Genomic DNA, 144179 nt, shown 5'->3' on the forward strand with positions numbered 1-144179 from the left:
TGATTTACCACCAAAATATCTCTTAAGCATATTCCCTTTCTCCAGCTCCTCTGTGGTTACTCTAGTGATGCAGTCACTTTGGGGTACTTGGAGAATATCAGGTTTTATGCCATATGATTTACAAGTTATACATAAATAATCTTTACCCCAAGATAGTTACTGTTAAATCATTGGCCTTTGGACTCTAGAGATTGCTTTTTATTTTTATTTATTTCTTTTTTTTTTTTCTTCAGATTTTATTTATTTGAGAGAGAGCAAGAGAGGGAGAGAGAAAACATGATTAGGGCAGAAGGGCAGAGAGAAAAGAGAAGCAGACACTCCACTGAGCAGGGAGCCCCATGTGGTACTCAATCCCAGGACCCAGGGATCATGACCTAAGCTGAAGGCAGACAGACACCTAACTGACTAAGCCACCCAGGTGCCCTAGAGCTTGCTTTTTAAATCACTATTCCCTTCCATTCTCTATTTTGAACTGATTGACATCCCTGTAATGTGGTTTTGCCAGGCCCAGCACTGCTAGATCACCAGTTCTCCCTCTAACACAAAATTCCTAGAGATTCTCTAGCATAGATACCAGCAGTACAGAAACTGGGCATTTGAGAAAAAATGTGTGTGTGTATATGATACATTTAGAGTATAGTATAACATACTACAATATATTATAATTTTTTGTTGTTTAAAGATTTTATTTATTTATTTGACACAGAGAGAGAGAGATGACAATTAGGCAGGCAGAGAGAGAGGGGTAAGCAGGCTTCCTGCTGAGTAGAGGTCCCGATGTGAGACTCCCTCCCAGGACCCTGAGATCATGATATGAACTGAAGGCAGAGGCTTAACCCACTGAGCCATCCAGGTGCCCCATAATATATTATAATATATTACAGTATATTATAATGTTTATGGCATTTGTATATGTATACAAATATATTTAACTATAACTGTACCTGTAATTATAAATTGTATCTATATTTAAGTATATTATAATTATATTTTAATTATATTTACAATATAAATTTATATTTATATATTATAAAGAACTATAATTAAAATATATTTGATTATATTCATATTTAAATATATTATATTTAATATAATACATATAATATATAATATAAATATTATAATATATTTAATTATATTATAATATAGATATAATTGGTGATCTAGCAGTGTGTGTGTGTGTGTGTGCGCGCATGTGTATGACTGAGTTAGCCTCACCCTAAATCTATAGAATCATAAATTCTCAGAGTAAAATTTAGAAATGTGTATTTTTCAAAATGTTGCAGGCAATTCTGATGATCAGCCAACATTGGTAAGCTATGGTTTCCAGATTCTCTGAGCTTTTCACTCTGTCATTTCAAAATGACAATTTTGAATACACCACAAACTCAGCATCTTACCTTCCAACAAATATTCCCATGTCATTGAAAAATATTCCTCAAACACACTATCTTCTTCTATGATGCTGCAATACATAAAAATCACACTTTTATGAAACAGCACCTATCTTTTCATTAAGTTGGCAAGTACCTTTCCTAACTTCAATCCAAATGTAATTACATGCCTCTGGAAGATTTCTCTTTGTATCTCATTCCAAAGTTCCTTTACCAGTTCTGTTCTATGTGAAAGGATTTGCTTTAACAGTTATTTTAAGGCCTTTCTTGCCCACTGAGGGACATCTGAAAAGGAAAATGACACAGAACAGGGAATTACTGATTCTGGTGTATACCGTAAGATTTGTCATTCATCTGTTTGTGATGATGGTGATGATGATGATGAATAAATTGGAGTCAGTACTTTGTACCTTTAGTTTAACAAGTTAAACATGCTTATCCCTAAAACGAGACTCAAAATGCAATAGAACTACAAATAAAATATAATCAGTTCCATCCAATCAAACATGACAAAGGAGATCTCAAAAGAGGGCTTATGTGGTAAAACCAGGATTGATTTATCTGTTTATTTCCCTTTCTGCATATGAGAAATTGTACATAACCCAGACCAATACAAAACTAATAGGATGTAGTGAGTCTGGGGGAATATCAGTAGAAAATACAGAAGACAAAGAAACAGATTGAAGGGTAAAACAATGTAATAGCTTGAATTCAAATTACTGATACACACAGGATGATTTCAGTTCTCATTAATATTAATCATCACAATTGTGTAAGAGAGCAATTGTGTTATCATTTTCAAGACAAGAGAATTGAGACCCCAAGAGATTGCTTAATTAATCCATGTTTATATCATTACTTGCTGACGTAGCCAGGGGTCAAGTCTGTGTTTAAATCACCATCATTTTTCTCTTGTTCCATTCCATCATAATTTTCCCACCAAAAACACTCAGGTGAAAACGGAATCTTCAGACGTGAGTTAGACAATAAACAATGAACAAAATATATGGGTAATTGTTACAGAATGTTAGAATGTCATATAACACATATTAGGAGCTTCACCATTTGAACCTGCAAAATACTTTCTGAAGAAAAGTCATCATGGCACAGCTAAAAGAAAATAGGTTTGAAGATACAGAAACTTGGGCTGGAATTATGGCTGTGTATGTGTATGTGTGTGTTTGTGTGTGTGTGGATGCATGCGTGTGTGGATTCATATATATGATAGATAGTAATACCTATTTTGGAAATTAGTCATAAATCCTGGAGGCAATAGAAGGAAAATTCCCACAGTCAAGATTATCTATAGATAATGGACTTTAAAAAATGGTATTTGAATTTTTTTTCTGCCTTCCTTTCCATACTGATGGAAACTGGTCATCATAAATTAGTCTGGGCAAAAATGCAGTATTTATGTAGCTTGTCTTTGGAAATTGATAGTGAGATTATTCTGTTTTTATAAAGGTTGTTCTCTCTAAGATCAGTGTGGAGAGAAGAAGAACATCTTAGGGTAAACAAAGTTCCCCTTCCAACCCACCCTGATTATCCAGGACGCTTTCTATTGAAGCAGATGTAGTTACTTCCATTCTGGTGGACAGGAAAGGAGGATAACCCTAGTTTGGCAGTCTTCCATTTCTGCTTCCTCCTTCCTATTTTAATGTCTTGTCAAGTACTACTCTGTTTCATAGCATGTTTTAGAGACTACTGCAAAGAAAGATCTGACAAGGGAAAAATAATTATTCTACCCATGAAAATTATTTTATCCACAGTTTATTGGAATCTCAGTGTGTTCCTAAAAACAAACAAAAACATATAAAAACATAAAGACAGAAACAACAACCAAAAAAAAAAAAAAGAAACAAAAGCATAAAGAAAGAAACAAAAAAACCCCATAAAGACAAAAAAAAGTGGGCTGTAGTCCCATTGTTACCACTGTTGCATATCTGCATAGATTATCTTTAGAACACTTATAACATTCCTTAGTTCTTTCCTAATAGTTAGGAATCAAGGAGGTATAAAGTCAAACCATCTTTCCTCTTAGAAGCTCAGTTTCTCCATTTTCAGAGAAATGTGATTTAAGAAGAGAAAATCAATAACTCAACTCCTTTCTGAGGACTCTGTTTTGGCCCTTCAGTTCTTTGTCTCCATGGCATGCTGTGATATTATCTGTCTCGCTGCAAGATACTGAGTAAGAGAGCTGTCAGTATGACATGTGCTGAAAAAGACTAGTTTATCCCTAAACCAGGGCTCCTCCTTGGTCTATTCAAAAATATTTTACTTTCCCCCAGTGACTTTCTGTTACTATTTCTTTTGTTTGTTCAGATAAATAGGAAAGGGATGGGACAAAAAGGGGGGAAGGGCAGTAGAAGAAAATGACAGTTAAAACACAGGTATAAGTTCACTGGATAAATAACAGACTGATACTCTTCCAGTTGAAAAGCCTCCACTTGTTAAGTCTCAGTTCTTGAACCTGGGCCTTTGGGCTTCAGAAACTGGTTCTATTTATTTATTTTTAAATCTTGCTTATTTAAGTTCTGCTTGATATGATACAGTCTTTAATCAGACAAATGGAACTGTTATTCTAGAAATAAGATAGCCATACTTTATTCTCCTACGTGATTTATTCTCTTACTTCCAGTAACAACCTGAGATGTTGCAATGCAGGGCTAGTGTCTGATCTCCTTTTGTATTCCTCATTGAATATACCCTATTTCTTACTATACCCTAAGTATTTTTAAGTCTGAATTGAACATGGATTTAAAAATAAGCACAAGATTGGTGTCTGGGTGGTTTAGTCAGTTGAGCATCTGCCTTTGGTTCAGGTCATGATCTCAGGGTCCTTGGATGAGTCCCTGATGGGGCTCCCTGCTCAGTGAGGAGTCAGCTTCTTCCTCTCCCTCTGTTCCTCACCCCCACTCTTTGTGCTCTCTCTATCTCAAATCAGTCATTCAATCAATCAATAAAATATATTAAAAAAAATAAGCACACAAGAAGTCTTTAAAGAATGAAGGGGCACCTGGGTGGCTCAGACTAAGCTAGGACTGCCTTCAGCTCATATCATGATCCTGGGATGATTAAGTCCTGCATCCAGCTCCCTGCTCAGTGGGTCTGGGTCTCCCTCTTAGCCTATTCCTTCTCATGCATCGTCTCTCTCTCAAATAATAAATAAAATGTTATAGGAAAGAACAAATTATTTTTTTTTAAAGATTTTATTTATTTATTTGACAGAGAGAAATCACAAGTAGATGGAGAGGCAGGCAGAGAGAGAGAGAGAGAGAGAGAGAGAGAAGCAGGCTCCCTGCTGAGCAGAGAGCCCGATGTGGGACTTGATCCCAGGACCCTGAGATCATGACCTGAGCTGAAGGCAGCGGCTTAACCCACTGAGCCACCCAGGCGCCCCAGAAAGAACAAATTATTAAATTCACAACAATAGATAGCACGTTATCTCTCCTTTACTCAGAGCTATCTTTAGAAACAAAGGGATCTTATGTAGAGCATTTTGAAAGCAGTGAGAAAATCTTGTAAATTCTGACTGTCTCCTTTTTGAGTATCCAACAAACTCTATGTGCAACATAATGATGGTCTTACAAAGACAGATTTGTTTCTATATTAGGATTTACTGGCAGTCTTCATATGCTCCATATCAGAGATATATCTTGGTCCAAAGATCACTTGAAAGAGCATTACCTGAGTAATTGACTAAATTACTCAGGTAATTTAATTAATTTAATTTAATTTATTTATATTTTATATTAATTAAATTAATATTTCATTAATTGAATATACAGATTACTGGACTCTGAATAATTACTTTGGGGAGGCAGTGTTTGATTCTTATATACAACCATGAAAAGTCTAGTTTAACATCTAGATCTGTTCTATAAAATCATAAGTAGTGGGGCACCTGGGTGGCTCAGTGGGTTAAGCCTCTGCTTTTGGCTCGGGTCATGATCCCAGGGTCCTGGGATCGAGCCCTACATCGGGCTCTCTGCTCCACGGGGAGCCTGCTTCCTCCTCTCTCTCTCTGCCTGCCTCTCTGCCTACTTGTGATCTCTATCTCTCAAATAAATAAATAAAATCTTAAAAAAAAAATCATAAGTAGTGTTAGGTAAGCAGTGGGTTGGAAATTGGAAATTTAAGTGTCCGAAAGTTCATTGATGAGTCTTTAGTATTGATAGCAAAGTGGTGGTGGCCTGGTTGACTTGGTTTGTTCTGTTGGAATCCATGTGGGCTTCCGGTCTGAGACAAGGTCCAAATACTATGCAAACTTGCAGCAAGAAGATTCATCCTCAAGGCTGGGAGGTGAGAAGGGTAGTCACATCAAAATTAGTTTTAATGTCTGGATTTGCCACAAATAGCTACATAAATTACTTTAACTCTGAGTCTCATTTTCCTTAACCATGTAGCTATATTGAACTCCTCTCACATTTTAAAGAGTATTTACCACAATGTATGATACCATGGAGATGCACAAAAGGTAGTTTATTATATCGGATGGGTGCTTTAATACTAGGCTGCCAAAATCCTGAGAAACCTGCATACTAAATAACTTGGCTCACACCTCCAGTCCCCCAAAAGAACATATTGTGTGTCAATCAAGAGTCAGTCACAGAGTGTGGGAGATTTTGGGACTAGAATGACAGTCTTACCCAGAGTTGTGGGAACAACTCTGTTTTGTAGAATTCCCCATTTTATCCCTTTCTAGGAAATCGACCATGCCTACTTAGCTAGAGAAAAGGTTTTGAGAAATATAAAAGAAGATAAGATTTTAATTTTATTTAAGTGCGGATTTCCCCAAATACGGTTGATTATTGAATCCTTTTGTTTTCAAATTAACAGCACTTCAGAGACTTAGTTTTCTGAAGAATACACTTTGGCAAATGCTAGTTTCTAAGTCCGTGGAGAAAAATCTGCCTACTTCACTTTCCTCAGCTACTCTCAGGCCTTTCCTTAAAAACAAATTAAAACAGTCATTTGAGTCATTTATGAAAGTCAAACAGTAAAGAGATTACTTCTTTTTTTTTTTTTTTTCCTCCAGTGTCATGATCTTCTCCAGTTTCTAGTGATAAAACTCCAAGAGAAAAACATCAGCCTTCAAATGAGCTCATCATTTGTGATGATACCTGGTTATTGTTGAAATCTCAACAGATATATAGTTTTGTTTTTTCTAAACTCCTGCAAGAATGTGAAAGTATCATTTCTGAAACATAACCTGCACTCTTAAGTCTGTGTTAATTGTTCCTTGCTTGACACAAAAGGTCTGAAGCAGAGGCACCCAGGGAAGAAAGCATTATGAGAACAGTCAGATTAGATTTGTGAAGACAATTAAGCACAATTCTTTATGGCTTCTTATTCTTAGCTTTGAAATATTTCTTGCTGCTGAATCATTTGGATTGCTGGTAGCATTGCTGGGTTAAAAAAAGTGGGGGGGATATTTATTAAACAGACAAACAAGAACAAAGTAATAAATTGAGTTCTGTTCATACCAAGCAAAAATAAATCCAGGGACTATAAAAGTTTGTGTTGTGTTAGGATTTTTACAGAAAATATCTTTATCATTTCCTTTCCTTCAAATGTGTCTTTGCAGAGTGCTGTCAAATTTTAATTGTCCCCAGAGAACAGGCTATAGCTAATTAAATCAACTCTCTCCAGCAAAGAATACTTCAGACATTTTTGAGAACCCTCTAGTTTTTACATGACCTTTGAGAAAAGCACTTTGTGGTTGACATAGTTTGTGTTTTTGTCAGTTTGTCTTTGGCAAAGAGGAATTGGCATCTGTCTCCATGAGTTTTGAGTTCAGATAAGCTCAGATGCACTTAGCTATTTGTCTTGTCCTCATACTGAGTGCCTCTTTACTTGAGAGTTCCACTTACTATCTCTGAGTTTTGTCACTAGAGCTATAGAATGAAAGTGCATAGTTCACAGTCCTCAAGAATGACTTACATTCAGTTTGGAAACCAGGTAGAACAAATCCTTTTCTCAAAATGCAGCAGCTTAGTTATATATTTTTTAAAAATGGGATTAAAAAGAGAGAAAGAGGAATAACATTGTTGCTAGTCTAGAAACTGGAAATTTCTGCTACAGGAAGACCTGAAAAGTCTTGGAAAATAAGCAGGTTGGCTCCTTTCCCAACATTCTTCCCAGTTCCCCTTCTTTATGCTTTCTGAAAGCACTGATTCTCTGGTCACCCCCCAAATTTGAATTCCTGTACTGGGAAGTCTTGAAGTCTGGAGCACCATCTTGCCTGTATATACTGTCAAATATAGGACTTTGCACATAGCAGAGTCTCAGAAAATGCTTCTTAGTTGTTTCAGGGAAATGGGTAGAACATTGGATTTGAATTTGGAATAATCTACTCCATCTTTCCCACTGTTCTCTACAAAAGCGAGTGAATCTTGCATCTGCCTCGATTTCAATTTTCTTTTCCATAAAATAAAGTATTTTAATTAAAAGTTTGTTAAAATGCACTATAAATCTTCTGTCCCTTTAAACAAAGAATATTGAAATGTGCTTTTTTCTTAAAAATTCATAAATATTTGTTTGATCATCACATACTTGTCAGGCTTATTTGATGGACCCTAAAAGGTAAATGAGACCAGCCTTACTTTAAGAAGCTCCCTGTGGGAATGTAATTCTATAATTAGACATTATTTTCTGAGCATTAGGCTTTACTTCAAAGTGTATAGTAAAGGTTCCTTGTGCCTGAAATGTTTAAATTTGTGTATTGAAAAAAAAAAAGTTGGGACGCCTGGGTGGCTCAGTTGGTTAAGCAGCTGCCTTCGGCTCAGGTCATGATCCCAGCGTACTGGGATCGAGTCCCACATCGGGCTCCTTGCTCGGCAGGGAGCCTGCTTCTCCCTCTGCCTCTGCCTGCCTCTCTGTCTGCCTGTGCTCGCTCTCTCCCCTCTCTCTCTGACAAATAAATAAATAAAATCTTTAAAAAAAAAAAAAGTTAAAGAAGTAGCACATGCTGAAATTAAGTCCATGCACAACTGCATGAAAAAGAAACAATGATACACATGATTCCACTACTCAGAAAAAATGAACTATTGAATTGTGAAAATTCCATACTGCCATTTGACTCTGTCTCTGTGTGTACATATATGATGACTGTGTGTTTGTATAAGCGTGAGTTAATATGCTACCATATTAGGGTCCTATTTATGTACAAGTATGTATTCTGATATTTTTATGGTTTTTTCTATAATATTAAACATATATAAATAGCAGAATGTTATTAATTGCTATTTGATCATATCTGAGCCACAGTTTGTTTAACTCCATATTTCTATTCTTCTTGTACTCTATTTTGTGTACTGCATGAACATATTTTTCATAAAATGTTCATAATAATTTTATAGCATATGTAGACATTTAGAACACAAATTCCAACATTCTTTGCTTTTTATGATATATAATATATAAATAGCATAATTAAATTAAAATTATTAATTTTATTATTAATTTAAATCAATAATTTTTTTTAAGATTTTATTTATTTATTTGAGAGAGAGAGAGGATGAGAGAGAACTAACATGAGAGGGGGAATGTCAGAGGGAGAAGCAGACCCCTTGCTGAGCAGGGAGCCCTCTCTTTCTTGATGTAACAGTTTCCATATTTTATGTCTCAGAAATATCTCTTCAGTGTACTTTCTCTCTTGAAACATTTAGACAAGGAAAAGTTGACCCAAAACACATTGCCCCTAGATAGAGATTAGATACCCTCTCTTCCTCCCCATTACTATTTGTCAAAATGCTCTAGTATATAGCCTACTAATCTCTAGCATGAGGCTAGATAGGACCTTTTCTCAAAGTGTCAGTATATTTTAAATGTCTCACAGTCATGACTGTAGAATGACTTTTTGAGGAGGTGGAGGCAAATATATTGCTGGATAGTTTGAAAGTACTCTAAAATTTTTCCCTTGATAGAAGTACTACAAAATAGATCAGAGTAGAATATAATCATGAGATAATATAGAATTTTTGGTGTCTTCTCTTTCTCTGACCTTGTCTTTCTCTGTTCTTCTTGTAGTCATTTTGACATCATGAAATGCAATGTGTAGCCATCTGTCCACTCTCATCCCCTTCTTTGTCATTGTATTGTAGTAAATTTTCACCTCTAATTGGTTAAACCAAGATGAATAAGAAGTATAGGTGGAGGTGTGGCACTGGCCGGGGTCATGAAAGGCTTTAGGCTGCTTCAGAAATCAGCTCACTCAAAGCAGTGATAGGATACTTCCTTTTTTATTCCCTACCTGTACCTAGTCAAAAATAGTACATAACTGAGAAAGTGTCAGGCATGAAGACACGGAGATATATATATATATCCTAAGTCCCGTATATATCTCCTAAGTCCCATAGATTTTATTTTCCTTTCTTCTGCATAATGAAATTTTCTAGCTCTGATCTCTTTCACAGTTGAGTTAGTGGGAATTCATCCTGAGATTCTCAAAGAACAGATGAATTATTAACCAGTATTCCTCTTGGGTACATGTGAGCAGACTCTTATGCTCTCAGTAACACAGAAGTGAGTGTCATGCTTCTCTGCAAACCCATTTCTTCTCCCCAACTCATCTTATAAATCTCTCTCAAACTAACATCTGGAATGATGTTTTTTAACGTGTCACTAATTGGCACAGCCATCCATGAGGCTATTCATTTCTAAACCATACTGTTCATTTTCATGGGAGGGAAGGATAGAGGGGGGCTAAGGGAAGACCCAGTGTCTTGGACAACTGTTCCATAGAACTAGTCCTGCACCAGAGGAAAAAGATTCCATAATCTTCTTAACTATCCCACTGATCACTGCTCCTACCATCAGCTGGTTACAGTATAAATCTGTGATCTATCGACACCAGCTTGGATGTCAAACATATGCTTTTCATTGGGTTAAACCAACTGGGATTCATCCTTCACACCTTTCAAGTTCTTACATGCATTACACAACAAGCACCAACATTTATACAAATTTTATTTAGATAACAATACAGACAATAGAGTAATGGCAACAAAACTAGTACTATTTAGTAATGAAAACTGTGTCAGGCATTCTAGAGAATACTTGAAATATCTTTTTTTCCCCCTCAAGATTTTACTTATATATTTGAGAGAGAGAGAGAAGGAGAGAGAAACAGGGAGGGAGAGAGGGGGCAGGAGGAGGGGCAGAGGGAGAAGCAGAGTCCCCACTGACCCAGAAGCTGGAATCAATCTCAAGACCCCCGAATCATGACCCAAGCTGAAGGCTGATGCTTAAGGACTGAACACCTCCCCCCACCCAACCCCCAGTCACCCTTTAAATATCTTCTTATATCATCTTCACACTAATATGATGGGAACTGTCTTAGCCTTTTTTCAAATGAGGAAACTAAGTTTAGGACAGTAGTGTGTTGTCCAAACTCAGCAGCAGATTTGTCATTAAAATCCAAGTCTTTGGAATTCTGAAATATGATTTTCCCCAATATTCCCACTATATAATGGAAAGAGTAAGTGTGTTTGTGTGTTTGTGTGTTTATGTGTGTCTTCATAATTCTGTAACATCCGGTTGTTTCTTCATATGCACCCCATGTAGGTAGACATAATACCAATATCAAATATATCTACATATTATTGGTAAACATATATGTATCGCAACTTTGCATTTTCTCTGAAGAGAAAGAAATATATTAAATACTAAAGTCAGTCTTTTTTTCTGACTAAAAGAATGACTTGCATATTTATCCTTGCAAAAAATGGTTTTTATCATCAGGTTGCTATAGCTCTAGCTGATGGTGTTAATCATTTCTACAGTCCCTTTCAGTACTTCATCCAAGGAGTCCAAAGTCGTGGGGATTCTGAGATAATATTACAATTTTGTTTCATGAATTACTCCTTATTCCCCCAGCAAATGTGGAAATGGTCATATTGCTTCCTACTGAACTATTTTGTTCACAGAATCCTCCAGCACCAATAACTGACTTGAAATTCATACATGAGATTTAGTTTAAGTACTAAAGAAATATTTCTTATATGTCCTTTTATTAGACGTTCTTCAGGAATAGGCTCATTCATACATAATTTTCTGTTCTCTGTTCAGTCTTCATTTTGAAAATGGAGATGTAGAATTCTGATTCAGTATTAAAAACTGACTTTCCTTAAAATCCATATTAGATTTGAATGTGTATTAGTTTACTAGTAACATTGAATTCAGAAATAAATATTTGAGCAGCTGCATTAGTTCTTTTTTGGGGGGGTGAAATAATCCAGTGTGCTTTCATGGTTCAGATTTTAATGATATATCTGATTTTCCCAGATAAAAGATCACAATCAGGGTTTTATGCAGAAATGATAGAAACTGATATTAAAAATGTTGAAAGTAGAAAAGTCAGATAAAAGGCTAAAGACAGGTGTTATTTTTCTTTCTTTAAAAAAAAGCCCTCAAATTTTTTGAACCATTTTTTTTTCAAGAGGAAAAAATTCTCAAAATCTTTCTATTTGCTCCCTTAGTTGTAGAAACAACTAAAATGATTGAATTGACTAAAAACTCAATTAATAATAGTTCACCAGAAATAAATGCTTCTCCTTTTTGGGAGAGATATATGTTCTATGCAATATAAACAAAATTAAAGAAGTTATTATAAGCAATAACACTACAATAAGACTCAATTTCCAATGCTCTATCTCTCCCCAGCAACTTCAAATAAGGTATCTCCAGTGCCATCCAACCCTGGCACCTCAAAGAAGCCAGGTTAGTGAGGGATTGTGTGGCCACCCTTACCTTTGGGTTAACAAGTCCCTACCTTCACAGCTGTTCTTGTAACTCATCTTTCTAGAATGAGACTTTCTATAATTATAGACTCCTCATTCTAGAGTTGACGGCCAGATTCCATGTTCAGAGAGCTCATCCTAGAATTCCAGCTGCCTACTGGACATCACCAATTTTATGGCACACAAGTATCTTGAAATATCCATAAATAAAATCATCATCTTCCCCTTCCTCAATCCCACAATTCTCTTTTTCCTACACCTTGCGCTTTCTCACTGTCTACTCTTTCTTTTGGGAAGATGTTGCCTCTTTATGTCTTTGAACATCTGCTAGTTTTACATACTGGAAATGTGACATTGACCATTAACTTCTCCCTATCCATAACCATACCAGTGACATGCATGTAATAAAGAACAATGTCTTCTCCTTAGGATGGTCAAAACTTTGGCTAACTTTCATATCAGATAATAGTTCTTCCACATCTGTGCAGGTGTTTAGCCCTCCATCTGAGCTGTGTATGCTCCTTTTAATATTGACACTTTCAGCTGGATTGTTCTTCAGACTCTTGTCAGAATGGTCAACCTGCAATGGAAATAAATCAGTTGAATGGCCCCTCCTTCCTTGGGCTCAGCTCTTTCATTTAGAATTCAGACACCAATATTTATCACTGGTCAGCTGCTCTCTAACAGTCCTGAGTATGGGAACCTGGGACATTTTTACTCTTAGAGGCATGTATGTTTAGTGAACATAACAGTGACTTTCTTTCTGACAAGAATGGCACCAAAATTGCTTTCCCTTGATTCATCTATGGAAATACTTTCTAACCTTCATCTCATATTACCTACCATCTTCTGAGTCAACATTTGCTTGAACGAGTCTGTGAAGCTGTTAATTATGATTTTAAATGTAGCCACATACTGAAAAAAATTATCCGCCAACTATTTAGTTTTTATACTATGTTCTCTTCCTGGTCTTTCCTGGTGACTGATGTAAACCAATTTTTAAATTTTTTGCTTTGATATGATGGCAAGGAGAATAACACCTACAAGAAAAAAAATGATGTCAGAAATAACTTGGCTTCCTCCTTGGACTTCATATAGAATAATTCTAACTCCTCACACCTCTAAAAATAATAATTTTCCCTTTCTTTAAATATTCTTTACCTCCTACCTCCCTCCTTCTCTCCCTCCCTCTCTTTTTCTTACTCGTTCCCCTAGCCCTTCCACTCCCTGTCACTCTCCCTCTGTTCCCTCCCTGCTTCCCTCTCTCCCTCCCTCTGTTCCATCCCTTTCTCTCTCCATTTAGTATATTCCATAACCTTCACTGTCAAGGAAGTTTCAAAATGTCATCTCTAAGGAAATAACTTTACACCTTTGTTCCAGCAATCAAACTCTAGAACTCTAATCAGGAACACAAAATATCCCTTCCCAGAATGATGAAAACAGTGTTTTCTTCTCTCACCACTCTTAAACATAACTCTCAGGCCATTCGTAATGGTCCATTGGACTCAGGTTCATAAGCATTGTGGTTGCAAGGAGTTTTCAGTTTCAGTTAAGATGGAGTATGCATGCCCAGCTCATCTTGCTGACTGACTATTATTAAAAATCATGGAAAAAATGAGCAGCCACCAGAGAACTCTGAGCAGTAGAAGAGCAGGCAGGTAGAGTAGGGAAATCAAAACTCAAAAAATAGCCATATGGTCATAAATTCTGTTTGTGCTTTTACTCTTCACTCTTGTTGTTTTGTTTTGCTCTTTATTTTTGTTTGGTGACTTTTTTTTTTAATTAGTTTTCTTTCCCTAGTGAAAATGTGAATCCTTATGGTGGTGGCTAAAAAGGCAGCAAGTGTGGGAGATGGTGGTGGCAGCAGAGACAGCTCCTTCTTTTTTCTTTCCGTTTTACACCAACACAGACACAGTAATGGGCCATGTAGATAAAATAGGGATACTAAATCCTCATGGTTTTTACCAGAGCAGTAGGAAAGGGGCCACTCAGACTCAGGAGTATAGAGTTTACAGAGAAGGGGGCAAAAGAATCTATATATGAGATGTGGGGCTCTTCTCTTAACTGCCCGTATATGCGATTGATTAGAATCAACAACACAAAAATTTTGAAGACTGAGTAAATGTGTGGATCGATGCCAGGCATACCAGAATTGCATAGCCAGAGTCTCTGAAAACTAAACAACCATTGAAAATTAAACTGTCATTGAAGCCACAATTCAAAAAAGTGAGTCAGGACTTGTGGTTTGAATCAAATAATTTTGATTGATTGCTTTATAAAAGTTCTCTAAGAGATTTTTATAGGGCCCAAAGTCTTATAACAGCATCTATCATAATCATGCACTATAGAGTAAACAGAGTCCTCAAATGAATGGAAATGTGGATTTGTCAGTGAAATAGAATTTTTTAAATTTTAGAAATGAAAAACATACTATAAATTTTAAAATACCATCAAAAGGACACAGAAATAGAGTAGAGATGGCATAGAAAGGACCAGTGGAATTAAGGATAGATGTGTAGAAATCATAGCTAAACAACAGAGGGAGAAAAAATCAAACAAAATAAACAGAACTTCACAGACCTGTATAACAGTATCACAAGGTTTTATATTTGTGTCACTGCAGACTCAATGGAGGTGGTAGATATGAATTAACAGTGGCCAAAAACTTCCCAAATTTGTTGAAGCCAATAAATTTATAGACCTCATAAACTCAGCAAACTCTAATCAGGATGAACTTCAAGTATACCATGACCAAAGATATGATGATAGAACTCCTGAAAATCAAAGATAAAGAAAAACTATTAGAAGCAGACAGAGAGGGGCATCTGGGTGGCTCACTTGGTTAAGCATCTGCCTTCAGCTCAGGTCATGATCTGGGAGTCCTGGGATAACACCAGAGTCCTGGAATCAAGTAGCGCATCAGGCTCCCTGCTCAGTGGGGAGTCTGCTTCTCCCTCTTCCTCTGCCCCTCCCCCATGCTTGTATACACTCTCTCTCTCCCTCTCTCTCTCAAATAAATAAATAAAATCTTTAAAAAGCAGACAAAGGAAAACATCACATTGAGCATAGAAGACAACGATTCATATAGCTCCAGATTTCTAATCAGAATCAATGAAGGCCACAAGAGAGTCAAACTGCATTTCTCAAGGTGCTGAGAGGAAAAACAAATGTCAATCTAGAATTCCCTATTTAGAAAAACTATCTTTCAGGAATGAAAGTGAAATATATTCTCAGCTGAAGGAAAATTAAGACAATTTGTCAACCATAGACATGCTTTAAAAGTGGACAAAAGGAGCTTATTCAGACATGAGAAATGTTATAAAAGAGGGAAATCTGGAACCTTAGGGATGAAATAATAGCAACAAAAATGGCAAGTATCTGGGTAAAAATAATAGACTACATTTGCCTCTTACAATTTTAAAAATGCCAATGGCTATTGAAAACAAAATTATTACATTGTCTGTTTTTTCCCCCCAAGTATGTAGATGTAATACATACAACAACTCTAACAAAACATAGGGATCCCTATGGTTGCAAGGTTTCTATAATTTACTTGGAGCAACTTTTAAAGGAACTAGCTTTTAATTGATTGCCTAGTTCAAAAACTGTTCTTGGATGCAAAGATTGAATATAGTTAAGAAGCCAATTTTTCCCAAACCGATCTTTAGACTTAATGGAATCTCCATCAAAACTCAGAAGGTATTTTGCAAATATAAACATCCTGATTCTAAAATTTATTTGGAAAAAGTGAATTAGAAGAGCCAAAACAATGTTGAGAAATAAAAACAAAGGTAAAAGACTCAGACTTCTTAATTTTAAGATTTAGGAAAAAACTTCCCTAATCAAGTAAGCATGGTATTGGTGAAAAGATAAACACATAGAACATTGGAACAAATAGTGCAGAAATAGAAACAAATATGGTCAATTATTTTTTTAAAAAGTTCCAAATGCAATTCAAGAGAGGAAAGCATAGTCTTTTCAACAGATATATGTGGTGTAATTAAAAATCCGTATGTGGAAAAAAACCCCCAAAAACTTTGATCTAAACTTTATACTGTGTATGAAAACTAACTATTACTAAGACAGACTTAAATGTAAAACATAAATCTATTAAAAGAAACTTTGACGGGCACCTGGGTGGTTCAGTGGGTTAAAGGCTCTGCCTTCGGCTCAGGTCATGATCTCAGGGTCCTGGGATCGAGCCCCACATGGGGCTCTCTGCTCAGCGGGGAGCCTGCTTCCTCCTCTCTCTCTCTCTGCCTGCCTCTCTGCCTGCTTGTGATCTCTGTCTGTCAAATGAATAAATAAAATCTAAAAAAAAAAAACTTTGAAAAGAAAACAGAAAATCTTGGTGACCTCAAGTAGATAAAGTGTTCTTATTTATGACAATAAAATAATACTTAATAAAAATGATAAATTGAACTTCATCAAAATTAAGAGCTTTTACTCTGTATAAAACAGTTACAAATATGAAAAGGTAAGCCAGAGACTTCAAAAAATGTTTTAAACAATATACCAACAAAAAAAAAATTGTATTGCAAAAAGAACTTTCCAGTCTCAACAGTGAGAAAACAAACCAAATGAATGGGCAATATCTGTGAACAGATACTTCACTGAAGAAGATATATTAATAGCAACTGTACACATGAAAAGATGCTCAATATCAATTAGTCATTAAGGAAACAAATTAAATCTGGAGTGATATACTAATGCACTCCTATTAGAATGGTTAAAATTAGATTATTTTTTAAATATTTATTTATTTTAGAGGGAGAGTGTGCATGGGCAGGAGAATAGGGTAAGGGCAGAGGGAAAGGAAGGGAAGCAGACTCCCCATTGAGGACAGAGCCCAAGGCTGGACCGAATCTCATGACCCTCAGACCATGACTTTCGCCGAATCCAAGAGTCAGAAGCTTAACTGACTGAGCCAACTGGGTGGCCCTAAAACAAAATCAAAAAAATAGAGCAGTAATAGTACCAAGTGCTGCCAAGGATATGGAACAATTGGAATTTTCATCTGTTGATGGTAAAAATGCAAAATGTTGCATTAGAAGAGAGCATGACTATTTCTGATTAATAAGCTTCTACTGACCCTTAACCACCTGCAACCTCATTTCTAGGTATTTACCCTCTAGAAATGGCTTTATATTTGGACAAAAATATGTACACAAATAGTTACAGCAGCACCGTCCATAGTCACCCAAATCTGGAGATGGCCTAAATGTTTTCCAGCATTTGAATATATAAATTGTAGTATGATGAAATGTGATTCAACAGCCCAAAAAAAGGAGGGGCAGGAGGGGACAAACTAATGATAAACAGCATCACTGGATTTCAGATGCATTATGCTAAATGAAAGTCACCAGTTCAGAATCTTATAGGATATTTGATTCTACTGAATATATCACATTCTGAAAAAGACAGAATTACAGGAATGGAGGATAGATAACTGGTTTATTTTATCAGTTGTAGGCATGTTTTTCTACCACTGAGTAGCACAGGAGAAATTCTGGGAGTATGGAATTATTCTGTATCCTGTTGCAGTTATGCTTAAACAAATTTATACATATGTTAAAATATGTACAATTATACTAAGAAATTGATTCTTACCATATGTAAGTTTAAATATATATTATAAATATATATTATATTACTTTTCAAGAAAGACTATATATAAATGAGCATGCAGTTTTTAAATCACTAGTGCAACTCGAAATAATTTTCCCAATGATTGATTCAAGTATTTATTAATTCATTCCTCCGTTCAACAAATGTTTCCAAACTTTGTCACAAATAAAATTACTTTAAACCTTCTAGTTTCTCCTTCCTTCTTTCTATTCCTTAAGGATGCGTGGGGTTTGAAACAGAAATTCTGCCTGTAAATAAAGAGAAGCTTTGCCTAAAGTTAAGTCTACTATTTTCTATCAATGAGTTGAAGGAGAAAAACCCAAAGGGACATTTGGTTATTTTATTTGTCATTCTCTCTCTCTCTGTCTCTGTCCTGCCTCTTCCCTCCCTCCACCTTTATGGGTGAGGTCCAAATGCTTCCTGACATTGAGAAGATCTATGTATTGAACACAGGCATTGTAGCCATAAGCACTTGAAACAAATATTTTTTTTTCCTTCTATTTGTGTCAGTTATTTCTAAAATCACTATCATATGATACTAAGGTTTCGTTTGGAGGTGGGAGAGAGATTTTTTTTCCAGACTTGTTTATTGGACTATAGCACTAGATTCTGTAGCTAGTGTCATTTAAAATGAATAAGGAATACTTTACTATTATTCCTTATATGCATATTATACTAAAGTATTCTTCAAGGTGGCAAGGTGGAATAATTGAGGTGCCACAAAAAATGAAAAATTCTTAGGTCTTCTGAATGAATACCATTTAAGCACATTTTCTTCCTATTTATGAATATTTATATTTTCCCAATATTGAATGCAGTTCCAGACACAAAATATTCTGAGATATAAATTACCTTTGTAATTAAGGATTTAATTTATTTATTAGTAAGAGTGTCATGACATAAAAAAATATAAATTTAATAAATAATTTATGCTAGTCTCAAATTAGAGTGTAGAGGCAGGTAGTCCAACGGCAGAATGGGGAAACAGCTCCATGAATTTCTTCATGGAACCAGAATTTTCCCACCATGCCTGGGTTCTGTTTCCAATATGAACTTATAGTTTAAGATGGATGATCCAAATCTAGACATCACGTTCACAGTCCAACCAAGAAGAAAGAAGGAAATAATAAAGGGCCATGGTGAGGAATAACTATATGTTAAATCCAAGTTACAAATGTCTGCAACTGAACATTTTTGCTTGAATCTCCCTCATTGGAGGTTACTTATAAGTAACATCTAGCTGAAAATGAGTCAGTGAAAAGTCATGTCTATTTTGGGCAACTCTACTTCTTATAAAAACACGTTATATTACAATGGAAAGGGGAGACCAAATGTTAAGATGGGTTGAGATTCTCTGCCATTCTTGTCATATACTTTTGTATATATATTTTGTATATAATTTTATATATTTTTGTTGCCTGTGGTTTCTGTTTCAAAATCAGTCATTTATTTTAGAGGTAGCAGACTTACTCTTCTTGGCAAATTACCTGCATAATAATTATGTATTTTGATATTTTAGGTATAGTTGTTTGAAATTGATGGGATTCACTGATTTTTTTTGTGGGGAAAAGGGTATTTTCTGAAAATGGAGTATGGAAATATTTAGTGATATGCTTTTATTTTCTCTTCTATTTATATAAACACAAACACACATACACACAAATTATGAACTCTTTTTATGGGAATTTATACCAATAACATAATATGATATAACAGTAAAATATTCTTACAGATACACGAATGGCAGAATCATAGTGGTATCTTTTAGTTCCAAGAGCAAAAGGAATTTTATATTTTAGAAAAGCTTAGAAGTATTCTTCTTCAGTTTATATATTTGTCAAGAAGAAAATCTTGTATTTTCAACCTAACTTTACTGCTTAGAAGATGAAAACATACAAAATCAGTGATGTAACTCAACTAAGAAGACTGAAAGGATCAGTTTGCCAGGAATGATCATGTTTCAGAATTGCCATTTAGACTGAGAAAGACCCAGATATTCATAGCTACATATTCCCAAATTATAGTGGGTATTCATTCAAGTGGCAGTAATAAATGCTTTACAGGGAAACTTTATGTCAAAAATGGCATTGTGCCTGGTATAACTGGATTAAAGTAAGAATTTTAAATATATTGGTTTTTCTTTAGCTACTGAATTATAAAATGATTAGATAAGAGGACTCTTTCTTCACCTCTCTAAACTTTGACTTTTCAATTGGAGATAATAAATATTCAGTCATTCGTAAATCCATTCTACAAATATTTATTGAGTACTACTTATGTGTTAGGAGGTGTGCTAGGCATTTTAAATGATTTTTCTTAAGGAGAATGGTGAGAAATCATGAATATTCTAATAAGAATGGTAACACTCAGGTTTTAGTCTTGACTAGGTCATGTCTTAACTCCGTGATTTCAAAATATAGGCTTTACTTCTCTGTTTATCTTCCCTGCTACTGCAGTAGAAGGGCATCTAGGAGGAGATACTAGGTTCATTTTAATGCTAAAATTCTATTGCTAGAGGAACATTTATTCCATAATTAAATGACCATGTGCTTCTTGGGCCAATACTTTAATTTGTTCATTTCTTACTAAACTATGCAAATTTCACTAAGACTCTTGTTTCTTAGAGGTCATGATCCTTTCAGAAGCATGCATTCATTTAACTCACACAATACATGTTTTTCACAAGAAATCAGAGCACAGGTATCTTACCTCCATAATTTCAAGTTGATTCAGTATGAGAGACTAGTATCTTCCCAAACCTTCTGCTACTCTGTCTTATGATAGCCAGATATTTCATACTGAAAAAGAAGAGTTTCCTCCCGAGGTTACATTATTTATTTTTTTTTTAAGATTTTATTTTATTTATTTGAGAGAGAGAGACAGTGAGAGAGAGCACGAGCGAGGAGAAGGTCAGAGAGCGAAGCAGACTCCCCTATGGAGCTGGGAGCCTGATGTGGGACTCGATCCCGGGACTCCAGGATCACGCCCTGAGCTGAAGGCAGTCGTCCAACCAACTGAGCCACCCAGGCGTCCCACATTATTTTTTTTTAAAGATTTTATTTATTTATTTGACAGAGACAGATCACAAGTAGGCAGAGAGGCAGGCAGAGAGAGAGAGAGGGAAGCAGGCTCCCTGCTGAGCAGAGAGTCCGATGCGGGACTCGATCCCAGGACACTGAGATCATGACCTGAGCCGATGGCAGCGGCTTAACCCACTGAGCCACCCAGGCAGCCCCAAGGTTACATTATTTATGCTTTCACTCATTTATGTAGGAAGCAATAATCCTTACCGTGAATCTAAATCTCTTGTCATCACTAGGGTTCTCCTGGTAATCACTTCAGTGTACTTAAAAACTATGCAAAGTGGCCTACTAATAAATTACATGTACATCTATATTTTTCATTTTCTTTAGACAATTGATTCATGTTGACTAAATCGTAAATCTTTTGCAGATGTAACTACTTTTAGACCAAGGCTATATGACATATTTACTGCTCCAGTAAAGCCCTGTTCGTTTTTTCCTTCTGGCATGGGGGCTGAGCAGGCAGCGTGAAAGCCTTGCTTGTAGTCAGCTTGCGGTTTGCATAAGATTCTTCAAGAAAGAAGTCCATTCTAGCATATTGGTGTTCTAGGAGAGAGGAGAATCGTGTCTCTTCTTGCATGTCAACAGATCATGTCAAGTAAGACAAAAGTATTTCTAAAGGTCACCTGGAAGAGAGTGCTGTCGAAATCTGAAAGATTCTCTAGTATCTTAAGTTCAGACTGTGGTATGAAACATGCTGTGGTTCAGAACATAAACACCAGACATCAGACATTAGAGAAACATAATATTCAAAGGAAAATTAGTATGATACAAGTTGATCATGGTGGTCCACAGGGTATCCTAATAAGCCAAAGCCATAATTATGAGCTTGCAAGTATCAGAACTTAGAGTTGGTTTTAGGAGGAAAATGAATACCAACAGTCAGTTGAAGTGTCCATTGGACACCCAGAACCCAAGGTGGGCATCAGTCATAGCTCTCAGAGATCTGCACAAATAAGGAAGTTACAGAATGATCAGAAAATAAGACAAGTCAGTCATTAAATTCATGATGAGGAGGAGTTGCAGTAAGAACTGTTTTTCAATTATATTTTCTATGATTAAGGACATGATGCCTGACATAGAAAGGATTTAGAATATTTGATAATATTTCGATTGCCTTCCCAGACCTTATTTTACTAACTCTTTACCTCTGCCACCCTCCATTCACATAGTTCAGTCACTGGGACACAGATTTCCAGAATTCCAATTCTGTATCCTCAGTGAATTGGACTAGAATTAGGTACATAATCCAAGCTGGCACAGTCAGAATTCTTTTATCAGTAATTTGGCATTTGGAACTTGGTGAGATTTTTTTTTTTCTCTGTTCAAGTGGCTGGATATTTAATATGGGAAGCTAGGGGACTGTGTGGTCATAAATTCTGCAATATGAAATGAAGCAAATAGTTTCAGTCTGAACAGGAAAGACCAAAACAGTCATTTAGGAAAGAAGGAGTGATAATAGAGAGGGGCTCCTAATGACATAGGAATCCCTAATTCTGGTTTGCTTTTTGACTCACAAAGTCTGGATTCCCATGGAATCCCAACCCAAATCTTTTGGTTACAGAAAATGAGTCTTATGTGATGAGAGAAAAAGAGAGATACTAAAAGACTAGGATCTATCTTGATTCGTCAGTCTTGTCAGCTGGAGTTAAAGTTGGGCTTGCAGTATAACCAAGAAGATAACAGGGGGTTTATCTAGGAGCTACATCTTAATTGGTTATAAAATATTTTGGTTCAAGGCATATGTGTTCATGGACCACCTAATTCTGGATCAGGGATTTAATTTAATAAAAAAACCCGAGTATCTAAATATTTTTCTATTTTCAGAACTAAAATGGAAACTATGACTCCTTATAAGAGCACAGTTCAACAAAGCAATGAGGGATGCTTATAAAACCATCTATGAAAAAGGATGGTATGGAGTTTGCATCCATATCTGTAATTCTTTTAATCAATCCATATGTCAAGTTAGAGGTAATTGAGAGTTGATGACTTTATATAATTTTCTGAGTTCATATAACTTACCAAAGATCTTATTCATATGATAATGATGTCATATCCATATAAAATTAAGGCTCAAGATAGTGAATCCTCTTTCCATGGTCAGAGTATTTATGACTTGATAGTCCTCTATGACTACACATTCCATACATAACCTCTTCCCTACACTTTGCCATTGACTTGCTGCTCTTTATTGAATGTCTTCCATAGGTAGCTAAATATTTTGTATATATCTCATCTTTGTAATCATCCTAAGGCCAAGGAGGTATATGTTGAATGTGACAGCTAGGTTTTAGAATCCAAAGTGGTTCTGAAGTCTACCACATTAGATTACTTCGGGTTTTCAGAATTAAGCACATTTACATATCTGGCTCTTCCTTAGTTACTAGAAGGAGAAAACCTATTTTCAAAAAGCTTAACATATCTTCTGGGAGACTTAGATACTTGGGAACCAACTACGGTACAATTACAGTATTTAAAATGAGAATATATAAAGTTCACTTTACTTGTTGACCTTAAAATGGAATGGAAGATTTGGATATTTTAGGTATTTTTATTGCTAGCTTTCTTTTGCAGTTATTCAGTAGTGGAGGTTCTGGGCAGGTATTAAGTTGCTAGGATTTTTTTTTTAACAAAGAACAACAAAAGTTTTATTTTCTCACAGTTCTGCAGGTTACACAAGATCCAAGTGTTGGCAGGGCTCCTTCCTTCTGAGGGCTTTTGCCTAACTTCCAGTGGTTTGCTGGTATATTTGACCTAGTAGCATTACTCCTTTCTCTGCCTTAGTCTTGAGATAGCACTATTCCTTCTGTGTTTGTCTATGTGTACATCTTTATATGTTTTATAAGGACACTAGACATTTATTTTTTGGTTAGAGTCCATTCTCATGACCTCATCTTAGTATAATTAGTTACATCTGCAATAACCCTATTTCCAAATAAGGTCATAGTCTGAGTTACTGGGAGTTAGGTCTCTACAGGAGACACATTCAATCCGTTATAGGTGTTTTTATAGATGGATAGTCTCTAACCCCAATTCTTTACTTGCAGCTCACTTCATATTTGAAGTTGCTGCATGGGCTTACAAAGACTATGAGGAGGAGAGAACGCCATCGACATCCCTCTCTTCTTTGTCCATTCCCCTTCTTCCGTCTGTATTCTATTTATCTCCCCTTCTTGCCTCCAAGTCTCTGCTATCTCTTACCACAACATCTCTGTAGTGACTTCACTTTTGCTGGTCTATTTATACTCAGAAGGTTTTGCTGACTACATCACTTCCATCTGTTCTGGATGATTAAATTGTTTCTTATATTCTGACCAGGCCATAAATCCAGCATTATTTTTAAGCAATTGCAAAATTGTTCTGTTCACATCTTTTGTCAAAGAATAAACCAATCAGTAAATCAGTAAATTTTACTGGGAAGAGAGTCTGTCTCATAAATTTCTTCTACAAACATCATAAACAGTCATGCTAGGAAAGAGCCAATTTTAATTCATTATTTTTATTCTGTGCCACTCTTTTTGAAAAAAGATATTTAAAGCTCTGCTCTGGCTGACTTCCAGGTTTAATATAGAAGTGTTTGGAATTGCTGACTCAACCCAGAGCCTATTAATGTCTTCATTGTTTCTTTCCTTTACAAATACCATCAATCATGAAACATTTAGATTTGTTTTTCCCAAAAGCTGGAAGGCTTAAAACCACTTGTCATAAACATAAAAACCAAATAGGTATTAGAAATCAGTAAAAAGAGGGAGATCCAGAAAATCCACTTCAGTTTAGGGACAAAGTAATGATAATGCTCCACTTTCTGTCACATTTCCCAACCTCCCCTTGTTTTTTCTAGAACCTGATTTCTTGAATTGCTTAACACTTTGGGTTTTGTATGGTTCTCTGTGATCTAGGGATCAATAGCATTTATTTATCCTTGAACTTTTGACCACGTCGTTGACTAAAGTCATATCTACTTTCCGCTAGAACTATAACTGTCCAGTTAGCCCAGCACATCATACTTGTTTATTGATCAACCAGGTGTTGCATAGTTTTTGTAAAGAAGACAATTGCATATATTTAGAATTATAAAAAGGAAATTAAAAATGAAGGTAATTCAGAAATTACAGAAAATTAGAGAAAATTCTCTTTCCAGCCATATGTGATAATTAAGAATACATTAGTTCAGTAGCTCTATTATTGGCAAAATGGAGCAAATATATTTCATTTTTATAACTCCATAGAAATTTTAATGGGCATTTTATCTGTTAAGTTTCAGTTACGGGAGAGAAATGTTCTTAATCTTCTCTTCTATGTAACAAATGATATCTCAGTTTACTTTGGTCATCTGAGAAGTAAAAATAATTTACCTGAAATTACATTTAGAACTTTTCAGTAAATGTTCAAAATTGAATCTATGAATATATTTTAAATCCCTTCACATTGTCATCATGGATGTTCATTATTATTTTGGTTAAACTGTGGCAGGAGGATGGGAGAGAAGAAATACCCTATTTACTCAGAAATGGCCTCTGTGAATTTTTGAATCTGTTAGAAATTTTGCTAGATAATCAGGTTTCCTCTTGCCCTATGTCTCTGAGTTAAAAATTGAAATGCATTTTGAAACAAAGAGTTAAGGTTGCTAAGTGTCGTGACCCATAGACTTTATATCATTGATATTATTGACAACATCTGTGAATTTTTTTTTAAAGATTTTATTTATTTATCAGAGAGAGAGAGAGAGGGAGAGAGAGCGAGCACAGGCAGACAGAATGGCAGGCAGAGACAGAGGGAGAAGCAGGCTCCCTGCCGAGCAAGGAGCCCGATGTGGGACTCGATCCCAGGACGCTGGAATCATGACCTGAGCCGAAGGCAGCCGCTTAACCAACTGAGCCACCCAGGCGTCCCACATCTGTGAATTTTTAAATATGTATTATTAACAGTGTAAATTATTGAGGCAAATTTGGGAAAATGTTTGATTTTTTTAATACCGGAAATAATGTACTTTAAACTGAGGACTTCCTACATTATAAAATAATACTATTTGTTTTAGGGGGGAAAAAAGTAGTTGATAGGGATTGGAAGTCTTGGTTTTCAGGCACTTTTTTTTTTTTTTTTAAAGAGAGGATTTCTTTCTTTCTTTCTTTTTTTTAAGTTTTTACTTATTTATTTGACAGACAGGGATCACTAGTAGGCAGAGAGGCAGGCAGAGAGAAAGAGAGAGAGAGGGGGAAGCAGGCTCCCTGCTGAGCAGAGAGCCCAATGTGGGGCTTAATCCCAGGACCCTGGGATCATGACCTGAACCCAAGGCAGAGGCCCAACCCACTGAGCCACCCAGATGCCCCTTCAGGTACTTCTGTATTATACAGATGAGAAAGTGTAAGTTCACAGAAACCAAACAAATGTTTTAAGACCATTAATGAAGTTGATGACAGAACAATTACCAAAACCAAGGTTTCTGTAGTCTAGTGGGTTTCTTATCCAACATGGTCATAGATGTATTTGGTCATTCCAAAAAATAAATAAACAAATAAAAATAAAAAGTTCATTTAATAGGACAAAAGTAAATAACTTGTTAGATCAAGGCAGCCCCTCAAATTGAAGGGATTCATGTTATAAGATTATAAATTCTAAGTTTGTGTTCTGTAAATGAGGAAGCTAATGGCTATAGAGGCAATTCAGCCATGGTCATTATAGGAAGATAATGGCTAATCTAGAGATAGAAACAAGTTCTTCAGCTTTTGACGTGTCATCTCTCATAAGAAACTAGAAAGCATCCCTTCTATGAACAAAAGCAAAAGATGATATAACGGATATAAATAAATCAGTTTTAATCTACAAAATCCCTAATGGTCAGAAACTGGTCTCTTGTTTGTGTTTGTTTAAGGTGTTTGTTTGTTTGTTTTGCCATTAGCTTAGTTTATGCTTATTTAAAATTTATATTATCCTATAAAACAAAGGAAAGGGGGTAAGATTAGTAAATTAATACTTATTAAGTATCTTCCATATGATAGGAATTATACTGGTATTTTTGTCTATCATTTCCATTGATTCATCACAGAAATACTGAATGTAGTTGCATTAGTCCCAATTAAGAAGAACAATAATTTTTTTTAAAGAGATTTATTTATTTATTTGATAGAGAGAAAGAGAACATATGGCAACGGGGAGGGGCAGATGAGGAAGGATATGGAATCTCAAGCAGACCCAGGGCTGAGTACGGAGCCCCATGCAAGTCTTGATTCCACAACCCTGAGATCATGACCCAAGCTGAAACCAAGAGTCAGATGCCTAATCACCAGCACCACCTTGGCATCCCAAGAAGAACAGTTGTTGAAGCTATGACTTGTATAGGCCAACTCTGGAGAAGTTGTGATTCCAAAAGAATACCTAGTCTGATGATTGAAAAGTGATTTTAGAAAAATCAAGAATCTTTACCTACATTCATTAGAATTTGGGAAATCTTTTATGTACTTACCCTGTAGACACTTTGATAAATCCATTTGTGATTTTCTAGAAATAAAGGGAAAAAAAAGAGTATGATATTCAGTCTAATTCAGGTTATACTAAAGATATATGTGCACATGTTCCATTCTGCTCATATAGTTTCATAGCCCACTGCTTTTCTGCTACACTCAGTCCTCATATCAGGAGTTATTTATGTTCCTGGCACATCATACATTATAAACTGTAACCATATAAATGTGCATAATCCTCCCCTCTTGACTCTGTAAACTTTGATCTTTCATCCACTATCCTTCACTTTTATTAAATAGAATTGTGAATGTAGTTCTTCTTAAGGATAATTTTCTGCCATGATATATGAATAAGTATTTCATAGCTAGTATTATGGGAAATAGTAAACCCACATTATGAAATAGAATAAATAGTGCTTGGAAATTTGTTAGTCCTTGGTGTGTCTCTCCACTTCACCATGAGATCATATTCATGTCGTTTAGTCATTGAAACACTTGAAAATATAACAGTAGGGAGCTGCTATCATGTGACTAAGAAAGACTGTGATAGAACACATTTGTTTTAATGCTACTTGGCTTCTGTTTTAATCTTAAAAAGTATAAGTAACTGCAGTAGAAATATATTAGACATTGGAAGCATTAAAGAAAAAACCGAGGAGAGGAAAATGGTAGCTGAGTGGGAGGATCCTAGGCTTGTTTCATCCTACAAACACAAGTAGATAACTGTAAGTTCATCCTAAATGCACCAGAAGTCAACCTGAAGACTGAAAGAACAAACTCCACAACTGAGGGAGAGAAGAGGCCACAATGAAGAAGGTAGGAAGTATGGAGTTGTGGGTTAGGGGAAACAGATCATGGATGCTATGGAGGGGAGGAAGCCATGGTTGCAGAGAAGGGAGAAAGGGAGAGAGAAAAAGAGAGAGAGAGGAGCACACAAGGGAATGTGAAAAGAGAACATTTCCCTAAAGCCATTGGTTTGTAAAAGGAAAGGGACTCAATTGCATGAGTTCTTGCAACCAGCTGGCTTTAAAGACTGGAGTTTTAAAGGTCATCAGGCTTGGCTGGGATAGAAGTCAGAGGTCAATGCCCTAGTCCTGGAGAGAAGGCAGGAAAATAACTTGGGAGCAGACAGCATGGAAACAGTGATCAGAAGAACACCTGAGGCACACAGTGGGGAGATTATTTGCTCTTCTTGGAGTGCTTCCCTGAAAGGGAGCATTCATGTGAGGGAACAAAGGAGCTGACTGGCACCATTTCCCCCCACCTTCATCCCTCAGCATAAACACAGAGCTACCTGAGGGAAGCAGCTCAGGTTGGACACTGGCAGCTTATATCAAGCCCCAACCCCTGTGCTCTGGAAGGACTGCCCTCTCAGTCAAGCTTGCCTCACTCCCAACACAGTGGGCCCCTATCCCAGAAGACCAGAACAAGCCCCTGCCATACCACATCTTCTGATCAGAGAGTTTTACAGTTCTGGTGAAGTGAGTCTCAGGTCTCATTTCACAAACAGGCTAGAACATATGCCTTAAAACTTGCCACATCCAGCTACCCACAGCAGGTAAGGAGAGCCTCTGCAGACAACAGGCCTAAAAAACAGAGCAGCCAAAACACAGCAGCAGAGTACATGCAGCACATACTGGAGATGCTGCCTGAAATGCCAGGCCCTGGGCACTACATGGTTTCTTCTGTGTAAGGCCATTACTTGAAGGAACAGTAGACATAACTAGCTTACAGAAGAAGGCAGAGACTCAAGGAATTTATCCTAAATGAAAGAACAAAATAAGATCACAGACAGAGATCCAAGTGAAACATATATAAGTAATGTGGCTGATAGCGAATTTAGAGCAACAATCACAAGGGTACCCTCTGGACTTGAGGAAAGAATAGACTACATCAGGGACACCTTTACCACAGAGATAGAAGAGTTAGAAAAGAATCCATAAGAAATGAAGAATGAAATAAGTGAGGCCGCGAACAGGTTTGATGCAATGAACAGGCTGGAAGAATTAGAGGAATGAATTAGTGACCTGGAAGATAAAATAATGGAAAATAATGAAGCTGACCAAAAGAGAGAAAGAAGAATTTGCAACACAGGAATAGACTTAGAGAAACTCAATGACTCTGTCAAATGTAATAACATTCATATTATAGGGGTCTCAGAAAAAGAAAAGAGAAAATGGGCAGATAATTTATTTCAAGAAATAATAGAAGAAGACTTCCCTAATCTGAGGAAGAAAGCAGGGAAAAATCTGCAGCCAAGAATCCTCTGCCCAGCAAAGCTATCATTCAGAATAGGAGAGATAAAGAGTCTCCCAGACAAACAAAAACTAAAGGAGTTTGTGACCAGTGCATCAGCTCTGCAGGAAATATTAAAGAGGACTCTTCGAATGCAAAGGAGAGACTAAAAATTATAAAGACAAGAAAGGATCAGAGAAAATCCCCAGAAACAATTACAAAACAAATAATAAAATGGGAATAAATATATATCTACAATAATGATTCTGAATGTAAATGGCCTAAATCCTCTAATCAAAAAAATACAGGGTACCAAATGGATAAAAAAATAAATAAAACCAAAACCAAAAACAAAACACATCTCTGTGCTGCTTACAAGAGATTCATTTTAGACCTACAAACTCGTACAGATTGAAAGTGAGGGAGTGGAGATATATTATCAAGCAAATTGATGTAAAAAAAAAGCCAGAGTAGCAATAACTGTATCAGACAAATTAGACTTTTCTGTACTTACATTGTTTTTACCTGCTTTGGTAGTAGGATAGTACTGGCCTCCTAAAATAATTTCAAATGTGTTTCTTCTATTCTGCTATTTGTAAGATTTTGAGAAATATTGTCATTAATTGTTTTTTTTAATGTTAGAATTCAGTGAAACCATGCAGTCCTAGACTTTTCTGAGATTTTCAATTCCTAATTCAACTTTCATTCTTATTATTGGTCTAAGAAGATTACCTATTTCTTGGATGCAGGATTCATGATTCAGTCTTGGTAACTTAAGCAATTTTAGGGCTTACCTGTTCTTTTTCTAATATATCTGATTTGTCAGTATATAATTGTTTATAGTAGTCTGTTACCGTATTATGTGTTTGTGTCGTTATCTAATGTATTGTTTCCTCTTCCATTTCTCACTTTGGCTTTTGAGTCTTCTGTCTTCTTTTTCTCAGTTAATAATGTAGTTAAAGCACTGCCAATTTTGTTTATTTCTTTTTTTTTTTTTTTTTTTACTTCTTTTTGAAAAATTGGTCATCACTTTCCAAGTTATGTTATTGTTTATTCTGGTCTCTATTTTATTTCTGATTTTTCTTTATTTCCTTCCTTTACTAAATTTCAGTTAAGTTTCTTCTTTTTCTGGTTCCTTGTATAATGTTAAGTTGTGTATTTGAAATTTTTTTCCCTTAAAACAGACATTTATAATATAAATTTCACTCTAACATTTGTTTTTACTGTATCCCATAGGTTATATTCTCTTTTTCTTTTGTTTTGAGACATATTTTGATTTGCCACTTGATTTCTTATTTGATCCATTGCTTTGCAGTAGTGTGTATTTAATATTTACATATCAAATATTTAATAATTCCTAAAAAGAAATAAATTTTATTCAGCACTTACTATGTACCAGACAACACTACCATACAGCATAAATTAGAAATGATTTAGATTAAAGAAATGCACTTACTCTTTGTTGTTTTCTTTTGCATTTCCTAAATAATTAATCCGGTTTCCTTTTCACTGTGTCAAATAGATAAGCCTTTATAAAGATATAGCTGATTTTAAGGGGAATATAAAGTTTCTTTTCTGTAATATGCATCTCCTTTTGATGTGGAACTTAACATATCTCATAGCTTTGCTCTCACTAATACATTTGATATTTTCCCAAGGCCATAGGATTCTGATTGCCTTCTTTTCTATACTAGATATTCTGTGTGAGGTTCCTTCACCAAATATTACTGATAGTTTTAAGAAATATTACCATTTTGGGGCACCTGGGTGTCTCAGTGGGTTAAGCCGCTGCCTTTGGCTCAGGTCATGATCTCAGGGTCCTGGGATCAAGCCCCACATCAGGCTTTCTGCTCCACAGGGAGCCTGCTTCACCGCCAACCCCCCCCCCCACTCTCTGCCTGCTGCTCTGCCTACTTATGATCTCGCTCTCTCTGTCAAATAAATAAATAAAATCTTAAAAAAAAAAGAAATATTACTATTTTTATCTCAAGCCCAGCACTTTCACTGATTGGCTTTTTTTCTTTGGTTTGGTATTTTATTAAGTGGGATGTTTATTCTGTATTAGAATTTGAGCTCTGTGCCTCTGATTTTACCCACCAATGATGGGAATAAAAAGATTGAATAACTCTACAGTGTGGGTAACTCTTCCCACCTAAGTTTTTATTTGTTTTTAATTTATTTTTATTTTTTAAACATTTTGTTTATTTATTTGTCAGATAGAGAGCACAAGCTGGGGGAGCGGCAGGTGGAGGGAGAAACAGAGTTCCCACTGAGAAAGGAGCCTGATGTGGGACTTGATCCCAGGACCCTGGGATCATGACTTGAGCTGAAGACAGATGCTTAACCATCTGATCCACCCAGGTGTCCCCCACCTAGGTTTTTTAAAATATTAACTTCCATATAGGATATCTGTCACCTAAACTTGGTGATTTCATTACCATTGCCATTGAATAAAGTTCCGTTACGAGTGATAAGTTACTTCTGAGCTCAATTATACAGTATAATATAGCTGGAAGTAATAAAGTCATAGAAGGCTTTGTAGAAAAAAGTTATGAGAAAGAAGTCAAAACAAGAAAACAACATTGAAGAAACATGTATTGCACAACTGCCATTTGTGAGTTATTATATAGATACTGTAAAACTTGATCAAAGCCTTAGAATTTAATTTAAATTCTAGGTGAATGAATTAACGACTTTTCCAATCAGTGGTTCCTTTTCCATAACTACTTATGTTTTGGGAAGGGGATGGAAAATAGAAGAATTTCCTGGGAAAGAGTCAAGAATCTGAAAAAAAAAATCTAAAAGAAAGTAATGTTAAAGTAATTACAACAACAACACAAATAAAGACCTAAGGCTATGTTACATGCATGTGTTTATTGAGAGGTCCCTATAATAGTTTTTATTTGCCACTTCACTGACCGCACTATTCTACTAGAGATCCAAAATAATTGTAACTCCTGGGTCATGCCCTTAAATAATTATTTTTTACTTGGAGGTCAAAGCTTAAATAAAAGCTAAGTGAATTAAAGATCTGCAAGATAATATGATCACCATCAAATATCATAGAGTTCAAAGAAGCAAGACTGTTGTGAAATAACATGGTCATAGAGAAATCTCCAGGGGAATTGGTGCTCTAAAGATGTGCATAGTTTATTAACAGCTCTCACAATGAGCACAGATATTTATTGTGCATTGCTTTATATGCTAGACATGATTTATTATGTCCATTTTATGGGTGAGGACATTGAGACATAGAGAAGTAAAGTACCCGGCTCATAGAAAATGAGAGAATTATTTTACTTGGGGCATAAGCAATGAAGAAAGTGTGTAGGGGATGTTCTTAGTGTGCATAATGTTTGCTTGGTTACTCTCCACCATCTAGAATATGTTGAAAGTAGTGAAACATAGGGTTTCAGAGATAAAGACTTTGAAAGATAGATAGGAATTAAGAGTTAATGTAGAATTAGTAATTTAGAACAATTAATACAGCCACATGAGTTGGAAGAGTTTGAGTTTACTTTAGAAAGTGGATTCTGTGAAGTATCTACTTTTAAATTGTGACATTGAAGACTGAGGAAAACATAATCATGATAGGAGGGCAACTTACAAGAAATGCACTAATGGAAAACGCAAATAGAAGAATAAAAAATATATGCAAGAAAATGACTTCGAGACAGGAATGGGGATACATTACAGGAACATACAGGAACATTGGCTGAACATCTATTAACAGACAAGAATTCTAATTATTAATTAAATCATAACTTCTGTAGTTTACACTTCTCACAAGAAGGCTCCATGAAAACTATTAGTATTGCCAATCAATACACCAAAAGAACAGGGCTCAGAGAATAACCTGCATGAGTTTGCACAGCTCAGGTATGGGAATGTTGGATTTCATTGAGTCAATTCTCTCTTCCTCAAAAGTTCTTTCCATTTCCCCAGGAATTCCTCCTAAGGAAATGCAAGATATTAGATAATTAAAATCTTAGGAATATCCTGTCATGAGTAGGGAAGCAAAAAAAATTTTTTTTAATGTATCCTCAGCTAAACAGAAAGTTTACTTTGTAAGAGAGTAGAATTTCTTCCACATTCTCTGCTGCTTAAATTTCATCACATTACCTTTAATTATAATATAATGTGTTATCATTGATTAATTTTCATTTTATGTATTTTTTGCCCTTACTCTGTCTTATTCTTATTTCTGTAATGCTGTTTGAATAGTTTCCAGGGTAGACCTGAAACCATTCTATGTATGAAGTTATGGCTAGAACATCCATTGTAACATTTCTTCTCCTTATGGAAATGCACATTCTCTCTTGTGCAGCAAACTAATTAAAGTCCCTTCCCAACACAATATACAAATGGCACATAAATATTTAATGGCCTGATTTAGCATTTTTATTAGATTCTGTGATACATCAAAGTATATACTGTTTAAAAGCAGTATCTAAATGATATAGTGCTTTCTAAAACCCCATCATGCATGATGTATTTTACCAATAAAATTTAAAGAAAACATTTAGGCTGTACCAAGAAAAAACTATTCTTCTTTACTAATTCTGTGACTTGAGCTTGAGCATTCACCAATAACTCATTATGCCTTTATTAGTAGTAAGTAGTACTGGACGAGCTATACAAGATGTAAGATTACCCAAGGATTTTCCTTTATGATGTGGCCAGCCCTGCTGCTTATGGATTCCTATAGGCCAGCCTAGAAATATTCAATATTTTTGACATTACCTCTTTAGAATTTCCATCTTGTAATTTGAATTAGCTCTACCTGCTGACCTTCCCATTGCCCATTATCTCTTATTCCCCAACGGTGCCCACATCTAATTCTCTGCCTTTGAGGCTTCAGGTCTTTCAGGGTTTTGGTTTTTTTTTGTTTGTTTTTTTTTTTTTTCAGTCTTTTCAAATACTCTTTGCTGTCACAGACTATGAATGGCTAGTAACATATCAGCAGGTCTCACTACCATTCTAAGCACCTAGACTATGCCATTGTCTTGGGTCTACCATACTAATGTCCCTGCTCTTTCAGAAAAATCTTACTTGGGAATACCAGCTCTGTGAGCTATCCTCAGACAGCCTATGTGGTTGAAACCTTTGGCATCTAATTTATATGTTGTAATTTATATGGAATATTTAACAGTGAGGTTAAACCAAAGTAAGTCCTGTCAGTTTCGTCTTTAACCTTCTGGGTGCTCAGTCTGGGGCCCTACCTCTAGAACTCACATAGCTGAGTTATCGTTATTAAAGTGGTAAGTGATTCTAGTAGTTTGTGCTATTGAAGGTATTGGTGTTCTCAAGATTATTCACTTTTGACAAATTTAACATTACACAGGATCCTAATAACAGGTGGAGAAAAACTTAAAAGGTGCTAAAAGGGCAGTGATCCCTGGAGAACTTTCCAGTAAGATGAAAAATAAATACCTATTTCTAACATTAATCCTCCAAATGTTACTGTTCTGATTACATGTGTTACTGGTTGGAAAGACATCAGAGTAGAGCCATGAGAAGAGGTATTTTCTTAAGTGTTGCAGAAGGAAATCTTTGAGAATCTAAATGCCAAAATTAGTGGAAATCAGGGAAACGGATTTTGTGATGTTACGAGAATTGTCGGTTTTTGATTATGAAAAGGAGATTTTTGTTCCACTCACTCCAACAAGACATTAAATGAGAGTGATGCAAAATATAAATGCCATATTTGTATAATTAAACACTTTGGGCAATTTTTAAATTTATAGCTTATGTTCTAAAGCTAAGTACTTACTTCTATATCATAATCAACTATTAATGAATTTCCCTCATAGAATTCCTTTGGAACTAGTAAAAAGATAAAATAAAAAAATAAAACTGCTAATCTTCACATCCTTTGCTAACACCATAAGCATAAACATAGCAAAGTATAGTGTTAAGAATATGTCAATCATATTTGAGTCACTTTGATCTCCAAATATACCATTAGGATTGATTTTATGCAGGCCTCAGATTTCAAATGTGAACAGTTGATCTGAACTAACTCCTGTAACATTAAAATGAAAATATCTACATATTTGAATAGAAAAAAACTCTTTAAAGTGATATTTGCTTAAACTCACAATGGATAATTTAATTACTAAATAATAGCATATTGTTTCTTTATTCATCAGGAAGTAAAATTAAACCCTGACAAATGAGATTCATTATGAAAAAAAAAAAAAGAGCCTTGTTAAAAGGTAGATTTGGTGTTGTTATAGAATGTCTAAGTGCTATCAAAAGAATTTAAAGCACATGTGTTACCTCATTGTTTACAATAATCAGAGCATATCCCAGATCTGTAAGCATCCTGAAGGTCAGTTACTTCACAGTTGTGTTGCAGTAGGAAAAGTTCTTACATCAGTATTGAACCTTATGAGTGATGATTAATTATTTCTGTTTCCTAACTCCAAACACCCATATCATCAGGACTTTCCAATTATATTATATATAAAAACCCACAAAACCTTTGTATAGTGTTATTCTACTTATACTTTCTAATTATTACTTAGTATAATATGCTTTAACAGCTTTGTAGTCAGACATCTTGTAGTACCAAGAGCCATCTCCATCATTTCCTGGTATTATCCCTTTGATATGTTTCAGCTTTTTTATGGGAAAAATGAGATTAACTATACTTACTGCTTAACGTTGCTTTGAGGACTGATTGCAGTCGTGCATTTTATATAATACTTAGCACTGATTGCTCAGGTAAACATGACAGCATGAGGGTATTTTTACTTCTCTTTCCTTTATAATGCACCCCAACCAAGAACAATGATAGTCCTATCCTCAGAGTATACAGAAAAAATAGCAAAAGAGAATAAAAATAATCAGTGAAATTAGAGAAGGAGGAATGCATAGCTACCAGCTATAAATAAAAATGGTCTTTGAAGGGCACCTGGGTGGCTCAGTTATTAAGCATCTGCCTTCAGCTCAGGTCATAATCCCTGTCCTGGGATCAAGCTGCGCATTGGGCTCCCTTCTTGGTAGGGAGCCTGCATATCCCTCTCCCACTCCACAAGCTTGTGTTTTCTCTCTTGCTGTCTCTCTCTACCTCTGCCAAATAAATAAATGAATCTTTTTTTAAAAAAAATATTTTATTTATTTATTTGACAGACAGAGACCACAAGCAGGCAGAGAGGCAGGCAGAGAGACAGGAGGAAGCAGGCTCCCTGCTGAGCAGAGAGTCTGATGTGGGGCTCCATCCCAGGACCCTGAGATCATGACTTGAGCCAAAGGCAGAGGCTTAACCCACTGAGCCACCCAGGAGCCCCAAATGAATCTTTTTTTTAAAAAGGGTCTTTGAAAAACAGAAATTTAGATTGCAAGAAGGATGGAGGAAGCTTGAGAGTTGATCTAGAATTCCTTGGCTCAGAAGAAAGATGTAGATTTCTCTGAAAAATGTCCAGCAATAGAGACAGAGAATTTCCCACATTAACATCAGATGCCAAACCAAAGATCCAGAAAGCTCAGAGAGCTTAACAATACATTCAGAAAAGCTGGCAGAACTAAATGGTTCAATAGATAAATCCATAATCAGACGTGGTGATGTTAACATCCCTTTCTCAGTGATTGATTGGACAATGACCTCCCCCCACAAATCAGTAAAAATGAACAACATTGCAACCAGGTTTTGGTTATGTGCAGAATGTACCTTCTTTTTACAAATGCAGTGGAATGATAACCAAATAGTTTTGAAGGCCATATTGATATTTCTCAGTAAATTTCAAGACTGTAAGCTTACAGAGTATGCTATGTCACAAAAATTGAAGTAAATTATAAATCTATAATAATGCAATAAACAGAAAAGCCCAAAATGTTTGGAAATTCAAAAAATCCTAGTAAATAAATTATGATACAAAGAAGAAATAATAAAACAAATTAGGAACTATTTAGAAGAGGATAATAATGAAAATAGAATGTATTTACAACTTGTGGAATGAGGCTAAGTAGTGAGTGCTTAGAGAGAAATTTAGAACTTTAAGTGCTCACAGTAGAAGAGAAGAAATGTTTAAAACCAATGATCTAAGTTTCTACTTTATGGAGCCGTAAAAATTAGCAAATTAAATCTAAAGTAAGTAGAAGGAAGAAAATTAATGATAAGAACTGAAATTAATAGACAACAAATGATAGGGAAAATTAGCAAAGCTAAAAGTTGGATGATAAAATGGTGAAATTGATTAAACCAGTAGGAATAGTGGGGCGCCTTGATAGCTCAATGGGTTAAAGCCTCTGCCTTTGGCTCAGGTCATGATCCCAGGGTCCTGGGATGGAGCCCTGCTCAGCAGGGAGCCTCTTTCCCCCTCTTTGCCTGCCTCTCTTCCTACTTGTGATCTCTGTCTGTCAAATAAATAAATAAAATCTTTAAAAAAAAAAAACAGTAGGAACAGTGATAATAAAGTAAAAATAAAAACTATACAGCCAGCATGTAAGGAACTTGGGTGTTGTCACTCCATCATAACAACAAGTAAAAAGATGAACTAACTGAAAAGAAATAAACACTCTTTTTAGGTCTGTCAGAGAAATGAGGTTGTAGCACACTACTGTACCCAAAATTGGAAAGATGGACAGGAGGATGCAGAGAATCACAATTTACCAGAGCAGAAACTTCCACAGGAATTGGTACTAGGTCTGTCATACCTGGGTTTCCACAAAAACAAAAAAAACCTATAAGACATTCTAAGAAACAAAGGAACAAAACAGACTGCAGCATGAAGCATTTAAGTAGCATCAAAACCAGAGTCAGATGTGGCGAGGATGTTGGGATTAGCAAACAAAGATTTTTTTTTTTTTTAACTAGGTTGATATGCTAAAGACTTCAATGGAAAAAGCAGACAATAGCAAGCAAGAATAGATGGATAATGTAAGCAGAGAGATGGAAATTACAAACCGATGGAATCAGAATAAAATACTAGAAAACAAAATGCTATAACAGAAGTGAAGAATGCTTTTGTTGGGCTTATCAGTAGATTAGACATGACAAGGGAAAAGATCTCTGAGCTTGAAGGTATATATGGCAGTAGAAATTCCTAGAACTGAAAAAACCCAGAGACAGGCAGATATTCACAAGATACCCAAGGACTGTAGGATTGCTTCAGAAGGTAAAACACATACAATTGGAATAGCAGAAGAAAGAATGGAGTAGAAGCAATATTTCAAACCATAATGAAGACAATTCCCCACATTAATATCAGACAGCAAACCAAAGATCTGGATAAATGCCCGTATAATTACATGTAAGTATGCCATATCCAAACTTCAGAAAATCAAATGTAAAGAAAATGACTTGAAGAAGGTAGGGGGAGGGGAAACAACTTTCTTATAGAGAAGCAAAGGTAAGAATTACCTGACTTCTCCTCAGAAACCATTCAAAGAAAGAGAGAATAGAAATATTAAAAGTGTTAAAAGAAAACAAACAAATGAAACACCACACTAGAATTCTTTGTCCTGGTAAATTATCTTTCAAAAGTGAAGGAAACATGAAGACTTCCTCAGACAAGGAAGAATTAGGGGAATTTGTTGCCAATAAACCTGCCTTGACAGAAATGTTAAAATTTCTTTAGAGAGAAGAAAAATAATATAGGTCAGCAACTCAGAACTACATATTAATAAATAAATAAATAAATAAATAAATAAATAAATAAAGGAAGACCACCAAAGAAGAAATAATTGAAGGCAAAGTAAAAACATTTTTTCTTATTAATCAATCTAACAAATAACAGTTTATTCAAAAACAATAGCAAAAAATAATAGCAAGTGCCTGGGTGACTCAGATGGTCAAGCCTCTGCCTTTAGCTCAGGTCATGATCCTAGCACTCTGGATCAAGTCCCAGATGGGGCCCCCTGCTCAGAGGGGAGCCTGCTTCTCCCTCTCCCTCTGCTGCTCCCCCTGCTTGTGCTCGTTCTCTCTGTCAAATAAATAAATACTTTAAAATAATGATAGCAAAAGTATATTCCGTTATGTATGCTCATTATATAGCTTATATATATGCTTATGTGTAAGTGAAAGGAATGGCAGGAAAAAGGGAGAAAGGAGGAAGGAAGTAGGATTGTTTTGTTATTAATAACAAAACAGTCTTTTTGAAATGATATCATGGTATTTGAAAGTGGACTTGTTAGTTGTCATTAGTTGTGAATATATATTGCAAACTCTAAGGCCATCAATTAAAAAAAAATGTTTTTAAAAAGTTAAAAAAAGAGACGAGACCATAACTAATATGCTAACAAAGTAGAGAAAATAGAACCATATAAAATACTCAGTTAAAATATAAAAAGGTAGAAACAAGTGGAAGACAAAAATAAGAACAAGGAACAAGGCCAGGAAATAACAGTAATTAACATGGCAGATATTAATCCAACTAAATCAATTATCACTTTGAGTGTCAATGGTCTGTATGCACCAATTAAAAGACAGAAGTTGTTGGAGTATATTTTAAAAAATCCTAGTATATATTGCCAAGAAACGGTATGCAGTGCACAATGCATACACACACACATACATATACACACACAAAGAGGCAACACCTGAGAGAGAAAACATGATCCCTCCGAAGGTCCTGTGTAGCTTCATTTTGCAACGAAGCTAGTTGCTAGTCATACGTTAAAGAAAGAGAAAGAAGCTATCATTTATTTGATCAAAAACTTCTGTGACCTGTTTTGCTATGCCTTCTGCCTCAAAACAACATGTCCTCTGCTTTTTGGGTCTTCAGGTCAGTGAGTCTTGAAGCACTGGCCCAAAGTGATGAAATGATCTAGTGGTCTCTGCTCTCCTCCTTTTCTCATTTCAGTTCACAAATTGCTTTCTCATTTCATAGGTGACTAGGTCACAGAAAATACCACAGTCTCAAGGGTTACCTCCGTGTCATTCTATGGTATTGATCTGTTTCATACCATGGTGTCCAGAAACCACTAGATTTCATCTTTGTAAGCAGTTCTAGATCTTGACACTTCAGGGATATCCAACTTTTTGCTTCTAAGCTTAAGAATTCTGGATCAACTTTCAAGTTCCCTCCATTCTTCTTTTGATACACATTTCTCTGTTTTTCTGTATATAACTTCCTATTTCTATAATTTGTCATAGTAAAAATGTTATAAAAGAGAAAATATGCAGTATACAACTTTTTGAAGTTGGCTTTTTCTATTCCACACAATGTCGTTAAGATCCATCCAATTTGCTGCATATTAATAGTTTGATCTTTTTCTTTTATTGCTAATACTTCACTGTATGGATACAACACAGCTTATATAAACACGTTCCTGTTAAAGGACATTTGGGTTGTTTCCAGTTTGGTCTAATAAAAATAAAACTTCTATGAACAGTCATGTTCAGGTTTTTGTGTGAATTAAAGTATTAATTTCTCTAGGGCAGATGAAACAAGAGTGAAGTTGCGGAGACTTAGATTGCTCCATGCAATCCATGCCCTCTATAATACCCACCACCCGGTACCCCAAAATTGTAAGCCAGACTTCCAGAGTGGTTGTACCGTCTTACATTCACACCAGCAATGCATTCTCACTACCATTTAGTATTAGTAGTTGTATTTTTATTTTTGTATTCAGATAGGTCTATAGTGGTATCTCATTTTGCGTGTATGTGTGTTTGTGTTTAGAGATGGCATGAGAGGAAGAGAGGGAGAGAAAATTTTAAGCAGGCTCCAAGCTCAGCAGCATGGAACCTGAAGCCAGCCTTAATTTCATGATTCTGAGATCATGATCTGAACTGAAACTAAGAGTTGGATGCTTAACTAACTGAGCCACCCAGAGACCCCCTCATTGTGGTTTTGATTTGAATTTTCCTAATAGCTAAAAATGTTAAGCACATTTTTCAAGTATTTATTTGCCATTTTTGTATTTTTGTGGTTAGGTATCTAACAAATTGTTAGCCCATTTCTAAATGATTTTTTAAAATTTTATTTGCTTTCTTACTCTTGACTGTAAAGAGTTTTTAATGTAGTCTGAGAACAAGTCTTTTGTTGGTAACGTGATTTTAAAATTGTCATTTCATGATGAGCAGCTTGATTCTACATCTTTCTAACACCCTTTCAGATAGGGAAGGTTTTTAATTATTATGAAGTTCAACTTGTCAGTTTTTTTATGGGCCATGCTTTTAGTGTTACTTCGAAGTTTTAGCCTCGCCAAGGTCAGTTATATTTCTTTTATAATCTCTTCTAAAGATTCTGTAGATTTTAATTTTACATTGAGATCAATTTTTTTTTAAAATATTATTTATTTATTTATTTAACAGAGAGAGAGAGAGACACACACACAGTGAGAGAGGGAACATAAGCAGGGGCAGTGGGAGAGGGAGAAGCAGGCTTCCTGCTGAGCAGGGAGCCCGATGTAAGGCTCAGTCCCAGGATCCTGGGTTCATGACCTGAGCTGAAGGTAGATGCTTAACGACTGAGCCACCCTGGTGCCCTGAGATCTATTTTTATTTTTTTTTTATTTTTATTTTTTTTTTTTGAGCATTTTATTTTATTTTATTTTATTTTTTCCCAATTTATTTATTTTCAGAAAAACAGTATTCATTATTTTTTCACCACACCCAGTGCTCCATGCAAGCTGTGCCCTCTATAATACCCACCACCTGGTACCCCAACCTCCCACCCCCCCACCACTTCAAACCCCTCAGATTGTTTTTCAGAGTCCATAGTCTCTCATGGTTCATCTCCTCTTCCAATTTACCCCAAAGCACATACCCTCCCCAATGTCCATAACCCTACCCCCCTTCTCCCAACACCCCTCCCCCCAGCAACCCACAGTTTGTTTCGTGAGATTAAGAGTCACTTATGGTTTGTCTCCCTCCCTATCCCACCTGAGATCTATTTTTAATAAAAGTATGTATAAATTACAAGATTTACATTGAATTTTATTTTGGGGTATTGATGTTTGTTTTTTCCCCACACTATTGATTGAAAAGATTCTCTCCTAAATTTTATCTTGATCTTAGTTTTCATCATTTTGACAATGATGTGACTAAATTTTGTTTCTCTTGTATTGATCCTCTGCAGTGTTTCCTGAGTTTTTTATTTATTTTTTTCATCAAGTTTTAGAAATTTAGGGCTTCTATTTCTTTTAAATTTTTGTCTGCCTCATTAATTCTTTTCTCTCCTGTGAATTCAGTTACAAATATAAATTATTTGATATTGTCCTGGCAGTGTAGGAGGCTCTATTAACTTTTCTTCATTTATTTCTTCAATTGTTTTGTACTTAAATAATTTTCATTGTTATATCTTCAATTTAACTTATACTTTCTTATGTTTTATCTGTTCTATTGCCTTGACACCCATGCAGGTTTGTTTTTTATTTGGGCTTTTTTTTTTTTAAGTTTTCTGCATTGTCTTGTAGCTTTCAGTATAATAGACTATGTTAGTCTTCTTGTTTTGGGTTTTTTTTTTTTTTTTTCAGATTTTATTTATTTATTTGACAGAGATCCAAGTAGGCAAAGAGGCAGGAAGAAAGAGAAGGGAAAGCAGGCTCACTGCTGAGCAGAGAGCCTGATGTGGGGCTCGATCCCAGGACCATGAGATCATGACCTGATCCAAAGGGAGAGGCTTTAACCCACTGAGCCACCCAGGCGCCCCTATTCTTTTGACTTATTTTTCTTGCTTGTATTTATCACCCATGTACTCACTACCACTGTGCTTTTCTTTATGTATTGCAGTTTATGTTAGCTCTTTCAAAAGGATTTTTTCTGCAAATTCCAACATCTAGATCATCTTTATGTCATTTGTATTGACTGTTTTGTTCTCTTCATTAAGGAGGATATTGTCTTCTTCAGCTATATAGTACCTGGAACTATACAGTGGACATGATAGATAGAATGTTTTAGAGAATCTGGATTCTCTCACCTTCTGTCAGACACTGTTGATTTTTGTTCTTATTAGTTAATTTGGCTATACTCAAAACTCCAAAATCTGTCTTTTTCTGCCATGAGTAGCAGCTGAAATCTCTGTTCAGTGCTTTCATTTTTTTAGCTGTTGTTTTTATTGATTCTTTGGCATTTCCCCAGTGTGAGTACGATTCAGGTAGTATGCAAGGTTTTGAGAAATATTTGTATTTTGGTTTTGCACTTCTACATCTGTGGACTACTATTTTGCAGTTGGTCTGGTAGCTCCAAACTTTATTCTCTTAGTCCTCAATCCAGTAATGTTGTGATTTCTCTGTTTGAGTTTTATATATTCATAACAATGTGGACTTTCCTTAGGTAAAAAGCATATAATCAAATTATTAGCTAATGTAGTCCTTTTATTTCTAGGTTTGACAAACTTTCTGTCTTTCCCTTCTTCTTTTTTCCCCCCCATATTCCTGTACCTTCAAATAATTCTTTTCTATGTATGTATGTGTGAGTGTGGGTACATAATTCAAATTTGGCACAGAGTTTATGAATGTTTTCTGAAAGATTATTAATCTCCTACAGGATATTCTGACATTCCTTGAAGCAGGATTTCAAGGACTTTGGATTGTAATGCAAGGAAGATGGGAAATCTTGGAGGGTTTTAAGGAAAAATATGATGTTATTGAAATTAACATTTATGAACTGCATTCTGTGTGTTAATGTGTGGATTTTTTTATTATAAAATTAGTTAGAGGGGCACCTGGGTGGCTCAGTCATTAAGCATCTGCCTTCAAAAACTCAGGTCATGATCCCAGGGTCCTGGGATTGGGCCTGCATGAGGCTCCCTGCTCAGCGGGAGGCCAGCTTCTCCCTCTCTCACTCCCCCTGCTTGTGTGCCCTCTCTGGCTGTCTCTCTCCCTGTCAAATAAATAAATAAATTTTTTTTTTTTTTTTAAAGAAGATTAGTTAGAGAAGGTCAGTTATAAAAACTTGGGATAGTAGTGACTTGGATATACCTTAAAGTGGTAGATAAGGGTAAAAGTAAGTTCTATCATTTGCTGTATCACTTTGGGTATGCTATTTTATCAATCAACTGTAAATAAGGTAATGGTTACGTAAAGCCATTAGTTTTTGGTGGCAATGAAATAAAATATTATATGTAATATGTTGGTCATTACCCAGTACAATAAAGCTCTACAGCATTTAATAATTTGCTTTGTGTGTATTACATGCCAAATACTGCATGTTGTGTGCAGAATTATCCCTCTGTTCATCAATCTAATCATGTATATGCACATTAATCAGATATCAAATAAATACATAAAAATTATAATGGCATCATCAATAGTTATTTATGATGACATAGGATTGTATAAGATGACTTGACCAAGTGGTGAGAATAATATATAAAAATATAAAATTGATCCTATTTTGCCTATAATAATTCAAAAGTGTGCAACTGGCGGACCTCCAACTCAGTATAATAAGAAGGGTGGTATTTCTTCAGAAGTGAGAAGTGAAATGAGATTGAAATAAAAATAGAAGTTGCCAAGGTTAACAATGTAGGTAAGATTGCTTCAGAAGGAGGAAACAGCATGTGAAATGGCCCGGAGCAGGTGAGGAAATGGAAGAAAACGACTGTGGTTAGAGTATGGGGATCATCCCACCACACGTGGTGTGGACCATAGGCAGGAATCAGGTTATACAGGAGTCTTGCCTGCCATGAAATGATTTGGTTTTCATCTTTGAACCAAACAAACAAATAAAACCCAGCTCTTGTATGAGTTTTAGGTAAAAAGCTCAAACAGTCTTCAGTGTGGAGAGAGACAAAATTAGATGAAGCAAGTCTCAGTAAGGATAGAATGACGACGTTGATGCAGATGAAATGATGGTGGTGGCGCCACTGCTGTCTGTGGTTTTGTTTCCTAGCGAGAGATTTGGAGAGAGGGAAGAATGGTAGGGAGAGGTTTGTCTAATTTTGGGGGGAAGGCATAACTTCTTTACATCTGATACTCTATGGCACAAGAAAAAAACTGATGAAGAAACAAGTAAAATTAGTCCATTTCATACTTCATTAGCCCCAACAACAGAAGGAGGTGCTGGGTCTTCCTGAGCATTTACTGATCCTTTCAGGTAAGCAAGAGTTGCTTAAAACTAATTATTAGGGTTTCAGTGGTGTTTGAAATGTCTCAAATACTTTAAAGGTACCTGGAATCCAATTTTATTTTAACATAACATTATCTTGGTGATGGCTTTATCATAACATAAAGCAGATTAGATAGAATTTTTCACTTCCCTCTGTCAGATTGAAGTTCTGTGTATCATTAAAGAGACAGAGCAATTGTACAAGAGATAATCATCGTATCAGTCCCCAGATACATCTGGAAAACTATTAAGAACCAAAGAGGAAGCTAATGAAAAGATCCCCTGTGGTTACAGAAATTACATGCTTTGGTCTTTTCCTTCAGATATTTTCTTTGTTAGATTCTTCTCCAAAACCTGGCAAAAGCATATTTATTATACTGCCTCTGTTTCCCTAATTTGCTTTATCTCTGGGAAACCAAGAATAGAATGGTCCAAAGAAACACATAATTGTATTGTTTTCTTATAAGTGTTCATATGAAAAAAGGATTACTTGACTGGCTTTCTAATCCCTTCTATCTTCACACACAGAGACATATACATGATACTCGTAAATAATATGATGTCAAGATTTGTGAATGCAGCATTTTCTATAATATGTATGCTTCTATGTATATATAAAGTGTTTGATTTATCATATCAATATTGCCTTTTTTGGACCATTTATATGGAAGTTGATCAATGGTTCCTGACCCATGCCCAGTCTATCTAAATGAAAAAAGTGACCTTGTCCTCTAGAAGACTACATAGCACAACTAGAGTAATCCATAGAGCAATACCTTGTCTCTGTACAAAAGTGTTAATCAGTTCCAACTATATAGAAGTCCATTAATGCTATCCCATTGAAAATGCTAAAAGGACTGTTGTGAACCAAAGAAAACCAAATTAACAGTGTTCGATATGTGGACTTACATTCTCAATCCCCAGGAGAATAATATATAAAATTGTATATTTTACAATATATAAAATATTATATATTTTACAGATAAGTATATGTATTTATATTATATATCCCCCCCAGTACTTGGGGAAGTATGGTCAAATGGGTATCTTGGGTCGAGAAGCTATCTGCTTTTGTCACTGGTAACATCAACTGATAAATATGTGAAATGTGTGTGTGTGAACACGTTGCATTTAGATCACTGACAAGACATTTACATATATGTCTTACTGTTAAAGGAAAGTTAAAGCACTTTTAGGACTTCTCCTTCAGAGTATCCTAATGAAGCTTGCTGTGGAGACTCTCACTCACAGTTCACAAGGGAAAGAGAGTGGGACTGATGGCTGACAGTTTTGAGTTCAAATTCCAACACTTCTCTACTTCTGAGTTGTGTGATGTGGGGTGTATTACTTAACTTTTATGAACTTTGGTACCACTAATATAAAAGGAAGAAAATATTGCTCACTGAAGAGACATTATAGATTGGGTTTAAGAGCTCATACTCAGAAGTAAAATTTTGGTTTTATCACTTACAAGATCTAAATGTCTGGGAAGACTTCAAACTCAGCATCTTTTCCTCATCTTTAAATTGCATTATCATTCAGAAATATTCTAAATACTGAGCATATTTTTTTTTTAAATAATAGAGCCTGGAAGGCAAGTTGCTTAAAAACTATTCATTGTTTGTTTTACTGTTATGACATGATGTTCGTGTGAAAAATGAAATAATTTATTGTTGTAATGTGTCAAGCATAGTGTGTAGGACATAATAAAGATTCAACAATCGTATTTCATCTCACTTCTGTTTTCCCACTAAGAAATGTCAAGGTAGACTCTTCAATGTGTCATTTCCAGGAGAAATGACCAGACAATGTGTCATTGTCTACCTATTACTCTTTTCAATAGCCACACTACCCCTAGGAAATCTTTCTACCAAAAGTCATAACTATAGCCTTTCTCCACGTGCCATGAATGAACGTCCTCACCCCTTAATTAATCTGACTATTCTAGCCCTGTAAAGTAGAATTAAAAACTCAATTTCCATGGGGGACTTTTCTTAGCAGAAAGCTGTTGACACCATGCGTCACATTAAGCCATTGATCCCAAGTATGAACTCATCTTACCTAGCAGAGTTAAATATATTTCATAAACACATTCATGGAAATTTATATTTTCTGTCTTTTATTTGTATAAAAAACTGTGCTCATTTCTTTATACAAGGGAGAAAATATATATAGCCCTCTTATTAATACACATTTTTTTATTGGAATGATTCTCCAAATTTCCTTTAAATCTTATCCATGTATGAGTAAATAGAAGCTCAAACAGGTAAATTTGCTTAACAGATACGATCACAGAAGATGCTAATCTCTAGAAAACACCTTCTCTAAACTTTATTACTTTATATTTGGTATTAAGTAATTAAAAAAAAATACAGTGTGCCCAAAATAGCAAGCCACATTAATAATCTACTGAAATTACACATTTCTTAATCTTGTTTAAAATCTAAAAATGCTGCAGCAACCCATAAATAGCAACTATTTTTAAAATAAATGTCATTGGATTACCAGAAATTGTATCAACTGAGGCACTATCTTGCCATCTGCTCCTGAAAATCCACGTAGACTTTAGATTTGGGAAATAGTTCATCATCCCAGTAGCTTCAGGGACATCAGTAAAAATTTCTGTAGATAACAGATTATCTGTCAGGAAATTCCATGTGTTAACTATTTTTCTCTATCACATTTTCAGAACTAATTAAATATTTAAGCTAATCAGATGTTGAGAATTTTTTGATGTGATTTGTGAAAAATATATTACAACATTAACTTAGGGGTTTCACAACTTCCTATTGTTCATTGTCTGAAGATGATGTCTGTGTTTCCAAAGGATGTTATTAAAAGTAGTTGAAAAGTACATATGGCAGATCATTAATTTGAGCCATTTTGCACATTTTTTAAATTTCTGCAGCATCTGGAAAACTTAATGGAAGCTGAAAATGACAAGGCAAGAATAAATGTGAGCCACTAGAGGAGTGCAATAATTTTCTTCTTTGAAAGCAATTTAGGTATAAACCCTTAATAATTGTACAGAAACAGAGGTCCATGCCCCTGGCATAGGGGATTGCCATAGGTTTGAGTTTCCCATCACTGGATTAAATGTTCTGCATTGGATAGCAATAATGTTCCATGAAGATGGGGTAGAGAGAATTCGAAGATCTGGGAGAAAAACCAGATATCAGCTTGCTATGTGACCTTGGAAATGTCACTTTTCCTTTCAGACAGTAGAAAAAGAAGCCTTAGATATATCTGATTCTCAGTGTTAATTTACCAGCAGCCCTCCTATTCAAAGCCTTTCTCACATGCTCATCACAACCTATTTATACTTGAATGCTGAAATTCTTGTGCCGAAAGGTTTCTTGCTACTCTATCAAATAAGGTACTGTAGCGGAATTCAAGGGAATGAAAATGACAACAATGCTCTTTAATTATCTGCTCTAATTAATGCAGAACTATGTCATGCAAAATCATGTTACACACAACACCTCATCAATGGATTATAAGCAACTCATCTGTCACAACAAGACTGTTGAGAACTACAGAGCTGGTTAATTTCACATGTAGTTCTAATGATGTTAAAAATTCTCTCCTGTTTCTCTCTCGCTCTCTCTCTCTCTCTCTCTCAGACAACATACACACACACACACACACACACACACACACTCTGACTTTCACATATTTACATTAGTTTAAATACTGTTAATTGCTACAAGTTTCTCTTTAATTATTTGTAAGAACTTTCAAGCTGTCTAGAGTCTGAGTATCTGTTTTCTAGTTAGTTCAGTCATGCCTGTTAGATGTCAATTTTTAACACCTGGATAGAGTAGATTATGCAAGAAAACAGCAGGATATAGTCCAACAGTGGTCAGAACTAGTGTCAGTAAGTTAGGACTAGGTGGAAGGAAACATAACAGAAAAGCGGTATTCCAGAGGTAATCTCCTAAGTGTAGGAAGCCCAATATTGGTCTGTCAGTAAGGAGGATCCAGTCTGATGAAGTTACTGAGATCTTTGAGGGGGAAAAAAAAATGAGAAGTAAAATACTACTTAACACTAAGTAACTTAGTTACTTAGTTAACAGGAACTTGTAATAAGTCTATAGTCGGGATGCTGTAAGAGGCATGCTGTGCCAAAGACACCAGGGACACAGGAGAATTTCATGCTGAGTTTTTGAGGATTGGGCTAGATCTACTTAAAACTCTGCTAAGTAAGTTCACAAGGGAGAAAAGAGCTAAAGCCCTTGAAAGGGTAAAAGGGCATAATGTAAAGTGTTTCTTCTCCCTCTCTTGTATCAAACTTGACTTGCCTCATTCCCCATACGTCCTTGGTCTCTTCCTATTTGCCATTCAAAGATACAGTAAACTAACTTGTAAAATGATCAGTAGATATTTGCTTAAGAAATATGTTATTCACTTCTCATTTTTATGTATGCATCACTTGCTTTTAAAATGCTTTATATTCGCTCTTACAACCACAAAAAATGAGAACAAATTTTTAAAATACAAACAAGAAATAAAAGTAGAAATAAAAAAAAAAACCAAATCATCCCAAGGATATGACTGTTTTGATTTGTTCCCATCTAGTAATTCAGGCATGTTTATATAGTTGTGAACATTTGGTGTAAAAATTTTTATTTCTTGATTTCTCTCTAAAATTCAAGTATTTTCTTGTTAGTTCATATAATTCATTATATTGTATGATTGGCTTATATTCATTCAGTTAGTGGTGCATCATTTGTTTAACCACTTATTGTCAAATAATTTATTGTTTTCAAACCCTTTACTTTTAAAATAATTTCTTTTAAAAATAATAATTAAAAAGAACATGTTTATGCATTGAGGTGTTTACTTTTTCTGTTTAATACATTTCCATTATATAAAATAAAATAAACTAAGAGGTATGAAATGCTCTTTGGACATATTCTTTTTTTAGACATATTCTGATTTGTATGATTTTATTACCAACATATAAAATCTTTCTAATTTTATTTATTGACAGAAATTTATTCCCAGAAAATTTGGATAAATCTTAAATGTTATCTTAGGCCATAAACTGTTTTCAAATAAAAATGATGCATTCCAGTTATCTTAAAAAATTAAGCAACAAAGTGAGATTATAAAAGAAGTGTAAACACAATTCCTACAACTTTCATCATCTAGAAATAACAGTGTTGAAAAGACCTAAGCAAATATTTTTCTATATGGATGTAAAAATGGGAGAAGGGATAGAAGGACGATTGATAGTTTTTATACAGATTTATATATATGCATATGGGTTTAAAATGATTTTGTTGGGCGCCTGGGTGGCTCAGTGGGTTCTGCCTTCAGCTCAGGTCACGATCTCAGGGAACTGGGATCGAGCCCTGCATCGGGCTCTCTGCTCAGCAGGGAGCCTGCTTCCTCCTCTCTCTCTGCCTGCCTCTCTGCCTACTTGTGATCTCTCTGTCAAATAAATAAATAAAATCTTTAAAAAAATTTTAAAAAATAAAATGATTTTGTTAGGTACACCATGTCATCTAAAGTAATTGTATTTGATTTTAGCAAAAGAAGACAAAAAGGAAAGGGTATAAAGAACTGAAGCATATTTTCTTCATATCAGATAATCATCTGGTAAAATAGGCTTCTAAAATAAAACCAAAAATGACACCAGCAAAAATATTGCAGAAGTAAGTTAATATAGTTATCATTTATTATTTTGAGTCTCAGCTATTAAAAGTAAGAAATTTAGCTTATACTATAATTCCTCTTATCAGCCTTCTCCATCTCTTGATTGTTAATTTGCCAATGTTTACATCCCTTATTCTTTGTACTATAGTTCTCTTATGAAGCTAAGTAGAATAGAACATTTGCCCATGACATAAATTAGCAGAAAGAATGTAGAAGAATACTTTCAGGTGGATGAGCATGCCTATCTATCTCTAGATGCAGAGTTTCTATCTGCATCAAATCTGGTATTAACTGTAAGTAAGACAATACAGACACAGAAATACTTGATTTATATGTGAGTTGCAATGTGTTCATGGGAGAAAAAGAAAAAAAAACAGTTATGTATCTTGCTCAAAAGTTTATTGATTCCAGGGCTCCATGTTTAAGTTGTTCATAGTTCATGTCCTTGGGACATTAGCTGCTACACAAACACCTCACTACATCCACCCCAGTTCCTCTCTTGAGGATAACCTCTCTTGAGTCAATTTATTTTTAGTCATGGTTACTTGGTTAATTATGATATATTTAAATTTTCATCTGCTTACTGAAACCTTGTTCAACTTTTTTCTCTCTCACTGTTTGCTTTGGATAGTTTCCTTTATTATGTCTTTAAATCTATTAACTTTACTTCTACAGATCTAATCTTCTATTAATCTCATACAGTGCATTTTTAATTTTATGCAATATACTTTCCATTTCTAGAGGTCCCATTTAGATTGCTATCATACTTTCCTTTATCTATTTTGATATGTGGGAAATATTTATCATAAGTATTTTAATAACCTGGTCTGCATCTTTCTTTGTCCTTAGTCATTTTTGGATCTGTTTCTATTGACTGTCATTTCTCCCAATTATCAGTTATATTTTCTTGCTTCTTAGAGTTATTTCCAGGATTTTGTTGTATATCTTTAAATATTACTGGTCTTTTTTTTTATATAAATTTGCTTAATATTATTTGGATTCATTTTAATCCTTTAAAATCTGACCTTTCAATTTAATTAGTGCCCAAAGCAGCTATGACTTTATCATGAGAATACTGCTCTTCTGAGGACTGTGTGTATTGCTCCCTGCATTCAGGGGTCTTTCTCTTCTGGCTAGTTGAAGTGTGAACTTCGGCTGTGTATAAGCTCTGAATTTTTCTGTTTATTCATCTGTGGTATTTCCTTTCTGAGTCTTGAGTACCTCATATGCATGTGCAGAAAAATTCTCAACTTAGAATTCTCCACTGTGTACATCTCTGAAATAAGCTGGGAAGTTCCTCTATAGTATTTGCTACTCAACTTTGAGCTATCTTGCTCTCTAAATTCTACGCTCCATCTCTTCTACTATGCAAGACCACTAGGATGGTTGGCTTCTCTTCCCTTGCTGAAGCCTAGAAACTCATTTTAGTCACTGAACTGGAGCTATTATAGGTCTCACTTTTCTTATTATCGTCTGCTCATATTGATTATAATCCTGGGCTGCATGTTGGCCAATATCTGATTAATTTTCTTCCCAGGTATTTTATAGATGTATGTTGAAGCTTATCATTCCTCCCTTATCTTAGCATAAGCAGACCTCTTATGAAGAGAACATTAAATGTTAAGAGTAATATTGTGTATTTGTATACCCCATTCACTAAATTGCATTCTCCTTTTATTCTGTAGTGTGTGACTCAGTTTCCATTTAAAATAGTGTTCTCGTTTTTCAGCTTACTCCCATCCCTAGTTCTCATATATTTAATCAAAATATTATTAAATGGATATTTCAAGATACTTTAACTTACTTTTAGGGGAATTTGTTTCTAACCAAGATCTTGGGATGTCTGCTTTTCATTTGTCTTTAGTCCTATGTTCCCTTCCATCTTTATACATTTTTGTTATAAGTTTTACATTTAGAAGAATTTATTGAAATAATTTGTGTTGCTGTTTTACAGTTGTAACCATTTATCTGTTTCTCAGATGGTAGATTTACTTATACATATTTTCTAACTTAGCTTCTAAAGAGAAGAGGAAAATGTCAGGGTATTTTAAATGCAGTGGAACAAGTACATAGAATTTTGTCTATAAAGGAAATGTTTTTGGAGGAATATATCCATTTCTATATGTCCATTCTGTTTTTAATGAGTATGCATATGTTGTGTTATTAATGTATATTCACAATTATTCTCCCGTTTATAGATTCTCCCGTTATAGTTTATAAAACTGCATATGTTTTTCCTCAAGTTGTAGGGCCCTGTTTAATTCCTCAAAATACCTCCTTTTGTATTTTCAATTTACTAGAGCCAATTTGCAACAGAAAACCACAACCTTCTTTCAAAGAGGGTAGTTATCAGTAGAAAAGTTGACACTGATATATCTGTTCTGAAGTGCCTACCTCATGTATGATAGGTATATACTATAGACAGGAAAGTGTACTTGGAATGTTTATAAGAATTACTTTCTTCAAAAGAACATCTGGCCTAACAAAAAAAAAGTGAAACTCTGCTAACACCAATCAAACCATTGAGAGAGGAACTCTACCAGGAAAATGTACAGCCTCAGAGTCCACATCGAAAAGTTAGCATACATTATTTCTAAATGGATTTTTTTTCAAATCTGCCCTCTGGTTTAGTGTTTGTATTGCTCTGTATAATTAAAAGGTTTCCTCATGTGTAGATTTTCAATTTCATTACTTGTGGGCTTAATAGATGGCAGGTTTGGTAAGGAAATATATGGCTCATAATGTTTCAGAATGATCTATTGCAGACAGTTTTATAGAAAACAGATACCTCCAGTGTAATATGCAATTCTAATTATCTTAGAATCATGTGATATACACAGCACAGCACATTTCAAATTTTAAGATACTTTTTTTCTATTCTCATTACATTTAGGCCACTGTTGTAATCCATTTTATGTCTGTGTTTTAATTTTATGTGCCCTCTCAGAATGTACTTAATATCTCAGAGTGTTTTGCCATAAACTCTAAGAAAGGCATCCTTTCATTACCACAAATGAATTACTTTTCTTAAAAATTGTATTCCCTATATATTTCATTAATTCCCTCTTTAGGTCAGAGCTGCATCACACACACACACACACACACACACACACAGGCACTGACATACACACACACACTCCTAAGAAGGATACATATGCAAAAGAGTTGCTTAGGTATATCAGAGAGGAATACACTACAAATACAAATTAGTAATGTATGTATGAAACTTCCTTGGCTGTGGATAGACACTACAATTGGATGGTAGACACATATAACAATGAATTAATCTGAAAATGGTTATGCCAGCTAAAATACAGAAAAAAAAAAAAAGACCTGCATTCTATATGATTCTATGTAGGTAAAAATAAAGGAACTGTAACCTGTAGTGACCAAAACAAAACAAAAGAAAACAAAAACAAAAACAGTGACTACCAATAGGCATGCAGAAACTTTTGGGAATTACAGATACATTTATTATCTTGATTGTGATGATTTCATAGGTACATACATGTGCTGAAGTTATCAGATTATAACCTTAAAATTTGTATTTTTTAATGTATATCATTTATGTCTCAATAAAGTTATTAATATAATCATCTGTTAAACTACAAAGAAAAAAATCAAGTGAAAAGGTAGGAATAGAAATAGCTTGAACTTGATAGTTAGATGTCTCTGAAACCCTTAATTCACATCTAATTTATTGTAAGAACCAGAGCAAGTCACTTGTCTATGTGACTATTGTGGTTTCTTAAGACTTTTTAAGTATACTGACCTGTAGAGTGCTTTATCTTGCAAATGAGGAGAGTAGAGCTTATAAGGGAGCTAATAGCTGAAATTATTTTTATCCTTTCAAATAATATTTTAAACTATTAAATGTTTTTATTAACTATTAGGTATGACTGTGTCAAAAATTAAATAGGAATCACAGTTCATGGTATTTCTAATTTTTCTATGTCCTCTCTAACACTTGGTGAGTCTTTTTTATTTTAGCCATCCTAATAGATATGCTGTCTTTTTTCCATTGGACATTCTTTCCTGCTTTGTCGAAGATTAGTTGACCATAGAGTTGAGGGTCTATTTCTGGGCTCTCGATTCTGTTCCATTGATCTATGTGTCTGTTTTTGTGCCAGTACCATGCTGTCTTGATGATGACAGCTTTGTAATAGAGCTTGAAGTCCGGAATTGTGATGCCACCAACTTTGGCTTTCTTTTTCAATATTCCTTTGGCTATTCAAGGTCTTTTCTGGTTCCATATAAATTTTAGAGTTATTTGTTCCATTGCTTTGAAGAAAACGGATGGTGTTTTGATAGGAATTGCATTAAATGTGTAGATTGCTTTAGGTAGCATAGACATTTTCACAATATTTATTCTTCCAATCCAGAAGCATGGAACATTTTTCCATTTCTTTGTGTCTTCCTCAATTTCTTTCATGAGTTTTCTAAGTATAGATTCTTAGCCTCTTTGGTTAGGTTTATTCCTAGGTATCTTATAGTTTTGGGTGCAATTGTAAATGGGATTGACTCCTTAATTTCTCTTTCTTCTGTCCTGTTGTTGGTATAGAGAAATGCAACTGATTTCTGTGCATTGATTTTATATCCTGACACTTTACTGAACTCCTGTGCAGGTTCTAGCAGTTTTGGAGTGGAGTCTTTTGGGTTTTCCACATATAGTATCATATCATCTGCAAAGAGTGATAGTCTGACTTCTTCTTTGCCGATTTGGATGCCTTTAATTTCCTTTTGTTGTCTGATTGCTGAGGCTAGGACTTCTAGTACTATTTTGAATAGCAGTGGTGATAGTAGACATCCCTGCCATGTTTCTGACCTTAGCAGAAAAGCTTTCAGTTTTTCTCCATTGAGAATGATATTTGTGGTGGGTTTTTCATAGATGACTTTGATGATATTGAGGTATGTGCCCTCTATCCCTGCACTTTGAAGAGTTTTGATCAGGAAGGGATGCTGTGCTTTGTCAAATGCTTTTTCAGCATCTATTGAGAGTATCATATGGTTCTTGTTCTTTCTTTTATTAATGTATTGTATAACATTGATTGATTTGCAGATGTTGAACCAACCTTGCAGCCCTGGAATAAATCCCACTTGGTTGTGGTGAATAATCCTTTTAGTGTACTGTTGAATCCTATTGGCTAGTATTTTAGTGAGAATTTTTGCATCTGTGTTCATCAAGGATATTGGTCTGTAGTTCTCTTTTTTGATGGGATCCTTGTCTGGTTTTGGGATCAAGGTGATGCTGGCCTCATAAAATGAGTTTGGAAGTTTTCCTTCCATTTCTACTTTTTGGAACAGTTTCAGAAAATAGAAATTAATTCTTCTTTAAATGTTTGGTAGAATTCCCCTGGGAAGCCGTCTGGCCCTGGACTTTTGTTTGTTTGGAGATTTTTGATGACTGTTTCAATCTCCTTACTGGTTATGGGTCTGTTCAGGTTTTCTATTTCTTCCTGGTTCAGTTGTGGTAGTTTATATGTCTCTAGGAATGCATCCATTTCTTCCAGATTGTCAAATTTGTTGGCATAGAGTTTCTCATAGTATGTTCTTATAATAGTTTGTATTTCTTTGTTGTTAGTTGTGATCTCTCCTCTTTCATTCATGATTTTATTTATTTGGGTCCTTTCTCTTTTCTTTTTGATAAGTCTGGCCAGGGGTTTATCAATCTTATTAATTCTTTCAAAGAACCAGCTCCTAGTTTCATTGATTTGTTCTATTGTTTTTTTGGTTTCTATTTCATTGAATTCTGCTCTGATCTTTATGATTTCTCTTCTCCTGCTGGGTTTAGGGTTTCCTTCTTGTTCTTTCTCCAGCTCCTTTAGGTGTAGGGTTAGGTTGTGTACCTGAGACCTTTCTTGTTTCTTGAGACAGGCTTGTACTACTATATCTTTTCCTCTCAGGACTGCCTTTGCTGTGTCCCACAGATTTTGAACTGTTGTGTTTTCATTATCATTTGTTTCCATGAATTTTTTCAATTCTTCTTTAATTTCCTGGTTGACCCATTCATTCTTTAGAAGGATGCTGTTTAGTCTCCATGTATTTGGGTTCTTTAAATATCCTCTTGTGATTGAGTTTTAGCTTCAGAGCATTGTGTTCTGAAAATATGCAGGGAATGATCCCAATCTTTTGATACCAGTTGAGGCCTGATTTAGGACCGAGGATGTGATCTATTCTGGAGAATGTTCCATGTGCACTAGAGAAGAATGTGTATTCTGTTGCTTTGGGATGAAATGTTCTGAATATATCTGTGATGTCCATCTGGTCCAGTGTGTCATTTAAGGCCTTTATTTCCTTCTTGATCTTTTGCTTGGATGATCTGTCCATTTCAGTGTCCATTTCACTGAGTGTTAAAGTCCCCTACTATTATTGTATTATTGTTGATGTGTTTCTTTGATTTTGTTATTAATTGGTTTATATATTGGTTGCTCCCACGTTAGGGGCATAGACATTTAAAATTGTTAGATCTTCTTGTTGGACAGATCCTTTGAGTATGATATAGTGTCCTTCCTCATCTCTTATTATAGTCTTCGGCTTAAAATCTAATTGATCTGATATAAGGATTTCAACTCCTGCTTTCTTCTGATGTACATTAGCATGGTAAATTGTTTTCCACCCCCTCACTTTAAATCTGGAGGTGTCTTTGGGTTTAAAATGAGTTTCTTGTAGGCAACATATAGATGTGTTTTATTTTTTTATCCATTCTGATACCCTGTGTCTTTTGATTGGGGCTTTTAGCCCATTAACATTCAGGGTAACTATTGAGAGATATGAATTTAGTACCACTGTATTGCGTATAAGGTGACTGTTACTGTATATTGTCTCTATTCCTTTCTGATCTACTACTTTTAGGCTCTCTCTTTGCTTAGAGGACCCCTTTCTATATTTCCTATAGAGCTGGTTTGGTGTTTGCAAATTCTTTCAGTTTTTGTTTGTCCTGGAAGCTTTTAATCTCTCATTCTATTTCCTTTTTTTTTTTTTTTTTAAGATTATTTATTTATTTATTTGACAGCGAGAAATCACAAGTAGACAGAGAGGCAGGCAGAGAGAGAGAGGGAAGCAGGCTCCCTGCTGAGCAGAGAGCCCGATGCGGGACTCGACCCCAGGACTCTGAGATCATGACCTGAGCCGAAGGCAGTGGCTTAACCCACTGAGCCACCCAGGCGCCCTCTCATTCTATTTTCAATGATAGCCTAGCTGGATATAGTATTCTTGGCTGCATGTTTTTCTCCTCTAGTGCTCTGAATATATCATGCCAGCTCTTTCTGGCCTGCCAGGTCTCTGTGGATAAGTCCGCTGCCAATCTAATAATATTTACTATTGTATGTTACAGACTTCTTTTCCCAGGCTGCTTTCAGGATTTTCTCTTTTTCACTAAGACTTGTAAATTTTACTATTAGGTGATGGGGTGTGGGCCTATTCTTATTGATTTTGAGGGGGGGGGTTCTCTGCACCTCCTGGATTTTGATGCTTGTTCTCTTTGCCATATTGGGGAAATTCTCTCCAATAATTCTCTCCAATATACCTTCTGCTCCCCTCTCTCTTTCTTCTTCTTCTGGAATCCCAATTATTCTAATGTTGTTTCGTCTTATGGTGTCACTTATCTCTCGAATTCTGCCCTCATGGTCCAGTAGCTGTTTGTCCCTCTTTTGCTCAGCTTCTTTATTCTCTGTCATTTGGTCTTCTATATCGCTAATTCTTTCTTCTGCCTCATTTATCCATGAGAGCCTCCATTTTTGATTGCACCTCATTAATAGCTTTTTTTATTTCAACTTGGTTAATTTTAGTTCTTTTATTTCTCCAGAAAGGGCTTTTATATCTCCCAAGAGGGTTTCTCTAATATCTTCCATGCCTTTTTCGAGCCCAGCTAGAACCTTGAGAATTCATTCTGAACTCTAGATCTGACATATTACCAATGTCTGTGTTGATTAGATCACTAGTCTTCAGTACTGCCTCTTGTTCTTGTTCTTTTTTTGTGGTGGATTTTTCCGCCTTGCCATTTTGTCCAGATAAGAGTATATGAAGGAGCTAGTAAAATACTAAAAGGGTGGCAACAACCCCAGCAAACTATGTTTTAACCAAATCAGAAGAGATCCCAAATCGTGAGGGAGGAGAAAGTGAGTAAAAAGAGGTTCAGAAAGAAAAAAAAAAAACAAAAACAAAAAGAAAATTAAAAAAAGAAAACGAATAAAGAAAAAATATAAAAAAGAAATATATATATATATATATATATATTAGATAAACTAGTTTAAAAACGTTAAAAAAGAAAAGGGTAAAAGTTAAAAAAATTTAGCAGAAGAAGAGACAAAAAATTGAAAAAGAAGAAAAAATTAAATTAACTGCAAGACTAGAGAATCATGGGGAGAAAGACAGGGGTTTCGTGCTTTGCTTTCTCCTCCTCTGGAAGTCCGCTGCTCTCCTTGGTATTGAAACCTCACTCCTTGGTAGGTGAACTTGGTCTTGGCTGGATTTCTTGTTGATCTTCTGGGGGAGGGGCCTATTGTAGTGATTCTCAAGTGTCTTTGCTCCAGGCGACATTGCACTGCCCTTACTCGGGGCCGGGCTGAGTAATCCGCTCGGATTCGTTTTCGGGAGCTTTTGTCCCCTGAGCGCTTTCCGTAGAGTTCCGGAGGATGGGAATGAAAATGGCGGCCTCCCAGCCTCCGGCCTGGAGGAGCGGAGAGCTCAGGGACCCCCTCCTCAGTGCGCCCTCAGAGAACAGCGCCCAATTACTCCCGTCTTCCTGGCCTCTGGACGTGCTCCGAGCTCAGCGAGACTGCGACTTGTTCAAGGTAACTCTGAGCTGAGAGCTCATTCCTCGGCTCTGTCTCTGTAGCCGGCTTCCCCGATCTAATACCTGTAACCTCTGTGACACTCAGACACCCCTGATCCTTCTGTGACCCTGCGGGACCTGAGGCCACACTGACCCTGCGTGGGCTTCACCCTGGTTTAGCCTCTGGAGCGATGTCCCTCAGCAGAACAGACTTTTAAAAGTCCCGATTTTTGTTCCGTTACTCTGCCACTTGCCGGGAGCCGGCCCCTCCCCCTGCGGTCTGTCTTCCCATCGCTTTGGATTCACTTCTCCACCAGTCCTACCTTTCAGAAAGGTAGAAAATCCTGGTTGATTTTCTGTTTCTAGAGTTGCTGTTCTTCTCTTCCATCTCCCATTGGATTTACAGGTGTTTGCAGTCTTTAGATAAGCTCTCTAGCTGATCTCCTGCTAGCTGAAGTAGTCTCAGCCTGCTACTTCTCCGCCATCTTGACTCCTCCCCCCTCTCCTTTTACTTCTTACACTTATCTTCCCAAAATAGTGTCTTCCCATAAATAAGCCTTTTTGAGGGGGGAAGGAGGGTAAACCCTTTGGCAGTTGGTTTTTAATGTTAAAGAAATCTTTTCATTTTTCATTGGAGTTTCCCAATTCTATCTGTATTCAATGATGCTAAGTCCAACTTTGCATGTGAAATAAATGTACACATCCGGATGTTTTACTATCTCATTCTTTTTGGTAACTCAGTATGATAAACTTAAGTGTCTGTCATCTGTTGGTTGTCTTTGCTATCAGCCTTCCTTTGATCTTATTTTAAATTATTTTTTTAATTAACTTTTTACTATGATATATACTGGTGACTGTGACTGGTGCTATTGATGATCACCTCAAAAGATAATTAATCACTAGAGTAGTAGTGTTTTGATCTGATTTTAACTCTTGAGCAATATAACAGATTAATGGTAGGGAATATTACAGATTTAAGGTGAAAAATAAAATAGATTTAATAGTTCAAATTTTGATATCTTTTTTGGTTTCCTTTTTTGTAAAGAAAATAAGGTGATTTTTTTTGTTTGAAATAAAACACAGGTAACCCCCCCCCCAATGGGAAATGGAGCTTGGCTTTGGTAGGTAAAAAATTAAAACTAGGGGCGCCTGGGTGGCTCAGTGGGTTGGGCCGCTGCCTTCGGCTCAGGTCATGATCCCAGGGTCCTGGGATCAAGCCCCGCATCGGGCTCTCTGCTCAGCCGGGAGCCTGCTTCCTTCTCTCTCTCTCTGCCTGCTTGTGATCTGTCTCTGCCAAATAAATAAATAAAAATCTTTAAAAAAAAAAAATTAAAACTAAAGTAACTCAACTCACATGGGGGCCAAGAATTACACATTGTTGCAGGTACCTCCAATCTGGAGCCATCTCTGGCATTTAGACTCAGGGTTTTGATACAGCCCATGGCCCTCCCAGTTCCCTGAGTCCTGAGATGGGGGATAGGGCAAGAAACAAGAGCTCTCAGGCAATCTCCTCCCCCATGATTTAAAAAAAATCCTAGAAAAGCACCCAAAGCTTAAAACTTTGCTGAAGCTTGTTTAAATAGTTTACCAATTTCTAATTGGATACTGTGTGTGTGTATGTTTTTTAATTACTAAGTTTTAGAAGTTATGTATTTTGGACAAAATTCTTATATTGCATAAATCTTTTATATATATATATATATATAGATAGATAGATATACATATAAATAATTCCTCACATTTTATGGTTTGTCTTTTCACTTTTATTACAGTGCTTTGAACAGTCCTTAAAAGTGTTTTGAAAACAGAGCTGAGATTTTTAATTTTTGATAAATTCCAGTTTATCAAATTGCTGTTTTATGTATGGTACTTTTCTTGTTACATTCTAAGAAATCTTATATCATGCAAATTCTACAATATTTTTTCCAGTATTTTCTTTTATTTTTATAATATTAGGTTTTACCTGTATGTCTTAATGATCCATTTTTCAATATTTTTGCATGTGGATATCTAGCAAAATTTGAAAAAAACTCTTCTGTTTGAATGAAATATATTCATACTGTTGTCAAAATCATTTAGCCATATAAGTATTGATCTATTTCTGGATTCTGTTTTTCTATTAATCCCTTTGTCTGTCTTTTAATACCAATACTGTATTGTCTTAATTACTATTGCTTTATAACATTCCTTGAAATCATTTAGGGTTACTCACTCAACTTTCTTCTTTTTCAAGTTTGTTTCCATATTCTACTTTCTACATTTACATTTGAATATTAGATCAACTGATTACATTTTACCAAAAAAATTTTCTTTTGCTTAATAACATTTTGATTGTGATTGTACTGAATCCATAGACCAATATGGGGAAATCAACCTCTTAATAACCAATGACTATGATCTAGCTTACAACATATTTAAGTTTTCCTAAATATTTTTCGTACTATTTTTTGCTCTAATATCTACTCTGTATGATGTTAATACAATCTCTCAAACTTACTTTTGATTAGTGTTAGCATGTAATAAGTATGTATATATATGTATATCTAATTACTTTAACTTTTTTCTGCCCTTACATTTAAAGTTACTTTCTTTTAGGCAGCATATATTTGGTTCTTCCTTTTTTTAATTCAATCTGACTCTCTCTTTCTTTCAAATGAGATTTTCAGACTATTTACATGTAAGTGATTGTTGATACAATAGGTTTAAAACTGTTAACTGGCTATTTGTTCCTATTTGTCCAGTATGTTCTTTGTCATTTTGCTTTTCTTTATGTCTTCTTTTGGATTAAGTTAGATGTTTATGAGTCCCTTTAATTTATTTTATTGGTTTCCTAGCTATAATTCTTTGTTCTGTTAACTTTGTGGTTTCTTAAATTTTATAGCATGCATTTTTAATGCATATTGCATATTATCAGTGATTACTTTCCCATGATACTGTACTACTACATTTAAAGTATTAAATTTTTCAATAATACACCCCCATTACTCTTTTCTTGGCCTTTGTGTTGTCATGACTTTAGTTCTTCAAATATACTTTAGTATTTCTCTTATATTTCTATATTTCATTTCTTTTATTACATTTTTATTTTAGCATTGTTTTTATTTTTGTTTACACTATTGATTATCTTTTAAATAGATTTAAATAACAAAAAATGTCCTATATATTTACCTATGTGTTTTATTTCCTTTGCTCTTCATTCTTTGCGTAAGTCCATATTTCCATGTTGCATAATTTTCCTTTTGGCTGGAAGCCTCTCTTTAAAATTTGCTGTAGTGCAGAAGAACTCTAGTTTGCACATGTGTGAAAAAGTCTTTATTTCACCTTTCTTTTTTGAAACAGATTTCTGTGGGTGTAGAATTCTAGATTGACAGTTCTTTCTTTCATGATTTTTCATATTTGAAAGATGTTTCTTCTTTTCCTTCTCATCTGCATTGTTTCCAGACTGAAATTTGCTACAATCCTTATCTTTGAGGTCTTTCTTCTCTAGTTTCATCTGAAACTTCACATTATTATTGGCCTTGAGCAATTTGATGACATTGTGCCTTAAGAGTAGTTTTCTCCATGTTTGTTGAGCTTCTTGTATCTGTGGATTCATAGTTTTCATCAAGTTAGAAGTTTTTCAGGACAATAATTTTTTTCTGTCCTTCCTCTGCAGTTACACATATATTGGACCACTTGAAATTGTTCTACCTCTCATCAGTGCTCTAGTCTTTTTTTTTTTTTTTTTTTTAGTTCTTTTTTCTCTTTGGATAATTTGTTTTGCTCTGTCTTCATGTTTGTTATTCCCCCCCCTCTGGATATCTAATTTGCTGTAATTCTCACACAATGTTTTGTTTGTTTTACTTTTGACCTCATAATTTTCATCTCTAGAGGTTGACTTTGGGTCACTGTTATATTTCCCAGCACATCCACTGAAACTCTTAAAATACTTAGAACAAAATGTTCATATGTGTCTATTTCTCATTACTCAATTAAAGAGGACTGTGATGTTTTCATATCAGAAATGAATACCTATTATTCATTACCAGAAAAAACATAATCACAGATGAGAAGAATTCATCAAGCAAACCCTGTTTAGATAAATGCAGCAAATTATTCATCTTTCACTGAAGCTCAGTCTGCTTTTTTCTTCTGATTGGTAAGACCTCATATTACAAAAGTAACTATAAATGTGAATCAGAACTTCCTCTGAAAAGAAAAACAAGAAAATAAGCCAATTAAACTCCTCTCTCTGTGTCTGGGTAGACACACTTTGAAATATATGTTTGTCTAAAACTGCAACCGTTAAGAAGTAATTAGTATTTTTCTGACATTTTATTCTTTATAAACTCCTACATAATATTAAAGTTTCATGAGAATAATTCCCATCAAAACCTATACAAAGAAATTTTCACTTTGGTTATGACTTGGAGGCTGAACTTTGTGGACAGCATCAGTGGACTCTATTGTCCTTTGGTTAGGTAAGAGTTAGACCAAAGACATGTATATAGAGAATTTTAGAGAGCAGGAGAGTAAGATCAGGACACTTAATTTCCTCTTTCTTCCCTGCCAGTTTGCAGTGGGTTGGCTGATCCATTTCCTTATGGCCACAGATTCAGGAATCCTGTTCCATGCTGATCTCTCCAGTTTCTGTCAACTACTCTCTCTACTTTTTCTTTGAACCTTCAGTAAAGAACTAGTCCATTCCTTTTTCTAACCTTAGGGTGCTTTACCATCATCCTCCTGTATTGATTTCCCCCAACCCTGTTCATGTTTTAGAAATAATTCCTATATTAAGCTCTCATAATTATTTAGCTTGAGTTCCTGATTATCTGTTTCATATTTAGGTGTTGACAGATACAGTATCTTCATAGAAAGAGTAAGGAACTTTAGATTTTGTCTCCTAAGTCATTTTATGAAGGAGGAACCTGAGACAAAGTGCATGTCATAATCTTTAATATAACATATCATTTTTCTCCTAAATAACAATAATATCTACTAATTGTTTTTATAGTTATTAAAGTCACATAACTCTAAATCATCCAGAGAGAGCCCTACTGAGAATAAAATGGAGTTTCAAAGAGGTTGACTTCCTCAGAATCAAATGAAGGTGGTCAGAAGAGAACTGGGGTTAGAACTGGTCACTTGAGCTTATGGTCTTTGTGCTATATGAACATAATAATAGAGCTAATGGAATAAATAGAATCAAGTCAATAGGATTGAGTGTTTGAAGTTTGAGGTATCCAAGAAGATGTGAATTTATGAAATCCATAATACCATTATTCCCACTTGAGGATGTGGTTCAATCCATTGAAGTCTAAATTGTTTAATAAGTTGGGACAAATGACATCCTTAATTATAATTTTTGAAACTCTGAATTCAGTGTTTTCCTAATTAATTCATCATTCATTAAATATCAATTCAGCATTCCTCATTCATTAAGTATCAATTGATCATCTATTCTATGTGGGGATCCTGGTAGGGAGAGTTAATACAAGGGTAAAAAGATATGTACTTTCATGGCCTATGGAGGAAATAGCCTAATCAGGGAAATGGACATTTAAAAAGGAAATCACAGTATAATTTTGTAAATGCTATGAAAGAGGAATCACAAGATGCCCTAGAAATATTAATCATGGACACTTAAACCAATTTTAGGTGGACAAAGAAGACTCTCTGGAGAATTTTATAAGTAAATAGTATGAAATGCAATTTGAATTAGCTGTAGGGTTTCTCAACTTTACTATTGCCATCTGGACCACATGACTCATTGTTGGTGGGAGTGAAATGGGGATATGTCCTGTGTATTGTAGTGTGTTTAACACACTTCTTCATACCAGATGCCAGTAATATTTCCAAGTATAAAAATGAAAAATTTCTCCAGACATTGTCCAATGTTCTAGGGAATGCAAAATGCCTAGAGTTAAGAAAGAAAGAGATATAGGATCAAGAATGCTAGAGGATGTAGATTGAATAATGTCCACTAAAGATACCAGGTTCTGATCCCTGGAACCTGTGTGAGAGTTTTTTGGTAAAGTTTGGAAGATGGGATTAAATTAAAGTTATTTGGTAAAGTTTGAAGATGGGATTAAATCAAAGATACTGAGATGAGATTATCCTAGATTATATGGGTGGGTCCTAAATTTTGTCACACTGTGTCCTTATAAATCCTTGTAAGAGAGATTCAGGGTTGGTGGGGGAGGGAGATGACACACATGCAGAAGAGGAAAAGACCATGTGAAGGTGGAGGCAGAGACTGGTACAATGCAGCCCCAACCAAAGTAACACCAGCAATCACCAAAGATGAAAGAGACAGAGAAGAAATTCTCCCTTATATAAATTCTCCCAGGGGAGCCCTGTTGACACCTTGACTACAACGCAGTGAAACAGAAAATCCTGGTCTCCAGAACTGTATTAGAGTAAATGTCTATTGTTTCAGTCAACAAATGAGTAATAATTTGCTACTGAAACCACATATGACAAACACATAGACAATTTAGGCAGATAAAATATATAAAATGAGAAAAAAATCAGTAATAGAGATTATTAAATATGCATAATAAAATGTGTGTGTGTGTGTGTGTGTGTGTGTGTGTGTATACAGGCAGTCAAGGAGTATGTGTGTAAAGGAATAAAACAGGCAAATCAAACCATGCAAGTCCAAGCTTACACCAAAGAGCCCTCAGTCTAGCCCCATCACTAGTTTTAGCTATGGGAATAAGCAAGAACCCGATAATGCCAACAAAGCATTTATTTCTAGGGATGCAGTAGCAAATTGATTCAAGGGGGTACCTTAAGATAATAGGTTTTTTCTGTCATTACTGGAAGCTAGAAGCATGAAATAAAGGTGTGAGGAGGGTCATGCTCACTTGGAAAGGTGGAGGACAAAATCCTTCCTTGCCTCTTCCTAGTTTCAGATGCTTATTAACGATCATTGGCATCCCTGGTCTGTAGGTGTATCATACCAGCTTCTTCATCTGTCCACACATGACTTTCCCCCTGTGTGTCTCTATCTCTGTGTGTCTAAACCTCCCTTTCTTTTTAAAAATACCTGTCACTGGATTTAGGGCCCAAATGGCTTAGACCAAAGAAGAATTGAGACTGGGGTATGCACTTGTGGTTGTTGAGATAATTCTGGAAAGGAGTATTGGAGGCCTAACCTACTGAAATGACCATGAATTCTGAGATGACTAGACAGGTTCAAAAATATTTGGAAGCTCAACTCCACATAATTGGAATTCCTTTAATATAGTATAAAGATGGGGCACCTGGGTGGCTCAGTGGGTTAAAGCCTCTGCCTTAGGCTTAGGTCATGGTCCCAGGGTCCTGGGATCGAGCCCCGCATCGGGCTCTCTGCTCAGTGGGGAGCCTGCTTCCCTTCCTCTCTCTGCCTGCCTCTCTGCTTACTTGTGACCTGTCTGTCAAATAAATAAAATCTTAAAAAAAAAAAAAGAAAAAATATATATATAGTATAAAGATAAAGGCAAGTCTTTGGCTTTGGGAATTATGAGGATGTTGGCTGTCTTTATTTAGATGAATTTGAGGAGAAACAATAGTTTTTTGGAGATGTTGAGTTAGTTCTGTTTTGAACTTAGAGCTTTTGTGACCCCTGCTTGTGAGATGCCTTGATAGACAAATTAGGTATTCTGTATTTGCAGTCTATGTGGAAGTGATGTATTTGGGAGATACTCATCCTAGAGAAGGCTACTGAAGTAAGGGGAAAGAAAATGTAATCATAGGTAGAAGATTGAAATGGTGGAACACGAAAACATGGGGAACCTCAGTATTCAGATCATCCACTTTGCAATTAAGGACAGAGATGCCCTAGTCAGGAAGTTCCTCTTTTCACTTGGATGGAGTGGGAAATCTTTACCAAAGACAAAGATTATGGGGGTGAGAGTAGGGATACTAAAGCTGGATAAATCTAGTCTGAATAGGTAAAACAGAGGTCTAAGCAGCAGACACTGATTCTAGGATCTTGCTAGCCTTCATTTGCCAAAATGTGTCTCAAATATGGATTCTGTGCCGAGTCTGGATTCAGAGAAAATAAAAGAATAGGAAGTAAATGAGATAGCTACCTGACGTAGGTATCAGGCCTGAGCAAGGAGACTTAGACCCTTTGATGGATCTGTCAAAAAATAAAGGTTAAGAAGAGGTTATATGATTAAGTAGGTGGCACTGCCTGTTCTATAAAAGAAAAAGTAGTGATAATGTATTTTCTCAGTAGTTAATAAAAGAGGTGCTGTGAAATGTTGAGTTAGGCAGTAGCTTCAGAACTATCAGGGCAACTCAAAGGTTGGCAGCCCTATCATCAGATTGTGGTACATATCTATTTAAGAGATAAAGAGAGGGAAGACTCTTCCATTGGAATAACATTCAATATACCAGTGAATGATAAAGGAAGTTGTAACAATCATGCCAAACCAATTACCCTGGAGACTTTCTAATAAGGAGAAGACAGTAGAAAGCAGTCGGGGACACCTGAACTTTTACCTAGAACTCTATTCACTGAAATTTGATGTGCTGCAGTAATAGACCAGCTAGAGAGAAATGTGTCAGTAGGTCATCTCAGACTGAATGATCACAAGCAGAATTGGAAGAATAGGCATTTTGACGTTGTTTACTCTGAACGGTCTCTGTAATAAAGAGTCTTTCTCCATTTTTTTTTTTTTTAATAAGTTGGATGTTTGACTGCTGGCAACTTTTAAGCCTTTTTGCCCCATGTCCTATATCTGGACAGGCTGCTTAGAAATCCTGAGTTCTCCTTTGGCAAAAACAGGCAAGTCAAACCATGCAAGTCCCAGCTTACCTCAAAGAGCCCTCAGTCCAGCTTCACCGAACCACAATAAAAACTCTTGCCAATCTCATTTTCTTTTATCTGTTTGAGAGGCCTACCTCCTCCACCCAAGGACCTCAGTTGGATAAGTAAGAAACTCATACCCCCATTCGGTGTGCCTCTGGCATCACTGGTGTCTCTGAACCAAATTTTGCGTAAGGGATTCATCTGCCTCTGTAAGTGATCCATACCAGTGTCTTTAGCACAAACTGCCCTGCTTTTCTTGGAACAACCTTAATTAACTAGCCAATTAGAGATGCCTTTTTGGAAAGGCAAGTTTTTTGAGTTAGCTCTCCAAAGACTTAGCAATGCCTACGCAAGAAGTGGATTACAGTTTTCTCTCTCTGGCAACAAAACAATATACACTTCACTACAGCACTTATTTCCAGAGTCTTAGCTATTGTATCATGCCTGAGCAAGGAGACTTAGACCCTTTGATGGATCTGTATTACATTATATGCAGTAGAAAATCCCTTTCTTGTCACATTTATGTGGTTAATGGTAACACAGGGATATTTTGCCATGTTCTATTAAGCAAGAGAAAATAAATCCATTGCAAAGATAGGGACTTACTGCTACTTCAATTCTAGTTACTTCAGTGTCTGCCGAAGTATTCATTTTTTAGGTCAGTGCAGGGTCCCACAAAGGCTTTTGTAGATGTATATGAAGGCAGTGGCTTCCCAGGAAACATGGTTCCATGGTCCTGTTAATGTATGTGACTTTTCAAGCTTAAATTGTGCCATGTTTATTTTCCCCTTCACTTGTCCATAGTGTCTCTCATTTAATTTAGACTGTTCAATTATCATCAATTCCAGGCAATCTATTGTTTAATTGGATGGATTTCAATTGCAAATTAAGACTGCTGATTTCAACCAAGAAAGCTAATTTAAACCTGACAACAGGTTTGTTAAAAAGAAAAAAAAAAATCAGGAAAATGGTATGAGAGAATAGAGAATAACACAGACATTTGTTTGTTTATTAAGGTGTCACTTGTTCATTTAATTAGAGCAAAACCGTAGTTTTCTACTAAATAACTTTCTAAATTGCAGAAATAACTAGCACCAAACTCTTCATGTGGGGAATACTGTCATAAAAGGTTTACCTATCCATTTAACAATTCCAGAATAGTTTCTTCTTATCCAAAGAATCTTATCACTTAACAAGCTCCATCTTATAATCATTTTAAGCAAAAAATAAAGGTTAAGAAGAGGTTATATGATTAAGTAGGTGGCACTGCCTGTACTATAAAAGAAAAAGTAGTGATAATGTATTTTCTCAGTAGTTAATAAAGGAGGTGCTGTAAAATGTTGAGTTAGGCAGTAGCTTCAGAACTATCAGGGCAACTCAAAGGTTGGCAGCCCTATCATCAGATTGTGGTACATACCTATTTAAGAGATAAAGAGAGGGAAGGCTCTTCCATTGGAGTAACATACAATATACCAGTGAATGATAAAGGAAGTTGTAATAATCATGCCAAACCAATTACCCTGGAGACTTTCTAATAAGGAGATGACAATAGAAAGTGACTATAAATCAAGAAATAATGTCCATTATTAAAAAATGACACTGACTAAAACTGACTACCACATTTTTAAGACTTTTGCTAGTTCCTCCAGCTGTATTTAGAAAATGTATTTATGCAGAGTACAATATAAAGACAAATAATAATGAAGATTCAGAATTTTAAAGGCACCACTTTTAAAGATTGTATTTATTTATTTGAGAGAGAGAGAGGGAGAGAAAGCACAAGGGGGTGGGAAGGGCAGAGGGAAAGGTGAAGCAGACTCCCTGCCAAGCAAGAAGCCCAACACAGGGCTTGATCCTAGGGCCCCGAGATCATGACTGGAGCTTAAACAGCTGAGCCACCTAGGCACCCTAGTCTGAGCATTTTCCAAAGCAAGAGTAGAATGGGTTGTCATCAAAGCTCTAAATAGATTGATTCTGGATTCAAAATGAGTCATTCATAGGCTTCCATTCTCACAGACTAATGATAACCATGTCTATGCCTTGGCTTCTGAAAGATTTATTTATAATTCCAAAAATCATAATGAAGGGTTTCCCATACAGGAATGATTGCAAAATGAAGCATCATTATATTTCAAGAAACATTATTATTGTATGCTGATAAGTGGAAATAAGGGAATGTGGGTTTTTATAATACATATTATAACCAAATAAGAAAAATAGATATAAAAAATATAGATTAAGATAAATTAGATTAAATTAGATTAGATAAAAATATAGCCGAAGTATGAATTATATTGCAAATGCATTTCTAGTGTTGCCCAATCTAGGTATTAGAATCTTGATTACATTACTCAGAAAAGATGACCTTACCCTGTCAGTTATCAATTTATTACAATTCCTGGGTAAAAATCTTACAAGATTTGAAACTTAGCTGAAATAGACAATCCTATGCTATAAGATAAAAGTTATAACAAATATTTTATTCTACAATAAACTTTTAAAACTGTTTAGAAAAAAATAAAAATAATATTCATTGTGGTTCTGATATAAACTTATAATTTCTTCATATAAAATGGTGAAAATTAATTAGTGGATGACTAACTGAAAAGACTTTTCTTATATTATAAAAATTATATTAATCATTCACTCTACCACTTTTATTCTTCATCATAAATTAATAATACAATATAGTTTTTGAGCTGGGATGCCTTCTTTTTGTTTCAAGGTTATCCTAATTATATGTAGAAAAAATTGCACATTGGCTTGTGAATCTGCTCAAGACCCACCACAAATGCAACAATTGTGTGAGAAATTTTAGAAATGTTAATTTTATACTTGAGAGGTTTGCATTCTTTAAAATACTGTTCAGAAAAAAGTAAATAAAATAAAATACTGTTTGTATCCTCCTTTCTAGGAGTTTTTTTTTAGGTTTTGGGTGCCATGTCTTGTGTTCTAATTAGAGCCATCTCAGATCTGCAATATTATCATTCTCCTGCTGAGGGAAGACTTCTATTGCTTTTTACATGAGGGTTAGCCTCCTATGATCTTGGTCACAAAGGGTTCCCTCATTATGCATTAATGGATACTTTCTGCACAACACTGTTAACGATTCTTCTTGACAGGAATTTTTTTTTTTAATTTAGCTATTTCTTATACACTTTCTTTTTTATTTTATTATAAGATTTTATATATTTATTTGACACACACAGAGAGAGATCACAAGTAGGCAGAGAAGCGGGCGGTGGGGGGGCAGGGAGTAGGCTTCCCACTGAGCAGAGAGCCCGATGCGGGGCTCCATCCCAGGACGCCAGGATCATGACCTGAGCTGAAGGCAGAGGCTTTAACCCACTGAGCCACCCAGGTGCCCCTCTCATACACTTTCATATAAACTTCGGTTATCATAACACTGAGAATATCGAAAGGATACTTAATAAAATCACAGTCTTGAAGCTGAGTCCATAGAACATAAAAAGTCATGTAGTGGTCATGAAAGGTATGAGTTTTCCCTTCTTTTCATCCATACCAAGATAGAGAGATGTCAAGACAACACATTCTACATAAAAGCTGATATAGGATTGATAATCATGTGTGAACCAAAAAATCACACCTATAAATTAATTCACTTATTCTAAAGAACTTGTTCTGCTCTGAGTTAGTTTTGCAACCTTGGGAGATCATTTAACCTTTTTGAATTACATCTCCAAAATATAGATCACAGCAGCCCCTAACTTTGAACATTCTTACAGGTTAGATAAAACATGTAGATACTTAGCACATTAACTGGCACACTGAAGAGTATGGAATGATAACCAAAGTTATGTTAATAAAATTGGGCTCTTATTGCTCTAATCTTCTGGAAAGGTGTCCTTATCAAAAGATCAGCACTTACTTCAATTGTGTGAAGCCCTACCTGGCCATAAAAGAATTGCTAGCAACTGCAAAAAATCATTGGCAAGGATGGTCTGTGCCTATGTTCTTAAACACCTTCTGCCTATTGGTTTAGAAAATACAAAAACAAACAAACAAACAAAAAACCTAACTGCATTTATAATGAAGAAAGATTCTCTCCTCCTTAGAGAGTCAGCTTGAAACAATTTTGTCCAGTGGGTTAGAAAAAGATCTGCAGGGAGCCAGGGAGAGAGCAGAGCTTCCAGAGGCCAAGTTGATAATGAATCATTTAGCCTTTCCATGGGAAAACTGTCGGAGCATGTGGTGCTTGGTGAGGACCAAGTTGAATACCCTCTGAGTACGCTGAAGAGTTTGCCATTTGAGGGAGAATTAAATGCGCACAGGGAAAAAAAAGTGAAACCAGATACTTAGAACTTTGCAGAAATAATTGGGGAGATAAGGAACTGCTGTCAGTTTCCATTGCATAGTAAGACTGTGGATCTGGACTCTTCATAGACCTGATGAGATTGCACTAATAGAAAGCACACCACTGAGACACGGAATCTGGTTCCTCTCCTATTCTCCTTCCTGACTTACAGAAATCGAGACCTAGGCAAAGAAGGAGAAACATCTGTGTGAAATGAAAACATACCACACTGGAAGAAAAGAAGAGAATTTGTCTTTTCATAATATAGAAAGAAAGAAAATAAGGAAAAGTTTGGCCAAAATATGAAAAGAGGAAGAACACTGCTGAGACTTGTAGTTTGGTCCTTTATTATATCATTTAAAGAGAAGCAGCCAAGGCAGAATATCTAAATTTCTCTTTTAGCAGTTGTAAACTCAGAACAGCATGGCCTGTCAGTAGTGCACAAACACTAAAGACAATTTTAGTTTAGACCTTTCTCAATATAGGGATACCCATCAAAGCAATGGAATGGGTGGTTTTGTGTTCCTGGAAGGCACTCAACAGGGTGAAGCAAGGAGTGACAGAGATAGCAAAGGGGTGCCATAGATTCTGCTCTAATAGTCCACATCAAGGAGGTGTCAGAAGTGTGATGCTTGGCTGTTTCTTGGGGAGGGTGTGAGTTTACCCAGCTCCTATAAATTCCTTTAAGTATCTGTTCAGTATCCTCATCAGTATCCTGGTCATCTTATTGAAAATGTCCTCAATATAATACCCCAAGTCATTCTCTAGTTCAGATATTTCTTTCTGTTTTTCTACACACCTGCATTTGCATGTGCTCATACACACACACACCGCACACACAGATACACACACAATTTTGTTATATACGTAAGTATATATGATATTTTGTTGCCTTCCCAATTATAAGCTAACCTCCCAAAGGATAAACAAACAAACAAGCAAGCAAAAAACCAAAAAAAACAAACAACAACAACAAAAAAAAAAACAAAAAAGCCCTCATAAACCTTTATCTCATTCTAGTGATGGCACCAAACCCAGTGCCTATCAAAATGTCTGGTTATATTAGGATCCAAATATTTAATAATTAATGGGATAATGTATAAATAACTGAATATAAAAATAAGCAAGAAGATCTGCCCCAAGGTAAATCCTAAAAGATAGATGATAGTTAGAGAAATGGATGGATGGATGATAGCATACTGTTGGAACACATAACTGGACATTGTCTGTTTAGGTAGGGGTGTGATTGAGGTTTTCTAAGTATAGATAGTATGATGAGCAAAAGCTCTGAGTGATAAAAAAACAACAGCATCCATGGGTGATGACAAATGATGTCACACACTGTAAACAGTTTCTGCAGGATGCATTAGGAAAGGAGCATAGATTTTTAAGCTAGGTTTGTTCTCTTCAACATTGGCAGTTTTTAGGTCATTGGCCTATAAAAATACTAATTACCTTTAATACAAGCAACATAGCTTCAAAAAGATTCTTATGACCTCATATGATAGGGAAATCTTTGCCAGGTAGGCCTATTCTGGTCTGTCAGATGACAAAATCAAAGCAAGACCCCTGACCTAAATGAACAGTGAAACCCATGTTTGCACTTCTTGAAGGCAGAAGAAATACCTTATGATCATATGTTCAGGATCAAGGACAGTGCATGATACATTTTAGAGGCTTAAAAAAAAGTTATAGAGTAGGAATAATTAGAAAAGTTGGTAGTAAAGGGAAAATAGATTCATCAAATAGTGAGTATCACTAAAACGAATAAAGAGAGAGTCCAAAGGAAACTCTTTACAGGTTCTGGGATTTGTAAGGATTATAACTTATGAGTAATTTTGAGCTACTTTAGGAATAGCCAAGGAGATTCAAGCTAGTGAATAGTTTAAAGGAAGACTTTGATGTTAAATTGTGTAGGATCAAATCTCACTAACACATTTATTTGCCAACTCTGTAACTGCAGCAATTACCCTAACCACTTCACGAGGTGGTTTCCTCATCCATAAGCAATTATAACAAGTAGCTTAAAGCACTGTTGTGAGGATTGCATGAGAGTATGGCTATAGCATACTTTGTTCAGGTCTGGAATAGAAAAGTGGTTACATAGGGATGCTGTTATTATTTTGTTACAGTTATTGCTATTCAAAAGGAACAACTCAGGAAAAGAAAAGTTTTCCAAAGTAAGAGAGTGGGATTCAAAGCAGGAAAGACAGAAAATATTCACAATCCCACCCTTCTGCCAAATGTAGACATCAGAGAAGAAGCCCACCTAGCCAGCTACACATTCTAAGAGCAGTTATAGTCAGCCTGATCTTTGCAAGATGTAATGATACAATGAAATAAACATAGGTCTGGTTTAGAACCTACCGTGGGATCAAGACAGATACCTCCATTTCCTCATGAAAATTCAGGAGTCTTGTCAGAACTCAGTGTAAACAATAGAGGGAATCTTTCACGTTGTAGGTGTAGTTTCAAGTGCAGCTATTTTTTTTTAAATTAATTTACTTATTTGGTGGAGAGAGAGAGATCACAAGGAGGCAGAGACAGAAGGGGAAGCAGCCTCCCCACTGAGCAGAGAGCCCGATGCAGGGCTCAATCTCAGGACCCTAAGGTCATGACCTAAGCTGAAGGCAGAGGCTTTAACCCATTGAGGCACCCAGGCACCCCTCAAGTGCAGCTATTTTTGACATGTACTTACTTTCACAGTCTGCAAAATGACATAAAGAAATAAGATTTGGGGAATCCTGGGTGGCTCAGTTGGTTAAGTGACTGCCTTCAGCTCAGGTCATGATCCTGGAGTCCTGGGATTGAGTTCCACATCTGGCTCACTTTTTGGCTGGGAGCCTACTTCTCCCTCTGACCCTCCCCCATCTCATGCTCTCTGTCTCTCATTCTCTCTCAAATAAATAATTAAAATCTTAAAAAAAAAAAAAAAAGAAACAGGATTTGGTTTGAGTCGTTGCAGGGCATACTATGAGGGCTGGACATAGCAGTATGTTCAGCTAAATTGCAGTTCAGCTGAATTTGACTGACTCTACGTCCAAATTTGAATGTATTTACCACCTCCTCCGCAAAGTATTCTGTCCAAGCCACAAACTTACATGCAGAAGTAGAAAGATTTGCAACAGTCGGTTCTACTAGCTTGAATCCTCTAAAGAAGGATAACTTTATGATAATTTTTAAACTGATTCAGAGGGGAGCATTTTAACCCAAGCTTGCGTTATTTTTAGTCATATATTGCCTTACCTTCTCACTATGGGTAGAGTAGTATAGGACTGCTTTTATTATGTTCCTAAAACTCACAAAATGCAATCACAGGTGTAATGTAAAAAGGTCCCATAGGTAAATTTGCATAAAACTTCTACTTGGTGAGAAATAATTCCACACACATCGTTTTATGCTCCCAACAACCTATCTTAGATCAAGTTCATTTGAGGCAGAGCCCGAGATAGAGATTCTTGTCTTAGTTATTTTTTTTAGGGCATTCTCTCAGGAGAAACTGAAAGGAGTTGAAGGAAGCAGAATAGACAGGGGAGAAGCTGAACAGAGATGTGGTAGTTGAAGTCTTGCCTCTCAGAAGAAGCCCGTGGTGTCATGGGGAGCTCTGGAGCATGGATGGTAACAGAGTTGTTTCAGCATGTGTACGCTCTATCAGTTAGTAATTTAATGCAGCCTACTACTGAGGATGGTGCGTAGCTTCCTGAGATAGAAAGCTTTGATCATTTGAGTCCGCTTTCCAGAGAAGGGCACATTCATGAGGCAAGGGCAACCACCATGCACATAAATGAGAGGTGTGCGTTGGGCCAGTTAACATGATCTAGGCAGGACTCCCACAGCATCTGCTATAATTCTTCCCTTGTATATCTCAGATTCACTTGCTTCTCAGACTCAATTGCCCCATTCCATCACAGTGTCTCTAGGATTGTGAATAGTTCTAATTTCTGGGTAAGCTTATAGTCTCTGCTGCTACAGTTGGACCTGCTATAAAATAGCCTAGCCACAGTTCTACCTTCTTTCAATAATCAGGGTCACTTACACCCACCAACGTGGTAACTACTTTGCTTGTCTTTGGGTTCACTGGCTTGAGGAGTTTAAAGTAAACAGAAGGCTATCATAACTTTAATTTTGAAGAATTTCTGTATCTTCTTCTGGGAACCAGAAGAAGACTGGAAACTAACAATGTTAGTTTCCTAGACCCACGAAAACTAACATTGTCAGGACAAGAACAGATGACTAAACGGGGTTAGTAGAAATGATAATGGGTAGCATTATGGGCCCATAACTATTGAGCACTCAGTACCATTTAATGGCCATTGGTGTAAATTGTGCATTGCACTGTGAAGGATAGCACCCTGTTATCACAGGGTGTCCTCTCTGTTATGGGGTCTCAGCTGTGTTGTCTCAAGCCATTTCACCACACTATTAAGCCAGAACTTCAGCATTGTATATATTGTAAGAAAGCGTGCTGTGAGTTGTTCTTGAAAATCTTTGATAAGTAAGTACACTTGTATTAGTCTGGTCTAGCTGGTATGATAAAACCATACCAGGTTGACTAGATACCTTAAGCAACAGAAATTTATTTTCTCACAGACTGGATGCTTGAAGTCCAAGATCAAGGTGCCAGCAGGGCTGGTTTCTTGTGAATCCCCTCTTCCTGGCTTGTACATGGTTTCCTTATGATGTGTCCTCACATGGCCTTTTTTCTGTAAACAGGAAGAGAGAGCTCTCGGATGTTTCCTTCCCTTCTTACAAGAATGGCTGTCCTACTAGATTAGGGCCCTTGTCCTTATGACCTCATTTAAACTTAATTACCTCCCTTAAAAGTACTATCTACAAATATAGTCACAATGGGGCTCTGGGATTGAACATATAAATTTTGGGGAAACAGTTCATTCTATTACAGCACCTAGTATAAAGGTCATGCCATTTGCAGCAGATAATGATATACTGTTCAAAAGCACCTCCAGGTAGAAAGCAAGAGTCTTACCGGGGTCATCTGAGACCGTGCAGCTTAAGTCCCTGCCTGGGATGGTTGGGCGCCATTTTTACCCTCAAATCGCAACAGTAGACCCAGCAGAAATCCATCATTAGACGAAAGTGACAAATCTGCATTTGGGCTTGACAGCTTCAGAGAGAATAACAGCTACAAAGATAGGTAGCCTAAACTTTGACGTCACCCACAAGAGTTATACTGACCCTTTTATCTAAGTTCACACTTAAACAGTTTCATGTGGTATTTGCCTGGTTATCAGCTGCAGGGGTAAGAAAAATCGTGCCTTTAATTGATAAGCAGCTTGGCAGGGAATGTCAATGTGATCGGAAAACGGACTGATACTGCTCTCTGGCCCCACTGTGAAGGAGCGTGGGCTCTGAAAGACAGTGCTGAGAAGAAGTGCTCCTGATGGGACAGCTTCAGCTGGTCACTGACACAATCGAATGCAATAGACGTTTTCAATGTGAATCAGGCTCCCTGGTTTTCAGATAGGAAGCAGAATTTCTGAGTAATTCATTGACAGTCTCGAACATCTAAGTGAGATTACAAAAGGATTCAAAATACACCCCCCACCTTTTGATGAGAGCTAAAAAACAAAACAAAACCCCCCCCCAAAAAAAACCCCAAAAAACTAAAAGATAAAACAAACAAAGACCCTGGATTCTTTCCAGAATTTATCACAGAACTCCGATGAATGAAAATAAACTAGCATTTCTGGAAGGGAGGTGAGGACTGAAGTTTGGGTTACACTCCAGAAATATAGAAATTGAAGAGTTTTTTACTGTTTCACACAAATACTGCCAGCTGTTTTCTTTTGTTTTGTTTTGTTTTTTATGGCTGTGCCCAGGCTCTGTAAATGATAGCCCTTTCAACAAAAATGATATATGTATATTTCCTAAATATCCTTATATAGCCAATAATTTAAATACAATAAGTAATTTATATATTATGTATAATACATAACTTATAAAATATATATATAAAATGCAAAATTTGCCAGTTTTCAAGAGGCAAAGTAAGGGAATATAACAAAAGATGAAGTGTGTTAGGTCTCTCAGAACTACAGTTTCCTTCCATGGGAATATTAATAACGATATATCACATGGTTACTATAAGGATCAAATAAGATAATACTCGTGAAAAAGCTTAATAAACATTAAGAGTCACTAAAGGGCTGAGCTGTAAATTCTGTGAACACTCGGCTGAGTCTGTTTGCTCAGTATATTATAGCTGGTTCATTCATGGTACCTAGAACTTCAGAGGCAATTAATAAATACTGTCGAACTATATTAAAATTAATAAATATTAGTAGTTATTTCTAAAGGTTGAGACCAACTGCTGATTATTTGTACGTGATAAACTCTTTTAGTATTAACCTCCTATTTGTTTTAAATAAACAAATATGAAAAAGCTTTTGTAAATATGCCAACTATTTCCTTAATCCAGTGAGCTTTTAATTATGGCAGTAATTGCATAACTAGTTCTCACTTAAGGGAATTCTATACATATACCAAAGTGATCAAAAACAATAACTGAGAGTAAACAAATCTCTGTTTGTTTTGCTTTGGAAAAAAAAGTTATGAACTACTTATTAAGTCACATAATTTAAGTCAGAACTCCAAGAGGCAGATATTATTGTCCCTATTTTAAGAAACAAACAAAACAATCTTTTGGTAACTCACTTGGGAAAAAATGTCTTTATGTTAACCACCTGGAATTAAAATAAAGACCAAAAAAAAAAAAAAAAAAGGCTGTGATCATCAAAACAATGGCTGAATCCACTTGCTTTTACTCTCTAGCTTGACAGCTTGTCCCATCAAAAGGAGTACCCATTTCTCTACCTATGGAATTTGGCCTTATGATTTGTTTTCTCAATAGAATTAGTGGAAGTGACACTGAAAAATTTTGAGTCTCAAGTGCTCTAGCCTTCTTCTATTCTTTCATTCATTCACTCATTCATATTTTCTTCTCTCTCTCTCCCTCTCTTCCTCTCTCTTACACTTACTCCTGCCATTTAAATAAGTCTGGGTTAGCTACTGGACAGTGAGAATTCAGTTCCCCATGCTGTAGTTCCACGGATCTGAGAATCCAGTCATAAGTAAGAAGGCCACTTATTTGATCCAAAACTGACCTAGAGAGCCTAGAAGAACTAGCCCAGCCAAGCACAGCCTTATTAGGTTAAACGCATTGTTGCTGTTTTAACCCCCTAAGTTTGGGTATGGGTTGCTTTACAGCCAATAACTGATCCAGAAATTTACAAAAATGCTGATTATCCACCGTTGTGAGAGAAGAGTTTGGCTCGAAAACTTGCAGTCTATTTCATGTATGTCTGAGTTCCTGATCCATTGCTTGTGATACATTAAAAACTTAGTGCCATATCTAGAGTTAAATAAAAATAAATTTTTAAAACTTTTCCAGGTATCTACATGGCCTCATTTCCTTTAAAACTCTACTAGTCAATTGTCACCTTTACAAAAGGATTTCCTGGTGGAGAAGGCATCTGAGACAGTGTAAAAACTACTATTTTTACCTTGCTTTATTTATTCCACAGCACTTATCATCACTTGAATTTACATATCTGTTTGTTTTTCTGCATCTCCTAAACCACTACTACAAGTTAACCTTCCTAAGTTCAGGGAACTTATATTTTTGGCTCATGGCTCAAGTCCTTGTGCTCAGTATATTCTCATTAGATATCAGTGGTGGTGATGGATAAATCAGTATTCTCAGCCAAATCCCCCAGTGTTCTCCCATATAACCATGAGACCCATCAAGGTCCATTAGGAAAAAAGCATCCTAGTGAACGTTCTCTTTATTTTACAGTTGCTAAATATTTTACATACTAATTTTGGAGTTTAGTTCTTTTGTGACTGCCAATTAAAAAACCTCAATCTTAATCCTTAAATCACGAATTCTTCTAATTTTACCTGATCTTAGGAAAAAAAACATTATTTTTGTTTTTAATAATTCTCTCTCGATTAAAGTTGCATATGTATACCTGTTTCCTTTTGGTTCTTAAAAAAAATCATGGCTCTCTGGTGCATCTATTAGATAGGTCTCAATATAGATAAATTATATCATGTCATAAGTTAAACCTCTCTTTTAAACTTTACTTGAGTAAATAAGTTCTCTATAAGGATAGGTTCTCTAGATGAATATGGTAGAACATGGCTCTTTGTTTAACTGACTTTATAACTTCAGGGAGACAGATCTGGTTGGATAGGAACACTAATAGATGGAAGCATAATTATCACATAAAACCTATAAAACTCAGAATGAGTTGATCTTAATATCACTGTCCCTCCATAGCCAGTAAGAAAATCTCCATTTTACCAGAGGAATACAGAATAAAGCCATCTGGATTATTGGAGAAAAGAGCATTCAAGTGACTTAGATTAACCCGAGCCTTATTTTCCGAGGGAATAACTCCAACCATCCAGCTAGAAAGGATGTCAATTTAGAACTCAGTTTGATGTAAAGGGAAAGAGAAGATTAAGATAATTAATTGGCATCTGACCATGTTTAAAGAGTGGGAAGGTTTGGGATGGAAAACAATCTCAGTAAATTGCATTATAATTATGAGAAGAAAACAGGGTCTATCTCATTGCCTGCAGGGAGCAAGAAATAAAGTCAGTATAACTTCATTCTTTATGAGGAGCTCAGAGTCTGCAAAACATTATTGCTGTTGTCATCACTTGAGAAGAAGTGATATATTAAGGAAGACTATAAATCCAATTTGTTATACTAGATACCTATAATAGATATAAAGCCATATATTTGTTTCCTTAAAAAAAAGTAACCCTCTTTGATAGATTGTTTGCAAAAACAGCTACACTTATTTTACTCTCTATAGTCAAGGCCCTTTACAATGTGAGCTCGCTGTTTCTCCCATCAAGAATGAGTGACTATTATTCTGCCCTCTGAGTCTGGGATATTTATGTCTTGATTTGTTCAAAACAGTGTGGCAGATGTGACACCATGCTAGTTGACCTCATGAGACCTTGAAAGCTTGTCCTGGCTCTCTTTTATCCCCACTGTGCCGTGAGAACAAGTCCTTGACCAGACTCTCTGAAGGATGAGAGACCGAGTCAAAGTCCAGATTGCACTTTTGGATGGAGAGGTTTAGCAAATATGAGAAAAGCCAGTTAGATTGATCCCAAGATAACCACTCATATGTGTGGTTCATTGAGAACTACTGGTAATAATTTATACTGCCTCAAGCCAAAGAACTGGCTAGTTGACCTGCAGAATGTGAGCTAATAAAACAGTTTATGTAGTAAGTCATTGAGTAGTTTGGTGCTTGGTTATGCCATAATAACTACTAATCAGACATCTAACATGAGAAGTTATAAAGTAGAATCTGAAATTGTAACAAAGATAATCAACTATTTCAATTCTACTAAAAACAATGTATCAGGCACTGATGATTTTATTAATGGAATAAGTCAAAAAGATACAAAAAATCTTAAGATATGGCCTAAATTATTGTGGTCCTAGACTAAATACTTATCCCTAATGCTCTCATCATCTATATTCTAGGATCAAAATATGTTATTAATAACATCAAAATGTGTTATTCTTCAGCACAGTATCCACTGCTACTTCAGGATTTAAAAGCTAAAAGTGACTATAAGTCTACTTTTTTTTAATTGTAGAATTCTGCTAAGAACCTACTCCCAAATCAAAATGGAAAACTTGAAGTCTGAAAGATAGGTGAAGTTAGAATAATACAGCACCAGACTTTTTATGTCATTTCAAACATATTTGTCTATTTAGGAGAGAATTGAAATCATAACTGATTTGAAAACAGTGAGGTAGAAATATAAGAATTCTTCTGATGCTTCATATCTTTCATGGTTTGCTCTATGCCTTGGAAGTGAAGTCAAAAATCTTTAACAGGGAGTAGAAAACTTGCCTTGCATGGTCTTTTGTCTGTGACTTCAGCCCTCTTATCACTCACATTTAAGTACCCACATGAACTTCAGTCATACTAATTTGCTAATAGTTCATCTGGCTTGCCATATTCTGTCCTCCACAATGCCTTTGATTTCATTTCACCATCTGCCTGAAATGCATGTACCTGCTATGCTAGTCTAGAAAACTTCTATTCAGTCTTTTCATTACAGTGGAAAAACAGTGACCTGTTGTTCACATTTTCAGTGAATAAGAGGAGTAGCTGGAGAGTCACTGGAAGTCAGCAATAGAAAATTATATGTAAAACAGCTTGTGATTCAAAGAAACTGAGTTTGTTTATGTAGGCAGGAAGGGAAAAGTTCTGGAAATTTCCATGAGGAAGCAGAACCATAGATGCCATACCTGCAAACCTTGTGGTACCGGATACAAATAGATTCCGTTGGAGAAATTATGTCAGCAGAGACCCAAATTTCAATTAAAGCAAGGACACAGAGAAAACATTCATAAATAATGTTGCAAATATATGGGACTTTGCTGGTAATATGCTGTGACATTTAGAGGGACAAAGATTTTGGGTATAGAAAAACAGAATATAGCAAAATAGGATAGGAGACGTACAGATGTGGGAAGACACTGAGAAGCTGGTGGTAGCTGAGCCTGTAGAGGTGCAGAACAATACAGGATTGATCTCAGAGAACAGGTAGAGAGACTTGAAGGGGTGGCAGTTCTATAACCTGTTTACTAATAGGAGAGTTGTGTTGTCAGTGTCGGTGGAATATAGCTTCATTGTCAGAGGTATGAACGAGAGTTCTACTTTCTCCCTTAAAATGTGCTGTCAGCTATGTCCAGGCCAGAAGTGAAGACATCTTGATTAAAGCATATGAAATTTAAGAGATAAGTGGTTGATAGTCCTGCTTTAAACATCCTCAGACTGTTTTGTGGATTCTTCCAAAACTTCAGCAGTTAAAAGTGCATTTAGAATGTTCAAAGTCACCTACGTATTAAGTACAAAGATGTTGCTAGCTTCCTGGAAGGGAGTTGTTTTAAACAAGGTAGAGCTGATGAGACCAACTTAAAGATTGAATTTACTGTTCTGTGTATTTCGAACACCAAAATGGCTTTGTAATTTTTAAGAGTTGTATAATTGGGATTTATTAAAATTTCAAATTATCTGAGTCAAATGATAATCTGGAGATCATCTTCTAGAAGCCTTTCATTTTCTGGATGAAGAAAGGAAAATGACTTTTCTAAGGCAAGCTAGCTGGATAAGTTAACTAAGATAAATAAGATAACTAGACAGAAAGTATTTTTCACCTTTTCTTAAGGACACAAATAAAGAAGAAGTGAATTAATTTCTTTCTTTCTTTTTTTCTTTCTTTCTTTCTTTCTTTCCTTCTTTTGTTCTTTTTTTTAAGTTAGAAAGGGAGAGAGAGGCAGCATGAGTGGAGAGGGACAGAGGGAGAAGGAGAGAAAGTCTTAACCAGGCTCCCCACTCAGTACAAAGTTCAACTCAGGGGTCAATCTTAGCAACCTGAGATCATGACCTGAGCCAAAATCAAGAGTCAGACCAACTAAGCCACCCATGTGCCCACCAAAGAAGTGAATTTTGAAGAAAAAAAAAAAATTAAAAATGTGGATAGTATACCGAATACTAGGAAAGAACTGTGAGGGGAAAAAAGTGTAGAAGCTTCTTAAGTTTAAGGCTTCCAAGTTGACACAGACTGTGTCACAAGAAATCAGGCTCAAGTAGAAGACTGTAGAACTTGGGTAGAAATGAATTATAGAAAGAAAATAATACTAAAGATGAGTTCCATAGAATGTACAGGTGACGAAAATGGGGGCTGGAATTTTTGATCCTGGGAGACAAAAAGATCCTTTCCTTCTTCTCCCACATATACCCTCACTTTATTTTCTCCATTCCTCCATGTAATTCACTCTTTCATGCTCATTCTAAAACTATCCTACCACTGAGGAGAATGGTAATGCTTTTTAAAATCTGTTTGAGCCTCAGTTTCCATATCTGTCCAAGGGACAATAATTGTATGTGACCTCTCTTCCATTTCAAGGTGTATTCTGAAGCTCAGAGATAAGGATTGACCAACTGAGGAGTAAGTGGCCATTTATTAAGGATGCATGGATTTTGTCTAAGAAGTTTCCTCTCAGGCAGGCCAGTAATGCCAAAGTCTACAGTGTCACCAGATTTAAAATCTTAGTAAGATTATAGTAGCAGTAAGTGACTCTTAATCTCACGAAACAAACTGTGGGTTGCTGGGGGGAGGGGAGTTGGAAGAAGGGGGGTAGGGTTATGGACATTGGGGAGGGTATGTGCTTTTGGGTAAATTGGAAGGGGAGGTGAACCATGAGAGACTATGGACTCTGAAAAACAATCTGAGGGGAGTGAAGTGGTGGAGGGGTGGGAGGTTGGGGTACCAGGTGGTGGGTATTATAGAGGGCACGGCTTGCATGGAGCACTGGGTGTGGTGAAAAAATAATGAATACTGTTTTTCTGAAAATAAATAAATTGGAAGAAAAAAAAGATTATAGTAGCAGTAAATTAATCTAAACTTTATTTTATTTGAATATATGTGGTATGATTCATATAAATTCCTACTATAATAAAATTAACAGCACCAATAAAAATTCCTTGAGTCTGTTACCACCATTTGATTTGATCTTCATTGACTATGAGTTTATAATATTATTTTAGATGAGAAAATTTTTCTTTTCAAATAGGCAAACCACTTCATCGTGATCAAAACTCATCTGAAAAATTATAATTCAGATTTTAATTCAGGTTTTAATTCCCATTTTACCTCTCATATTAATGTTTTTTGACCCCCCCACACAGCATGATTAGTAAGTGTGTATCAGTGATCTCTAACTGACCCATTGATGTGTTTTATTTATTATTTTATTTATTTATTGTGATCAATACATTTATGTAAAAATAAGTCATAATTTATAGAATTTTAGAGAAATAAATAATTTTCCTTGATTAGGAAAAATATTTGGTAAGAACACATTTTGGAACATTACATGGACATAGATGATTTTTCAGTGTTTTCTCACAAAGTTATATTTCTTAGAGAGGCCATAATTTTTCCATATTAATTCCCCAAATACTAACTTTAAGAATGAAAGGATTATGCTAATACTGATTAAAGATGCAGTTAAAATTGGGATAAATGTTTCAAGACAATAAAACTAAAAAAGAATCTAAACAGCACTGAATTGCATAATTGTCTAGGGAAATCTATGAATTAAGTATAGATCATCATCTCATAGTAACCTTTGATAGTTCTCATTAAAACTGCAGCAGTAGAATCTGTTAGAGGCCTCCAGAGAGATATTATGTGTAAATGCAGAAATTAAAAAATGAATATTGAATGATCCTATTGAGGAATTAAGGCCATTCAATAGTGTTAATGGTGGTAGAGTATCAGATCTATGTTTTTCATCTGCTCCTCTAAAAAGAAAATGAAAATCTACATCTAATTTACAGATTTAATAAACCACAATTCAAATAACACCTATTTTGTATAGTAATTAGCATTCAGATTTTTATAAAGTACCATATATAGCGTGTATATATATATTACATGTGTTTATATGTTATTTATGTATGTATTTACACGTACATCTTTGGGCACTAGACTTCCAACTTACAAACATAAGTTTATAATAATAATAACATTCTATTCAACTTTTCTCTTTTAGAATAATCTGGATAAGGTTATAGGTCATGGGTCCACATAAAATCAGAATAAATATGGCAGCCTATTTGAAAAAAAAAAGTGATTTATAGAAGAAGGAGAAGAAAATTTTACCTTTGTCACACACAAAAAAAAAATTATAGTTTTACAGAAGATTAAATTTAAGAATGCATCATAGACATTATCTGGTTTCATCCAATATTCTTTTCTCTTTTTTTAAAACTGTGAATGATAAAGAAACAGGTTACATGTTTTTGTATAAAATTACGTGGCTAGTTAAAGGGAGATCTCAAACTAAAACCCAGAGTCCAGGTCATCATGTTCCACAAAGCCACATGACTATACTTATCGTCACTTTGCATTGAAGGTAGGTCAGGAATCAACCTTGATCTCAGAGAAAGATTTGTCTTGAATTGGGGAAATATTCAATATTCTTTGGCATTCTTTATTAATTTGTTCTTCAACAGACGATTCCAAGCATTACAATGGACACTGGAGATAGATGAAAAGGAATTGTCCCCTCTTCTCAGAGAGAAAAAAAAAACATTAACCAATACTATAAATATTTATTTGGAGTGGGTATAGGGCACTAAGTACAAGAATGTGGGGTTCATTGGGACTAGGAAGGGTCAATGAACACAGACTCACTTAAGGAGATATCATTACAAAGGGCAACATAATCCAGGCCACAATAGAAACAAGAATCAGGAAGTCCAAACAGAAGGGATACATGAGAACTTTTAAAATTTATTTATTTTAATTTTTTTAAAGATTTTATTTATTTATTTATTTGACAGAGAGAGAGAACACAGCAGGGGGAGCAGCGGGCAGAGGGAGAGGAGAAGCAGGCTCAAGGAACAGGGAGCTTGATGTAGGGGTCAATCCCAGGACCATGGGATCATGACCTGAGCTGAAGGAAGATGCAACCCAGGCATCCAAAGAATGTTTTGTTTCGTTTTTATATAAAGATTGCCCTGTATTTGGAAGGTTTTGCCCTAAAAATAAAGTTATTATTGGGATCCTGCTTTTCTTTTCCTTTTTTTTTTTTTTTTAAGTCACTGTTTCAGTTACTGGGTTGAAATGATGGAGCAAGTAAGTACAGATGAAAACTCTACTCCTGCCTGCAGTTATTCAGGAAGAGACATGGTTCTGACATTGCCATGATGTTGTCTCCTGGCTCAAACATCTTAGGGTGGAATTTCAGCCATGAGACATCCTGTATTAGGCTGTCTACTTCTTGGCAACATTGTAAGCATTGGCAGAAAGAAGGGGGACATATACTTCAATACTGCCAGGCAATTATTACCTGAATAAAAGCAGCTCATATTTTAGGACCAAATTAATTCCTATCATAGCGAAGTCTCTTTGTGAATTCATTATGTGAATTTCAGCCTTCAAAGCAAGTTTTATAAAAATGAAATGTTTATTTTTCTGTCTGTTTAGAGGCACTTGGGTTGTCATGAACCATCTCTTCCTTTGTTGAATTTTTGATGATGCTTAGTTTTTGGAAATGCAATTTTAGATCCAAAGTATGTGTAATCAGATTGGTGGCTAATGGTAAGACATCAGTCAGGCTCTGGGCCGAAAGCAATCTATGAGATAAAATAGAAAGCTAAAGCTTTGTATGTCAGCACTCGCCCCCTTTCCTCCACCTCCACACCCCAAGCTTGTATCTGCCACACGTTTTCATCTTGAGTTGTTCTGCATGTATATTAATTTATTTAGGCTACTTGCCTAAATACCAAGAGCCAATGGGTAGTCAGATGCTAAGCATACCGAAAGTTCCCTCTGTAAAATGTGCTAGCAGAGCTATGAATTTGCTTGGTCTTTTATTCAGCTATGCAAACACAGCATTTACTGGTGTCACTGGCTGTGATGACGCTGGTGTCATTACTGATTAGTCACTGGCATGGATACAAAGTATTTTTGTGATGTTGTGGGGTAGCAGCTATTTCTCTTCCCCTATCAAATGCCTACAAGGGGATGCCCGATATTTCTTGGTCCTTTTTTCCCGACTCACCATATATTTTGTATATGTAAGAACTCTCTGTGCCCTGAAATCCTCATAGGATACTTTACCCCAGAGATTGGGAAACTTTTTCTATAAAGGTCCAGAAGCACATCCCTTATTTTTTTTGGGTCATAAGATTCAATCTTAACTGCTCAATTCTGCCATAGAAATAAACAAGTGGGCATATCTGTGTTTTAATAAACATTTATTTTAATTTAAAAAAAAAAGGCAGCAGGCCAAACTTATACAATGGGCTAGTTTGCCAATTCTATCCCTTATCTAAACTTTCTAGAATTTGGTATTGTTTCCACTAGTTTGGCTCATACCAAATTTTTGGAACAAGGTCAGTTCTAATATTGTTGTGGTCTGTGCTACATATGACTGCTTCTCCAGTGTGATCATCTCATGGACCCACAACTAGCCTGAACCAGCACTGAATCTATTGTTTCTGCTCAAACTTCTTAATTATGACTTGGAAGGACATCTCTATTTGCCCTTCATTATCTAGACTTAAGTGACCCTTTCTTTTTACTCAAGTTTTAATTACCTCCACTTTCTATGTGAACATGCAATCTGCTAGTGATATAAACTCTGACCTCTTCTATCTGTTAGTAGTGCTTTCAGTTGCACAAAAGGGAATGTAGTGGCTTTAGGTATAAAGACTTTTTTTTTTTAATTGTTTGGTTTAAAGACTTTTAATCAACTTACTTAACAAGAAATCTGTAGCTAGGTAGTTCCAGGTTTGTTATGTTAGCTCATGAATGTATCTAAGGACCCCAGGCCATTTCCATGTCTCTGTTACCTCATAGACACAGATAGTTATTACAGATTTAAACACCATCATATCATCATACATGGTAGATTCAAGGACTCTGTATTTTACTTCAGGGAAGGAATTGCTCCAACTGATTTATATTTAATTCTCATTATATGCTTACCCCTAGAGTAACTGTAAACAGTTAGGGACTGAAATTATCTCATTCAGATTGATTAGGATTTATTTCCTAGTGCTAGGAAAGAGTTTTGTCTTTCCTAAAGGTAAGGGTACTTCCCTGACTGGCCAAAAACAGTGTGGTTGTTTCCAAGTAAGGGTGTGGGGATAGCTTGCTAGAAAGTGCTAATAGTCATATCATTCTTTGTAAGCAACAGGAACACTAAGTCCAGAGGAAGACATGAGAACATGTATTTCTACTACTCACTTCCAGTGTGACCTTGAATGTACACTTTAACCTCTCTCTGCTTGAACTCTGTCTGTGAAAAATGAGCATGATAAGGCAACATCTTAGATCTTATGGAAGTAGTAGACGTTGGAATATATTACTCAGCCCACAAGTACTCAACTCTGCATAGACCTGGTATGGATTGTTAAAAGTTTGATTAAAGCGTATACTCAAATGACACTTCTTTTGTTGCTGACAGCTCAACGGAGGATGCTGTGTCTTGTCTGCAACCCACCGATTTTCTAAATTACCAATTTATAAAAGTTCTGTTTCAGAAACACACTGCATAATGTACCTATTGTTCCACCTTTTCCTATTTTTGAAACAAATCCGTAGCAAAGGGACATATTTCATTTATTTCCAAAGAAGGTTAGTTATTTCAGAGATAAAAGACTGAATGACCTTTTAGGTGTTACAAGTAGAGATAATCTAATCATGACATGCCTGCCTTTGTTCCAGTATCTTCCCATGAAAAAGACCCAGAGGATCTTTGAAAATTTATGAGTATAGGAGAGTGGGGAAGAGGACCAGGGGTGTTAGATTTAAGGATCAATAGTTTCACAAATCCCTCACTCTTTTCACTCCAGTCTTTTCAGGGAGACTATCTTGTGAGGGCAACAGTGTGACAGAAGATGAATCCTGCTCGCTCCCCTCAACACTGCAACACTGAATTAAATGTACCACTCGAACGAACAATGTAGAGTTGATAGCACTCAAGTACAGATGACGACTTCTGTGATTAGAGTGACTTGCTGGAAGAAAGTCCTAAATTCAAAAGATGCGTTCAAGATTTCTTTGACAGTGGGTTTAATGAAGCCACCCCAATCACTCCTCATCATTGGATCATTGGTTGCAATTGATGGAACACTGTTAGGATTATCCTAGAACATTTTCTGAACAAGGATGCTAGCAGATGCTGCAGGATTGTCAGGTTGTTGTTAAATAGGCAGGGAATTTCTCCCTAATAAAGCCATTGGCATTAGCATCACCTCAAAGGAATAGGAGCAAATTCTCCCCATCTTTGCAGACATTCCCTGATCATAGATTGAAAGACCATTCATCCCAATTATGTGCCAAGAAATGGAGCTAAAGGCATGTATCTATACAGTTTTTACCCTTAGTTAGCTTAGTATCTCTTCTTTTCTCTGTTTACCTAACATCATTCTAAAGTGATGAGGACTTTCAAAGGAGGAGATTGTGAGGCTGATTTCTAGAACATTCCTTTTTTAGAGAATCGGAAGAGACATCTAGGCAGAAGAAATTTAACATGTCTTGCAATAGACTTGGAATTATGGTAGAGACTTTAGGATCATGGAAAACTGTTAGACTTGGTCTGATAACACTAAGAGAGTTGTACAGAGAGAAGTAGAAGTGTTGGGAGACCCTTGGGTCACACTATCAAAAGCTTGAAATTTTTCCTGAAAGCTGTTTATTACTCTTTAATCACATTTTATTGTTAAGGAATAATTCTCATGTATCTTCCTATCTAGTTCCACAGGGAATATGCTAAACTAAATAATTAGGGAAAAAATTTATTAAATGACATTATGTATCAGTTCCTGAACATTCTAAATTGAGTTGCCTCAATTCTTTTTTAAAAAGTAGCTCTAGGGGCGCCTGGGTGGCTCAGTGGGTTAAAGCCTCTGCCTTCGGCTCAGGTCAGGATCCCAGGGTCCTGGGATCGAGCCCTGCATCGAGCCTGCTTCCTCCTTTCTCTCTGCCTGCCTCTCTGCCTACTTGTGATCTCTGTCTGTCAAATAAATAAATAAAATCTTTAAAAAAAAAAAGTAGCTCTAGATGTACACAGAGTTCTTAGAGGTTAAGTCAGTTCTTCATATGGTTAGTTTCAGAACACACAGAAAACTAGAAGTTAGAAAACAAAATAAAATATTTTTAAAGTTTGCCCTTTTATGTTTTGATTTAAATAGAATGCTTTCTTTTTTACTGAATATGCATTAACCACATAAAATCATTTTTGGAAAGGAGGTATAAATACAAAATTAATACATATATGCATAACAACTCCTTGTATCTAAATTGCATTATACCAAACAATTTTATATCCATTATCTCCATAAAACTTACGACAGCCCAGTGAAACAGATGATTCAAATATTATAGTTTCCAATGGTCAGAGCCATATAGCTAGTTCTAAATAAGATTCCAAGTTATTGTAATCACTTTCATTAAACTTTCTATGAGACAATAGCACTAAAATTCCATATTGTTTGTCAGCTTTTTATAGGAGAAAGTGTGGGCAGGACACAAAGGTATTTCATTTGCCTTAGGGACCAGAGTAGAAACAAGAATGGTAATTTTTAGTTTTGTCAGGAGAGAGGAAAGGGGAAGAGCTCTTGGGTTTAAGGAAACTCCTGATTCTGTAGTAGTTGGAGCAGCCCTAACGCACTGTTTCTGTTCTTTGAGCAAACATCTACGGGGATTATATTAGTCTCCCAAGATATTCTTGATAAATCTGAAATTTAGGAGTTGTATATACTTAAAACACTTGGAGGGGCATGCCATTCCATTGACATGGACTTCTTTATATCTATTTTTCTTCAGTGCTGACAGCGACTGTCGGGTAGAATAGGATGAAGTGTCAATTAGGAAAAAAAAAGAAAAGAAAAAAGATACATGATATCTACTGGTTTATGATAGGCCTTTCTAACTGATTAGGCCAAGCTTACCTACTGAGCCACAGAACCGTTGTCAATTAATAGTTGGTTTTAAAATTCAATTTGCATATGTAATCTGCAGCTACTATCATTCATTCTGCTGAGAGTCACTCACACTCAGCAAATTTGAACTCCCATTTGTAATATTCCAAAAACTGTTGTCATACCATCAGGATCTACATGCTATCAAAAACTATAATGTCTGCTTGGTTTGGAGATAGAGATCTTGGAGACACAGCCATTAAATCAGCAAAACATTCAGAAATTCCTTCACAATATTAAAAAATGCACCCACAAATATACATACATACATACACTGCAAAACATTCAGACATTTCTCTGAGCAAACTTCTATACACAATATTCATGAAACATCCTATACAGCATTTTGGTTACACCATTAATATCTTATCCTGAAGAGAAATAAAGGTGAGGCAAAACATTGCAATCAGTTGTAGAGCACTGTCAGAAAGAGGCTCCAACTTTTCATGCATTCCTGATAATCTGGGTCTTCTTCAAATTCAGGGAGGGAGAGAGAGGTCTTTTGATTCAATTGAGTTTACCAAATATTTTATTGACATCTCTGAGTTAGTCACAAGCCTTGACAGACATCTCAAACAATGAAAGCCCCATATTGTGAATCAACTACCACAGTTTTCTTTCTTTTGAAGTTTTTCTTTCTTTCTTCTACACTTCATAATTTTATTTATCTTTTAATAACCTCCTCATATGGCCTCTTTCTGTAAATGTTTCTTAAAACCTCATAGCCGGTCCTTCAGGTTCTTCTCTGTATACCCGTACCATACTCTTCTGTTCTCCCACATTCAAGTCTCACACTCCAGGAGTTAATGGCTTATGTATCTTTCAAAAGATATGGAATTTCTTTAATATACACTTAAGAAATGCTTGTAAACTTAACTGCTGTGTGTTATAATCTGTGCTTGGCTGAAGAAGATTGGAGGAAAAAAAGAAAAACCAATTACTGGGTTCAAAGCATATAAGTGAGGCTAGAGGTGAGCGTGACTGTCTATGACTCTCCAGACTCTACCGAATCTGTCGAAACTATTTTGCATAGAATCCCTCACTGTATCCTTGACCTTGAGTTTCCTATTTTAACATTAGGGATGTTGTATAAGCCCTCATCCAAGACCTAAACAGTCCCTTGCATGCAAGGGTTTGCTTAGAAGAGGAGCTACATTTAAGATTTTAAATTTTAGTGACTTTAGAAATCATTTACTTTGCCTCTCACCATGGTACAAATGAGAAAACTGAGAATAATGTAGTTAAATTACTTTTATAATAGGAGTAGTATCTGAGACATTATATCCCAATTCATTACTACAATTGTCTTAATTCCTCATCCTGGATCTCTGCCAAAGCTCTACCATCCCAGCCCTCCTTTTATTATTCAGCAACCATACGGAATTGTGTAGGACTCTCAATAGCTCCTGGTTTTCTGTACTCTAATTTATTTTTAACCATAAATAAAAATGTAAGTCTTTTTTTTTTCTTTCTCATATCTCATACCACCTGTACCTGGTATAGGATTAATGCCTTTAGTCCAAAATAAGACCAAAGTTAAAACTTAGTCTGTAGTCCTTGACATATTACAATACCTGAATATAGAAAAAAAAAAGAACAAGATTCTCTAAAAAGAGTAAGCTGGCACAAATTACAGCATTATTAGTGTAAACTTATCTAGAAAAAAAAAGTGCATCGTGAGGTTGGTACAATGACTTTGACTTCTTACTTTCCTTTAAAAGGTATAATATATAATTTCTGGCAGTGCTATTTTTTCTTTAGACTAATGATTCTGCTTTGTTATTTTTACAAAGCACTTAGCTACTACCTTTCTCTAAGAAAAGACTCTTTTATCTTTATCTCAATAGAAAATGTTTCCCGTCTTTCCTCAAACCACTATGACTCCTAATATGGCATTGTTCTTCAATCAGTCCCACAGGTACCCATTACAGAGGCTGAATAATCTGTTTTGAAAGAACCCAAAGGCATTTTCTTATTCTCCAATGCAGGGGAGTGGAGAAAAAAAAAAAAAAAAAAACACTTCACAATTACCCTCACTACATAACATTTACAATACCATTTTGGAAAAAAGTTTGTTGAATACTATTTGTAAATTCACTTAAAATATTTGTTGGGGATAACATATTTATTGGGATCCTACTAGGTTCTGTATGTTCTAAATGTTAATTTATTAATATGATTACAACCTAAAGTTGATTTTGTCCACATATTATGGATAAGAAAACTGAAGCCATAGGAAAAAACGCCACAGAGTTGAATCAGTTACTACCGCTGTGGAATGAACCACTCCAAAACATGGAGTACGAAAATAATAGCAATTTGTTAAGCTTAAAATTCTGTGCATCAGCACTTTAGGATGTGTTCAGCTATGTGGTCTTCAAGTCTTGCTTAAGTTACCTCATACACTGGTGGTTAGGTCTTGGTTGATTAGGCAAGGTAGCATTATGGTTGACCCTCTGGTAACTGAAGTCCCTTAGCTCTCCTTCATGAGATTCTTCAGCCTCCAGTAGACCAACTTTTCTTTCTAGGGAAACTCTCTTAAAATTTTTGTGAGCTATCTATTAATCTTATTGTTCCCAAGTAAAAGTCAACAAAGGGCTTCTTTTCCCAGTAGGGGTCAGCTGTTGGATGCTAATATGATCTGCACAATTCATATCTTTTTAAGAGAAGGTCTGATCTAAGATGGCTGCAGCTTCTACACTTGGGACCTTCTCTACATCATCTCTTAACATCCATTAGAATAGTCTTGAGTCGTTATTACAGCACTAGCAACATTTCACTAAAAGGAGAAGGGTATTCAAGTCCCCAGGAATCCCATTGCTCCCACTGTGTTCTATTAATCAAAGAAAGAAAAATAGGCTAGATTGAGGTGATGGTCAGAGACTCTGTCAATAATGGTAAGAGCTGAAAAATCACAAGTAAATGAGGATACTGTTAGGACCATCTTTCATCAGAGTTAAAAATAAATAAAATAGATATTCTGATCGTTGTCTTGTAACCTCAATATCCCCATCACTGAGCATTGGTATAGTTCAATGCTTCTCAATAGTGAGTGCTGATGTTTAGATCTGGCGTCAATTCTAATCTCCTACCAGACCACTGGGATAAATTTTTTAATTTTTCTGTTCTATAATTTCCTCATCTATGAAATGAGAATGCTAACTACTTATTGAATTAGTATAAAAAATGAATGAGTTAAGTCATATAAAGTGTTTAGCACTAAGGTTAATATATAGTAAGCCTCCATATTAACATTACACTTATTAAATATGTTTTTTAATTATTAGCTTTATATTATAGATGCTTACCTTGTCAATGTTTACTGATTTTTTACTGTTATTTAGTAGCACTGAATACCTTCTAAATTGAAGGCAAAATAATAAAAGTGATTTCTTGAGTTAGGTTATAAAAACTAGATGAGAGTTTATAGTCTTGGGAAATAGAAATATTTCCTCTACTTTTATCACAGTAAGGACTAAAAATTTCAGAATGATAGAAATTTTATTGAAGCTCATAAGAAGGTGCTATGTTTACAAGAAGTCATTGAGATATACTTCATTTTCATGTAGACATTTTCCAAAGTGAAATAATGTATGCAGAATTCCATCATCTATCTATCTATATCTGCCTATCTGTGTATCTGTCTAATTCTGTCTATAGAATCATAAAACTAAAATTGTAATACTTTCATATCACTTATGGAAAATGTGAGTGATTAATCATTGTAAAGCACAGTTTTTTTCTGTAAAATAAGAGTAATAATCTTATCTACATATAGAATTTTCAGGATTAGCTGTAATCACACACACACACAATCACAATGGTTACCTCATTTTCTAGCACTTAATAAATGCATGGGTTTTTTTGGTTAACATCATAGTAATTTCCATCCTAGGGTATCCTTTTTTATCCAGTGGTATAGACAAAAACCAAATGAACTTGGTCTTAAAAGTTGTAGAAAACATAAATGGGATAGGCTGATAGCATTGGACTGGTAAAATACTTCCCAGTAGAGAGATAGCAAGTTTCCAGGACAAACAGAAATTAAAAGAATTTGTGAACACTAAACCATCCCTGCAAGAAATATTAAAGGGGATCTTGTAAGTGAAGAGAAGAGCCCAAAAGTAACATAGACCAGAAAGAAACAAAGACTCTACAGAAACAGACTTTACAGGTAATGCATTGGCACTAAATTCATATCTTTCAGTAGTTACTCTGAATGTAAATGGGCTAAATGCTCCAATCAAAAGACATAGGGTTTCAGACTGGGTAAAAAAGCAAGACCCATCCATATGCTCTTTACAAGAGATTCATTTTAGATCTAAATGTACCTCCAGATTGAAAGTGTAGGGGTGGAGAACCATTTACCATGCTAAAGGACATCAAAAGAAAGCTAGGGTAGCAATCCTCATATCAGACAAATTTGATTTTTTTTTTTTTAATTTTTTTAAAAGACTTTTTTTTTTTTTTGAGAGAGAGAGCACAAGTGGTGGGGGCTATACAGAGGGAGAAGCAGGCACCCCACTGAGCAGGAAACCTTTTGCAGGACTTGATCTCAGAACCCCGGGATCATGACCTGTGCCAAGGGCAGACACCTAACGGGTGTAGCCACCCAGGTGCCCCCAGACAAATTAAATTTTAAACCAAAGACTGTAGTAAGGGATGAAGAGGGATACTGTATCATACTTAATGAGTCTATCCAACAAAAATATCTAACAATGATAAATATTATGCTCCTAACTTAGGAGCAGCCAATTATATAAACCAATTAATATTAAAGAAAGACATTGATAATACAGTAATAGTAGGGGATTCAACGCCCCCCCTCACTGCAATGTACAAATCATCTAAGCAGAAGATCAACAAGGGAACAAGGGCTTTGGATGACACATTGGACAAGATGGACTTCACTGATATATACAGAGCATTCCATCTTAAAGCAACAGAATACACATTCTTCTCAAGTGCACATGGAACATTCTCCAGAATAGATCACATACTGGATCACAAATCAGGTCTCAACCAGTACCAAAAGTTTGGGATTATTGCCTGCATATTAGACCAAAATGCTTTGCAGCTTGAACTCAATAACAAGAGGAAATTTGGAAGGAACTTAGACACTTGGAGGCTAAGATTATCCTACTAAAGAATGAGTGGGTCAACCAGGAAATTAAAGTAGAATTTAAAAAATTCATGGAAACAAGTGAAAATGAAAACAAACATTCAAAACCTTTGGGATACAACAAAGGTAGTCCTAAGAGGGAACTACATAGCAACAGAAGCCTTTCTCAGAAAATTTAAGAAAGTCTCAAATACACAAGCTAACTTTAACCTAACCTAAAGGAACTGAAAAAAGAACAGCAAATAAAGCTTAAATCCAGCAGAAGAGAAATAATAAAGATTAGAGCAGAAATCAATGAAATAGAAACCAAAAGAACAGTAGAATAGTCCAATGAAACTAGACGCCAGTTCTTTGAAGAATTAATAAGATCAATAAAGTTTTAACCATTTTTATCAAAAAGAAAAAAAAGAAGGGACCCAAATTAGTAAAATCATGAATGAAAGAGGAGAGATCAGGACCAAAACCACGAAATAAAGCAATTTTGAGAATATATTATGAGCAAAGATATGCCAATATATTAAGCAATATGGAAGAAATAGATGCATTTCTGAAACTTAGAAACTACCAAAATTGAAATAGGGAGAAATAGAAAACCTGAATAGATCCATAACCAGCAAGCAAATTGAAAAAGTAGTCAAAAATATCCCTACAGAGTCCACAACCAGATGGCTTCCCAGGGTAATTCTACCAAATATTTAAAGAAGAATTGGTACCTATTCTTAAGCTGATTCAAAAAATAGAAATGGAAGGAAAACTTCCAAACTGTGCTATCAGGCCAGCATTACCTTGATCCCCAAACCAAAGACCCCACCAAAAAGGAGAATTATAAACCAGTATCCCTGATGAACATGGATGCCAAAATTCTCACCAACATACCAGCCAGTGGGATCGAACAATATATTGAAAGGTTTATTTACCAGAAAGTGGGATTTATTCCTGTGCTGCAAATGTGGCTCAACATTTGTAATCAATCAGTTTGATACATCACATTAGCAAAAGAAAGGGTAAGAACCATATGATCCTCTCAATTGATGCGGAAAAAGCATTTGACAAAATACATCATCCTTTCTTGATGAAAACTATTCATGGTGTAGGGATAGAGGGTACATACCTCAATATCATAAAAGCCATCTGTGAAAAGCTCACTGCAAATATCATTTTCATTGGGGAAAAACTGAGAATTTCTTCCCTAAGGTCAGGAACATGATGGGGATGCTCATTCTCACCACTGTTGTTCAGCTTTGTATTGGAAGTCCTAGCCTCAGCAATCAGACAACAAAAAGAAATAAAAGGCATTCACATTGGCAAAGGAGAACTCAAACTCTCACTCTTTGCAGATAACCTGATACTTTATGTGGAAAATCAGAAAGACTCCACCCCAAAATTGCTAGAAATCATATAGGAATTCTGCAGCATAGCAGAATATAAAATCAATGCATAGACATCATTTGCAATTCTATACATTAACAATGTAACTGAAGAAAGAAAAATTAAGAAATTGATTCCATTTACAGTAGCACCAAAAACTAAAACACCTAGGAATAAACCTAACCAAAGAGGTAAAGGATCTGTACTCTAAAAACTACAGAACGCTATGAGAGAAATTAAGGAAGACACAAAGACGTGGAAAAACATTCCATGCTTATGAAATGAAAGGATAAATATTATTAAAATGTCTGTGCTACCCAAGCAATCTATACATTCAATGTAATCTGTATCAAAATACCATCAACATTTTTCACAGAGCTAGAACAAATAATCCTAAAATCTGAATGGAACCAGAAAAGACCCTGAATAGCAAGAGGAATGTTAAAAAAAAAAAAAAAAATCTAGTGGCATCACAGTGCAGGACATCAGGCTATATAAAGCTGTAAGCATCAGGACAGTCTGGTACTGGCAAAAAATAGACACATAGATCAATGGAACAGAACAGAGAACCCAGAAATGGATCCTCAACTTTATGGTCAACCAGTCTTTGACAAAGCAGGAAAGAATATCCAATGGAAAAAAGACAGTCTCTTCAGTAACTGGTGCTGGGAAAATTGGGCAGCCACATGTAGAAAAAGGAAACTAGATCATTCTCTTATACCGCACAGAAAGATAAATTCAAAATGGATGTGAGAATAAATGTGAGACAGGAAACCATCAAAATCCTAGAGCACAGAGGCAGCAACCTCTTTGAACTTGGCCACAGCAACTTCTTGCTAGTCACATCTCCAAAGCCAAGGGAAACAAAAGCAAAAATGAAGTATTGGGACTTCATCAAGATAAAATGCTTTTGCACAGCGAAGGAAATAGTCAACAAAACTGAGAGGCAACCTACAGAATGGGAGAAAATTCTCGCAAATTTATTATCCAATAAAGGGCTAGTATCCAAGATCTGTAAAAAACTTATCAAACTCAACACCCCAAAAAAACCCCAAATAATCCAGTCAAGAAATGGGCAGGAGACATGAACAGACATTTCTCCAAAGAGACATGGAGACATACAAATGGCCAAGAGACACATGAAAAGTGCTCCACATCACTTGGCATCAGAGAAATACAAATCAAAACCACAATGGGATATCACCCTGTACCAGTCAGAATGGCTAAAATTAACAAGACGGGAGAGAATGAATGTTGTCAAGGATGTAGAGAAAGGGGAACCCTCCTACATTGTTGGTGGGAATTTAATCTGGTCAGTCACTCTGGAAAACATTATCAAGTTTCCTCAAGAAGTTAAAAATAGAGCTACCTTATGACCCAGCATCTTCACTACTAAGTATTTATCCCAAAGATACAAATGTAGTGATCCAAAGGGGCATCTGTTCCCAATGTTCATAGCAACAATGTCCACAATAGCCAAACTGTGGAAAGAGCCAAGCTGTCCATTGACAGAGGAATGGATAAAGAAAGTGTGATATATCTATATCTATATCTATATCTATATCTATTTATCTGTCTAGACACACACACATATGCACACACACGATGGAATATTACTCAGCCAGCAGAAAGGATGAATACTTAAACCATTTATATCTACATGGATGAAACTAGAGGGTATTATGCTGATCAAAGTAACTCAATCAGAGAAGGACAATTATCATATGGTCTCACTCTTATGTGGAATATAAGAAACAGCTCAGAGAGTCATAGGGAAGGAGGGGAAAGCTGAATGGGAAGTTATCAGAGTGTGAGAAAAATCATGAGAGGCTCTGAACTATAGGAAACAAACTGAGGGTTACTGGAGGGAAGGTGGATGGGGGGTTGGAATAATTGGGTAATGGGCATTAAGGAGGGCATGTGATGTGATGAGTACTGGGTGTTATATTCAACTGATGATTTATGGAACATTATATCTGAAACTAACGATATACTATGTGTTGGCTAATTGAATTTTATAACTAATTGAATAACAAATGGACTTCAGGATATTAAGGTATATATGAGATGGTCATTGTTATGTCTCTGATGGGATGATGGAATAGTATTTGGTAGAAAAAACTCCAAATGCCATGAGCATATGAATGATCTGGATTTATGATGAGTGGATAACCCTATATAGTGAATCTGTGCATGGAAAAAGAGATACGTTACAGAATAAACTTATGTTTGCACTTCTCTCTGCTTCATTTGACGATCTCATCTCTGTCTCAGAGAGGGGCTATGACAGGTTTCCTTACCTGGCTAGGTTCCTGAAAGTGAGAGAATTGGGGATGGTATGTGGAGGCTACAAGCTCAAGCTGTAGGTTTGTTTAGTGAGTCAAGGTTTGTGAACGAAAAGATAAATAGTGGGTCAACACCGGTTCTCCAACTATGCTCTCTGGCAAGTTGCTAAATGTCTCTGAACCTCCTCAGGTAAATGAGAACAATAATAGGACTTTTCTGTCACTTCTTGTGTGTGTTTGTGTGTGTGCATGTGTGCACATGCACATACTTGCGAGCATACACATGTGCTTAACTCGCTGCCTGACATGCAATATGTGCTTAGTAAATGTCTGTCATAAAAAAAAAAATCATGACTGGGGCACCTAGGTGGCTCAGTGGGTTAAAGGCTCTGCCTTCAGCTCAGGTCATGATCAGGGTCCTGGGATCAAGCCCCACATCGGACTCTCTGCTCAGCGGGGAGCCTGCTTCTTCCTCTCTCTCTGCCTGCCTCTCTGCCTACTTGTAATCTCTGTCAAATAAATAAATAAAATCTTTAAAAAAAAATCATGACTATAGTTCCAGATAGGTGGAATTTTAGCCCATGTATTGTTTAAAAGCCTTACTCCAAATTATTTTAACTCTATCACTGGGCTCTGGAAATTCAACTTAGCCCTTGACCCCTTGCTCTCATGGTCAAAATTGTTCTACCTCTGTAGCTGATTCTGATGCACAGACCCTACCACAGCCTTTGTGCTTGGTTTTCCAGCTCAACATAGTATAGCTAAAGGTCTAGCTTCTAATTGGGCTAGAGAGTCTGTTCAAACTTCCTTTTCCTCATATTTAAGATGGGAACAAACTAGGATAAACTCTATCCCTCTTTTGGGGTGGTGTTTTTGACTGAATTATATGCACTGCACCCTGGATTTGGTATGTTGAAGTTTTAACCTCCAGTGTGACAATTTGGAAAATTAAGTCTTTAAAGAGATAATTAAGATTAAATGAGGGCATAAGGGTTAGATAATAATCCACTGTGACTGCCGTTCTTGTCGCAAGAGGCAGGGACACCAGAGATACATGTGCGCAGAGAAAAGATAGCTATCTGAAAGCCAAGAAGAGAATCCTCAGGAGAAACCAAACCTGCCAACATTTTAGTCTTGGGCTTCCAGCTTCCAGAACTATGAGACAGTAAATTTCTGCAGCTTAAACAACCCAGTCTCTGGTGTTTTTCATAGCAGTCCTGGCAGACTAAAACAGATGAGGAAAAGAATCAAAGGGGCAGAGCATACATAGCCTTATGTCTAAACAATAGAATGCATCAGCATCATGCATAAGAATTTCATACTCTAACAACCAGAAACTAATGTTCCATATAGAGATTTTATAGAAAAAGCAGACAATTTGTGACAAAAGGATACAAAAATCCAGGAATTATAGTCAGGGAGTTAGTTTAAATAGGTCAGAGATGAGAATCTAGAATATATGAGAAGCTCAGGAATCTTGTGTACTCACAACCTTGCCTGGTTATATATAGAGTAAGTATCTGGGATGCCTTTTCGTCTTTTCAGTGTAAAAAAAAATATTTCACAACCATTGCTGCTTTATGTTATTTTCTTATTTGCTAGGGATGAAAAATTATTTCTTTTGAGATCTTTATGAAGGAGTATTTATGATTTTGGAGGTATTCCCAAATCTTCGTAAGAGAGAGATATGTTCTCACCTTGTTGCACCTATGAATTGAACTGAGTGTGAAATTCAGGTGAATATCCAGCTCCAAGCAGATCCTGCTAGTGGTGGAATTTGAGAATAAAGCAAGAATCCCACCAGAGCTGGTTAAGTGTAGAGTCACCACAGGCCAACTTGTCATCAGTGCTGGTTGTAATCACAAAACATTTAGCAGACCAGAACTGCAGATTAAAAATATAATGTGACTATGGAGCCAGTATCATTGACCACCCAGGGAAGGGAAATGGAGTTGGCCTCCTCATACAGATACTGAAGTCAGCCTTGTACTAAGCACCCAGGGGGCGCTAGGAAGGCTGTGGTTAAGCCATTTCCTTTGCAGCATTTCAGTTTCCATTATCATCCCTTCTGTCACCCTTTATAACCAACTATTCCTCCCAGACCTCAGGAGCTCTAGGGAGATAATGTGGCATAGTGAAAAATTTCTGCAGTTCTAAAAGGTGTGTTAACCTCTTAGCTTTTTTACCAACCAAATGTAAGGTAACATGAGTAATTTAAACTATCTGTCTCAATTTCCTCATCTTCAGTTTCTGTATACGTTTTCTCTGAAAATTAAATGAAGACACATTTTTTAAAGATTTAATAATTTACAAGTAAATTATTTGCTATATAGGACACATATTGGCATGTGTCAGTAATCATTTTATGGGCACAGGCTTCTTTCCACCTCCTCTCTCAAACATGTGCTTATGTTTCTCTGAACCTACATCCCAAACCATTTTCCAGAAAGGGTGTTTTATCTGACACCATAAACCATCACAGCATGCATTTTAATGTGGCATGGTTATGCTCTCCAAAATTAATGTCTGACACCAGCAATAACTGAGGTGTCAATTCCTGTTAACAATCTATGCCTTGGCAGATTTTTGTCAATCCATTAATAATGTATGTAATTGATAGCAACAGATAGAGGCCACTGTTATTAATTCACTGCTGATTACTGATGATTATTAAGGATGATGGTAGTGTTTTTTGTTCTCCTTGTCAACCAAACTATAGCATTTCAAAAATTAGTTACATTAAATTAGGCAAAGAACACATTATAAAGTTATAGAAATTGATTCATGTTTAAATTAAACAAGGTTTTCTTGAGTATTTGCTTTTTGCAAGGTATGAGCCTACATACTGCATGTGTTATCTTTCTTAAATTTTACAATGACAATTTGAAATATGTTTCACTCTCCTGCATTTCAGTAAGTCAAAGTGTAAGTAATATGCATGATTCAAGAAGTGATCCCAAAACCTTTGAGAAATACAGAACTAAATTTTAATTTATTGTCCAGGGCCATATAGATATACTAGAAACAGGGTATTGCTCATAGTCCTTAACCCACAACCTCTGCAATTTTGTCTTTTCTGACAAATAGAACTTCACACAGTTTAGGTAAAAAAATAAAAGATACATTCTCAACCTTCTTTGAAGTTAGATATATTTACATTACTATATTAAAAGGCTTTTAGAAATTCTGCTCTAGGGAAAACTTGCTAATGTAGTTTAACCCAAGTTTTTCCAAACTCAATAGCCGAGAAACACCATTTTCATATAATACCCATAAATAATCCATGAAACAGAAGTTCTGCACTTCACTCTTTGGAAAATAGTGATCTCAATCCATGAAGTCACAAGGAGTAAAATCATTTTGACATGTAAAAATCAAATACATATCTAGTTACAAATAAGTACAACATCCAGTATTGTCACTATGACAAATTTTATAAAGCATGAAGCTTCAAATGTTTTTATAATGATAAAATTCTGTTGTTTGAGGGAAATTTTCAGAGCTCAGAATTGCCTTCCAGACCAAATTTCCACGTATTGTGGAAAGTGGTAGGAACAAGTAGCCAAGAAAACGGGATTCTTACTGTCAGAGAGGCTTGAATTCAAATCCTATCACACATGAATGGCTCTAGGAAAGTTACAGGACCTTTCTGAGCCTTACTTTTTTTTCTTCTGTCTCTTCTGTTTGTTTTCTGTTTAGTCTGAAAATAAAGATTTTAGTAGTTCTAATTTGTTAACTCACTGAGAAGATGAAATGATATTACAATCCTTCTTACACAGTACATCTCCAACAAAATTTGGCTCTAGTTATAATCCATCCATCATCATCAGTGGTCCCAAGTAGTAGTAGAATCATGAAGATTCTTCCATGGGAACAAGTCTAGACATAGTGCAATAGGGTATAGAAAAATCTTGTTACTTTTTGAGTAACGTCTTTGAGGAAAAAAAAAAAGTGCCACATTTTACAAAAATGAACCTGGGTAGTTCAGGGAAAATAAAGAAGACAAGGAGAAGGAGATGAGTGAGAATTTCAGTGGGGAAATGGAGGCAGGCCAAGCAGATACAATAGCTTGGATTACATTTTTAACAGCCTATAAATGGAAAGAAAAGATTGAGACTGCCATATTATAGTCCTGTTTTGTTGTTGTTGTTGTTGTTTTTTAATGGAAAAAAATTCCTTAGGATTCCAGAATGCAAAGATAGTCAAATTCATTCACACATACATATTTTTTCTTTTATAAAAAGCAATCCCACTGATATACTTATAAAAGCAGATATGCATTATAGTGAGTGTTGTGAAACCACCAGGCTGTCATGGCCTCTAATAGTTCCATTTGCATGCTAATGAAACCAGAGGCCAGATGCCACTAATTACAACCCAGCCGCTCTGTCCAACACCCCACAACCAACAGCTAGTGAATGGACCTCGTCATTCCATTATGCAAATGATACTTAGGAAGAACAGGAATAAATTGTAAAGAGCGGCAACCAGAGCCATGCATTGGCAGGAGGTAAATTAATAAATATATTCAAGAAATGGAAATTAAAAATTATTATTCAACACTATATTAATCATGACTGAATAAATATGAAACAGCACAACTTTTTTTTTTCTTCTTTTTTTCCTAGCATCCTGGGTAATAGAGGAAAGCTTCCAGTAACTTGCTAAGGTATAGTAAACTATTTTTCCAGACATCATCAATCAGGTGGCTCAAGTGAGGGTTAAATTTTCTTATTACATACAAGTTGTTTCTTCTTAATGAAAAAAATATATACATGTGTGTCTAAAGGGTATTTTCCTTCTTGTGAGTTATAAAGTTGTTATATCTTAGACTGCATGTCTATATCAAAAGAATTAGTGAATAAGTAGAAAAACAGGCACTAGTATATTTCTGGTTGTTTTGGATACAGAACTTCTTAAAGACTATTGTACTCATGGAATGGACTTTGTTTTGTTATTAACAAAATAAATGTGAATAGAGAGGCAATTTTTAGAATTGGAAAAAAATGAATATGGAAGTCAAACATCTATGTTTGTACTACAGATAAATTACTTGTTATTAAGGAAAGTCACTTCAATTCCCCCAAGCTTTAATTCCCTCCTCTTTTTAATAAAGTTAGTAGTATCTACAAATTGGTGTTAACCAAATGTGGCAATGTGTTCATAACACCTAGCCTTGCAATGTAATAAGTATTCAAGAAATTGTACCTCCCATTGTCCATTACATATTCACAGCTTTTCTAGACTCTGCTTCTGGACAAGCTGTGTGTCACTTAACATAGTGGAGCCTTTGTTTTTGGTTTGTTTGTTTGTTTGTGTAGTTTTTATTGTCAGAAAAAAAGCTTGAGACCAAAGGTGTCTGAGAGCCCTTCTTGTTCTAATTTTTAGAATTACCTAGATTAAGTACGGAGGAAGCCAAGTAGTAGTTGAAGTCAAGACCTTTCAAAACATGTTTTTTCTGTGCTGATGTAAAAGCAATTTACCTGAAAATGCATTGAACATAGAAGCCAGGTCTTAAGGCTGGGAAATCAGCTTCCTCAAAGATTGCCTTAGAGGAATATGTGAGCGGACATTAGTTCTCCCTAAGGCAATGTCAGTATCATGGCATCGTTTTGTGTGAAAATCGCAATGAGAGTTTAAAATATACTTTCCACATCTTTATTAGCAGCCTGTTCCTCTCGTGGAACATTTTACACATTCCCAATTGATTAGCCTCTTCATTGTGTGACCATACATTTCATATTTTTCTAGCAGTTTCTGATTGTTTCCATTCTACTCTAAAGTAATTTTTACATGTTTAATGAGCTATGATGAATATATTATGACTTGTGTTTTTCTTTTATATCAGTTCATAAAATAAGGTTTTATCAGACCTGATATTATATTTATGTTCTCAGAAAATCTTCTCCTTGGCTCTCTAACCTGCCTTGGCTCTAAAAGAATCCATGAGAATTCTTTTTTTTTTTTTTAATTTAATTCAATTTAATTTTTTTACAGTGTTCCAAAATTCATTGTCCATGAGAATTCTTAAACTCAGTGTTTCCTTTAAAAGAAATAAACAAATATAGAGGATTGGAAGAAAACCCCCAGACCTCCATAAGATTGGCAGATGGCATTTAGCCTTTGTTTTGGCTTAGGTGATTCCTGTGTTAAACCCCAACCACAAGCCTTGCCTTGGACCGGTTATTCCAATCAACCTTCACAAGAAGTGTGGCACAGTTGGCATTCAACGAGTACAGACTACTTCAACAACTCAGTGAAGGGTGCAGATGATTTATTCTCAGATAGTAGAATTAGGACTTGGTAATAGTGAATAATTCCCCAAGACCGTATGGTTCCTGATAAGTTAGTTGCGGTCCAAATCCAGATCCTTTTGCTTCCAATCTGTATGTCCATAACAAGGATGCTTTACCAACTCTACCAACCCGAGCTCCTTCTATTCTTTACTCTTCTTCAATTTAAAACGGTCTTGTGCGCACATTGGTGGACAACTAAGTTTGAGTGCAAACTAAGTTTGCCATGCTTCTTTACCCTGGGGAGAATTTGCTTAAGGAACCACACTCAATATAGGAAAAGTTCAAAATAAAAACTCTTGCATAATAACAGCTATGGGGACAGTAAGTGGTGTTTGATAGGAAGTGTCTCTGTCTGATAGAGGAGAATTTTTAAGTATAGACTAATTGTGGAGGTTGGTATTTCCACCTACAAAGGGAGCTAAATGAAAAGGTTCCTTTTGCATCTAGACAGAACGATCTAAAAAGATAGAGATGGAGAGGGCTAACTAAAGGTGGCAGTAGGCTCAGAATGAAGGCAGACAGAAAGCTGGAAGGGCACCCAGATAGAAACAAGACATCCCTGAAAAATAAGTGATGAGCAGCATGTTTCAGAGCATATTAGAGTAGGATGGAGTATCCTTAAACAGCTAATGAGAAACTAGGCTCTTAGAGTGAACGGTAGAGAAGTGTTTAAAATAATACAGAGTTTGAAATTACGTGGATTTTGGTATGAATACTAACTCTACTTTTAGAGGTGATCTGAATTTGATCAGATTACTTAATCTCTCTGAGTTTGTTTCTTTGCATGGAAAGTGGAAATGATAATATCTCACAGGATTGTTTTGAAGGTTAAATGAGATGTTGCATATAAAACTTTATTTTTGCCCTGTGCCTATAATATGAATAATGTACACTAAATATTGGCTGTCATTCAAATCCTAATAACAGCCTGAGCAAATGCTAGGAATGTTATGCAAATAACAGTTTTGGTAAATATTTTATTAGCACAGAAGATGACTAATGGAAAGAAGGACACCAGTAAATCACAGGCGACCTCAAGAAAAAGTATTCTGTTTTGCTTCTGCTTTTGTTTTTTGTTTGTTTGTTACTGCAGTCCTGGCCAACTCTGTGTCCACTTAATTCAAGCGGGTGAGATAATCATTAGGCTTAATGTCAGATAGTTTGGATAGAAATAGGAATGAAGTAAAATCTTGGTATTGTCAGAGAAGGCTTCACAGAGGTACCCTAGACAAGCATGTATAGAACTCTGGGAACAGGATAGAAGTATTCACACAGATGGTTGTATAAACAGGAAGATCTGGTGGGTGTGTATCTCAGTCCCACATCTGTAGTTCGGTAGCTCTGCAGTCCACTACAATCTAGTTAACCTTTGATGATTCAATTCTGTCATCTATAGAAAAGTAATGTCTATATCTTAAGATGGCTAAGAATATTAAACAGGATAAAGTTAACAAAATCCTTAGCATAGACAACGGTACATAGAAAGCATTGGATAAGCATTATAGCTATTTTGATTGTTAAGATACTGAAGATGGAATTGCAGCACGTTGTTGCAGTATGTGACCTTGCTCCTTTCAATTCCAGGATTATAAATGGATTATGGGTCCCACTGAGAGTGTCCATATACTTTTGGGGATTTGCATATTTCGTGGATGCTAAAAGCCAACCTCTCTTGCAACGTCTCATAGTCTCTGTGCCAGTTTAACAGTTACACTATAAATTGGAATTTAGTCCTCGGTGACCATGGAATAATATTAGGAAACAGCTGATTGCAGAGGCAAAAACAAACATATATTTAATGAATCAATCAGTTCTATGCTTCTAAGACTACACTGGTGGTGGCGGGGGGGGTGTTTCAGTTCCAGCAGTCTTATCAAGGGTAATGTTGTCCACTTAATGTAAATGTAATTGCTCCTCGTTCCTCTTTTCTCATTAAGTCAATCCCACAACTTGGAAGTCTCTTAGCAGTGATTCACAAATTTATAAGAAAAGATGTCTCTTGCTGAGCTGAGACGCCTCTAAAGCCCAGACTCATTGTGCTTACTCCTGAGTGTTGTATGTAACCTTCGCATTAGAAAATCATGTGCCAAAACTCTCAGGAAGCCATTGGTCGTTAAGGCACAGAAACAGAAGAAACAAAATCTCACCCTTCAACTTCACATCTACAGACGAGCGCTCACAGAGCAGCTGTTCAGCTAGAAATGTTAATAACCACTTTCTCTGCTTTTATCAACTCTGCTTTACATACATTAGCTAATTTAATTTTCACTACGAACAATGTACTAATTATTATCTCCCATTTATGGATAAGGGAATTGAATCTCAGAGAGGTTAATTGACTTGTTCAAGGCGACACAGGTGGTAAATGGCTAGGACTACAGCTTCTTAAAACACTGCCATGAGTAAAGCTACCTGTATCACAAAACGGAAGTTGGCGAATATGTTCTGTAAAGGGATGGATGGTAAATATTTTAGGATTTGAGAACCATATGGCCTCTGCTACAGCCACTCTATTCTTATCACAGGCAAAAACCATATCGCAGCAAAACTTTGTTTACAGAAATAGGCTGTGGACAGATTTGGTTCAGAGACTGTAGTTGGCTAACCCCTGCTTTAGATACTTAAGGTATGTGTTAGGCAACTGGGATTCTGATTGTGGACTTTTCACTACCTTTTATTTGACTTTGGGCAAGTCAATTTTGGGGGGAGGACTTGTTTCACCACCTATAATATAAAAATAAATTGAATCATTTAATATTTCTAAAGCACAGATCAAGAACCAGTAACACTGATACGTAGATTTCATAACAGCAGGAATTGGTCTGTTTTGCTCAGTGCCAGATCTCCTAGAGCCTGGAACGGTTGCTAGCTTGTGCAGAGTGCTCAGATACTGACTGAAAGAAGGAATAAACTAAATGAAATAATAAGTATGCTATATTTCAGGCTATAAGGCCTAACACAAAATAACTGTTCTGCCCTAGACTGTAGTATCTATAACTGGCTTTGGTCATTGTAATTGATGACACCAGTACCACAGTCATTAACAGGGACTGTCCCATCCAAGCTCAGCCACAGAGCTAGTTTATTTCTATTTGTGCTCCAGGTTCATCTCTGCATTGCTTCCAAATGCCCTTTTAAACCACCAAAACTTTCCAGCATTTACACATCCAGTCCTTACCTTCAGGAAGAACATGAGAAGGGAGAATAAAACTGAAGATTGTAACATTTATGTAAGAAAGTAAGTTACTTGAAAAACACATTTAAAAATCACAAGTAACCAGAGTACTTTCAATTAGCAAGTTAAAATTTCATCCTTTTCTACACCCAACAACACAGCAGGATGGAGGCACAAAAAAGGAAAAGAGGTTAGTTACAAGGGGTGAAGAAGATATGTTTACTCTGCTCATCTAAGTAATGATGTGCAAATTTCTACCCTTCTGCCATTCCTTCTAGCTCTCATATTCTGTCATCTCTGTGTGTGACAGACCCCTATGGCCAATGAATCACAGCATAAATGAGTACCAGATTCCTAGCTGGCATCTGAGCAGGAACTCCGTGAGAGGCACTTATGTCCTGTGTGTGCTTAATCTATTGTCCTTAATGAATAAGCCTGGGTGTATATTTCCATTACAAAAATAGCAGACCTACCTTCCTTTCAATATTACAAGACTAATACCTGCAAAGATGAACAAAAGATATTTAAAGACACAGGGTCTGAAGCTTCTGAAAGCCACATAGTGAAATATTAAACAGAACTTGAGAGAATTCTGTTTCAAAGACAAGATCATATCTGAGGCATTTTTAATGTCCTTTTAAATGTGAAAACAAAGAGAAACAAAACTCCTTGGAGAAGTTTTTGCTCAGAACCCAAGCCACAGACCCTTACCAAATGTTCCCACAGTAATCAATGAGCCCCTCACAAGTGCCCAAAGGACTAGGGTAGTGGAGGAACATAGTCTATTTGCTCTAATTCAGAGATTTTTATGAGAGTCATTAAGTGAAGACAGGCAAGTAACTATGTCAAGCAGGACAGAGTCCTCACTGTGCAACCCTGTGATAAAGAAGTTGGGGTAACCCTGTGGAAGAGAGAACCCTTCAAATCAAATCAGATCAAATCACATCAGATGGAGTCTTTTGGGGGTGAAAGCTCTTGTTATTCATTTGTAATAACCTTTTAACGAGTAGAAAATGATCCAAACACCTTTCCGTTATCACCTCTATTAGGAGAAGACAGATTATGAAAAAGATAATTAAATTTAAAAAATTTAGGTAATTCTACATTGAAATATCTCCAGCTTCTTGGACCAAAGTTTGCACATATTGCAAATATAAGACAATAACCTCATTTGAAACCTCTGCCGACCACTTGTCTATAATTTAGGCTAGAAAGACATTTGGGAAAGTGTTGTGTACTTATGGAATTTATAGATTTAAATTTTGTTCTAAAGAAATAGAAGTTATTCTTTGAATTAACATCCCTTGCTTTGCTCTTTGTGTAATAGTAATCAGCCTCTGATACCACCTCGTTAATTCTGTCATTCATGATAACTTGTTTCTGATATGAATTCATGTAACTGGCTGGTCTTCTTGCTGTCTGAACCAGCTTGATGTAAGGTGATGGCTGGGCTGCACTGTTCAGAAATGAAGCCAAGGATCTGACAGCACAAGGAGATGACATTTTCCTGTAAGGAGAGACTTTTTGACTATCAGCACATACTACTCCGTACTCCACTCTGCAAGGAATATCTTCAACATGAACACCAACCTGTTCAGTCATTCAAGTTTATTAAGTTAAGAGCCTAATAATGTTCAAGCACTGTGTTATGTGAGAATATGACAGTGGTAAGCCATCTATTTTGGATCTTATAGTTCAGTAAGGAAGACACCTGTTGGCCAAAAAAAAAAAAAAAAAAAGCCAACTTCAAAATAGGATAGTAAATGCTTTTTTTTTTTTTTTGATTGTTCAAAAATATTGCTCACGTGCCACTTAGCTGGTTTACTGGTTCTTTCTCCATTAAGTCAGATTTAGTACACACTTATTAATGGAATTCTCGAGACTGTTGCTGATAATAAAGTATATTTCACCTTAGGATGGAAGGTTTAGCATGTTCTTTCTTAATGTAGCAAATAAATACCACTGACAATATACCTTATAAGAATGAGTCTAATTCTAGAAATCTATGTAAACCAATTATAGGAGAAAAAAAGGAAAAATACATGGTTTCTTTATGTTATATTATTTTGTATGTGCAAAGTAGTTTTTAGGACCATATTAATATTAGATTTGCCTAGTGACCAGTTAAAGGTATTTATTGGACATCTTTCATCTGATACAATTTAAGGTCTGCATGGAATTGCACATGCAGTATTCTTATTAGCACAGTGAGAGACACATGGCAGAAATATTGCTAATGTAGATTTTGTGTTATTCTTGTCATTGTTTCTCTTAAGGAAGTAAGATTTTAGCTTTCAGGGAGTGGTCAGAGTAGTAGTATGCCTTCGCAGTACCGAACCTCTCAGTATGTTTTATAAAGTTCCTCCGATTTGGTATTCCTCAGCTGTCCACATCAAGCTTAATCAAGCTAAAGGGATCTTATGTGAATACCCTTTTCAAATTATGCAGAATCAAGATATCATTTTTAGACTAAAAAAGGTTGAAAGAAGCTTGTCATGCTTTTTTAAAATTTTTTTTAAATTTAAAAATTTATTTTTAAAAATTTTTTTAAATTTTTATTTATTTTTTTGACAGAGATCACAAGTAGGCAGAGAGGCAGGCAGAGAGAGAGTGGAAGAAGCAGGCTCCCCACTGAGCAGAGAGCCCCACGTGGGGGTCCCAGGACCCTGAGATCATGACTCAAGCCAAAGGCAGAGGCTTAACCCACTGAGCCACCCAGGTACCCCTTGTCATCCTTCTATAAGTTGATTTTATTTGCTATCAGTTGTTTTAATCAGTGACTGCTATATGGCAAAATCTGTTGAAAATAGACACACATATTTCTACTTTATTTAACTTATAATTTGGTTCATTCGTAAAAATAAAAATAGAGGGCCTGGATTGATTTTGTTCAAAGAAATTTAGAAAAGCAAGTCCTTTTTGTAAAAAACAAACAAACAAACAAACAAACAAAAAACAGAGATAAAGCTCAGTCACAAATATCTGTATATCCATTTTGTAGTGGTTTGTATATTCTTCCCCCCCCCAACGTTTCCCTGCTACGCTCACAGATAACCCTCTACATATTTATAGTTTGAGAGGGGGAAATGACGCTCTAAGAGCTAATTTCAATTACACATTGGTGGGCAGTAACTGTTCTGAATGCCAATCAGAAATATATGTCAAAAATGTCACCTTCTGCTTTATTAAAGCTGACTTAGCAGAAAAAGATGAAATTTAGGGCAAGTCAGAATTCTTGTTTCATTGTCCTATTTTCAGTAAGAGATGGAATTTAGGACAACTCAGAATTCTCTCTTCTGCCCTATTTTATTGCATCTATGTTTATCCATATTCAGCAAAAGGAATCCCAAATTTAACCTTTTGTTTCTTCATTTCCAAAAAGCATTTCCTCAAATTAAGTTTAATTTTCATTAAGAATTAATATATCTGGTTAGAGAAAATGGGAAATTATACAAACTAGAACAAAATTTTTATTTTTATTTTTATTTTTAAAGATTTTATTTATTTATTTATTTGACAGAGAGAAATCACAAATAGGCAGAGAGGCAAGCAGAGAGAGAGAGGAGGAAGCAGGCTCCCTGCTGAGCAGAGAGCCCGATATGGGACTCGATCCCAGGACCCTGAGATCATGACCTGAGCCGAAGACAGCGGCTTAACCCACTGAGCCACCCAGGCGCCCTAGAACAAAATTTTTAAACGACTCAGTGTTCCTATTGGCAGAGGAATAAACTCTGCCTTTGATAAACTCATGAAATGTTCCTTTATGACATGGTTAGTTTTTTTTTTTTTTTATGTCCATTTGATTTGTGGTGATAACACATCAATAGGTTTGGTTTTTATCATTTATTTTTATATCACAAACATATTCTTAATTATTATAATCTTCATGATAATATAATCAGATAGATTCTGATCTATCGTAGGGGGGTCCCATGTTTACTTACACTTTCTTCTATGAGTTAGGCATTTATTTGTTTTTGTTTTAGGCTTCATATATTTCAATGCTGTGTTATTTCTGTTTTGTTTTTTTTTTAATCTTCACCAAGTTTCTGCTAATTCACGAAAATAAGCTTCCAGGAAAAAAAATTAATATATCAGAGTTTACAAATTGTTCTAGGCTGTTAATATGTGGCATAATATATATTGGCATATATTGGTGACGAATTGAGAGAAGTGTTAAAAAAAATCTGTATATACACATTCTAACCCTTTACCTCTGACTAATTTCACTCATACCATGCTCATTCTCTAGATTGCATTTTCTCCAAATGTAATACATACAGAAATTTTCAGTCTTGTGAAAATGTACATGCTGGTTTAATAGGTCCAGGGTAGGGCCTAAAAATCTGCATTTCTAACAAGCTTCTGGAGTAGGACTGATATAAAATACTTGCCCCCATAACTCCCACTGGACCGATGGTGAAAACAGTTCTGCCATAGAAAATAGGGAATGTGTCAATATCCTCTTTTATTTAATTAAGCTTTTAGTAATCTTCACCGTGCTATCTATCAGTGTTCTTTTTTTTTTTTTTTAAAGATTTTATTTATTTATTTGACAGACAGAGATCACAGGTAGGCAGAGAGGCAAGCAGAGAGAGGAAGGGAAGCAGGCTCCCTGCTGAGCAGAGAGCCCGATGCGGGGCTGGATCCCAGGGTCCTGGGATCATGACCTGAGCCGAAGGCAGAGGCTTTAACCCACTGAGCCACCCAGGCACCCCTCTATCAGTGTTCTTAAATCCATCACTAATTTTTCACACCATCCTTTCAATGATATCTGGAGTTGACAGGGATTAGATTTTCACATAAATTCCCTTGACCTAATGATTATATGCAGATATAGATGTATAATTTCCTTAGTATTTCAGTTCACACAAAGGGTGAGATTTTTAAAATTGGTGTCATCTCTCACTTATTTAAAACTGGATAGCATAGAAAAAGCTGGATAGTGTAGATTTATTAATCTTTATAGTAAACAAAAATTTTAAGCTTAAAAAAGGGCCAATGTTACCATAAACTGAAATTGACTCAAATTATGCAAATCACAGATTTTAATACATTCATCCATTAATTCCGTCTTCCCCCTCTCCATCCTTTCTTTCTTTCCTCCCTCCCTTCCATTTTTTTTCTTTCTTTCCTTTCTTTCCTTCCTCCCTTCCATTTTCTTCCATGACCTAGATTGCTTGTTAGGCCATCAACATTGGCCCACATTCCTTTCATGGTACCATCTTTCTTTTCCCTCTCTTCTGCCTCTGTGTTCCACTTAAAACCTGTAGGATTACTTTGAGCTCATGCAGATAATCCAATATAAACTCCCTACTTTATGGTTAAATGATTAGCAAACTTAGTTCCATCTCCTACCTTTTGCCCCTCTGTCGTATAACCTAACTCTGCAGTTTCTAGGAATTACTAGTGGACATCTTTGGGAAGCTATTATTCTGCATCTCTCAGTGATAACCTTTTATATTTTATATGAATTGTTAATATTTTTAAGATATGTGTTTCTATAATTATAGAGATCTTTTTCTATAATTTTATTTTCTTGTAATATCTTTGTTAGATACCTATATGAAATAAGCTTGGTGGCCTTCTCCTTCTTGTGGATGTTTTTTGTTTGTTTATTTGTTTGTTTGTTTTTTAGTATTTTGTGTAAATTTGGCATGATTTCTTCCTTAAGTGTTTGCTGTAATTTGCCAGTAAGATGGTTCCAGACTGGATTTTAGTGAGTGTGCATGCTTTTAATAAATAATTCAAGATTTTAATTGTATAGAGAACTTTTCTCTATATATAACAACTCTTTTGGTAAATTTTGCTTTTTAAGAAATTTGTTCATTTTATGCAAGCTGTGTTCAGTTATTGTATAAAATTTTTATATTTTCTTATTTTTATACTGTTTGCAGGATTGTAGTGTTATCAAGTCTTTAAAACCTGTTATCAGTAATCTCTTCTCTCCCTCTCTCTCTCTCTCTCTTTTTTTTTTCTTTCTCTTTCCCTCCATTCTTAATCAGTATTGACAGGGTTTAATTCATTTTATTAATCTTTATAAATAACCAGTACATGGATTTCTGACTTTTTCTGTTTTTACTTCTGTTATATTTACTTGTGTTCTCTTAATTTGATTCTTTATCATAATACTGAGAGCTTTAGATATCCCTATAAACTCTACTTTAGTTATATCACACAAACATGAAAATTATGTCTTCACTGAAAATAGTGTTTTCTGTTTTTGCTCAAATTTATTATTTGATCTTTGGATTATTTGGAAATGTGTTGCTTAATTTTGAAATAAATGTGTTTATATATATATATATATACATATCTATGTATATATATATATTTTTTTATTTCTAATGTGATTCAATTTTTTGTTGGAAAAAGAACACTTGTAATGTAGTGACACTTCTTCATGGCTTAACTCTGTATGGTAAACATTCCATCTCACAATTCAAAATAATGTGTATTCTATAGTTTTTGAATGTAGTTTTCCATACATATCAATTACTTAGACAAAAACAGATTAATGCTTTACACCAATACCTCTTAAATTTATTTTTATTATGAAACCATTTTTTTTCTCCTAGAGAACTCCAATGAACTTCTCACAATATGAATGTTTCCCAGGACTCATTTTGGGAAGCATTGTCCTAGCCAGAAGAGAAATCCTCCTTTCTGTGGTACTCTCATCCTTATCATTAGATTGTTCAATTTTGGGGTTTCTCTCCAATGGTGAGATAGAAACAGAACACCTGGAGACTCTAGAGAATTCTAAAAATTAAAATATACTATCTAATTTTGACCCAGGCATCACCATTCTTTTTTGCTTTTGTTTGTTTAGTTCGTAATACAGACAAAAATAATAATTATTTTATTAAATATATTTTTTGCTCAATGGCACATGTTTTGGTAGTACTGGATGTCTAAAAAATAAACTTCATTAGAATGAAGTGTTTCTCTTTTTCAACTAAATGTCATTTGTTAAGGGGGAAAAAGTTTATTTCAAGAAAGTATTTTATATTGCTTTAAGGACTCAAAACCAAGTTTTATACAAGGAATTTTCTGATATTTGTTTTCCTGAAATCTACTTTTTTTCATAATTTGAAAATGAGAAATTAATTGCCATTAACAATATTGATTTCTTTAATATTTCTTTTAAAATATTGTTAAATTATGGCCAACATACAAAAATATCTTCACATTTTAAGTTCATAGCCAGATAAATAGCCAGCTACCTCATAAAGTTAAGACACTTATGAAACCAGCACCCTAATCAAACAACTATTTCCAGCATCCTACAAGCCTCATTTCATACCTTCTTCAGATAGAAGGTATCCATGGTATTCCTCATTCCCAAAGGTAACCTGACTTCTAATACCATAGGTTATTGTTGAACATTTTATCAATGACAGGAAATTTCACATGTTTTTTGTGTTCCATTTCTTTTGCTCATACTGTATTGGTAGAGTCATCCTTAGGTATGCATAAGGAGTCCAGTTATTCTCACTTTTGCATAGTATTCCATTGTATAAAATCTCTTATTCACTTGACTATTAACAGCATTTACTTCATTATGTCAGTAGATAAGTAGAATCCAAGAGTTATATAAAACAAATAATAGACTGTGAAATCAGAAGATTTGGTCTAAAGCTAATGTCTATAGTTTTCACAAGATAATGTATAAATCACCAAAGCTCTTTCTAGCACCTCATCCATTGTACTTATCTGAGAGATTGAGCATGAAAATCTAACAAGAGAAATCACACATGGAGAACTCTTTAAATTACTACAAATATGCATATTTACCTATTATTATAGTTTTTTTAATAAAAATAAGTTTAATGACTGGAGTCTTGAAAATTTTTCTGTCTCTAATTTTGCCCTGTGTCTTTAACAAAATAAGTGAAAACAAATGAATGGTTAAGTAATTTACAAAAGGCTTAAGTAAATCGCTTTCTGTCATTTGTTTCTGTCATTTGTTAATGCAATACTAAGTTCTCCAAACCATATGAATATATTTTGTTCTCTTAATCATATTATATATAAATCTTGTAAAAGTTGTATACAAAAGTATGAATTTTTATTCACTGAGTAGTCATTTCCTGAGTTTCCACTACATTAAGACCTCTAGTCACACTTCTTAGGCACTCAAGATGTGTTCCGCTTTAATAAGAAATGGAACCAATTTGTACCTAATAAATCATACTAAAGATCTAAATACAGAACAGTAGTAGAGAAGGCAGAGGTTTTGCTGGTAATAATGAAATCAACCTTCTCTTTCTCTCTTCTTCTCTCTCATCTCCCTTTTTTTAAAAATAATTCTACTCATTATAAAATTTAGATAATAGTTTTACATAAAGGGTACAATGGGGATTCTGATTTTAGAAACAAACATTGTTTCTTGGGATAAAATGAATAATTGATTGACTTGGAGGCAAAAGCCAAATCTCTTTGGTTCTAATTCATACAGTTTTTCATGTAAGTGTTAGACATGGGTCTTGATGAAAACCTAACGTATGGATTTCAGTGTTTTTTTAAGTACTGAAGGAAGGAAAGAAATTGGAAAATGTCTGATGTATTGTACTATAATGTAAAATATCAGTAGAGGTAATCAAAGAAATAATTGTCATTGCGCAAAGGAAAAGGGATAGGAGTGTAGGACAACTGTGGTAGGTTAACACCCTGTTTCATCTAGCTGCTTTTTGCCTGAGCTCTAATGGCCATAGATGTTTTTATTGTTGTCATCTTCATGATCATCCTTTTACCTCATTAGTTTCAATACAAATAGTGATGATAGGCCCTGTTTACATATTGCCATTTTTGTTATGTTTTGTTTCTCATATGTGTATGTCAGTAGAACTTGGAATATCAGTTATATACTTCATGCATTCCATTACAGTTTACAGTGGGTCATAAGTAAATTACTTACTAAATTGAGGCAGGAAAGCAATTTTCTCCTCATGCAGATAATACAAATTACGTATGAATTGGGTATCCTGAGGAAAATTATCTCTGTCACTGGAAAATCCCTCTTTCCCCCTAGACTTTAAGAGAATAGGAAGAGGACAATGAATTGGTGAAAGAAAAAACATGCCCACAGAATTAGGGGGAAATAATTGATACGAAAATATGCTAGGAATAACTTTGTCCTCTATAAATTAAATTAAGGATGTTTTATGTAATTTAAATAAGTGACTGGGAGATAAAAGTTTCTATGTACTCCTGTAATGATAGCTAGATGCAAGGATTCTATATTTTAAAATCAGGGCTATATTAAATTCACAACTTACTACATGCTAGCTTGTGATTTTTGGAGAAATGTTTAGCTTTTCTGAGATTTATTTTGCTAATGTAAAATAGAAAGCTAGTGGATATTAATAGAATCTGCCACATGCATTATTTTTAACACTCATTGAGAAAATATGTGAGGTACCAGTAATATAGCAAGTGCTTAAAATACAGCAGTTATTGGTAGGAGAAATGATGGCATATAAGAGGTTAGTGCCATTCAATCTCATTAAGCCAGTTATTTCTGCTTGGCTCTTCTTTTCATTTGAACGAGTGTCAGAAGGATGTTAAACATGTTAAACAAGGTGGTAGATTTTTTTGTTTTTGTTGTGTTGTTTTATTTTTAGTGGACATTTACCTTAGGTTGGGAAAGAAGAATACATTTCATTCTCTTTCATTTAAAACTCTCAAGAAATTATTTATGAAGTCCAAAAAATGACAGACAAGTATTAGCATGAAGAAGATGGGTTAAATATCATAATTTGCTCCCAATTTTGACTTAATTTCTAAGATGGATAGTTGATATGTGAAGTAAAATATTCTTCAGAATTGCTGGTCCTCAATTTTCTTAAATGCAATATAAAAATAGCAATTATATGGCTCAGTATTGTTCTATTTTAAAGTAACAGAAAATCTGAATTCATGCTCCTTAAAAAAATTTATTTTTAAAAATTGAACCAGTCAAAACCCATCTTTTGGGCATACCTTCTTCTTTTTAGTTTCTCTCTCTAGTCAGATTTTCAGATGTAATGACAAAATGGTCACCAGTGTCACCCTTTTTACATCATCAGGTCCAATGAAAAAGAAATTTTATTTCTTCCCAACTTTAGAAACATTTCCAGATATTTATCTCATTGACAATTTTGGGACATTTGTCCATCCATGAACAAAGTATCTGGATTGGCCAAGCCTGAATTAGATCTGTTATCTTATCCTTAGAATACATATGCAGCAAGTCTAAGATGTAGATGACATTCAAAATGTATTAAAAATATATTAATATTTTAATTAGATGATCTATTCATTTCTAAATACAAATGGTACTGGATAAAGCAGAAGGCATTAATCTCCTATCATTAATGAGTAGAAATTAGATGAATCAGCTATCTCTCTTCCAATTCCTTAGAGCTTACAATGAAACCTCAGCATTGCATGTTCCATGAGGCACTGACCGTCAGTGTAGTCCTATGGCTCAGTGCTGTGTTACCCATAATCCCCAAGTGAGATCACTTTCACTTTCTGCTCAGCCGTAGAGTTGGGTTACAAAAGGAAATGAGGACATATTGATCAGTGCTCACACATGTTGCTGTATGAAAGAGAGAGAGAGAGAGACATATTTTCAGAGACAACATGTCCCCTCATTGGAATCCTTCTTCAGGAAAAAGAATTGCAGGTCTCAGACATAGTGATTTCTTAATCATTGATAATTATGAAATACTCTGTTTCTAGCATCATAACCTTTTGGAAAAGTTTTTTCTGTTTTGGTTGGAAGGTAAGTTTTATGTGCTAGAGTTAGAATTGCCTGATACTGAATCTTAGCTCTAACATATTCCCGATGTATGTTCTAAATAAAGGAAGTACACTTTAATTATCTATGTTTCCTTCACTATTTGTAAAAATAGATATAATAATGTTACCTACCTCAGGGATTTTTGCTGTATCTAATGAGATGATCATGTGATTTTCATCCTTTATTCTGTTACTGTGGTATATCACATAGATTAATTTATGTATCTTGAACCATCCTTGCATGCCAAGGATAAATTCTACTTGATTGTGGTATGTGATCCTTTCAGTGTTCTGTTGAATTTGTTTTGCTAATATTTTGTTAGGAATTTTTGCATCTATGTTTATCAGGGATATTGTCTTATAGTTTTCTTTTCTTATAGTATCTTTGTCTTGTATCAGGTATCTTGGCATCCAAATAAGGCTGCTCTCATGAGTTTGGAAGTGTTCTCTCTTATTCTGGTCTTTTGAAGAGCTTAAGAAAAATTTATATTAATTCTTTGAATATTTATTGAAACCATCTGGTTCTGGACCTTTTCTCTTGGGAAATTTTGATTATTAATTCAATTTCCTTATTTATTATTGATCTTCACATTTTCTACTTCCTCTTGATTTTCATCTTGGTAGCTTGTACTTTTCTAGGAATTGATCCATTTCTTATACGTTGTCCAATTTGCATATAATTTTGCATTATTGTCTTCATGATCCCTTTTATTTTCTTGGCATTGGTTGTAATGCATCCTCTTTAATTTCTGATTTTATTTTTGAATCTTCTGTCTTCTTTTTCATTAGTTAGCCTGATTAGGGGTTTGTAGATTTTGTTTATCTTTTCAAACAACCAAGTCCTAATTTTGTGTTTTTTTTTCTCTTGTTTTCCTATTCTTTATTTCATTTATTTCTGCTCTAGCATTTATTATTTCCTTCCTTCTACTAACTTTGGACTTAGTGTATTTTCCTAATTTCTTGAAGTATAAAGTTATATTGTTTACTTGAAATTATTCTTCTTTTTTAAAGTAAGCACTTACCACTATAAACTTCCCTAGTACTATTTTTGTTGTGTCCCATAAGTTCTGGTATAGTGTGTTTCTGTTTACATTTGTCTCAAGATATATTCTAATTTCTTGTTTGGTTTCTTGTTTGAGAGTTGTTCAAGACTGTGTTGTTTAATTTCCATGTGTTTGTGAGTTTTCACAATTTCTTTTTGTTAGAGATGAGATAATTTGTTTTCTTACGTGATTTGATGGTTTTCCTTAGTAAGTATTATTATTAATAATAATGAGGGTAACAGTATTGTTGTCACAACTCCTGAAAGCTGTAGGATTGATGGTTGTACTTGTGTATATCTCACTTGGAATAATTTGAAGGCCTTAAAGGATTTCTCTAGTCACACAGCTGAAGAATCTGGGGACTGCCTTCCCAGATAGGAGCCTGGGACCTAGAAGAGGTTTTAAGACTAGGGTGAAATGTTGTGATGGCTAATTTTAACTGTCAATTTGACAGCCACACGGTGTCCAAATTAGTTATTATTTTTAGATATGCCTGGGATAAGGTTAGCATTTTAGTTGGTGAACTCAGTAAAGTAGATTGCCTTCCTCAATGTGGGTTGGCATCTCCCAGTCCATCAGGGCAGTGAAAGAGAGGATTTATCACCTTCCTTCCTGATTTCTGGATCTGGCACATGGGTTTTCTCCTGTCCTTGAACTTGGATTTATACCATTTGGTTCCCCTGGTTTCTCAGGCCTTTCAAGTCATAATTGAAACTAATTACTCCACTGGCTTTCCTGGGTCTACAACATGTAGGTTGGCAGATCATGGGACCTGTCAGCCTCCATAATGATGTGAGCCCATTTCTAATTTTATATGTATGCACCTATATTCTTCCTTTGGAGAATCCTGATTAATACAAGACAAAACCAAGCCAAGCAAACAATCCAAAATATAAGAATTAAAGAAATAAAACTAGGGGCACCTGCATAGCTCATTTGGTTAAGTGAAACCCCACTCTTGGTTTCTGGGTCATGAGATCAATCCCTGTTTTGGACTCCGTGCTCAGCAGGGAGTCTGCTTAAGATTCTCTCTCTCCCTCTCCCTCTGACCCTCCTCCCACTTGCACACGTGCATGTCCTCTCTCAAAAAAGAAATAAATAAAATAAAAAAGTAAAACTAGTGCCCAGAAGGCAATCTGAAATGAAATGAACTCTGTGTGAACCAATGGACAGTGGAACAGGGGTTCATGTATAATAAATAAATGTTTGCCCCATCCATATCAAATCTAATTCTACCTCTGTCACTACCCTAATTCATTTCCAGTTGACTAAAGTTTCTCTACCAGAAGTCAGCTTTTAGATGACCTGATCATTTTTATAAGTTAACACCTATCGAAACATCTAGCATTGAATGAATATCTTTTGAGCTCATCTGTGGTTCTCAGACGGTAAAAACATGGTTTCTGTCCTGTGCTATAGGTGAAGGAATGACTTGCTATTTTAAGTTCTGGTTAAATTTGAAGGGTGCAATGCCAGACACAAGTGTTGTTGATAGCCTTACTTCTGCTCTCCCAAAGTGATACCTTAGGAAAACCTTTTTGGTTCCCAGATACCTGATCTATAAGCAGAAGATTAAACTATAAGACATCTAGGATTCCTTTCACATGCTAAAAACATAACTACTAGTTAACTGTTTGATAGAAAGGACAGCCAAAACTTCCCCCCAAAAGATCCCTGTTACAGGGCACCTAGTTTTTAAACATGCCTCATTGCTCAGTTTTGATGGATGAGTTTATATCAGCAATTGTAATATGAAATTCATGCATACATCACTACTTAGCAACTGGAGTTTTGAAAAGACTCAGACTTCCTGGTAAATGTTAGTTAAATATTCCTGAATAGCTGGCTCTCATATTCTCACATTGATAATCCCAGTGACATGGGTTGTGTTTATTTCTCTCATTATCGGAGTCAGAGGAATATTGTCTTTTCCTTTCAACTCTTGCTAATTTCCCCTCTGATAATTGACTTCTAAAGGGAGCACAGGAAACAGAATTTTAAAAAGAAAAATATAAATTGACTTTCTAATGATTTCACATTGCAGAGGGTTCCCTTTGGCTTAGAACACACTTGACATCCCTATCAGGAGGCCTGATCTGAGGCTTGTACTGTAACATGAAACATGGTCAGGTGTCCCTGTTTTCTTCCCAGGCAGGAGAAGTTGACATGAAGCCAGAGCGATCTATGCTTGGGCTGTTGCAGGAAGAGAAGGAAGGCGTTGCACATTTAGAAACACTCCCTCTCCCCCAACAGAAATGTTTTGTCTCCTGGAATTATCTGATGAAGCAGAAATTGGTGACATTTGATGTTCATAAATAATGTAAGCACCCGGGTTCAGGTTGGCAGCATTGTTGCGGGCTCTTAGAATCATTTCGGTATCACCAATCTAATCTCAGGACTTTGTTTCCATTGTTTCTTTCTTCAAAGGGAATGGCAAAATGAAAGAGATACTAACCAGTGAGGCTTTTGTTGGGAAAACCCAGTGGAAGAACTAAAAGATCAGGGCTTGAAAAAGCTATACTCTCAGGGGGCCTCTGCTTATTAATAGCATGGTAATGAGACCACTGGTGCCCAGCCTGAGCTATTGGGATCTAAGAAAAGGGATATTTGTCACTCTTGTAAAGAATGAAAGGGACAGAAATGCATAATAATGTTATCACTTGTTTGTAGACATTGAATGATTACATCTCAAACAGAATGCAGGTGGCAGAGATTGTTTAAAAAAGCCTCCTGGGATTAAAATGACAAAGAAACACCTTCCATAGTATTCCACATTAGCACCAAATAGAATAAACATAGCATTATCTTCATTTTTCTTATTCATTAGTGTTTTAAAATTGGAAGCCTACTTTCTCTGTTTAAACAGGAGCTTATTCAAATTGAATGTAAATAGAGATCAACTTTTTTAAAGTCCAACTTCTGCCCTGTTTCTCCTAGAATATTCATAAATGCAAAGGAAAGCGAATAGTACAATAATGAAATGTAAGCATTTTTCAAAACCACAGACCATAAGATATTGAAATTCTTTTTATTCTTATTTAAAAGTTGCTGAAAGGAATCAGTTCACCTAATGTGCTAATTCTAAAAGTGTTTTGAAACTAATATTCCAATCCTAGAAGCAGCTATCAAATAAATTAAATCCGTATTACAGTATCTGGTTCTTCAGATCCACTGGTAATTTTTTAAAATGAATTTCAAAATACAGAATTTCACTATCACTGTCTTTGAGAGACTTTGGAAATATGGACCCTTCCTGAGCTAACAAAAGCTAGTCAAAATAATTTCCTGGTGAAGAGATCACTGTATTCTTAAGGAAAGGTATTTGTTATATATTTTCCAGCCTTTCATATTGCAACTTCAGATTGGAAAGGGAGACCTGGAAATTTAGAGTCCCAAGTATTTCTAAAAAAAAAAAAAAGAAAAGAAAAAGAAAAGAATAAGGTCCCTACTATGGACACTTCTATGTATGTGGGCTAATTGCATGAATTAAAGCTTTCATTTTAGAGCAAGCCATTCATCCCAAATGCTGTTGATGATTGGTTGATAGAGCAAATGGAAGGAAAAAATATTTCTTCATAAAGGCAAGAAGGCAAGTGTCACAAAGATTGATTTGAAAAAAGAAGCGAAATCTCTCTTCCAAAGTGCAGTAGCGCATACTCTAAACATAAGGCTCAAATAGGAAACATAAGCCGCCATGCTTAGACGCTAAGTACCTTTAGAATCCTCTCTCCTAGAAATAGTGTGCCATGGTCCCAGACTGATAGAGGTAGGCTATGTTCCCATTTTTCATGGGAGTATTTCCTGCTGTGTGTTTGGGATAGAGAAAAGTATGTGTCAACAAGAACACGAGTTGGGGAGGGAACATGGGGTCTTACATGACCTTTGAGATTCTACATAGCTTAGGTACTGAATAACTACTTTCTAAATCATATTGTACCAAGTGGAAAGCAAAGCTGATCTTCAGAATGTCTGAATCTCTACATTTTTTTTTTCTGAAGAGATTAGAACATCTGGGAGAGTATTTCACTGTACAAACAGATGAAATCGAATTTCTTCTTAGTTTTGAGAAAGCACCAAAGAATTTGGTATTGAACCCTATCAGTCACTGTTATGTGGAGTTCCTTTGAAGGCAGAAAAGACTGGTAAGGACTTTGTGTATGCTTGTTTCTCCTTGGTTTCCGCTTGTACAGTTCCACAAATTTTGGTTTTAATGACTAGTCATACATATAAGTTTCCAAATAGATAAGATTCTGGGGTTAGAAACAAACCAACAAACAAAAAACATTTCAAATTCACCAGCCTAAATGAGTTCAGGTTGTAATCATTTGGTCTCCTGTCCTGGCTTGTAGATGTTATGCTCCAAATAGTATGAGTGTTATGTAAACAATACCTGTATTAGAGTTCTCTAGAGAAATAGAACCAGTAAGGAGATATTTAGATTAGATTAGATTAGATAGAACAGAAATTGCCTTTCTCAGTTTTCCGGACCAAGAATCCCCACAGTCTACCATCTGCTAGTTGAAGAAGGTATAATTCAGTCTGTCCAAAGACCTGGAAAGCATGCTTGACAACCCAGAGCTCTGAAGTCTGAGGACAGGAGAAAATGGGCATCCCAGTTCAAGAAAAGAGAAAGAATTTGCCTTTCTTTTGCCTTTTTGTTACATTAGGGCCCCCCGAAAATTAGATGATGTCCACCCACATTAGTGAAGGCAGGTATCTTTACTTAGTCTACTGATTCAAATGCTAATCTCTTCCAGAAACACCCTGAAAGACCCACCAAGAGATAATGTTTTACCAGCTATCTGAGTGTCAACGTAGTACAATCAACAAGTTAACAGATAAAATTAACCATCATAACCCTTTATAAAGAAAGGAAAAAGGGGGAGGTGTGAAGGAAAAGGTGAATCTTGCTGTCTTTCTCTTTCTTTTTTAACACATACACACATACACACATCTACACACACACACACACACACACACAAATTCATTGAACTTTTCTGCATGGGATAAAAATGTAATAGAACCCCTCAGTATTGAATGAGTTTGTTGGGGTCGATTCCACATTAAAACATGTTAATCCTCTAGGGCCTGCCTGGGCTTACTTAGCCATAGTGACTCCATGTTGCCTAGCTAGACATTTTGTTGTTTAATAAATGCCTCAACAGTTATTGATATCAGTTCCAGGTAACTGTTACTAAAACACATACCTAAAACAAGACCATTTTGTTGTTCAATAAACGCCTCAGCAGTTACTAGTATAGGTTCCAGGTAACTGTTACTAAAACACACAGGTAGGAGACATCCAATCAGCCAAAGCCACATATGTAGATGTCTGCGATTGTGCCCTATAAAAACTAGCCTATAAGACCAAGGGGCGTTGCTCTCTTGGGAGGCGGCCCTGGCCATTCAGTCTGACTTCTAATGCTTGGCATAGAATAAAGCTTTACTTAACTTTCACTTTGTCTCAACCTCATTCCCCTAGCGGGTCAGTCTAACTTCTAATGCTTGGCATAGAATAAGGCTTTGCATAACTTTGTCTCAGTCTTGTTCCTTTGATAATGGACCCAACAAGTTAAGTCTGCTTTGATTTCACCCAAAAATGGAGGTCTTCATTCCCTTCCTGCTTTCGATTTTTGATTTTTCCTTTTCTTTCTTTACTTCTCTCCTATTCTCCATCATGTTTTGCCTTGAGTTTCCTTTTTCCTTTTTCTTCTCAGACACATATTAAATTGAATCTGTTAAATAATTCTTTATAAGCTTTGGGACTATCTGTTTATGAGTTTACTATTATTAGTGTATTTTTTATGAAACTATTAGACAAAGACAAGGATATTAAAGTTATTAAATCTTCATACAAATGCCAGTTTTTCCCCCACTGTGCTCTGTTATCTAGTTCAAATTACTTTTTCTTCCTGAGATTCAGTTTCCTTATACATAGTCAGGAATATCTGCTTAGATTGTGCCTGGAAAGCTGTCCTAGATACTTACACAATTTACCCCATTAAGATAGCGGCTACATAATAAGAGGACGTTTATATAACTGTTACCACTTGCATTATAAATCTATTGCTGTATAACAAGTTACTTCAAAATTCATTGGTCTAAAACACCACTTATTTTATTAGCGCTTCTGTGGGCTGTGAATCCAGGCACAATTTACCTGGGCCCTTTGCTTCAGTCTTTCATAATAATGTAATCAAATGTTTCATCTTAAATCTCAGCTGGGGAAGGATGTTCCAAACTCATCCAAATGGCTATGTGGAATTAGTTTTTTTGTAGGTTGTTGATTTGAGGGTCTTAGTTTCTCACAAGCGATTGATCAAAGTTTTCTTTCAGTTCCTTGCTGTGGGCTATGGGGGCTCCTGTGTAGATCAGTTCATAATATGGCAGCTTATTGCATCAGAACAAGCATGTAAGATAAACCAAATAGAGAATTTTAGTAAAATAGAACTCTGTATTTTAACCTAATCACAGAAGAGATGGCTCATCACGGCATATTTTATTTGACTGAGGCCATTTACTAGGTCCAGCAAATACTTGCAGTATAAAAAGGGATTATACAGAGTGAATGACAGGGTGGGGTGGGCATTATGGGGAACCATGCTATCACGCCCTTAATGCAAAAAAAAAAAAAAAAAAAAGACACAAATCAGAATTTGTACTCATAAAATATTAGCTAAATAGGAAGGCCAACAATTCCTAGAAAAAGCAGTATGCCTGTGGAGCCTAAATCTAATATTCCTAGCAAATTGGTTTGAAATCCAGATATGTTTCAAAAAGTTCTGTGTACTTTCATGTTGACTGAGTAAATTTCATCTATCTTTGTATGAATTGGACATGTTTGTTATTCATGTCTTTACTATTAAAGCATTAAAGAAATATATTCATCATGACTAATTCATCATGGGTATAGTAATTTCTTTAAAGCCTAACACTTACTAAAAATTGCTTAATTTTTTTTTGTATTTTAGGAAAAGTATATTTGTTATCCAAATAATGTGTAATTTAAGTTTAATACTAGGTATCCAAGTAGTCATTATCTCTAAGCTATGAAAACACTGAGACTCAAATATGTTAGTCAAGTCATGTGGCTAAAATATGGCTAAAGCCAAGACTCTCAAAATCTTGCTCAGTCCATGATAGTTTCCTTTTTTTTTTTTTTACTATTTGGCTATGGGCATACAAGATGTTAACATTTGGGGAAGATGGGTAGAGGGTCTACATAAGATCCTTGTACTATTTCTGCAGTGCTTTTGGAAATCTGAGGTAATTTCAATATGAAAAGTTAAAAAATAAAAAAAAATAAAATATACCTCTCCCCCTTCCAAAAACCGATGCCTCTCTGTGGTTTCCCAATAGAATAAAAGTACATGGACTCCAGCCTGGCACATAAGACCCAATGCTGAAGGCTCTGCGGAACTTTCGGGCCCATTCTCATGCACTCCACTATGCATCTCCATCCAGTTACTTGCAGTTACCATAATATGCCACACATTCTTGATGCTGTGCTTTTCTTTCTGGCCAGGATTTTCTCCCCTTCATTATAGCGGAGTAAACTCCTACTCCTCTATCAGGCTATAGATCATAGTCCTCCTCCCCCAGAAAGTTCTGAATATTCCAGGTAGAACTAAGCATTTACTACTGGACCTGCCTCACCATTGGCCCTTTCTTTTGTTATGAACAAATATCTCTGACATAAGTCTTTATAATTATAACTGACCCCAAATCTATGTGACTGTCACCAAAGCAGAGATCATCCTCTGGTCTTCTCCCCCACCCCACCGCAGACTCACAATTCCCAAAGTATAAGGCATGCTAAATAAACACAATGAATGGACTTCAAGGTACCAATCAGTAAAATAAAGTTTGAACCTAGGGGGCATATTTATTACTTGTTACGTATCTAGGCTTAAATGAGTATTAATTCACCAGTGACTCAGTGAGCTAGGTGCCACTGTAATCTCTATTTTACAGATGAGATCACATAATTAAAAAGGAGCGCAGTGGGAACTTGAACCTCAATTGTCTGATAAGGGACTGTCACCCTAATCATATTTCCATCTATGAATTCACTCTAACACAACCTTCAGTTGTCCTGGTCCTACCATTTATTAGAGCTGTACAACAGTCATCTGTTATGAAATCCCCTGGTTACATGTATTTTAGAAAGAGATAAACAGTGTCATTGTTTTTTATTGTTCTTCAGCTAACCAAGTATTTTTCAAAATGATAAACCTATTTCAGATTTTTCTAAGAATAAAAAGGCTTAGGCATAAAGCACACATTCTGACTCCTCATAATCATGGAAATAGTTGGTTGGTTGTTCTTTTCCCTTGCTATGTCTGCCTTTTTTTTTTCCTAAGCTCTTAGCATTAGAGGGTAACCTTAAGTGAATGACATTTTCAAGTGCTTTATATTCTAGGTCCTAGGATCAGATGTTGCCATTTTCAGAGACAGCTGTAGCTCCACTCACAAAAGGCCAAGTACCTTATAAAAGAAGAAGTCATTGTAAAGGAAGCTGTTCAAAGCCATATGCCTGATTCTTTTCAGGTGAGACAGGAACAGGCCCTATTCAGGCACCTTTGTGGGTTGGGGACTGCTTACTGGCTAGTTCTACTGAAGAAATCATTTCCTTTAAGTTCATTTATTGAGAATTTCCTATGTATTGGAACCTCTGTTGAGAACTAGATTTACGAACATACTGTGGTAGCCTACCCTTTGTCACTTAAGACATTTATAATCTTATGGAAGAACTTAAATTCCACCCAGTTTTTTGTTTGTTTGTTTGTTTAATTCCAGAAACTTCTCTGTGCTCTAATTGTACAACAGTTCTTATTACATTTTTTCTTGATTTTCTCTTCTGTTTCTTCCATTAGTTATGCCTCAATAGGAGCACCTGTTCTACTTGTTCAGCTTGATCTTCCCATCTCATCTTAAATGCAGGGTTCTGCACCATTTCTTGATCCTATTCTGTGCTCCACAGTGGTATACTGAAGCAGGCTGTGAGGTTTATTTCAAGTACTCAATGTGTGCACAGCACATACACACAGACACACAATCAGTTTTGGCTTTTTAAACCTAAGAAGATTCATTGAACCACCTCTTGTCCTAGAAAAAAAAATTTTTTTTTTGTTATTATCAGGATATAACTTGGGTTTTCAGCTGAAGGACATGTTGAAGAGAAATTTTAGAAACACAGAATTAAAACAGATAGGTATTTTCTTCTTTAATATTATGTTCCTTGGCAGTGTTATCTCACCTCTTTATGCCTTAGATATTTGAAAGTCAAAGAATATCTTTATGGTTCACAGCCAATCAGGAATTTTATTACCAATGTCTATACTAGCAAAATAACTATAAAACAGAAGAGTGGGTAGGGTCCATATTGAGTAACAGGCTTCTAGGTCTGGAACAATCAGATAATCAACACACAAGTAATGCTTGAGTCCTGATGGTTTTGTCACAGTCAGAGATTGGCATCTTCAGGTCCCTCTCATCATATGTGTGGGAAGCACGCGTGGTGTAGCATTCGAAGTTGTGCAGCTGTACAAGTGAAGGGAAGCCTCCACCCTCATGGTTATGCAAAGGGATTAAGTCACATCCTACTATGGGCCACACTCTTATAGCTATTGACTCGAGAAGAAATTTTCGTGAATGGAAGAAATGAGGGGCTTAAATAGAATTTCCAGGAGACCTACTTTAGATGGTGTAATCTGTGATGGTTTCACTAAGGAAAGGATGTTTAAATTGACATATGAATGGTGAGCTAGAGCTGGACAAGATATAATATCACTCCAAGCACAGAACAGAGTGAGAATATAGTAAAAAATGGGTATGGCCTGTTCTTTGAAGGAGGCCAGTGTATATGGTTTGAATGACCATTAGTGGATGGATATGATATGAGATCAGAGTGCCTAAAGGAGATCATTCCTTCAGAAGACTTTGCTAGGAGTTGAGATGCGTTTAAAACAAATTGGAATGTTTTTAATAATCTTTAAGTGTTTAGTAGACATAACCTACCTGACTTTAAACAATAATGTACTATTGCCACAATGTATAGCATGGGTTAGAGCCAAGGAAGGGCAAGGTGACAAGAAAAATAATTAGAAGACTATTGCAGTTTGAGTTTCCCATAAAGCAGATCCTGAAGCAGACTACTATGCAGGAAGTTAATGAAGGAGTGCTCTTAGGTCAAAATCTATGGAGGGGAAGAAAAAGATGTAGGATTGTGTAAAAGTAGAGTTTATGTTGTGATACAGTTTCAGTGGAAATTTCAGACAATCCCTGTGGAACACTAAAGTTCAGATCACTTTTCAGTGAAGTCCTAACTTGGGGAAAGAGAGGTAGATATTTCTACCTACTTTGCATTCATCATTGGATGTGGGCTGCTGCCCATATGGGTGTTAACTTGGAAGAGGCAACTACCTTCAATGGAGGTAATTAACAAAAGGACCTAAGGCTGCCAGCAGCCCTCTCAGAAACTGGGATCATGATTCCTTCCTTCCTGAAGAGAGAATTAAGGGATTCTACCCTTGTGCTACCTGGATCCACTTCTGAGGGAATCAAGTTCTGGGAGGACTTCATTCCTTTTTTCTGGGCTGGACCTTTCTTTTTTTTTTTTTTTTTTTTAATTTTATTTATTTATCAGAGAGAGAGAGAGGGAGAGAGAGCGAGCACAGGCAGACAGAATGGCAGGCAGAGGCAGAAGGAGAAGCAGGCTCCCTGCCAAGCAAGGAGCCCGATGTGGGACTCGATCCCAGGACGCTGGGATCATGACCTGAGCTGAAGGCAGCTGCTTAACCAACTGAGCCACCCAGGCGTCCCTGGACCTTTCTTCCTGGGGAAGTTTAGGAAGGGGTGTTGCTGGGTGAACAGCTGACCTGGTGTAGCTCATCTTAAGACCACAACTGGTAGAGTGTTTGGGTGGCTCAGTTTAAGCATCCAACTCTTTATTTCAGCTTAAGTCGTGAACTTGGGGTTGTGGGATCAAGCCTAGCATAGAGCCTGCTTGCAATTCTCTCTGTCCCTCTCTTTCTGCCCCTTTTCTCTCCTCTCTGTCTTAAAAAACAAATGTGAAGACCACAACTGATACTTGTCTTACTCCTCCATAATCTATCTATTTCATATATCCCATACCTTCAGTTATTACCTCTGTGAGTTCTGGTGGCTTACCTACTGTTATGGCCAAGATTCTCATTTTTGAGGATTCTGTGCCCCTTCTCAGACTGGTATTGCTTCATTTGTCCAACGACTAGCATAATTTGTCAAAAAAGGGCTCAGAGATACTAAGGTGGGTCACCTGAATGTGAAGACACTACTCTCTGTTCCTAATGTGTAACAGCCACCCTACCTCCTTCTGAGGCTCAGGGTCAATTATTCCTGCTGGATCCATGACAGAAGGATTCTAAAGTGACCAGAGAGCCTTGAGTCCATGAGGATTCTTGCTGTGTCTCCTGGCAGAAGAGTTCTCATTTGGGGAGCAAAAATAGCTAAAGCTACTGAGCCCAGGGTCGTGGAAATGAGAGGCACAAATTCCCCAAGAAGGTTGCTGGAAGTGATGGTAATTGGGGCACTGCCGCTTTTACTCAAGGTTCCCAGGTTTGTACATTCTTACCATTCAGGGAGAGGACATACACAACAACTTACCGATTTGGTCTTTGGTTAAGTGTACTCTGAAACCTGGAAAATCCCACAGAAGTGTCACCATTGAGCTGGCCTTTCTGGTAAGCCTCTCATAGACCTCTGATCATGCTGCCAGGCCAACAACTTCAGCCTATGTGATGTGAGAGCTGACCAGTGGGTCTCGTGATCACATGCCACCCCTCACCTCCTTCACTCTAAAGATGATCCCTTGGTCAGACATGATGATACTTAAGAGTCTGTGACAGTGAGTCAGGTAGTTTATACGGTCATCAGATAGTGGTCTTAGTTGAGGCCCTGAAAGCAGGAAAAGTAAAATCAATGTCCAAAATATGAACCAGAATGAATTGTTGCCTCAGGAAGATGTAAGGGAGACTGGGGGTCTGCATGTAAAAGTTTCAGAAGTCACTACTCTTCCCCCACAAGTAAAAAGCTGAATAGACTGAAAAATCAATGACTCTTGTTTGATCCCTGAAGGAGAAGACACAGGAGAGGACACAGGGAAAATGGCAGGGAGTCACAGCTTGTGGGAGCAGAGACTGAAGGGTGGAAACCCCAGTGCAAACCGGAGACTGGGTGGTGAGACCTGAGGGGTAATAAATGAATTGCCTAAGGGTCTGTGCAGACAAGTCTGAGAGAGAAAACCTCCAAGGGCCACCCAGGCCTAAGGGAGCCAACATATTGTTGCGTGATTTACCTCCAGGAGCTCCACCAGATTTCCCCAGTAAATACAGAAAAATCCCCTGAGGCTTCCTACATTAAAAGAGGGGAAAGAACAATTTGAAATATGCTGGAGTACTCTGTTTGTTCTTCTTAACAAAACCTGCCCTGAGGTGAAACTAGTTAACCGGAGACTGCCGTGCAGAGGTATTATGAGAACCTAACTGACCTAAAAGGGGAATACCCAACCCCTGCCCATTCTAGCCACCCCGTCCCACCTTTGGGGCCTGAAAAAAAACCCTGAGAAGTACGTGTGAAGTTCACAATCCAGAAGTGTAGGTTCACTAAACAACTGAGACTTAATCATAGAATATACAATGTTTCCCTCCCCCACACCTCAGCATAGTATTACTAAAGGCGTATTTGCAGCAGTTTCTTTTACCTGGTACATCATGTCTTCCTATCAAGAAAAAAATTATGAAGCATACCAAAAGGCAAAAAAAAAAAAAAACCAAAACCAAAAAACCCATAAAAAGCCCCACAGTCTAAGGAGATTGAGCAACCATCAAAACCAGACATGAGGGCCGCCTGGGTGGCTCAGTGGGTTAAGCCGCTGCCTTCGGCTCAGGTCATGATCTCAGGGTCCTGGGATCGAGTCCCACATCGGGCTCTCTGCTCAGCGGGGAGCCTGCTTCCCCTCCCCCTCTCTCTCTGCCTGCCTCTCTGCCTGCTTGTGATCTGTCTCTGTCAAATAAATAAATAAAATCTTTAAAAAAAAAAAACAGACATGACAGGGATGTTGGAATTACCACACTGCTATTTTAAAATTGTGATACACAAGGAAATATAATTAAGCACTAAAAAAAGAAATGAGCTAGCAAGCCATGAAAAGACATGAAAGGTATGTACATGACTGAAATACATATTACTAACTGAAGAAGCCAATATTAGAAGTCTACAGACTATATAATTCCGACAATACGACATTTTGTAAAAGGCAAAACTAGAGAGACATTAAAAAGATTGCTAAGGGTTAAGTGGGTGGTGAAGGGATGAATAGAGCACAGAGGATTTTTAGGAAAATACTAATACTAATACTAATAATCTGAAATACTAATACTCTGAAAATACTCTGTGTAATAGCATAATGATGGATACATGTTATTATATATTTGTCCAAAACCCACAGAATAAAGAACACTGACAGCAAACCACCATGTGAACTGTGGCCACTTCTGCAGTGGTTGCTTTCTGGTGGATAATATTATGTAATACGATTTCTCACTTCATTTATAATGTCGATCCTCATCCCTCCTCACCAGTCCTCATCATTCCTTCTCTTCCAGTTTTTCCCTTCCAGGCCTCTGGCTGGTCCAGCAGGGCATTCTCTACTGCCCATGAGTTCTATCTGTGTTCTAATCCCAGGCCACTTCTCAATTCTTGCAGTGTGAGTGATCATTGTGCCCCACACGGATTTCTAACTCTTGGGAAGATTTTCTCTCAATCCTTCCTTCTAGTTTTTGTTAGGATGATAGGACAGTAGTCATCAGTTTTTGGTTTGTACTACATACTGAGTTGACATCCACTAATTTTTCTATCTAGCTATCATCTATTTATGATGGAGGGAGAGAGAGCACAAGCAGGGGGAATGGCAGGTAGAGGGAGAGGGAGAAGCAGGCTCCCCACCGAGTAGGGAGCCCAATGTGGGTCTCTATCCCAGGACCCTGAGATCATGGCCAGAGCTGGGGGCAGATGCTTTACTGATGAGCCACCCAGGTGCCCTGACATCCATTAATTTTTCATATGGCATAGCCCACATGGCCAGAGGGATGAATTAGGGAACTGTTGTACCAGTGGAGGATTTGTCACAGAGGTGGGAGTCTAGGCCACCTCCTTACATAGCTAACTTATCTTTCTGGGCCTGCTTGGGCTTGCCCTGAGAAGTACTGCTTCCGTATTATGATGACTTTTACTGCACCAGCTGTACTCCATTACTTGGTGGATCTGACAATGCCCAGCTAGAGATGGATACTTCTAGTTGTATGGTAAGTTGATGTCCCATAGACAGGTGTTCTGTTCCTACCAGAGCCAGTAAAACCCAAAGCTAATGTTCAAATCAGGTATACTTTTGCATTATAGATGGCATGGATTTTTTTTCCAAAATTCTAGCGGTCTTTATTGTGATTCCCCCAATGAGTATATCCATGAATAGATATGAAGATACATACATATAATCAACAGTTTTTGTTGTTAGCATCTTATGCCATTATTGATATCTCTAATACCAGAGACAGGCCACAGCCTTGAACTGCTTAAGAGTTTTCCCTGCCCTACATCCAGCTCAAACCTTGTAGCCTTTCATGTCAACCAGTGTATGGTTTGTAGTTTTCCCAGTTGTGAAATAAGCTACTTTTATAACTTTAAGTGGTTTGTAAACTTTGGGCTTCATTCCTCATGAAGAGAGAAACAAGATGAAATCATTCTTCTTTATGTTGGATGCTCAGGCATGCTTTAGGCCATTAGACTGATTTCTTAATAATTTGGTAGGACCCTGAATCTTCATAGGGTTTACATCTTATCCACTAATCAGTACATGTCTTACTAAAGCCTCTGATATGCTGGCCATTTTGCTCTCTGGTCTGATTAGCATGACATGATCAATATATTGGTTCAGTGTGTTATTTTATAGCATGTCTAGCTAAACCTGGTGCCTTTGGATTACATTATAACAAAGTTTGGGAAAGCTAACATATCACTAAATATAATGTAAATGTGTGCCATTCATTCTAAGTAAATATGATATGTGCTTGATCAGTTTTTGTGATAAAAATAAAAAAAGAACATATTTTCCAGATCAATGGCTGCATACCATGTACCTGGAATCATGTTGATCTATTCTAGCAAAAATACCACATCTGGCTTTTGGCTACTACTCTGCAGAGTTTGTTAATACTGTTACCTCTTAATGAATTGAAGAGTCTAGGCTAGTGATTTAAATGCAAATATGATAGAAAACACATCTTTAACATCCATAGGCTTAAGGGTAGCTGTGATTTCTAACTGTGCCCTGCTCAAGAACATGATAGTTTCAGATCTTTATTCCTGAGTAAGAAGAGGAAGTTTTAGAACCTTCTACTTGGCCCTCCCCACTATGATATTTCTCATCCCACCCTCCAAGAAAAACATTGTGGTGGCTGCATTAATGACAAATAATATCTATTCTAATTATAACCTCAAGAGCCAGAGAATGCCACTGAGTGGGTGCATGGACTCATCAGACCACAAGACACACTGCAACCAGACCTTAGTCAGAACTCCATTTGTTTCCTGGTCCTCGTATGCCCAGATGCTGCTTCATATATCCAAATATCAATGCTATTTTAGACCCTGTGTTCAACAGGCCCAAAATATTGAGGTATTCTCCTTTCCCTAATATATAATTTCCCAGCAGAATGGCAACAGATCCTTTTGGTGGAAGAAAGCTGGAATTGTTACCATGTATTCTTACTGCAGGATCCTTTTTCTCATATACTTGGCCTCTTTTTTCTCTGAGTTCCCTGTATAATAGAAACTGGCCCAATAACCATGACTTTTTAGTGGAATAATTGACCTCCTCCTTTTAATCTTCCATTCCTTGACTTTTTTTTTTAATAGAGATTTCATTTGATTATACAGCCATGGTGGGTGCCACTGATGTTGCTCTAAGGATCCCATATTCTATAAACCAGGTCTGTGACTCGGTGAGCAGGTAAATTTTCTGGGTGCCCTATAAACCTTGCTACTCATTATGATAATTGAATCTGGCCTTTTTTGGTTTCCTATACTATGGTCTCCCTTGTTATTGCTGAGCCAGTCCTGTAATGGAGTATCTTCTGACCTTATCCATCTCTGCCTTAGCCTACAGATGAGATGTTCTTAGTGATGCTGGTCACCCTTTTGCTTTGTTAATTGTATATCTTTCAGGACCCAGTTAGAGCCTTATCTTTTTACTCAAAAAGGAGTTACTCAAAATTTAATTATTGGTAATAAGTATTCAAATATATCTCCAGAACATATGAACCCATGCATGCCACACTTAAATATACATATGCATTCTCAAGCATCACTCCTCCCTTGCCCAGTGCAGTCTTGAAAGATTAATTATTTTAAACCCAGTAGAAAGTGACCATTGTGTTTTTTAAGAACTGGCATTGAAATACATATTTATGATAATACAATCATGGATATCTGGAAATTAGAAGCTATATAGAAATTCAATATAATATTTGATGGATGGATGGGTGGATAAATGATGTAGATATTTTTATAGTGCTAGATAGGAGGAGAAAATAGCAGATAAAGTAAGGAGATGGATTAGACCCATATTGAGAAATCTGGATTTTGTCTTTTAAGTGACAGGAGCCATTGAAAGGTTTTAAGCAGCTAGAAGATAAATTCGATTTGTAGTTAAGAATAAAGTAGGAGGGGGTGAGAGAGTGGAAGGCATTGCAAATGAGAGATGATAAGGCTTTGGACCACTGCTCCCACTCTGGGAATTATTCTTCATTGATAAGTGAGGCATGACTTTAAAAAATGGCTCAAAGCATTTAAAGGGCATCAGCCACATTTGGACTCCGTTAAGGCTTTAGAAAACCAAAGGTAGGCTGGCAGCTGGTGTGTACTGGGAGGAGAGCAGTGGTACTACTTCATTTAACAAGGACTTAGTGATCATTAAAGGGTAGGTGTGGACAGAGCACATCTGCAGAGCTAATTGCACACTTTGAGAACTTCTGGGGGATGATTTTATCTGCACTTATCTCCACTTCAAAGTTGCTGTCTGCTAAATGGACACTGCTTAGCCATCATTTTCCCATAGGGCGTGGGGCTTGGCTCATGAAAATTGCACAGGCTAATCTAGGAAAACCTGCAAATTAATAAATAAATCCTGATATTATGTAGATTGATATGCTTATTTCAGACACTTGAGAAAATGCAAGCGTCTGGGGTGGGGTGGGGGGGATAATTTTTAAAGAACTGTTTCAGCTGCTTGATTTAATGATCTATTTTTTAAGCTTAAAAGAGGAACAACTTCAGAGACCCATTTCCCTTTCAAGAGAAGGATTAAATAATCTTAAAGTAGTTTGATGTGAAGTTTATGTTTGCATTTTTTATCTAATCAGCCAAACAAATATAATTAATTCAGACAGTTGTCTCTGTGGTTTTGGTGCCTGGTAGGAGCTGTATCATTACAAATGCAAATTATGTTCCTAAAATAATGAGAATGTCATTATCACCCCTTATTCATTCATGTGGCCAGAGAGAAAACTGAAATATCATTTGTTAGGGAAGTGACTTTTGTAAACTGTGCAGAGAACATTAACTACTTTGCCTGAGCAGGACACAAGTCTAGCTGTGATTTTCCCTAGTGTCAGTATGTTACTAATAGGGCATGCAGATTGGAGGTATACTGTAGTGAAATAGGCTACAAGCCACGAGTTTCCCCCCGAACTAGGGATTTTATTCTACCTCTGCCTCTATGACCTGTAGGTGTTTAACACCTCTGAAGCTTGGTCCCTCAACACTTACATGGACACTAATTATTTCTGCCCTGCTCACTTCAAAAGGATATTGTAAGGATCAAGTGAAACTTATAAGACAGTATTCACATGTAAAGTGATTGCAGTTACTTAATTACATGTAAGTTTATGCCTGTGTGAGCTTCATATATGGGCTGTCTCACTTTGGAGTTTTTCCAATACTTGCAATCTGATTTTCTCCTGTTCTCAGTGCAAAGATTGGGGATATCTTTTAACGGTTTTTTTTGTTATGCTTCTAAGCTACACTCAAATTCCTCTTTAGAATCCCCCTTCCAGGTGCTTCTTGCTCCCCTTTTTTTCTGCATATATTTGGATTTTGATCGCTTCTTTGTAGGAATATCCCCTGTGCTTACAAGCACAATCAGGCCTTCCCTGTTACTACAATCACTCGCCTGTGACCATAGCCACTACAAATCACCTTCCTTCAACCTTCAGGGTAAATGGTAATCTGTAGTAATTGCTACTACTTTCCCAGTTCTAGTCACTCATCAGTCTGGAATCTGCCCTCATGACTTACTGAAATTGTTTCATGTCCTAATAGTCAGAATTCTATGGTTTATCTCATTGTAATTGACTTTTCTACTGCATTTGATAAGCTGGCCAGTTCTCACATCTAGAAATTTACAGATAAAAATACTTTGTAGTAAACCCTGTTGTCAACACTTATTTTTAAATATGTAATATATAATTTAAGGGGTGCCTGGGTGGCTCAGTGGGTTAAAGCCTCTGCCTCTGGCTCGGGTCATGATCTCAGGGTCCTGGGATCGAGCCCCACATCAGGCTCTCTGCTCAGCGGGGAGCCTGTTTCCCCTCTTTCTCGGCCTATTGCTCTGTCTACTTGTGATCTCTCTCTGTCAAATAAATAAATAAAATCTTTAAAAAAATACATAAAATATGTAATATATAATTTAAGATGCTGGGTGGATCAAAAATTAATAAGCATTGTTCTTTTATCTTTTAAAGTTCAGAACATAATGTTATAAGGAATTTTTGCTGTGACATAGTCATTTTGTTTCATTTTTATTGTTATATTTCAGTTGAAGCACATAAGAGTCTTCAGAACAACTCTTTCAACGTGCAGAATTAAAGGCAGAAATTCCTAATACATTATTTCAATTTTAAAAGGAAATTTTGGGGGGGAAACGTATGTAATTTAGGACTGAAAATAAACTAATAATAAGGAACATGTAAAAGTACTGATAGAGTAGTGTAATTCTTAATAAATTATACTTTAGAATCAGAAAGACCTCTCTTTGATTCCCCATTTTTCTACATTAGAGTTCTGAAGCTTTGAGTGAGTTGCATAACCTATCTAAGCTGCTTTTTTGTTCTCTATTAAATGAAGTCACCGTCATTGTAATGATCATGCATGAATGTGAAAGCTACAGTTTCAGTCAAGCTCAGTAGTAATAATAGTGATACAAATGCTAACAATCATCATATCTTTAAAAATAATCATAAAGTAGTAAGCATTCAAGCCCAAACAAGCTCTCCGAAATCAAGGATAAGACGAAATACATCAAAGATGTTCCAGCCAGAACGGACACTGCTCCCTTAGGCAGAGTGTTTTGGGTTTTTTTTGTTTTTTTGTTTAAGATTTTATTTATTTATTTGACAGACAGAGATCACAAGTAGTCAGAGAGGCAGACAGAGAGAGAGGAGGAAACAGGCTTCCTGCCAAACAGAGAGCCCGATGCGGGGCTCGATCCCAGGACCCCGGGATCATGACCTGAGCCGAAGGCAGAGGCTTTAACCCACTGAGCCACCCACGTGCCCCAGCAGAGTGTTTTAAATATTTCACCTGTTAGCTTTTAGAAGGAATATATGCTGTCAGGTATTTTTTAACAAAATGGAACCTTTACATTTCCCATAAATATGCATATTGCTATTTGGCACTCTGATGGTTAAGTGTAAGTTCAGTCTTCCTTAAAAAAGAAATCACTTTGTCATGCATTAACTGACAAGAATTTTTCCTCAGACAAATAATTCTGTGGTGATAGAGCTTATTTCTGCCTGTTCCATCACAAATAACACAGTTTAAGGGGGCACATGCTCTGGATGACAATGCAAGCAAGAGTTAGATGTGAGCACACAAGAAGCAGAGAGACAAATTAGAATACTATTTTGAAAGACCTTTTACCTAATAGGTGAAGAAGTCCGCAATACTTAGTGATAAAGCCATAGCTATGAAAAGTTGAAGACAGGTATACAAAGGCTAATGAGATAAATTTGAAATATTTTGTTCACCTATTATTTATTTATTTATATCTTTCTGTCATTGGAGCAAGGTGAAGATTATGATATGGGTAACTGGGTAAACAGTGGTGCTACTCAAGAAAGGGAGTCCAGGAAGGGTCATAAACTTGGGGGAAAGATTGCAAGTAAATCCTTAATGAGGTTATTAAAGTTCATATGATTTATTCTTGTTGAACACCAGGGAGCAAATATTTCAGTGTATCTAGATGCAAGGAGAAAGATCAGAGCTAGAACAAAATGGGCTTCAGAGTTATTAGACTACGTATAATCCTGTGTATGCTGTATATTCCTGTTTGATTTAGGGTTTTGCCTTATTAATGTACAATTTGTTCTAATACAAATGATCAACCTTCAAACTATTTAGTAGGTTGGACCTCAAGCTTCATAAAGTAGGGGGTAAAATTTCTCAAAAGCATATTTATCAAAAGATCCCTAACAGCAGAAGAGAGTGAATGAATATTTGAAAGAGTCTGGAAAAGTAAATAAAATCAATCCATAGCAAACAAATTTCTATTGCATCTTTTTATATTAAAACTATGTAAAACCTGCATTCTCCATCACAGCACACACATACACAAAAGTGATTTAAATTTGTCACAGTTAAAATTATTTAAGCCCACAACTCTTTTCGGTTAAGATTAATTTACCAGAAATAGATACCGTATTTTAAAAATCTTGGACATAGGTTAGAAAATAATTTGAGTAATACTACTTCGTTGAATAGGCTAGAGACATGCTGATTTCATTTTATTATGTATGGACATTTTGAAAAACAAAAGAAAATACATACACCAAATATCAACTCTTATAACCCCAATTCTGATGAAAGGGGATGACTTATTTCTGCATATCCCCTTTTAACATGTGTCTCTCTAATTTCAATAATAGTGTTCTTAAAATTTAAACTTTTGGATTTAGAATTTTTTTATGTAAAAAATTTTTATTGTAAAACTTAGCTTCTTAAGTTCTTTCCTTTCTTTGTTATCAAACCATTATATTGATTTCTGGTTATATACTTTTTCAATCATTTGCATCATTTGGACATTTAAGTGATCTTTTGTTTTTGTCATCCATGAACAAAACGGAGATACAGAATTCATCATGGAATTGCCAGTCTAAATTTAACTCAGATATTTATGAGTCTGATATGTATTGAAATACACAAAAGTTTTTCCAATGAAGTCTTAAATAAGGGATTCTAAATGATGATAGTAAAGGAAAAATATAGGATATGAGAGATTTTTTGCAATATTCATGATAAGGAAAGACAAGAAAGATTGTGTTTGCCCCAGCCAAGCAGCAGCCAAGCAGATTGTGTAGGT

Source organism: Neovison vison, chromosome 7, assembly GCF_020171115.1.
Source record: "Neovison vison isolate M4711 chromosome 7, ASM_NN_V1, whole genome shotgun sequence".
Classification (NCBI taxonomy): Eukaryota; Metazoa; Chordata; class Mammalia; order Carnivora; family Mustelidae; genus Neogale; species Neogale vison.